The following is a 122,635-nucleotide window of genomic DNA, read 5'->3' as shown; positions in this document are numbered from 1 at the left end:
AAAAGGGAAATCGTGCTTTATGAATCTATTGGAATTCTTTGAGATGTAACTAGTAGAGTTGACGGAGGAGAACCAGTGGATGTGGTTTATTTAGACTTTCAGAAGGCTTTCGACAAGGTCTCACTTAATGGTCTACTGTGTAAAGTTAAAGCACATGGGATTGCAGATAACGTCTTGAGATGGATAGAAAGCAGGCTAGTAGATAGGAAGCAAAGAGTTGGCATAAATCGGTCTTTTTCTGATTGACAGTCAGTGATAGTAGAGTTCCGTAGGGATCTGTGCTCGGACCCCAACTGTTCACATTATATATTAATGACTTGGATGAGGGAACTGAATGTGTTATCTCCAAATTTGCAGATGATACAAAATTGGGTGGGAGGGTGAGCTGTGGGGAGGATGCAGAGATACTTCAGCATGATTTGGACAGGCTGAATGTGTGGGCATATGCATGGCAGATGCAGCATAATGTGGATAAATGTGAGGTTGTGGTAGCAATAATAGGAAGACAAGTTATTACTTGAATGGGTGTAAATTGAGAGAGGTGGATACTCATCGAGACCTTGGCATTCTCATGTATCAGTTGCTGGAAGTAAGCGAGCTGGTACAGCAAGGCAGTAAAGAAGGCCATACAAATTGTACGTTGGCCTTCATTGCGAGAGGATTTGAGTATAGGGATAGGGATGTTTTGCTGCAATTGTATAAGGTGTTGGTGAGGCCACACCTGGAGTATTGTGTGCAGTTTTGGTGTCCTTATCTGAGAAAGGATGTCCTTGCTATTGAGAGAGTACAGCTAAGGTTTACCAGGCTGATGCTTGGGATGGCAGGTATGTCATATCAGGAGTGAATAAGTAGGTTAGGATTATATTCCTTGGAGTTTAGAAGAGCGAGAGGGGATCTCATAGATACTTATAAAATTCTAACAGGGTTAGACAGAGTAGATTCAGAAAGATTGTTCCTAATACTGGGGGAGTCCAGAACTAGGGGTCTTACTTTGAGGATAAGGGGTAAACCTTTTAGAACTGAAGTGAGGAGAAATTTCTTCACCAGAGGGTGGTGAATGTGTGGAATTCACTACCACAAAGTAGTTGAGGCCAAAATGTTGTCTGATTTCAAGAAGAAATTAGAAATGGCTCTTGGGGCTAAAGGGATCATGGGATATGAGGGAAGGGGGGGAATCAGTATATTGAATTTAATGATCAGCCATGATCAAAATGAATGGTGGAGCAGGCTCAAAGGGCCGAATGGCCTACTCCTGCTTCTAGTTTACTATGTTTCACGGCTAGGATCCTGACCCCAGATCATTTTCATTGCGGGTGGCCTGGAGGTTCGTATCAGCTGCATGCACCGCTTCCTGGCAGACAGGCTAATTATTGATAATTAAAGGGTCCATTAAGGCCCATTTCCCATGCCATCCGTGACTTACAGTTGGCAATGCAGACAGCCCACGTTGACCTGGACCATGTCCAAGCAAACACTTAGGCAGGGGGTGGGCTTGTGCTGTTGGTGGGGGCTGGGGGTGTTGGTCAAGAAATCACACAAGGTGTCCCTTCCACCCCCAACCTATAACAGCCACTGGCTGTTCCTGGAGAGCTTGTTACTGCAGGATCCTGGGCAGGGTATTGTAAAAGTTGTAGCATTTATAAAGAAAATTAATTTTAAACCTTTGTTCAAATTATTGAATAAATTTTATGCATTTATAATTATTGCAGTAAATTTTGGACAAGTGGAAATATCTTTTTGTTGGCACTAGTTTTACACTCCGCCTACATCTGGCCCTTCCCACCATCAGGATCTTTCAGTCCCGCCAGAGTCAACAGAAATTTGATTGGCTCTCTGAGGCCCAAGCCACCTAAAATGAATATTTCTCACTAACCTGACTGCAGTTACTATCTGCTCCTGAAGTAACTTTTCAAGCCTTTCTCGCACTCATAGAATCTACAGTGCAGAAGGAGGCCATTTGGCCCATCGAGCCTGCACCGACAATAATCCCACCCAGGTACTGTCCTATCCCGTAGCCCCGCATATTTACCCTCCTATTCCCCCCACATTAAGGGACAATTTATCATGGCCAATCAACCTAACCTGCACATCTTTGGAGTGTGGGAGGAAACTGGAGCACCCGGAGAAACCAGACACGGGGAGAATGTGCAAACTCCACACAGTGACCTGACGCCGGAATTGAACCTGACATTGTGAGGCATCAATGCTAACCATTGTGCCATCGTGCCGCCCTGTGCCAGTAAGAACATAAAGGGAGCAATCTTGAGTCCACACTCGCTGTCTGCGGGAATGGCAGTGGGGCTCAAGCAAGATCTGCGGCTTCTGAGTTTCGCCGGTGACATGATTAGGTTCAGGCCCACAATGGGTGTGAACCTGTTTAAATATATTTCAATGCATTTACATTTTATTAATACCTCCCCTCCACCCATATTGACCTCCTGCTGTAGTTCACCCACACATGGACCTATCACGGGGATTCCCCTGGGGTATAAAGTTGAGTATAGCCCTGGGGGAGAGGCATGGCTAGGCATTGCCCCAGCAGTGCCCCCTGGCACTAGCCTTTGGCACAGGTTGGCCCTGCCAAGTTGGCACTATGCCCATGACTACCTGGCAATGCTGGGGTGGACCCCAATGGGAGCCTCGTTGGGGGGTGGGGTTCATTTATATGCGGCGGTGGAGGGAAGCAGACATGGGAGCTGGGGACACCGGCGATGGCTGTTTGTGGGGGGGGAGTGGTATCAGTAATGGCTGTGTGGGTTGGGGGGTTTAAGAGGAAGGGGTCTGATGTTCGGTGGAAGTGATGGGGTGCAGGCAATGACTGCTGGAGGGGTCGCATCGGAAGATTGAAGGCCGGCTCCGATTGTGAGGGAGCCCCTGAGACCGCCGTGGTGGGGTGGTGGCGGGGCGGGGGGGACGGGGGTGTGGGGGGGGGGGGGTGTGGAGCCATTGCATATTCTGATCGAGACGCCCCTTAAACATGGCACCCTGATCTCGGTGCAGCCAGATTCTGCTGCCGTGTTGAGGCTCCGTCCCTCACTTGACGGCGTAAAATGCTCCCAGCTGCTTTTTTGTGGCAGAATGTGGAAAGCTCTGGAGATGAAAACTGGCCTGTTTCTCTGGAACAAACACTCAGCCACTTTTTGGTAAGGTATTGCCCAAAAACCTTTTCATTTAGACCATAGGATTTTGGATCCTTAAGAGAAAATTGAGGGCATTTCTGAGATTATCAGAGGTCGGTTTGTTGTGTCATCGAATTCTGATTGTTTCTTCATTTCCCTGACTTATTTGTCATTTTCTACAAGGATAAATTGGTTCAGATTGGATATTCAGAGGGTGGGAATACATTGGAGTGTGTCAGTGGCCTGGAGGCTGTCAATGCACATCACTATTACAGAGGAAACAGGGGAGAAACTTCAGGAGCCTGTGAATGCACAGATTACATTGGAAATCGATCTTGTTCCCCACCAGCCTGTGCTCTAACAGTATCTCCTGCATTGACTCTGCATTGGAATCAATGTAAAAGCATGAAGTGTGTGGTAAACCACTGTTAAGCTTATTGCCTGTGTGTGTGTGTGACATGCCTGGACATGCCCCTGCCAGCCCTGCCTGAGACTCCTCCCCCCCCTGGTCCAAGTATAAAAGTGACTGCCCCCCACCCCCCTGCCTCAGTCTCTGAACCAGTTCATCGGCATGGGTGTGCTCCAAGTCTTTTGCGAATAAAAGCCTATTTGTTCTTGCATACAAACTAGTCTTTGCTTGATTGATAGTGCATCAATTTTATTCGCAAAAAGTTTTGGGATGGAGCAGATACTAAAACCCAATAGATTAGAATTGGATCCTCAAGCCGTAGGAGCCTCTAACAGCTTCGATCACTGGCTGCGCTGTTTTGAAACTTTCCTCACCGCCTCCACCTCCGTCGTCCGGACCGAAACCGACAAGCTCCACGTGCTCCACACCCGGGTAAGCGATCAAGTATTCTCGATGATTAGAGACGCTGAAACTTACCAGGATGCGAACGAACTTTTAAAAGGCCAGCACAACAAACAGTCTAATGTAATCTACGCCAGACATCTTCTGGCTACTCACAGACAACAGCCAGGAGAATCAGGCGATCAATTCCTGCGTGCGTTGCGAGCACTTGGCAGGGCCTGCAACTGCCCAAAACACTGAGGACTTAATCAGAGATGCCTATGTCATGGGTATCAGGTCAAACTATATCCGACAGCGACTGCTGGAACAGGGTGAGCTGGACCTACAAAAGACTGTGGCGCTTGCCGACTCGTTAGAGGTGGCCTTCCGTAATCTCGAGGCCTACACCCCCGACCACAGGAGCGCATCGTGGACGCCGCAGTCGCCACCACGTCTGTACTCGGGAGGGCCGCAGGCCTACGCCACACCACGCCCCACCAATGACCCGACTGCTGCGACAGTCTCTGGAACCCTGAAGTGCTACTTCTGTGGCCTGGGGAAGCACCCCCGACAATGCTGCCCGGCAAAGGATGCGGTCTGCTCCGGGTGTGGAAAAAAGGGCCATTACGTGAAGGTATGCAGGGCGAAATCGACCTCCAAGCCCAGTAGCGCCGCGTGCGACCCGTGGGGGCCGCCATCTTGGGTGCCGGTAACCACGTGTGAGCCGTGCGGGCCGCCATCTTGGACGCCTTCAGCCGCGTGTGAGCCGTGCGGGCCGCCATCTTGGACGCCGTCAGCCGCGTCGCAAAATCCAACGGTGGCTTCGGTTACGCTGGACCAATCCAGGCCTCACCAACTCACCAGGTCCATGATGGATTTCGAGGTAAACGGTTGCACTACAAACTGTTTATTTGACTGTGGGAGTACGGAGAGCTTTATTCACCCTAACACAGTGAGTTGCTACGCCCATTCAGTACTGCAAACGATCTCCATGGCTTGAAAGTCCCACTCGGTGGATGTCCTCGGGTACTGCGTGGCGACCCTGACTGTACGGGGCACAGTGTACAAAAACTTCAGGCTCCTCGTGCTGCCACAACTCTGCGCTGCCGTACTCCTGGGGCTAGATTTCCTGTGTCACCTTAAGAGTGTCACCATGGAGTAGAATGGGCCTTTTCCCCCCGCTCTCTGTTTGCAATCACCAGTTCTTAGATCGCTCACCGCGCACCATCTGCAGCCTCTCGACCCTTAAAGTCGCCCCTCCCTCACTGTTTGAAAATCTCACCCCCGACTGCAAGCCCATCGCCACCAAAAGCAGATGGTACAGTGCTGGAGACAGAGCTTTTATCAGGTCCGAAGTACAATGGCTCCTAGGGGAGGGGATCATCGAGGCCAGTACCAGCCCCTGGAGAGCCCAAGTAGTAGTTGTTAAAACTGGGGAGAAACATCGCATGGTCATTGACTACAGTCAGGCCATTAACCGATACACGCAGCTGGACGCGTACCCCCTTCCCCACATATCTGACATGGTTAATCAGATTGCGCAATATCGGGTGTTCTCCACCATCGACTTAAAATCTGCATACCACCAGCTCCCTATCCGCCCAGAAGACCGCCAATATACTGCCTTCGAGGCAGATGGCCGCCTCTATCACTTCCTTAGGGTCCCCTTTGGCGTTACCAACGGGGTCTCGGTTTTCCAGCGTGAGATGGACCGAATGGTAGACCAGAATGGGCTGCGGGCCACCTTCCCGTACCTGGATAACGTCACCATCTGCGGCCATGATCAACAGGACCACGACGCCAACTTCCACAAATTCCTCCACACCACCACACTCCTAAATCTGACCTATAATAAGGAGAAGTGCGTATTCCGCACACGCTGCCTCGCCATCCTTGGTTGTGTTGTGGAAAACGGGGTCATCGGTCTCGATCCCGACTGCATGTGTCCCCTCCTGGAACTTTCCCTCCCCACCAGCCTCAAAGCACTGAGGAGATGCCTGGGCTTCTTCTCGTATTACGCCCAGTGGGTCCCCAATTATGCGAATAAAGCCTGTCCGCTCATCAAATCCACCTCTTTTCCCCTGACGGCAGAGGCCCGCCTGGCCTTCGACCGCATCAAAGCAGACATCGCGAAGGCCATGATGCACGCTGTAGACGAATCCATCCCGTTCCAGGTGGAGAGCGATGCATCTGACTTCGCCCTAGCTGCCACCCTTAACCAGGCGGGCAGACCCGTGGCCTTCTTCTCACCAACCCTCCAAGGCCCTGAAATTCGACACTCCTCTGTCGAGAAGGAAGCCCAAGCCATAGTGGAAGCTGTACGGCACTGGCGCCACTACTTAGCTGGTAAACGATTCACCCTACTCACGGACCAATGGTCAGTTGCATTCATGTTTAATAACACGCATCGGGGCAAGATCAAAAATGATAAAATATTGAGGTGGAGAATCGAGCTTTCCACCTACAATTACGACATCTTATACCGGCCCGGGAAGCTCAATGAGCCCCCAGATGCCCTGTCCCAGGGAATATGTGCCAGCGCACAAATAGACCAATTGCAGACTCTCCACAACGACCTCTGCCGGGGGTCACCAGGTTTTTTCACTTCATTAAAGCCCGTAACCTGCCCTACTCCATTGAGGAAGTCAGGTCTATAACCAAACACTGCCAGGTCTGCGCAGAGTGCAAGCTGCACTTCTATCGGCCAGACAGAGCACACCTCATAAAGGCCACCCGCCCTTTCGAACGCCTAAGCATCGACTTCAAAGGCCCCCTCCGCTCTTCTGACCTCAACATATACTTCCTCAATGTCATTGACGAATATTCACGTTTCCCCTTCGCTATTCCCTGCCCGGATATGACCTCGGCCATGGTCGTCAGGGCCCTGCACAGCCTCTTCACCCTGTTCGGTTTCCCTAGCTATATCTGTAGCGACCGGGGATCCTCCTTTATGAGTGATGAGCTGCGACAGTACCTACTTTCCAAAGGCATAACCTCGAGTAGGACCACCAGCTACAACCCCAGGGGGAACGGACAGATAGAGAGGGAGAACGCAACAGTCTGGAAGGCCGTTTTACTAGCTCTGAGGTCTAAAGGTCTTCCAGTCACCCACTGGCAAGAGGTCCTCCCTGATGCACTACACTCGATTGGATCACTCCTTTGCACAGCTACCAATGCTACCCCTCACGAAAGAATGTTTGTTTTCCCCAGGAAGTCCTCCTCGGGGACCTCACTACCGTCATGACTGATGTCCCCAAGCCCTGTCCTGCTCTGGAAGCACGTGAGGACCCATAAGTTGGACCCCCTGGTCGAAAGGGTCCAGCTCCTCCACGCCAACCCCCAATACGCCTATGTGGCGTACCCCGATGGGCGGGGGGACACGGTCTCCATTCGAGACCTGGCTCCCGCAGGTGCCCCAGGGACCACGACAACCCACAACCCCACACCCCCAACCCCCGTATACAGCACGCCTGAGCCCCAGGAGCCGCCACCACGCACCCGACAATCGGAAGGGACTACAGACGACTCGAGCAACTACGGCCTGGCGCCTGAACCAACACCGCGGCCACTGGAACTGACACCACAACCGGCACTACGGCGGTCGCAGCGGCGGATCAAGCCCCCCGAGAAACTGAACTTGTAAATTTGTAATTCTGTAAATATCGTCCCACCCACCTCACCCCCGCCGGACTCTTTTTTAAAAGCAGGGGGTGAATGTGGTAAACCACTGTTAAGCTTATTGCCTGTGTGTGTGTGTGTGTGACATGCCTGGACATGCCCCTGCCGGCCCTGCCTGAGACTCCTCCCCCCTCCCGGTGCAGGTATAAAGGTGACTGCTCCCCACCCCCCTGCCTCAGTCTCTGGACCAGTTCATCAGCATGGGTGTGCTCCAAGTCTTTTGCGGATAAAAGCCTATTTGTTCTTGCATACAAACTAGTCTTTGCTTGATTGATAGTGCATCAATGTGTCTATATTTACTCTTTAGTTACGTACCAAGCATGCGGGGGAAAGATCAGCTGTGTGTGATTTTTCTAATTGTGTAATCAGACATAAGTTGGAATTGTCCAAACCTTTTTCTGAAGGTTCAGCAAGAGAATCCCACTGGCATCGTTAGTGAGAAAAGTTGCTGTATCTTCAGTCACTTCAAAAAATATTGTTCACTCGTTGCACGCCATGCTCATGGTGGCCTGCCTCTGATTCACCTGCACTGGCATCACTTGAGCTCAGCAAACAGGGGGGGCACACCTTTTCGACGCTTCTCCAACACTCGTTCTAACTCCAATTGGGGAGTGGCTGCCACCATTTTCGGAGGAAGCCCTCACCAGGATGAAGCATGGGGTGGGACAGAGACATGACACCCTTTATCGCTGCATGGGCAGACAGGCCTGCCAGCAAGGTCACCATTCCTACATGGGAGGCAGAGGCAGCGCTATTGAATGCCAGCTCACTCCATAAGAGGACGGAAATACAGTGCAGGAAGAAGATAAATTACCTTCTTCATGCAGTCAGGCGAAGTTACCCTTCTCATGTGTCCACCCCCACCCATTAACACACCCAACACACTTCCACATTGAGCTCACTCTCAGCCACCTCACAGGTTCCCAACACTCACGTGGCTGCCCTCCCCATGACCTCCCCCCTTATCCCCACAGTGGATCCTCTCCTCCTCAGCAAGGATAAGCAACAACACATCCCCCACAATTATCCTCAACACTAAGGCTGTGTCAGCAGCCCCTTATGATACTCCTTATACACCTATGACTGTGCGACCAAATTCCCCTCCAACTCGATTTTCAAGTTTGCTGATGACACCACCGTAGTGGATCGGATCTCAAACAATGATGAGACAGAGTGCAGGAATGAGGTAGAGAACCTGGTGAACTGGTGCAACAACAATAATCTCTCCCTCAATGTCAGTCAAATGAAGGAGATTGTTATCGACTTCAGGAAGCAGAGTGGAGGACATACCCCTATTTAAATCAACAAAGATGAGTGGAAATAGTCAAGAGCTTCAGGTCCCTATGTGTCCAGATCATCAGCAATCTGTCCTGGACCCTCCATGCCAACGCTATCATTAAGAAAGCCCACCTACACCTCAACCTCCTCAGGAAGCCAAGGAAATTTGGCATGTCCACTATGACTCTCATCAACTTTTACAAATGCACCATAGAATGCATTCTTTCTGGTTGTATCACAGCTTGGTATGACTCCTGCTCCAACCAAGACCGCAAGATACTACAAAGGGTTGTGAATGTAGCCCATCCATCACTCAAACCAACCTCCCACCCATTGACACTGTCTACACTTCCCGCTGCCTTGGAAAAGCAGGCAGCACAATTAAGGACCCCATGTCTCCTGACATACTGTCTTCCACCTTCTTCCGTTGGGAAAATGATGTAAAAGCCTGAGGGCACATGCCAACCAACTCAAGAACACCTTCTTCCCTGCTGCCATCAGAATTTTGAATGAACCTACCCTATATTAAGTTGATCTTTCTCTACACCCTAGCTATGACTGTGACATTATATTCTGCGCCCTCTCCTTTCCTTCTCTATGAACGATATGCTTTGTCTGTATATCGCACAAGGAACAATACTTTTCACTGTATGCTAATACATGTGACAATAATAAATCAAATCAATGTTCTCACTCCCAGCAACTTGCAGCTGCAACCCCAGAAAGGTAATCCCTCTGAGGAACTGTCACTTGGACACCAACAAGGGGGACCTGCGATGCATGAAATGCAAGGACCCCCCACAAACCCCATCCACACCATTGGAGACCATTGGAGACCAAGAGCACCACAATAACAGAGGCCTGCAAAGGCCTGCGAGCAGCAACTCCTCTCCCCACCCCCAAACAGCCCCATCCCCAAGAATTACTGAGCTGGTTCCTCCAAGTCCTCTCCTGTGCCCCCTCTCCATTGGACTCCCTGGTGGATAGTGACGCCCTGCGCTTCCATCTCCAATATCCCCTTCAGAGGTGAGTGCACTAGGATCATGTTTTATACAACTGTTGTAAACAGCGTCAGCATGACATCGAGTTGACGTGGATTGAATATTCAAAGAGGGTGGAAGCCACAGAGTTCAGCACATGCGCAATGGTGCCCTCTGCTGCTACAGCAGGATTGCTGGTGAATTAAGCCCCGCCCCTTCCTCTACAGGTGAGGAACGGTTTGGTACATTTTTTCCTGCACTGAATGCATAAAATGCTGGATTTGAACTCACCCAAAAAACAGGTGAGAAACTCTCCCGTTTTTCCTCAGGACTGGAGCATCCCAACTACGGGTGAGGTCGGTGAATCCAGCCCCCTATTTCATCTCAGAATCATAGATTCTCTACAGTGCAGAAGGAGGCCATTTGGCCCATTGAGCCTACACCAAAAACAATCCCATTCTGGCCCTATCCCCATAACCCCATGTATTTACTCTGCTAATCCCCCTTACACGAAGGGGCAATGTAGCATGCCCAATCAACCTAACCCGCACATTTTCGGACTGTGGGAGGAAACCGGAGCCTCCGGAGGAAACCCACGCAGACATGGGGAGAACATGCAAACTCCACACAGACAGTGACCTGATGCCAGGATTCAAACTTGAGAGCAAGCGCAGTGAAAATTGGAAAGAACTTAGTGTTGGCCCAGCAGTTTAAAACTGTGCATATATCTCACCCGTTATTTACATTAACATGAGGTTTCCAAAGTTTACCACACATACTTTGGGAAGTAGATAAGTCGGCCACTGATAAATTAACTCTCTCAAAATAGCTTCAACATTCTGACATACTGGACCTGATTTAATGTAGATTAGTAGCATATATGAGTCAGAATATTGATTGATGGCCTGGAATTTTGCGAAATCAGTATGACTCAAGAATCATGTAAAAATGGCGGATGCAGTCCAATTCCGGGATTGCTGTTCCCATTGCCAGGCTGTATAATTTTAGTTAACCAATCTTCTGCCTTTAAAGGGTGTCGGCAGGTTTGGGTTGCGAGCTCGCATCCTGCACTCCTGATCTGACAGGTTCCATTGTGAGGTTAGGCATGTCCTAGGCTTCCACAATTTTCATGGAGTCAGGTCAAATGTTTAAAGTCTTGTGGGTCACGGCTCCTCAGAGGGGTTATGAACCCTAGTCTGTATCAGGGGATCTTTTAAAGGATGAGTTTGAAAAGTTCTCCTCATGACACCCCCGCCCCATGCCAAGGTATTCCCCCAACCACCATGACATCTATCACAAGCTATGCCCCTTCCCCATCACCCACCCCCCCCATGTTCCTTATGCCAAGCTATTCCCCTCCATGGCCCCTCATACCCACTATGCTAAGCTATGACCCTCCATAGGGCCATAGTTAGAATCACACTGAGTGCGACTTCAAACAGAGTATGGAAGTTTGGTGAGAAGAGGGCAATTTAAAATATTTTTCTAAAAATCTAATATTGTTTGTATTTGTGTTTAACGTTTAACTGCAAATATTCTTTAAGAACATAAGAACATAAAAACTAGGAGCAGGAGTAGGCCATCTGGCCCCTCGAGCCTGTTCCGTCATTCAATAAGATCATGGCTGATCTTTTTGTGGACTCAGCTCCACTTACCCGCCCGCCCACCATAACCCTTAATTCCTTTACTGTTCAAAAATCTATCTATCTTTACCTTAAAAACATTCAATGAGGTAGCCTCAACTGCTTTACTGGGCAGGGAATTCCACAGATTCACAACCCTTTGTGTGAAGAAGTTCCTCCTCAATTCTATCCTAAATCTGCTCCCCCTTATTTTGAGGCTATGCCCCCTGGTTCTGGTTTCACCCACCATTGGAAACACTGCTTCTTTCTTTTCTATTCCCTTCATAATTTTATGTTTCTATAAGATCGCACCCATTCTTCTAAATTCCAATGAGTATTGCCCCAGTCTACTCAGTCTCTCCTCATAAGCCAACCCTCTCAACTCCGGAATCAACCCAGTGAATCTCCTCTGCATCCTCTCCAGTGCCAGTATATCCTTTCTCAAGTAAGGAGAGCAAAACTGTACACAGTGCTCCAGGTGTGGCCTCACCAGCACCTTATACAGCTGCAACATAATCTCGCTGTTTTTAAACTCCATCCCTCTAGCAATGAAGGACAAAATTCCATTTGACTTCTTAATTACCTGCTGAACCTGCAAACTTCTTGCAATTCATCGACAAGGACACCCAGATCCCTCTGCATAGCAGCATGCTGCAATTTTTTACCATTTGAATAATAGTCCATTTTGCTGTTATTCCTATCAAAATGGACGAGCTCACATTTACCAACATTGTACTCCATCTGCCAGACCCTTGCCCACTAACTTAAACTATGTATATCTCTTTGCAGACTTTCAGCGTCCTCTGCACACTTTGCTCTACCACTCATCTTAGTGTCATCTGCAAACTTTGACACACAACACTTGCTCCCCAACTCCAGATCATCCACGTAAAGTGTAAATAATTGCCGTCCCAACACCAATCCCTGAAGCACACCACTATCACTAAACCAGAAAAACATCCATTTATCGCCACTCCTTATTTTTTCTGAGTTAACCAATCTTCTATCCATGCTAATACATTATCCATAATGCTGTGCACCTTTATCTTATGCAGCAGCCTATTGTGCAGCACATTGTCTAATGCCTTCTGGAAATCTAGATGCACCGCATCCATCAATTCCCCATTGTCCACTGCGCTCGTAATATCAACTTGTAAGTTTAAGTCTCATCAGGGGCCTAAATCGAGGCATTAGAAGCTATCCACTGGGAGCAACTGAAAGAGTTAAGTAAGAAAGCTGGATTGAACTATTTTTCTTTACCTGGGCTCAGCTAGTCCCTTTGCTCAGAGCATATAAAACCAGACACGCTCTGTGTGACTGCCACTGAGTGCAATTTCAAACAGATGTGGATGTTTGCTGAGAAGGAGTTTGGTGAGGAGGAGAGGGTGAAACTCCTTTGCTTTTCTAACTTTTTCACCACGTGGGAATTGATTTCTGTGCACTATAGGGGAAGGGGTGAGCTATTGGTGAGTTTCTGGTGAATATCCAGTAAGTGGTAAAGGTCTATTTTCCAAAGGTTTCAAATAATATGGGAATTTGTGATAAGATTAATAAATATCTAAAGAAAATAAATAATTGAATAAAATAATTAAGTAATTAATTAAAGCTCATAAGTGGCAGGGCAGGTAACGTATCAAGGTTGCAGCATGTGGAAGCTCATGGATGCCAGTATTATCCAGGGCAAACATGTCTGCAGTAAGTTCTTGAGGAGCTTCGACTCAAAGTCATTGAGCTGGAGGCTGAGCTGCAGACACTGCAACACATTTGGGAGGGTGAGAGTTACCTGGATGCTTTGTTTCAGCAAGTGGTCACACCCCATAGGATCACCTGATTTAGAAAGTGGCCAGGGACAGGGAGGTATGACTGTAGTTGAGGTTGGTAAGTGGAACCAGAGGGCAGCAGTGCAGGGTGTCACCCTCTGCAGCAGGTTTGAGATTCTTTCAGCTGGTTTGGATGAGAGTAGGGGCTGCAGGGTGGATGAGCTGACTAACCATGGCACTGGGGTACAGCATGCCATTCAAGTAAGGGGAGAAAACAAGAATATAGTTGTAGCAGGGGACAATGTTGAGAGGGGGAGTTCTCTGTAGCAAGGAGCGAGAGTCCAGATGGCTGCACTGCCTGCCCAGTGCCAGGATTCGGGATATCTGCTCAGGGCTGGAGAGGAACTTGCATGGTGGGACAGGGAGGATCCAGCGGTCATGGTTAAAGTAGATACCAACAATATAGGCAGAACGAGGAAGGAGGTCCTGTGTAGACAGTATGAGGATTTAGGCACCAAATTAAGAAGCAGAACATCAATGGTAATAATTTCCAGGTTATTACCTGAGCCAATTGGCAAAGTACATGTATGATTAGAGAAATGAATGCGTAGCTTAAAGACTGAGAGAAGTGGATTCTAGTTCATGGGGCACAGGAACAAGTTACTTTAAAACAATTTATCAAGTGCCGATTTAGTGTCCCCTTGAGGACAAAGAGAAATAAAGCTCAGTAAATCTGAAATTCAAGTGCGAGAGAATATTTAAGTCCATTTAAAAAAAAGACATGTTGTGCACAAAATGATTCCAAATAACAGAATCAATATAATAAATAAGCAAGTTTGTCAGGTGTGGACAGCTTCTCATGTTATTCCAATGGGCGACACTAAGCGGCGCTAGATACCTGCATTGGAAATCCTCCTCAGCAAGGTTGGGACCGGTGGTGGTTTGTGATATTTCCATTTGCTGGAGAATTAACAAAGCAGCACTTTCTCACAGGATCACTCATTTATGATCTATCCATGGTGTATTCTTTCCCCCATGTCGAATGCAATCTGCTTCGTGTACCCATTTACTTACAAAAAATAATTGCAATTGAGGAGTCTTTCAAATTCCCAGTCAAAGATTTATAGAACTGCACCCATTTAGGGAGTGGAAAGATTTCTCTAAAGTATCTGCAGCCTCGTCCGAGTTTACATTTTTTTTAAGTAAATGTTGCATTTAAGAGCTTTCTCATTAGCATCTTGCAGAGCCACTCCCTCGAGTCAGTGAAGGACCTGTTAGTGTTTGAAAAGGGCAGCTGGTGAGGAGGCTGAACTGGGAGCAGATTATGGTTCAGCTCGACTCCAAATACAGTAAATGCTGAAAATCTCAGCTAGTCTGACAGCATCTGTGGAGAGAACAGAGTTAACCTTTCAATGTTGCCTCGATTCTCTCTCCACAGATGCTATGAGGCCTGCTGAGATTTTCCAGCATTTTCTGTTTTTGTGTCAGGTTCCAACATCCGCATTTCTTTGCTTTTACCCGAGTTACGTGGAATTGACTTCCCAGGTTATCTGGTAATGTTTATGGGCAGTGGCGCATAGAATAGGGGCTATGGGAAAGAACAGCCCCTAAGTCAAGTCAATGAGACACTGCATCTCAATACTTTGGAGTTTAGAAAATATGTCAACATATCAGAAAGATTTTTGTATAGTTTAGCGTGGAATCAGATAAAAACGCATTAACTGCTCAAACCTCCTTGTCGAACGTGCAACCGCAGAATTGACATAAGTTTCTAACCATTTGATAGTGACTCTGCTTTATTTAGGTTCTGCCCCTGTGCTGCAGTGAGTGAATTGATACTGACACGGGTTGGATGTAGGGCAGTGTCCCAAGCTGTTCCGCTGGGCCACTATTCTATTAATGCCACAGTCGGTAGCAGGGACTGCCTGAGGCGTTATCCAAACATTTCACAGCTTCGCATACAGAAGAAAGCGAGGTCAAGAAAAGCAAACACCAGCATTTCTCGTTTCATAGTCACTTCATCATGTCTTTCATTATTAGAACTGAGATTACCTAGTTAGAAAGATTCGCCCACAGACAGAGAATAACCGTAGTGGGTGCGAAAGAAAGAGTATGCACAGACCAGGACAAAGAGTAGAGATTGAAAGAGACAGGCACTAAGAGAAGGAGACTGAGAAAATTGAACACTGAAGGAGTGATACATACTGGGAGAGATGGACACTGGGAGAGAGATGGTCACTGGGAGAGATGGACACTGAGAGAGATGGTCACTGGGAGAGATGGACACTGGGAGAGAGATGGACACTGGGAGAGATGGACACTGGGTGAGATGGACACTGGGAGAGATGGTCACTGGGAGAGATGGACACTGGGTGAGATGGACACTGGGAGAGATGGTCACTGGGAGAGATGGACACTGGGAGAGAGATGGTCACTGGGAGAGATGGACACTGGGAGAGAGATGGTCACTGGGAGAGATGGACACTGGGAGAGAGATGGACACTGGGAGAGAGATGGACACTGGGTGAGACGGTCACTGGGAGAGAGATGGACACAGAGAGATGGACATTGAGAGAGATGGACATTGAGAGAGATGGACACTGGGAGAGATGGACACTGGGAGAGATGGACACAGAGAGATGGACACTGAGATGCCACTGAAAGAGATGGACACTTGGTGAGCTGGACACCGAGAGGTAGACACCTGGGGAGATGGACCTTAAAAGAGGCGAACTCTGAGGGAGGTGGATACCGTGTGAGTTAAACTCTAGGAGAGATGGACACTTGGAGAGATGACCACCAGGTTATACTGACACTGGAAGAGTTGGACACCAAGGAAGATTGATACCATAAGAGGTGGACTTTGGGGGTGAGATGAACACTCGGGTAAGATGGACATTGCAGGGGGTAGACATAGGAAACAACAGACACTAGGAGTGATGGTCAATAATTGAGCTGAACCCAGGGAGAGGTGGCAGCTGGGAGTGATGGTTGCAGGTGGAGAAACTGGGAGAAGTAGGCACTGGGTTAGATGGACACGAAGTGAGATGGAGACTGGGAGAGATGCATGCTATGAGACATGAACACCCAGGCTGAGATTGACACTGGACACGATGGAAACAGGGAAAGGTGCACCCTTGGTGAGAACTGGTACTAAATGAGAAGGACACTGTGAGAGATGAAGGTTGAGGGAGATGGACACTGGGGTAGATGGTCACTGAGAGAGTTGAACATTTGGTGAGATAGACACTAGGAGAGAGAGATAAACACTGTGAAGGATGGACACCTGGAGAACTGGACACTGGGAGAGATGGACCTTGGAAGTGGTGAACTCTGAGAGAGATGGGTACCATATGAGTTACACAAATGGGAGAGATGGGCACGAGTAGTTTTGGACACTGGAAAATATGGACACTGGAAGGGATAGACAACTGGAATGATGGACACTGGGAGAGATAGACAACTGGAATGACGGACACTGGGAGTGATAGACAACTGGAATGACGGACACTGGGAGGGATAGACAACTGGAATGATGGACACTGGGAGGGATAGACAACTGGAATGATGGACACTGGGAGTGATGAATGCTGGCAGAGAGGTAAACTAGGAAAGATGGTCACTGAGAGCAATGGAAGTCTTTGAAGTGTATTTATTGATGTCACAAGTCAGATTGCATTAACACTGCAATGAAGTTACTGTGAAAATCCCTTAGTCGCCACACTCCAGCGCCTGTTCGGGTACACTGAGGGAGAATTTAGCATGGCCAATGAACCTAATCAGCATGTCTTTCAGACTGTGGGAGGAAACTGGAGCACCCAAAGGAAACCCACACAGACACGGGGAAAACATGCAGACTCCGCACCTACAGTGACCCAAGTTGGGAATCAAACCCGGGTCCCTGATGCTGTGAGGCAGCAGTGCCAACCACTGTGCCACCATGCCGCCCCAGATGGAAATCTGGGAAGATTGAAACAAAGATGTGGGCACTTTAAATGATGGACACAGGGACAGATGGTCTGGATGAGAAAGAGGTGGACTCTGTGAGAGATGTACACTGTGAGAGATGAACACCAGGGTGAGATGAACACTGGACATTATGGAAAATGGGAAAGGTGAACACTTGGTGTGAACTGGTACTAGGTGTGAAGGACACCTAGAGATAGAGATAGGGAGAAATGGACACCAGTGGAGATGGACATAGAGATTGGTGGACACAGGGATAGATGGGCACGAGGAGTGTTGGATATTGGTAAAGGAATACACTTGGGAGATGGTCACCTCGCATGATTGACATAGCATAGGATACTGGGTGAGATGGTCACTTGGAGAGATAGACACTGGGAGTGATGGATACAGAGGGCAATGGGCATCTGGGAAGATTGACACTGGTTGAAATGGACAATGGAAGAGTTTGACACTTGGAGAGTTGCAGAATGGGAAAAATGCACTCAGAAGTGGACACTACAGGAGATGAACACTGGAAGAGATGGACTCCGGGACAACGGACACCGGCAGCAATAGATTCTGAGTGATATGGACACTGGGAGGGATGGATACTTCAGTGTTGGACATTGGCAGTGGAGGACACTGAGAGAGATGGATACCAAGTGATGTTAACTCTTGGAGAGTTTGACAGTGCGAGGGATAGAAACAGGAACAGATGAATGGAGTGAGACGGACACTGGGAGGTTTGGTCACTGGGAGAGATAAACCTCAGCCAGTTAGATTACATACTGCTGTCCGATTTTGCAATGTCCCAAACTATAGCTGTAATTTCAGACTGAAGTGGTGTTGGAGCAGAAAGGTGGGGAGGTAAAGCTGCATGATTTGGTCATTTCTCGAAAGATACTTATGATCAATGCAGCTCTGGGTTTGCTGGTGTTACAGCCATTGCTCAGTGATAGTTGGATTTCTTTAGTGCAGTACATTGACTTACTGTCAGGCGTCTAAAGGGAAACTGTTGGTGGTTGGTTTAGAAACCTATCACTGGGGCCCGGTCTCCTGTCAGAGTTTCTGATCCTGGGCTCTGTATGCAATCACTGGTGCTGCAGTGAGTGTCCGTACTGCTCTGTGCTGTAATGGGGTTACAGTGAGTGTGCCAGTACTGCCTAGTGCTGTAATGGGGTCTCAGTGTGAGGAACACATTGGATTCTAGCCCCTGCCTCTCCCAAGCAATGAGAAATGTTGCCTATCGGAATATTGCTGGGTTTCCAACGTGGAGCAAGTTTCTTTCTTCCTGCATAGCTCCTTCAATATATCCCTCACAGAATTCAACACCTTCTCACAAAGTGGGAAAATACTAAAATAAAACTGCAACCAATACCCTCCCATTGTGTTCTTTTCACCTTTCTACCTATCCCTTTTGCTTGCTGTATTGACACATTGATTGTGATGTTTGATAGTTTTTGTCTGTTGTATATTCCCCAGCAAATCCCACCCTCTGCCGGGTGCCTGACATTTTCCCAGTGTGTGTGTCTGTGCTTGTTTGATTTGATTTAACTTATTATTGCCACATGTATAATGAAAAGTGTTGTTTCTTGCACATTATGCAGACAAAGCATACCGTTCACAGAGAAGGAAAGAGGTGCAGAATGTATTGTTACAGTCATAGCTAGGGTGTAGAGAAATATCAACTTAATTTAAGGTAGGTCCATTCAAAAGTCTGATGGCAGCAGGGAAGTTGTTCTTGAGTCGGTTGGTAGGTGACCTCAGATTTTTGTATCTTTTTCCCGACGGAAGAAGGTGTTCGACAGTTCGAACTGTTCTGCTTGAAGGCTTTTCTTTCGGTGTTGCGTGTGTGTAGGTAAAGTTTGTGTTGGGAGCTGAATGTGTAGTTGTGCTGACCTGGATTCGGAGCTGATCAATCCCGGGCAATATGCTTTGACACTTTGCACAGGGTGGTGTTGGGGCTGGCAGTGAGGTGGGTGGAAACCAACAGGTGCTCTGCCCATCTGCAGAGGGGGGCTCCCGAATAAAAGCTTTCAGTTCCCGGGACTGATAGCGAGTTGAGGGCGGGCTGAGAGTGATGTAACAGGAAACTGGAGGCTTTCCTGTTAATGATGATGCTCTTATCGTGAGCGCTCACTCCCTGACAGGGTTTCCAGCACTAAACTTAAAGCAAGCAGAGGAGAGAGGCTCCACATTCTGGGAGTGCACGCTGAGAGGCAGCCCTTGGTCTGGATTAGCCCCTCACTTTTGCACATCCCACACAGAGAAGGCGGCGAACCCACCAAGACCCCCTCACAGCCCAACTCAGTTCCTGAGGACTATTCGTGTGGGACACTCCCCTAGTCCAGCTCTGGTGGGTAAGTCGAAACACTGTCTTGTTTGTTCTGTCACCTAACACCAGATTTATCCGGAGCACAGAAATCTCCCATCTCTGTCAAAGACCATCTCTTGATATATTATCCAGATCTTGTTGGCTGATCTTCCACAGCGGAATTAGAGTCAGTAAAAATAACTGCAGTCCCCCCGGTGTAAGCATGTGAGCCGTGTTGTCGTACCCTACCAGTCTGTGTGCAAACAAAAACTGTTTCCTTATCACTGGAGTTTTCATTTGTGGAGAGGGGAAAATGTTGATCTGCTGTCTTCGGCTGTGGGGGAAATGTGCTGCTGGTTTTCTTTTGATTTAGTTTTGTTTTGGTTTGCTGTGGACTGTTAGGGTTAACTCTTGGTAGAGGGAGCTGCGACTGAGGTTGTAGCATACCTTTCTATTTTGGACCCCGGACCGCATGTTCCCCTGTCCCTGGCAGGATAAGAGTTTAGCAAACAGCATGGAACAGCCAAGTTCTCAGGATCATCAATCATTACATCAAAAAACACACTGTAGCACAGCAACAAATGGTCCATCTTTAAGATATTAATCAACTTAATCCGATGATAAATTATAATGTCTATAAATATATTACAAGCATAGGTGACAGATGGCGCGGGGAAGTGCGTTTAGCAGAACATGCAATACCATGACAGTCTCACCTTTTCGTTGTATTAAATAACCACGGATAAATAAATCACATCCAGCTCTGCATTCTGCACAAGTTTAAAACATCAACTCACTGTCAAGAACGCGCGAATAGCTTAACCTCTGTGTGTGTTGTCAGTGGTATCTCCTTCCAAATTACACTAAATCCCTTCATTCGAATGGAAGGCGACAGAAAGAGGACTACACAGGAATAACACTCAGTAAAATAAAGGCAAAATGCTGCGGGTGCTGGAATCTGAAACACCAACAGAAAAATGCTGGAAAATCTCAGCGTCTGTGGAGGGAGAATAGAGCCAACACTTCGAGTCTCGATGACCCTTCTGCAGAATTGATAATACTGATGTCGGACTTCAAGACTTGTTCACAACCGTCCAATCCTTCGATAATCAGATCTGAACTTCAGCTCACTTGAAAATGTCGCACGTACAATGACAAGAAGGGCTCGGAAAGTTTAATTTCGTTGCTGCATGACTGGAGTAACAAGGGAGGTTAAACTCAGGTAAGAGAGAATTAATGACAATTAACTGTACCGAGAGATTTCCTATGATCGAAGTCCTTCCAGGAAGAAAATTGAGGCGCTTGAAAGCATGGTGGGTCAAAGGGCTGGAGGGAGGAATACATAGAAGAAGAAATAATTGCTGGATGTCTTGTAATAGTCGTAAATGTTGGCGTCTTTCACATCAGGCCAATCTGTAACATGCTAGCTTGGGATATTCAATCTTTGTCACCAGCCAGGTAATGTAGTAGGAGCCTCTGCCTCAAGGTGGCACCCCGCGGTTTAGTTTGCAGCAAATTCCATCACAAATGCTTCTTCAAACTGTATTTCGCCCATTGCCACAGTAAAGTTGCCGCGGAGAAACACCTGCCCATTATTGCAGATCCATTTGGCAGGAGGGTTTTCGTAGGCGCTGGCAGTTTTGAAATAGTAATCCGTGCGAGTGGTGACGATATCTGCACTAAATCAGGCTTTATTCCCTGAAGCATACCGCTTCTTAAGCTGCAAAATGCTGTCATCACAGGACTATTCATGCAAGATGCGAATTCTTGTGTTTTTAAAGGGGGAAAAACTCTTGATTTAAATAAATGTATCTCTTCTGATATTATCCACTTCAGTGCCTTGGCTGTGTTCATTAACCATATTAATAATTTGTACGACTGGTAGATACATATATGTATATAGGCGCAAGGATGTTAGTTCTATCGACAACAGTTTGCATGTGCCTTTCCTATAGACGAGTGTTACGAGACACTTCATGGAGGGTTTCCGAAAAAGTGCCAAACTAAAAAAAAGTAAGGATGACTAAAATCTCAGTTGAAGAGGTGGGTTTTAACGAAGGAAGAATAGGGATTTAGGGAGGGAATGCTCGAGAGTGGGGCTTTGGTGATTTGATTTGATTTATTATTGTCACATGTCATATTGTCATTTGCTACATTGTCATATGCAGTGAAAAGTATTGTTTCTTGCGCGCTATACAGACAAAGCATACCGTTCATAGAGAAGGAAAGGAAAGAGTGCAGACTGTATTGTTACAGTCATAGCTAGGGGAGAAAGATCAACTTAATGCGATGTAGGTCCATTCAAAAGTCTGATGGCAGCAGGGAAGAAGCTGTTCTTGAGTCGGTTGGTACATGACCTCAGGCTTTTGTATCTTTTTCCCAGAGGAAGGTGGAAGAGAGCATGTCCGGGGTGCATGGGGTCCTTAATTATGCTGGCTGCTTTTCCGAGGCAGCGGGAAATGTAGACAGAATCATGGTGCGGCAAAGGAATGGAGACAGGAATGCACAAAAGATCAGTCATTCATTAGGGGTGGAAGAGGTCGTACTGTTGGGCTGGGTTACATGACATGGATCGGGGAGACTGTGAGAGGAGAAAAAGTGAGGATTTAAAATTGGAGACACAGGGGGACCAATTGCCGAGGTTTATTCAAAAAGGACAGCAGTCGTGGATGGGTGAGATGTGGGATAAGAAATGAGTAGCAGATTTTTAGAGGAATCTTTATTTCTGAGGGTGGAGAATGGGAAGCATTGGAATAGGATTCTGTGAATACACAGTGGGAGGGGACCCAGCAAAATAGTATAAATAAGTATGGTAGCACAGTGGTTAGCACTGCTGCCTCACAGCGCCAGGGACCCGGGTTCGATTCCTGGCTTGGGTCACTGTCTGTGTGGAGGTTGCACATTCTCCCCGTGTCTGCATGGGTTTCCTCTGGGTGCTCCGGTTTCCTCCCACAGCCCAAATGATGTGCTGGTTAGGTGCATTGGCCATGCTAAATTCTCCCCCAGTGTACCTGAACAGGTGCCGGAGTGTGGTGACTGGGGGATTTTCACAGTAACTTCATTGCAGTGTTAATATAAGCCTTACTTGTGACTAATAAATAAACTTTAAAGTAATGGAGCTTAAACTCTCCATCAGTGACTTAAACACATACAAACTGTTCGAATAGATAAAATAGGTCGAAAATAAATTATTCTGTTGATCTAATAAGTGAAAATATTCTGGATTATATAGTTACTTCCTTGATACAGCATTGCAGGGAGAAATTGGTGTTGAGACAGAACCCAGTGAAAGTAGACATCAGACCTGAAATGTACAGCTGAAGATATTAGTCCAACATTTGTTTCAAGTGGGACCCCAAGCCATTATCTTCCAAAAACTGGTGAGGTGTGGGTGTCAATCGAGCATCCCACAGTCAGCCCAGGGTGGGGTGGAAGTGGTGCGTCAGGGAACAGGAAAGTTGGGTGAGACACCATATTGCTGTGGAGCCGTGAGATGTACCTCATGGCTCCATATCGAGGTGAGTTGAAAAAAAGGCGTCTTATCTGTTTATCAGTGGCCTCCAGCAATCCCTTTGTGTGGTGCACATTCGAGTCATTTCTGCCAAGTTTAGTAGCAGGATCCTAAGCAGACATTAAGATCCTAATTCATACATTTAACAGTAAAACAGCTGTTTTACATGAATGCCCTAGGCGGTCAGCAACTGCCACTTCCGAGGCCAATTTCTACCCCATGATATATCCCGATGCTGGACGAACCTTCCTGCTCCTAAAGTTGAAAAATGCTGGAATCTCCAACTGATCCATAAGCAGTTGGAAGATGAAGGTGGGATTATATTTTGGGTATTGTTTAATCCTTCACCACAAATAGCTTTTCGCTTCAAGAGATTTCTGTTTCCATTTCAGATTTTGCAACACTTCTCTATATTTAGTTGCACAGCCTCAGCCTGCCTTTAGCCCCAGTGTTCTGGAGACTGTTACAAGCTAAGGATCATATCAAAGGGGTTTAGTGGTGGAGATTTATCCACTCCTGGATAATTATCCAGGCTCAGACGAATTGTGCCCCACGCTGCTGTGGGAGGCAAGGGTGGAGGTTGCAAGGCCTCTGACCCAAGTTTTCAATTCCTCTCTGGCCACATGGGAGGTGCCAGATGACTGGAAGTCAACTAATGTAGTTCCGCTATTTAAGAAGGGTTGTAGAGATAAACCAGGGCCAGACCAGTGAGTCTCACGTCAGTGGTAGGGAAACTATTAAAGAAACTTCTGAAGGAGAGCATCTATCTCCATTTGGAGAGGCAAAGCTTGATCAGAAATAGTTAGCATGGCTTTGCCAGAGAGAGGTCATGCCTAACAAATTTGATTGAATTTTCTGAGGAGGTGACCAGGTGTGTAGGTGAAGATTGTGCAGTCGTTGTAGTTTATATGGATATCAGCAAAGCCTTTGACAAGGTTTCATAGAAACCCTACAGTGCAGAAGGAGGCCATTCGGCCCATCGAGTCTGCACCGACCACAATCCCACCCAAGCCCCACATATTTACCCACTAATCCCTCTAACCTACGCATCTCAGGACTCTAAGGGGCAATTTTTAACCTGGCCAATCAACCTAACCCGCACATCTTTGGACTGTGGGAGGAAACCAGAGCACCCGGAGGAAACCCACGCAGACACGAGGAGAATGTGCAAACTCCACACAGACAGTGACCCGAGCCGGGAATCGAACCCGGGACCCTGGAGCTGTGAAGCAGCAGTGCTAACCATTGTGCTACCGTGCCGCCCACATGGAAGACCTGTAAATTCACATGGGATATAGAGTAATTTGATAAAGTGGATTCAAAATTGGCTCAGTTGTAGGGGACAGAGGGTGATGACAGAAGGCTGCTTTCATGACTACAAGCCAGTGTCCAGTGGGGTACCACAAGGATTTGTGTTGGGCCCCCTATTATTCGTCATTTATATCAATGACATTAATGACTATGTGGGAGGTAGGATTAGTAAGTTTGCAGTGGTTAACAGTGAGGCGGAGTGTATTGGGCTACAAGAAAATATAGACAGAATGGTGAAATGGGCAGATAAGTGGCAGATGGAATTTAACCCTGAAGAGTGTGAGATGATACAATTTGGAAGGAGTAATTTGAAAAGAAAGCACTCAATGAATGGTAGAACACTAGAAAGTTCTGTAGAACAAAGGGACTTTGGCGTGTTTGTCCACAGATCACTGAAAGCGAAGGGCATGTTAGTACTGTGGTGAAAAAGGTATATGGGACACTTGCCTTTATCAATTGGCACAGTAGCACAGTGGTTAGCACTGCTGCTTCACAGCTCCAGGGACCTGGGTTCGATTCCCGGCTTGGGTCACTGTCTGTGTGGAGTTTGCACATTCTCCTCGTGTCTGCGTGGGTTTCCTCTGGGTGCTCGGGTTTCCTCCCACAGTCCAAAGATGTGCGGGTTAGGTTGATTGGCCATGCTAAAAATTGCCCCTTAGTGTCCTGAGATACATAGGTTAGAGGGATTAGTTGGGTAAATATGTAGGGATATGGGGATAGGGCCTGGGTGGGATTGTGGTCGGTGCAGACTCGATGGGCCGAATGGCCTCTTTCTGTACTGTAAGGTTTCTATGATTTCTATGAATCGAGGCATAGATTATAAAAGCAGGGAAATCATGTTGGAGTTGTATAGAACTCGGGTGAGGCCACACTGGAGTACTGTGTGCAGTTCTGGTCGCCACATTATCGGAAGGATGTGATTGCACTGGAGGGGGTGCAGAGGAGATTCACCAGGATGCTGCCTGAGATGGAACATTTAAGTTAGGAAGAGAGGTTGCGTAAGCTTGGGTTATTTTCACTGGAGCAGAGAAGATTGAGGGGCGATCTGATCGAGATGTACAATATTACGAGAGACATGGACGGAGTGAATAGGGAGCAGCTGTTCCCCTTAGATGAAGGGTCAGTCACAAGGGGACAAAGGTTTAAGGTGAGGGGCAGGTGGTTTCGGGGGATATGAGGAAAAACGTTTTTACCCAGAGAGTGGTGACGGTCTGGAATGCGCTGCCTGGGAGGGTGATAGAGGCAGGTCGCCTCACATCCATTAAAAAGTATCTGGATGAACACTTGGCACGTCATAACATTCAGGTCTATGGACAAAATGCTGGCAGATGGGATTGGTGGGAGTTCAGGTGTTTCAAATGTGTTGGAGCCGGCTTGATGGGTTGAAAGGCCTCATCTGCGCTGTCTGATTCTATGATTCTAGATAACCAACACAATTTATATTTCAACTCGCTTCACTCAAACAATTTGACAAGTCCCTGTTTAATAGTACAAATTACTCGATGTGCTATACTTCCCCACCTCATTGGGTCATCTTGCTTGACTGAAAGAAAATAATTTAATAATTGCCCTCCTGCATTGTAACCTCCTTATAATCTTTGCTGGACCTGACTGCAGTCACAGCTTTCTATTTGAGAAACCTGGCTATTCCCTTGTGTTCACTGCCCAAAAGGAAAGCTGATGCCAAATAATTTCTGCTGAGCTGCTGGAAGTAAGGACCTCCCAGCACAATGGGTGGGTGATGTTTATCAAAGACCAGAAGAAATCAATCAATTTTTTATCATTTACAGCCTTTGGGTAATCAAGATCAAAATCAAGTACGTTAATTTAACTACTTTTAATTAAAATCTGTTTTCTTTTCAAGATGTGAGTTAGTATAATTTTCTCTCTGCTTTGAAATCCATCCCTTCAATGCAAACATGGAAAAAAAAATTTAAATTCCAATATGTGCGAACACTCATGCTGTTAAATTGTCGCAGTGTACTAAAATGAAGCAGCTTCTTAGAATAATTTTGATGAGATGAGAATAAAAAGGTGCTGATTTTTTTAGCTCCAGCATGGGAATGGGAAAACGATGAGTAAGAACACGTTACCCTGTCAGCTATGCCAGCGGTGGGAATTGCTTTCTTCAAATAAATATCACGCGAAAAGGTCAGATTCAACATGGTTAGCAATAACATTAAGATAGGTAAAATAAGATCTGAACACTTTAATGATCTGAAGACAAATTCGAGCTTAATTCAGTATTCACCAAAGAGAGGGACTTGATGGATGAGGAGCCTAGGGTAGGGTGTGTAGATATTTTGGGTCATGTCGATATCCAAAAGAAGGAGGTGTTGGGCATCTTAAAAAGCATTAAAGTAGATAAGTCCTGGGCCAAGCCGAAGGACCTGTGCCTGTGCTGTACTGTGGTTTGTTCTTTTTGTTCTTTAATGTGCTTGTCGTAGTTCAGGCATTCTCGCAATGCTTTGATGTTGTTTATGACCGAACAGTCAATTCCATAAACAGATCAAATCTCTTACAGACTGGAATCCATACCCTTATTCAGTGCAATATCTGAAAAGTCAATATTTTGCTTTGCCGTATAGATTCTGCCTGATCTACTGGGTGTTCCAACATTTTCTATTTCTGTTACCTGTAATCTCATGAATGATTTGGGTAGCACATAACAGGACCAATGATTACTTCTCAACTAAGGAGCCAATAGAGTGATCTTCAATGCCTATAGTTCTGCGGTTCGTTGACCACCCACCTTTCACATTATGGGAAGCTGAAACCTGGGGCCTGTCCTGTGTCCTGGGTGCGTAGCACATAACAATGAGTCCCAGAGGTGTCTGTGTTCAAAGCCCATGCAACTATTATATACTAGGCTCTTTGAGGCCCTGACAAAAGATGAGTGAAGATTAAGTTCCATAGGACCTAAACCGCACTTCAGACATTCAGCTTCTGTATAAACCAGATGCAACATGAGTTGTCTTTTTCTTAAGTTCTATCTTTGTTGTTAAATATGCTAAAATATTGTTTTCTGTGTAGCTGGCTGTCACCCACTGCTTCTGTGCTCATCCTGTTTTGGAGAAAAAAAGTCAGCTAAATTTATCGGAGCTGACCATTCATTATCTGTGACCTTTTCCTGTTTCCCCTCACGGACAAGCATTGTGTGCTTTTTTTGTGGAGAGCAATGGGATCATTCCTTTTTGGTCTCTGGAAAAGAAGTTTCAATGAAAACCTATCCTAATGCTGAAAGCCTTGTTTATAATCTCAGACCTTTGCATGTTGGGTAAAATGTATATGCAAAGATTGTCCAAGAAAGCAATCACTAATCTTTAGACACTCCCTACCACCATATTGACAAATCGCAGCAACAAAGAGGGGAAGTCGTTGCAAGTCATAATCAAGGCAACCACAGCTTTGAACTTCCATGTTTCAAACAATGAGGGAAATACCTACCAAATTCCTCAATCTTCCATGCACACATGTATGATGTAGTTCAAATATATCTTGCTATTCCCCAAAACCTTATTCATGATTGGAAAATGTGAGGCAACATGACAGGAACCAGCTGTCCGCATACAATCCCCACAATACAGGACATTATTGATGGCATGCCATGTGGTTACATGAGCCATGACCTCTTATTCGATTCCCTTCCCCTTGCTGGCTACCTTAATTTATTCATTTTCTCTGCAATCTTTTGCCTTCTCAAAAACTGGGAGGCCTTGAAAACTGGCTGCAGAGGGAACAAAGCCTTCTACTGCAACAACCAACGCATAGCCAATGGGAAATCTGAGGACAAGAGGTAAAGAACTTCATGTAGGAAGACACACAGTGCTACCAGGATCTTTGTAAATGTACCCCTTAGGTTTGTTAGTCTGTGGAACTCTCTTCCCCAGAGAGTAGTGAAGACAGGGTGCTTGGATATATTTCAGGCTGACTTAGATAGATTTTTCTTTGACAAGGTAATCAAAGGTTCTAAGTGGGTAGTCAGGAAAGCAGCGTTGAGGCCAAAATCTGTTCAATCATGATCTCATTAAATGGCTCCTAATTCATAAGTTCACCTTAACTAAAAGGCCAGGTACCTACACTGATTCAGGGAGCATCACATTGCAAACTAGAAAAGGTGTCCAGATTATTGTTCCCTGTGTTAAGCAAATTTCACTGTTTAGGGATCAGATTACAGGAGATGTGCCGTATCAACCAGTATCAGACACATACCAGATCTGGTGCCATTCTTGAGGGATGCAACTCTTGGCTTGCCTTCACAGAGTTTAACTTCACAAGGAAGCTGATTAGTAGAAGGGGCATATTGTCATGAATAAATAAACTTTTCATATCACTAGAAAATTCTACACTGCTAAACTTTGACTCAACTACCTGGTTGACAGGTAGGATGTCAAAATGGAAGGCTCCTTCAAAGAATGGACGGACCTAATCACTTCACATTATTAGTAGTCCCTGAAACAAACATAAAGGTATTACTTTAAAGATATAGCATTCTGAGTTCAATTAACTGTCCATTTATAACATTTCAAACATAGAAATCTTCCAAATCATTGCAGTGATGTCCAATGGAACGGTTCATCACAGGCTTAAGACATCAAATAATTTGTTTACTTATTCTTTGGTTGTGTTTCAAAGTTTTTCTTTTGCTGAATGCAAATTATAGGCAGTGAAGATATGAGAAGTTAATAAATGGGCACGGAAAACCTTACATTTGGGTATGGGGGTTGAATGTTTTTATTCTCTGCAGGGTGTTTATGTTCCAGAAACGGCTGCTAAGAGGTACAGTGCCGAATGCCTACACTGGGAGAACAGACAAGTCATTGAAAACAAGCTGAGATGAGTAGAAAGACACTTTTTGTGGAACATTAGTCATGCAAATTCAATGCAAATGTACTTTATTTATTTATGTTTATTTAATTCCAGTCAGTCATTGGGATCCTTGTCTTGTAACCATTCCATCCTCTAAATAGTTCTTTAATATTTTAATTCTGTAAGAGATCAAGGCCTCAATATTCTAATAGTTTAGAAATGAGTCAGTCTGGAAGACCGACTGGCAAAGGGCTGGCATTTGGAATTAAGATTAGATTTGATGGTTTTACACCCCATTTAGTTTCTCTTCTAATAGCTGCTTATCCCATGGAAAATCTGCGGGCGAGAGGTAAAGAATGATAATAATAGTGCACAGAGGCCAAGTCTATGAGATAACATCGCAAAATAAACCAGTGCTCCTGTGGATGCCTAGCCATCGGGGAATATAGACCCAGAAGAGCTTGTTTGAAGATGTCCCTCGTGTTATCTATAAGGAGGCTGTGGCTAAGCTCTGCTTCATTCTAGAGTGAATTCTGAAAGAACAGGGCAGCACTTGCTGTAGCTCAGAAAACCATTACTTCACTGAGTGCAGCTCGAGGCTCATTCCAAGTGGCAATAGGCAACTTCAGTCAGTATTTTTGCCTATTATTGCAGAAGGCAAGCAATTAATCTTTTGTTTTGCTCAGACAAGTTAGCTGATTGTATTTGACATGGGGAAAGGCAATTGAGCTGGCAGGATTGCTGGTTTTACATGAGTGTTTGCAGCTAAATGTGACCACGAAAGCCCCTAACGAAAGCTGAACCGTTATGTAAAATGAAAGTTTTCACTCCTGTAATGCTGAGCATGCAACGACTGGTTTCTGCCTATCAGTGATCAGAGAAGAGCCATGATTTATTTATCCTTAAGCAGACCAGTGCCTCCTGCACTCTTTCACAATAAAGGTGGAGTTTTCTTTCAGTTAAAAGTTATCAAACGCTGCAGTGACTGTTAACACCATGAAGGAGGACCATCAGTGAAGCAGCAAAATGTCACAAAAAAGAACAAATTCACACTCAAATTTAAATTGATGAGTCTTTGGAAGGCTGTAGGGAAATTTGGGATGGCCAGATAAAGGGCGAATCCCTTTTGGGCATGCTACTGATGTTGTTCTGTGGATTCTGGTGGCATTCTATGTACTTTACAGTTTTGCTACTTCGATATTGAGATTCTTGAAGCGCAAACAGATGCAGAAGCTGGGCCCTTGGGACAGAAAAACTTAGACAAGTGAAGGGCACAGCAGGGTCACAGACAGCTGCTGAGAGAGAACTCTCAGACAGAGAAGCTTTCAGAGACACCCGATTATCCAACATCTGCAATGATCAGCATCCTCCACTTCATTTAAACCAATGGCTACTCAACAGGAATTAATAAATGTGATATTGAAAAACTCTACTTGAGATGTTAATAAATCAACTTAAACTTAAATCATGCAAGAGCTCTGAAATTTGATAACTAAGAAGTTATTTAGAATGACGAGGCACAATTATTGTGACTTTTCCCTTCATCTTCAGTGATGATGGTATGTTTCATTGAGAAACGCGAGAGGTTGATGATGTGGAACCATGGCATCACTCCTCTTATACTTTCTTTTTATTCATTCATGGGATGTGAGCATTGCTGGCTGGGCCACCATTTATTGTCCATTCCTAACTGCCTTCCATTTTAGAGTGCATTTAAGAGCCAACCGTGTTGCAATGGCTCTGAAGTTACATATAGCCCAAACTGGGTAAGAATGACATATTTCCTTCCCTAAAGGATATTAGTGAACCAGATGGGTTTTTACAACAATCAACAATGGTTTCATGGTCATCGTTAGACTTTTAATTCCAGATTTTTTATTGAATTCAAATACACCTCAATGACTAAAACTTTCAGTGCTGCTTTTGTATACTTAGGACCCCTCCCTCTCCATTGGCGTTCCTTATGCCCTCTTTAGAATTGCAGCAATAGTATTCAGGAATAGCCTCCTATGATTTAGTGCAGCTCTGCCTTTGATGTGCAGCAGGCTGGCTTCACTGTTAGCACACGATGCTGGGACCCCCTGCTGAATGTTCAGGCAGCTACAGTGTAGGCCCCATTACAAGTAAACGAATGGGCAGCACTACATTTTGATGCTACCTACCTCCAAGGTAATGGCCCAAGAAGGTCACAACCCATAACCCCTACACCCAAATGGTGGCATTGGCTCAACTTCATAGAATCCTACAGTGCAGAAGAAGGCCATTCAGCCCATCGAGTCTGCACCGACTACAATCCCATCCAGGCCTTATCCCCATAACCCCATGCATTTACCTCATCTAGTTTCCCTAATGCTAAGGGGCAATTTATCATGGCCAATCAACCTAACCCACACATCTTTGGACTGTGAGAGGAAATCGGAGCACCTGGAGGAAACCCACGCAGATATGGAGAGAATGTGCAAACTTCACACTGACAGTGACCCAAGCCAGGAATAGAACCAGGTTCCTGGCGCTGGGAGGCAGCAGTGCTAACCATTATGCCACCGTGCCACCCTACTTCTATTATTGAAGAGGTCTTTGAAAGTGCAAACTAATTAATTATTAAATATTAAACAAAATTAATCAAATCAGGTGGCTGTGATTCATAACGTTATTGACAGAAGATCAAACAGATTTGAGATATAGGCTGAATGGAAACCACCAAAACTTAAATAAAGCAACAATTTGAATTTATCACAGTCAATTATAGTAGAAATATAGCCGAGGACATTTCACAAAAGTGAGAGGAAAGAAAGATTCAGAAAAGTGGCCAAAATATGGTTAAAGAGATTAATTTAGAAGAATGTCTTAGGGAAGTGAGAAAGATCATTTCCAATTGCGCAGGCTAGGTGGATGAAAGCATAAATGGCAATGATGAGGCAAACGGAGTTGGATGGAGATGGGGAATGTGAGAGGGTTGTGGAGGGTGCTGTAGAGATAGGGAGAAGTGAGACCTTGAAGGAATTTAAACAGATGCACGATAGTTTAAAGTTTTAAAGCACATATTGACTGGGAGCCAGAGTAAATGTGTGCAGGTGGGTGTGTTGGGTGAGTCTGGGATTGTCTTTGGGCAGCAGAGTTTGGGATGTGCCAAAGTTTAGAGATTGGAAACTGAGAGAACGGCCAGATGTGTTTTGGCACAATCACGTTTGGAGGTGATGAAAACACAATAGAGTTTTTCTGTTGCAGATGGATTGTGAAAGGGACAGGCTGTTCAGGATCATGAATGTCACTTGGAAGACATTTAATTTAGAAACACAATGCAGTCTTGTTCCCAGAGCACTGTGCTGGCCAACAAACTCATACCATTAACATACTTGGAAACTATACAATTAACAAAAGAAAGTAATCGATCTTTACCAGGGACACCAGGAGCGTCACAGTGGTTAGCACTGCTGCCTCACAGCGCCATGGACCCGGGTTCAATTCCGGCCTTGGGTCACTGTCTGTGTGGAATTTGCACATTCTCCCCCTGTCTGCATGGGTTTCCTCTGGGTGCTTCGGTTTCCCCCCACACTCCAAATATGTGCTGGTTAGGTGGATTGGCCATGAGAAATTGCCCCTTAGTGTTAGGGGGATTAGTCGGGTAAATACGTGCGGTTACAGGGATAGGGTCTGGGTAGGATTGCTGTCGGTGCAGGCCTGGTGGGCCAAATGGCCGCCTTCTGCACTGCAGGGATTCTATGATTCTATGATGCAGGCTGAATATCAGTGAATTGAGTCCAATGTACCTTTCAGATAATCACCTAATTAAATAAGTATCCACACATAAGGGCAACTTTGGCTTCATTATAAACAGTGGCCCAAAAATGGCATTGGGTCACTTACTGACCCATTTAACCTGGTGCTGCATCATCTTGAGGAGGGTGCTAAGATGGCTGGTTGGATTTCCTACCTGTCTCAATTAGGAGGACATTTCTTATATGCAAATCAGAGTGCTACAACATAACAATTTTGAAATACGAATTGATGGGATCTTACACTGCACTCACTCAACCCATTGGTAACAGGAACTGATGGGGTTAAAAATTGATCCTTAAATGAACGACTCAGAAAATGCTCAAGGAAATTTGTTTGTTTTATTGGTGAACCATGGGTACTCCTCTGTGGCTGACAAAAAAACCTAAACGAAAAGCTGGCCTTAACTAGCATTGCTCAATCACACTCCAGCCGATGATGGTCAGCCAGCTCAGCAATGGGAGCTGCTAAATATCCCACCCTCACACAGTGGACAAGCTGCAGTGGGATCCTACAGATATCCCTTTATTCCATTGTTGACTTGCCCATTGTTGAGAACATTGCAACCAGGCTTCTCCCTCTGGCTGACACAGTCATCAGAAGAATAAAATGACCAACAACTGGCCCTTGTTGTCTGCTCGCTTCAGAGTGCCTTCTTTCAGCAACTCTTCTGTTGTTTTGATGTTGTCTCTGTAAGTATCTCTCAGATCTCTACACAAAGCTATTCAATATAGCATCTTACTGTCAACAGTGCAACAATCACCCTAAGGCAGCATTCGTTGCGATCAACTTCACACTGCTCGGGCTCTGCATGTAATCTTTCAGCATTTACTTTTATGCTGTTCAATGTCTCTGTGACCTCTTTAACAGTGACATTAGAGCATCCTCTTCTTTAGCGAAGACAGATGCAAAGTATTCATTTCGTGCCTCAACGATGCCCTCTGATTGCATAATACCTCCAAACCCACGATCACTCCATCCTTGAAAAAATAATGATGCTGGTCTCTTCCAAGCTCCTTGACATTATGCACAGGTTTTTTTGTCAAACAAAGGGTGCAGAGGAGATTTACAATGTTGTTGCCTGGATTGAGTGGCATGCCTTATGAGGATAGGCTGAGGGAGCTCGGTCTTTTCTCCTTGGAGAGACGTAGGATGAGAGGAGACCTAATAGAGGTATATAAGATGTTGAGAGGCATAGATCGGGTGGACTCTCAGAGGCTTTTTCCCAGGGTGGAAATGGCTGCTACGAGAGGACACAGGTTTAAAGTGCTGGGGGGTAGGTACAGGGGAAATGTTAGGGGGAAGTTTTTCACACAGAGGGTGGTGGGCGAGTGGAATCGGCTGCCGTCAGTGGTGGTGGAGGCAAACTCAATAGGGACTTTGAAGAGACTCCTCGATGAGTACATGGGACTTTATAGGATGGAGGGTTATAGGTAGGCCTAGAAGGTAGGGATATGTTCGGCACAACTTGTGGAGCCGAAGGGCCTGTTTGTGCTGTAGTTTTTCCATGTTTCTATGTTTCTATTTGGTTATTGTCAGGCTTCTTTTATAACATGGTCCATCAAAGTCCTCATCTGAATCCTCTGCGAGTGTGAAACCTTGCCCTATCTGGCTCTCTGGCATCAACTTCATCCTTTCTCCAGCCTCTGGCTCCTCTGCACTAATGGCCAGTGTCTAATCACAAGCAGATCCTTTTTCAATCCTAGCCTTTAAAAGTTACAAATTGTTAGTCCCTGAACTGGTCACTCCAAATGCAAGATCACATCTTCATTGTCTTCTTCCTCTTCTGACTGGGAAGATTCCAGTTCGTGAGTCTCTGAAATGTAAAAGTGAGAAGAGCAGGATGTATTGAGAGGATAGGACAAGGTAAATGTGTTCTTACACCATCAGAAGATGGAGTCACAGGAGATTATGGGGTGAGGGTAGGATGAGAGAAGATGGATTAGTTATCCAGATCCCCTCATCATTAAATATTGCAGCAGTATCGGTGGCCATGGTCTGGTCGATGCTTCTTTCTATGATGCCCCCACCATAGGGGCTAAAATGGGGTTTGGTCCTCCTGCTGCATCCACTTTTGTGCCTCTTTCTCCTCTAAGTAAGAGTGATATGTGTCAATGGATTTCATGTGTTATATTTTGGTAATGTGAATAGCTGCCAGTTTGTATAAACTTTGAGGTTTGCGTGGTATTAATTGTGTGAGGATGAGGTAAAGCAATGAATTGAAGGCTTGAGCACTGACTGATCGAGATTATTGATTGGTGAGTTATGGAAGTAGAGGGGAAGATGAGGCTATGGTTGGGTCTGTTATTTGACGATTGAACTCACTCAACTTGACAACTCCTGTCAGATCATTAAACGTCTGCAGCCAGATTCTTGGAGCCACACTCCTGGCATTGACTTCTGCTGCTATTTTTTCCCACTGCCTCTTGAGCATAGGTCAGGGTGGTTTTCTGCTCCCCTGCAGATAGAGTGGATTTCAATTTCTCTTCATATCTTTAATGAAGAGCTCCAGTACTTTATGGTAAATCCTTGGTGCTCACGCTCCAGCTTGTTCAGCCATTCTTCAAAGCATCACAGTACCAGATTCACTTATCAAAGTGCTCCCAACACTTCCAGCAGCTGCAATGCACCTCCCCTTTGAGAGGTATGAGCTGCCTTTAAGTAGCACTAGCCACTCGTGAGATCAGGGCACCCACAAATGAGAAAGTGTGGGTAATGCCCCACTATCACTTTAAACAACAAGCTACATGAATTTAACGTGTTGCCTGCATCGCAGTGACTGGGTGGGATTAATCTTGGAATGCAATCCTCATGTTTGCTTTTGGGGGTCATCCAGCTTAACTCCCACAATGCTTATCAAATAATTTTGGTTTCCCTTTTATGTTGCATGCTAATTTATTCTTTCACACTTTACTTGCTGCTCTTTTTTGCTCTTTACAATTCTCCCCTGCATTATTTTGCATTCAGCTTAGTTCTTTATTGGATTTTGAATCCAATGTCTGGGAATTATCAGCAGCGAAGCAATGGCATTCTCTGGCTGAACAATCTGCACAGAAACTTCAGCAAAAGCTCCCTCTCCTTGTTGCAGCAGGGCCTTCTGTTGGGACAAACAGTGGAGCTTTGGAGTGTGGTGCATTGCTGGTGAAGCAATGTCCTCAATGCTATCAGGAGCTGAAGGCAGCCCTTTGGAGGCCAAACTTCAGCTCAATGGTAGGTGAGTTTTTGTTATGGTTTTAAATGTTTCAAAACAGTTACAGCACATTTTAAAACTGTTATCAACGTTTGAATATTTTAAAATGCTTTTCTAACTTTTTTTTAAGTTTATAAATGTTTAAATATTAGAAGAGAGCAAGAAGGGGAAAGAAATTGAGGGAGAGTGAGACAGGTATATATATAGAGAGAGAGAGACAACCACAGCAAAATTCTGTGGCAATTCCCTCTGGCTCCTGCCTTTGCACAAGCCTGCCACTCCCAGAATTCCTTGGGTATCCATGCCACCTGGCTCTGCTCCCCGCTGACAGAACCCCTGTGCTCTCTGGCTCACCTGCATCCTCTCTCCCCTGGTTTACCCCCCACCCCAGCACTCACTTTGCTCTTTTACACACTCCACCCCTCTGGCTGCTCTCTGCTGACCCCGCCCCTACCTTGCCCAACATCCAACCCCCTCTCCAACACCACACTTCCCCCCTCCCATTTCTTCAATCTTGCCAATGTCGGAAACAGCACGGGGAAAAACAATGGAACTGCATGAGGTTTCCCTGCCCATTCAGTGCTATTTCCAACACTGTGGAGCTGGAGTGGAGGAGGGAGGGAGAGGAGCTGGGGGAGCTGGGGGAGCTGGGGGTTGAGGGGGCACTACACTTTAACAATCACACTTCAGCAAAGCTTGATGCATAACACAATAATAAGTCTGTGATTAAAATAAACCCAATGAGGCCTAAGCAGTGTAAGCAGCAAATTGTGGAACCTGTCTATAAAGCTACTCGACATTTTCGACACACTTCCATCCACGTTGGCATCAGTTCCCTCATCAGCTTTACAAGGTCTGGCCACAGATCATGGAGGCCTTACATCTGCTATTTTGCATTCAGATGTCCAACATTCATTGCAAGATTCCAGTGCTAATTACATATGTACTTAATTATAAATTGCTCTCTTTTGCCCATTCAATGGAGCACAATAGCTGCAACAGAAATGTCTTCCTTTATGTATATTCTTTAGGTGCATGAAAAATACTGTACGCATTTTTGCTATATAAAATATTCAAGAGAATTCAGTATACCATAAAGAAATTAAAGTGAATACAGTGCATTGTATTCTGTATAATACAATGGCCAGTATTAGAGGGGGTTGGTTAGTTTAATTGGCTGGATTGTGATGCGAAATGATGCCAACAGTGTGGGTTCAATTCCCGTACCTGCTGAGGTTATCCATAAAGACATTGCCTCCTCAACCCTGCCCCTCGCCTGAGGTGTGGTGACCCTCAGGTTAAACCCCCACCTGTCAGCTCCCTCACCAAAGAGGAGAGCAGCCTCTGGGACTGTGGCGACATTCACTTTCATTGAAGCCTCTACCATTGGCACGGTAGTGCAGTGGCTAGCATTGCTGCCTCAAAGCGCCAAGGAGCCGAGTTCAATTCCATCCTTGGGTGACTGTGTAGAGTTTGCACATTCTCCCCGTGTCTGCGTGGGTTTCCTCCGAGTGCTCTAGTTTCTCCCATACTCCAAAGATATGCTGGTTAGGTAGATTGGCCATGCTAAATTTCCCCTTAATGTTCAAAGATGTGTAGGTTAGGCCATTAGTGGGGTGAATGTGTGGTGTTACAGGTATAGGGTGGAGTGGGGCGGGGGGGGGGGGGTTGTGGTGGGAGCGGGATTGGTCCTGGGTCGGTCCTGGGTCGGAGGGTTGGTGCAGACTCAATGGGCTAAATAGCCTCCTTCTGCACTGTAGGGATTCTATGATTCTATGATCATTATCCATAGTTCCAGGCTACAACAGTTGGTTGGATGGACAGCATGGATCGGATTTGTGCGCACAGCATGAGATTCAATCCTGATTCTGACTGGCATGGATTTGGGATCTGCCTCCTTGTCCTATTTGTGGTGGAGATTACGGTGCATTGGGTTGGATCTGCCTTTGGGCAGAGAACTGAAGAAGAAATTAAGAAAATAAGAATTAGAAGCAGGGAGCTGGCCATTCAGTCCCTCGAGTCCCCACTGCCCTTTGATAAGATCGTGCCTGATCTGATTGTAACACTTCCTTTCCTGTCAGCCCCTTATACCCCTTGACTCCCTTCTCAATCAGGAATCTGTCTAACTCTGCCATAAAAATATTCAAAAACCCTGTCTTCACTGGGGAGGAGAATTTCACAGACTATAATGGTCATCTAATGGCTCATATCAATGCACACTCAGCAATTTGAAGTTAACTATGAATCATAAATTGCATTTCCAAAGCAGAACTAGGAAGAAATATTGTGCTGGCTTTCTGGTGGTAGGCATTATATAGGTACTTGTCTCATCAGGTCAAAGCACTTCACACAATAATTTGTGACAGATAGATTCACTGATCATAACCAGTTTCTTGGGCGGAAATGAAAAATTCATTGACTTCAAGGGAAAAAATTCACTGTATATTCAGAGAAGTGAATGTTGTCATTTTATGACTGGAGCCAATTATTACATTTCATACTAAATATAAGTTTTATGCTTTGAAGTTGACTTGCAATGAAATGTTATATCCTCTATAATTCACCATTCTCAAAAATATTGATGTTGCTATTGGACAATGAGCCAGCTGTCTGTCATTAGTCATTTTGTCTACTGTGCCTTTAATGAAATGGCTGTAAAATAATTCTGTTACCTTTTCTCCATGAATGTGTATGAATTTTCTATCCATTGAGTTTATACCTGGTTAGCTACTGTGTAGTTTAAGTTGTTATTATGAGCATCTGCTGGGAAGGAATTTTATTTTTGCTTGAAAGGGCTATTGCACATTGGAGCTTGGATTAGTACCAAATTATTGCAAAAAGAATTGATAATAACGTCACAATAAAACCTTTGTACGTTATTCGCTTCATTTTACAGGATAAACTTAGGTTAGCAAAAATCTACTGGTTAGAACCAGTAACAATCCTAAAATTGCTACAGTGCAGAAGGAAACCTGCACCAACAATAATCCCACCCAGGCTCTATCCCCGTTACCCCATGTATTTACCCTGCTAATCCCCCTGATGCTAAGGGGCAGTTTAGCATGGCCAGTCAACCTAACCTGTACATCTTTGGACTGTGGGAGGAAATCAGTGCACTCTGAGGAAACCCGCACAGACACGGGGAGAATGTACAAATTCCACACAGATAGACAACCAAGGCCGGAATTGGACCTGAGTCCCTGGCACTGCGAGGCAGCAGTGCTAACCACTGTGCCATTGTGCTGCCCAGTTAATCGGTGGGATAAAGAACAAACCTGCATTTTGGAGTATTTTTCATGACCTTAGGATGTCTCAAGGCACTTCACACCCAATGATATACTTTCAAACTGTAGTCACAATTGTAATGTGGGAAACACTGCGTCCACTTTGCACTGAGCAAATCCTACAAAGAAAAACTGGATAGTTATCAATTAATCTTTTGTTGTAACGTTAATTGGGGGATAAATATTGGTCAGAATACTGGGGATGACTCACTTGCTTTCTTTCAATAGGGCCATGGGATCGTTTAGTTTCATTGAAGAGGGCGGGTAGGGCCACAGTTGAATGTCTTACCTGAGATAGCATCTCTGGCAGTCACATTCCCTCAGTACTGCACAACAATATCCACCTAGACCTAGTTTAAATGTGCAAGTCTTTGGAATGGGATTGAATGGAGAATCATTTGATTCAGAACTGAGAGTGCTACCATGGAGCCATGGTGGGCACTTTGAAAATGCTGGTGTATCCAGATGTCACCCTGGATTTTTGTGCTTAAATACATCATATTTGGTTCTGCATTGCTTTTGTTGGCACTATCGCGTCAGTGGCTGAATTTATTCCAGGCGGCATGGCAACACAGTGGTTAGCACTGCTGCCTCACAGTGCCAGGGACCCAGATTCAATTCCGGTCTTGGGTCACTGTCTGTGTGGAGTTTACATGTTCTCCCCGTGTCTGCGTGGGTTTCCTCCAGGTTCTCTGATTTCTTCCCACACTCCAAAGACGTGCGGGTTAGGTTGATTGGTAATGGTAACTTGTCTCTTAGTGTCAAGGGATTAGCAGGATAAATATGTGGGATAATGGAGATAGGGCCTGTTGTCGGTCCAGGCTCAATGGGCCGAATGGCCTCTTTCTGCACTGTAGGGATTCCCTGATTAAAGGGGTGGCATGGTGGCACAGTGGTTAGCACTACTGCCTCATAGCACCAGGGACCTGGGTTCAAATCTGACCTTGGGTCACTGTGTGGAGTTTGCACTTTCTCCCCATGTCTGCGTGGGTTTTCTCCGGGTGCTCCAGTTTCCTCCCACAGTCCAAAGATGTGCGGGTTAGGTTGATTGGCAATGCTTAATTGACCAGCATGTCAGGGGGGTTAGCAGGGTAAATGTGTAGGATTATGGGAATCGGGCCTGGGTGTGATTGTGGCCGGTACAGGCTTGATGGACCGAATGGTCTTCTTTTGTACTGTAGGGATTCTATGAAAAATTGCATTGATCTAGCTCCCAGACATTGATAAGCTGACGCCAGTAGGAAAGATCTCCAGTTCCAGCTGCACTCACCATCCATATATGTCAGCATTAATGCTGACTGCCTATCATAGAGGAGATGATTCTACTTATTGGATGGTTTTATATTCAATCACTATCCATTTGACAATGTTGTTGTATATGAGAAATTAAACATTAATTGTCTTCTGTCTTAAATCAGACTTGCAGAATCCAAAAAGCTAAAATTTCAAACATTTTAAGTCCTGCCCATATCTTTAGCACATTAAAGCTCATTAATTATAACCTCCATGCATCATAACATTGGTACATTAAAACTTCATTAAACCTCAGCTGTGATGACAAACAGATGTGTATATTTGTTAATGTCAGGGGTGAAAGCATTTCATTTTCAAACACATTTTCATGCCCATTTTCAAATGGAGTAAATGCACAGAGACAGATAATGTACATTAATAAAAATGAGTACACCTTGTACCGCAAGAATGAATCATACATACATATAAGCTAGTGCTCAGTGAAAATGATCTGCAGCCATATAAGTTGGCAATTAGTTTCCATGTGCCATTCAACTTTGTAACACTTTTTGACCTCTTGTGCACTCCAAATTGTTGATTCTGATTTTGGAAAATTCGAAGTGCGTCACAGCTGTGTTTAAGTGAAGAAATAATTAAATTTCAATTCCGCTTCCTGTCGAGTTCAGCAGACATATTTATTGATTTCTGTTTTGCACATGATGATCAAAGGAAAGGGAATGAGCCACTTTTCCATTCTGCATTTAGGGTGAAGTTGGCATTAATCAAAGGCAATCAGTCTGAGCTTTTCTGTGTTTGTGTACAATACAATGCAGCCGCTCCATTTCTCACTAATTTCAGAAGATATTCAATGTGCTGTCTAATGTTTCACACATGCTGCGTTTATACTCATGTGCCAAGGAGGGGGATGGAGTCAGTTGAAAAGGAATAAAGTTTGTGATGGGGGAGTCAGAAGAGTTGTAGGTGAGGGAGAGCTGGATGTTTTTAGTACACATATGGGAATTGATGCTGTGTTTTTGGACAAGGGGCAGCATGTAGATAAGAAATAGGAAGGTGCTGAAAATAGACCCTCAGAGGTAACCATAGGTGTATGTTAAGTAACAAACTAAAAGATTTATTGACTGAGAAGAAATATGTACAACTAAGGCTTTAACAGCATGATGATACAGGTCAACTCCTGACAATGCCCTGACTCCAACTGAAGCTTTTGCTTCCGATTGGCCCAGGTTCACACGTTCATGCTCCATTTTTCCTGGCCCAGTCATGTGGCACATGAAGGATCATTAAAGGATCAACACTACTGCAATAGATAATGGTGCTGGAGTGGGAGGAGAAACCACAGCAAATGCAACTGAACAGATAACAGAACCAGGAGATTGCAGTTACAACCAGCTGGATGATGGTGGAGAAGGGTTGGAGCAGAATCTCAAGTAATGTTGATTTGATACCAGCTAGGCCAATGCGGCACTAAACCACTTCTCTCAGACTCCCACCAGCACTGGATAAAAGAATCATCAATTACTTCCAGGCTCGTTGCTGACTAATTTCTAATGGCTGTTGCTGAGTTTGCAAAAGTGTTTGGGGAATTGTACTGTTATTAAAAGTCACTGAAGTCGAAGAGGACTGATTTGATATGTGGTAAGGGACTTGGCCCAGACTTCAAGAGTTCTGAACAATAGACTTCTTCCCAAACATGGGCATAATAGTTTGCCTAACCTTTGGTTTCTGTCATGCAACAGAGAATGAGCAGAAATGAGACACTAAGCTACTAGAAGGCTGAGAAGAGAAGAGCTTCTAGCAGGAGACCAATCTGTTCAGAGTCTTCGGGGAGCAATTCTATTGCAATTTCAACAAAGAACACTGTGTCCAAGGCTTACAGCAGGGATAAGCGTATGAGGGTAAAGTGAAGCTCTGAATGTGAGATGTAAGTTGTGATGATTACTATTGGGCGAGTGAGGATGGGTGGGGGGGTGGTGAATTGAGCAGTGTGAAGCTGGGGTGCAGTTGGAAGGAAATGGCATTTGAAGCTAAAATCACCAATTGTGACCATTTGTGGGATGTCATTAGACTCCTTTTGTCACTGCACCCTGATCCTTGGGTCTCAACTATTTGCATTGATGTTGACAACTATCTGATCCCATTGCCTTCTCAGAGTTTGTCTGGAGGACCTCCTGGGTCCCTATGGATAAAAAAACATATCTCCTCCTATCATCTCCTGCACTAGCGCTTACAGTGTTATCTTTGAGAACAATGGAGCACTCTCTCCGCCCTGTTGAGACAATAGTCAATATTCCTCCTGCTCAGAATGTGTTCCCGAGCCACTTCCGATGCATGCTACAACTGGAATGCACTCTGCCTCTCCCACTTCCTACACCCCGACACTTCTAAGAGCTGCAAGCTAACGTTAAATAGTGCAGGCTAGCTTGGCACCTTGTTAAAATACGTAGGCACCTTTAGTACTGGGTTCCATCCTACAATCCTTAAAAGAAGCTCAGTATTTTACATAAAATCTTAGAATGAGTAGAGAAGGAGGCCATTCAGCCCATCATGTCCAGGGCAGTTCTCTGCAAGAGCAACTCAGCTAGTCCCATTCCGCAACCCTTTCTCCATAGCCCTGCATTCCTTCACTTTTTAGATGTATATCCAATTTCCTTTAAAAGCCATAATTGAATGTCCTTTTGCCACACTCTCGAACAGTGCATGCTTTTGCAAATCACCTTAAATTGTTGTCTTCTGGTTCTCAATTGTTCTGCCAACGGGAACAACATTATGTACTAAGATGAGTGGCAGGTCGGAAGATGGGTCAGAATATAAAGAATGGCAGAGAATGAATAAAATACTAACCAGGAGAAATAAATTAGAGTATGAGAGGAAGTTAGCTAAAAATGTAAAAACAGATAGCAAAAGTTTCTCCGGATATTTAAAAGGAAAAGAGTAAATGACATCAATGTTTGTCCTCTAGACAGTGACGAGGGGTAGTTAATAGTTGATCATAAGGAAATGGCAGATGAAATTAACAGCTATTTTGCTTTTGTTTTCACTATAGAGGATACAAGAAAACATTCCAGTAAAAGCTGTAAATCAGGAGGTGGAAAGGAGCGAGCAAATTCCAATCACTGGGGAAGCAGCACTGAGCAAACTGATGGAGCTGTGGGCTGATAGGTCTTGAGTCCAGATGGGTCTTAAAGGGTCTTAAAAGAGGTGGCTAATGATCTGGCAGATATGTTGGTGTTAATTTTCCAAAACGTCATGGATTCTGAAAAGGTTCCATCAAATTGAAAAATACAAATATAACTCCTCTATTAAAAAAGGGAAGGATGCAGAAAACAGGAGAAAGGATAAAGGGCCAGTTAGCTTGATGTCTGTTGTATGTTAGAATCAATTCTTAAAGAAGCCTTGGCTGGGATCTTAGAAAATCTCAAGGCAACAGGGAAGAGTCAGCATGGTCGCGTGAAAGGAAAATCATGTTTAACCAATGCATTAGAGTTTGTTGTAGGAGTAATATATGCTGTGGATAAAGGATAGCCTGTAGATGTATTATACTTGGATTTCAAGGAAGACATTCAACAAGGTGCCACATCAAAGGGTTTTGGGGAAAATAAAAACTCATGGTGTAGGTGGTAACATTTTAGCATGGATAGAAGATTGGCTGACTGGCAGAAAACCGAGAGTATGCATAAATGGGTCTTTGTTTGATTGACAGGATGTGATGCGTGGAGTCCCATGAGGGTCTGTGCTGGGGCCTCAACCTTTTACAATTTACATCAATGACTAAGTCATGAAGGCATGGTAGTCAAATTTGCAGATGACACACAGATAGGTAGGAAAGTATATTATGAAAAAGATATAAGGGATGGAATTCTCCCAAAAAAACATTCTAAATGCTGAATTTGCATAAAAACTGGAGTAAATCCCATTGGGTTTTTTTTCAGTGGGATTTTCAAAATGAATCTTCCACACTCTGTGCATCACAGAATATCCTAGCATGAATCCTGTTAAAAATCAGGGGGCGGTACTATTCCTGCTGCAGAGATTGGCGGCATAGTTGAGCGGGCCACTGCACATGTACCGATCTGTCAGAGCGGAGATCGGTGCATGTGCAGTAGCCCGCACTGCTGGCTACCCGATCACTAGCCAGCCCTGCATCCCCGCTATGCTGACTTGCCGACCCCCTACTCCTGGATCGCTGGCCTCCTGGACGTGTCCGGGGCAGTTTCAATCTCTCTCTCCCCCCCCCCACCCCCGGCAGTACCGATCTACAAAGCCCCCCAACAGCTCCAACCAACCCCCCCCCCTCCCCCGCCCCCCGCCCCACCGGCAGGCAGACTCCCCCACCACCCCAATGGCCAGCCTTGGTCAGCCCTTCTTTCCTCTGTCATTGCTCCAAAGTGCAGAGTGGCAGTGGGTCCGCCCACTCCCACCAATCGCTCCTCCCCAATAGCACCTCTCTTGGCACTGCCCGATGCCTGGTGGGCAGTGCCAATGTGCCCCTGGGCATTGCCACTTTGCCCCGTAGGCAGTGCAGGGGGCCAGGCTAGCACTGTCAGGCAGGCAATGCCCTAGGGTACCCTCCTTACCCCCAACCTCCTGGAGGGGCCTCCATGACCCTCCTTCACTCCAGCGGGTCGGGCTGCCAGCTTCCCATTAGTGGGGAGTTGTTGTAAACCCTGCTGGAGTGAAACACTCCTGGCGGGGATGAGGTGCGCCGGGGGAAGAGAGGCGAGCAGGCCTGGATGCTAATGAAGATTTAAATATTTCAATCAGCAGCACGCTGATTTCTGGTGCAGAGCTGACAACGCTGATGGCTGGAGACGCGCAGAGGCTGTGGCACCCAGCCAGAAACCCTCTACACGGCCTCCGCTTACGTCTGCCGGAGCAGCGCAGCGGGCTGGGAGAATTGCCCCCAAGAAGTTTGCAGATGGATTTAAGTAGGTTGACTGAGTGGAGTCATTTAATATTTTTTAAGGCAGAGGTAGATAAATTCTTCTTGGGCATGGGAATCAAAGGTTACCGGGGGTTGATGGGAATGTGATATTCGAAACACAAATAGGCCAGCCTTGATCTGATTGAATGGTGAAGCAGGCTCGAGGGGCTAAATGGTTTACTTCTGCTCCTATTCCATCTGGTCGTACATATGTTCATTTGTATTCTGTCCATACTCCTCATGGCTTTGTAGGCTTCTTTCGAACTTCCTCCCAACCTTCTCTTTTCTAAGGAAAGTGGCTCCAGTTTCTCCAATCTATCTGTGAAACTGAAGCCCCTCATCCCTGGGACCATTCTTATAAATCTTTGCTGATCCCGCTCTCAAGCATTCGCACCCGTCTTAAAGTGCAGAGCCCAGAAATGGACAAAACATTCCAGTTGTGGCAGAACCAGTGTTTTATAAAAGTTCATGGGATGTTCTTTCTCTTGGTACACTATGGCCGGGCGAGACTCATAAAATCCCGCCCTAGGCCAACGGAGAATTCCGTTCTGCGAGCCTTGCCCGCCCCGATTCCGGGGAGGGTGAGGCGGTAAAATTCCAGCCTATGCCTCTATTTACAAAGCTCAAGTTCCCTTATGCTTTACTAACCGTGCTTTCAACCTGAACTTGCCACCTTCAATGATCTGTGCAGATGGACCCACAGGTCTCGCTGTTGCTGCGCCACCTTTAGAATGATATCCTTCAATTTTATATTGTCTTTCCTGATTCTTCCTCCCAAAATGAATTAAATCACACTCCTGTGCGTTAAATTACATCTGCCATGTGCCCCGCCAGTAATCAGCCAGTAATTTTCCTCCGACGTCTTTCATTGTCCTCACAGTTTGCTTCCAAGTTCTGCAGCGCCTGCAAGTTTTGAAATTATGCCCTGCACAGCCAATTCCAGATCATTAGTAAAGACCAACTAAATGAATGGTCCCAGCATCAACCCTTGGGGAACACCAATGTAAATCTTCCTCCAGTCCAAGAGAAAAAAAACGTCCACCACTTCTCTGTCTCTGACAACTGTTCAGCGCTGTTCTTTGCATTGGGTGAACAAGCATAGGTTCATTAAATCAAACACTAATGTTTCTCCCCTGGATTATCATGTTATAAAACAGCAGTAAAAATCTTATTGTGGATTTTTATATTTTCAATTTAATTGAAACCTGTATGTTGAAAAATTCAGTTCTTCTGACAATTAACTCAGATTTAAAAGTATTATTCTTGACTGCTGAAACTGAAATATAAAACAGCATAACTTCAAAAGAGAAGTGAACATGCATGGAAGTAAAAAAAATACTTTATTTGAATAAGATATTTCACTGAATGAATAGAATTGCTTCATTGAATTAGTAAGTAATACAAATATTAATAAGTTGGAATTTCATGCCAACCAAGCAGGTCTACAGGTTTAAAAATCAGTGGCTTTTGAGAATTATCAAAAAATTAACCTACTGCATTTAATAGCCGTTTCTGTAAATCTGCCAGGAGGCTATCAGCCCGCAATGGATGAACACAAGAACACGCTTTTGAACTTCCTCTGCTGCACCAAAGAGGTTCAGGAAATAGAATCATAGAATACCTGCAGTGCAAAAGGAGGCCATTCAGCCTATTGAGTCTGCACCAACAACAATCCCACCCAGGCCCTATCCCCATAACCCCACATATTTACCCTACTAATTCCCCAGACATCCCCCTAACACTCAGGAGCAATTTAGCATGGCCAATCAACCTAACGCGCACATTTTTGGACTGTGGGAGGAAACCGGAGCACCCAGAGGAAACTCACGCAGACATGGCCGGGGGGGGGGGGGGGGGGGGGGGGTGGAGCGTGCAAACTCCATACAGACAGTGACCTGAGGTGGAATTGAACCCAGGTCCCTGGCGCTGTGAGGCAGCAGTGCTAACTATGGTGCCACTATTTTTTTTCGGTGTGCTCATCACTGTCCCATGTAAGGTCTTTTCCTAGGCTTAATCCACCCCCTTCCTCTCAAAGCTCCAGCTACTGCCCACTTTCTGAGCTGCAGTTGAGTGGTTCACTAATTCTTCCCCAGTAATTGAAATTAGCACCACAATAGAGGTTGCGCTGCCACCATATTATTAACACAAAAGTGTACCGTGCCAGCAAAATGCTTACATATCATCGAAATTTGCTGAGTGTATGTTGGAGAATCGAGTATTTAGAATAAATAATGGGAGCAGGAAAGCCATCTCACTGTAGTGGAGACTCTGAATGTTCACCCTAAATGTTAGGGGTGATTCTCCCAGCCCACTGTGCTGCTAGCACATGCCTGGGAGGCCAGTGGGGGTGTCGTGGGGCTGGCCAGCAATCGAACTGGCCAGCAGTCAGGAGGGTGGCAGTGCGGGGCTGCTGCGCATGTGCCAATCTCTGTGCATGACAGATCAGCGCATGTGCAGTGGCCCGCTCAGAGCCATGCTGCCAGCCTCTCCAGTGGGAATAGGCACCGCCCACAAATTTTTAACGGGATTCACGCTAGGGCTCTCTGTGATGCTCAGAGTGTGGGAAATTCATTTTGAAAATCCCACTGAAAAAACAGCGGGATTTACTCCGGTTTTTACGTCACTTTGGCACTTAGAATTTTTTTGGGAGAATTCCACCCGTTATCCTTACATGTGATTCTTTTCTTCTCCTAGGGCGGCACAGTGGCACAGTGGTTAGCACTGCTGCCTCACAGCGGCAGGAACCCAGGTTAGCGTCCCGGCTTGGGTCACTGTCTGTGTGGAGTCTACATGTTCTCTCTGTGTCTGTGTGGGTTTCCTTCTGGTGCTCCGGTTTGCCCCCACAGACCGAAAGACGTGCTGGTTAGGTGCATTGGCCATGCTAAATTCTCCCTCAGTGTACCCGAACAGGTGCCGGAGTGTGGCGACTAGGGAATTTTCACAGTAACTTCATTGCAATGTTAATCTAAGCCTACTTGTGACACTAATAAATAAACTTAAACTGAGTGTTTTTGTTTAAATGATCCAAAATCTTATGTATGTTATATTTTTATCAGATAAAATGCATAGATACTTGCAAATCAGTGAAAAATAAATTAAACTGACAATGCAAAAAGTTAAATTACTGGACTATAGCTCTGAAATTAGGAATGTTATAGATTAGAGATGAGAGGACTGCACAGCAGACAACAACCTTTCTCTTCTCAGAACCATTAATCACGTATGTGTGCTATCCAAATGCTGGATAATTCTCTGTCATGACAAAAGTAATTAAAATCTAAAAAGCACAGTATCTTAAAGGGTTGCAGAGGAAATCGGGTGGAGATGTCACACTTGTTGCTGGAAGCCTTAGCTGAAGTTTTTGAATTGGGTGTGAATCAATTCAGTGTCACATAACGATTGCATCAATTTGATATCACAGGATACCAGGAAAGTGGATGAAGGGAAGGCGGTGGATGTTGTCTACCTGGATTTCAGCAAGGCCTTTGACAAGGTCCCTCATGGGAGGTTAGTTAGGAAGGTTCAGTCGCTAGGTATACATGGGGAGGTAGTAAATTGGATTAGACACTGGCTCAATGGAAGGAGCCAGAGAGTGGTTGTGGAGGATTGCTTCTCTGAGTGGAGGCCTGTGACTAGTGGTGTGCCGCAGGGATCGGTGTTGGGTCCATTGTTGTTTGTCATCTATATCAATGATCTGGATGATAATGTGGTAAATTGGATCAGCAAGTTTGCTGATGATACAAAGATTGGAAGTGTAGTGGACAGTGAGGAAGGTTTTCAAAGCTTGCAGAGGGATTTGGACCAACTAGAAAAATGGGCTGAAAAATGGCAAATGGAATTTAACGCAGACAAGTGTGAGACATTGCACATTGGAAGGACAAACCAAAGAAGAACGTACAGGGTAAATGGTAGGACTCTGAAGAGTGCAGTTGAACAGAGGGATCTGGGAATACAGGTACAGAATTCCCTAAAAGTGACGTCACAGGTGGATAGGGTCGTAAAGAGTGCCTTTGGTACATTGGCCTTTATAAATCGGAGTATCGAGTATAAAAGTTGGAGTGTTATGGTAAGGTTATACAAAGCATTGGTGAGGCCGAATTTGGAGTATTGTGTACAGTTTTGGTCACCTAGTTACAGGAAGGATGTAAATAAGGTTGAAAGAGTGCAGAGAAGGTTCACAAGGATGTTGCCGGGACTTGAGAAGCTGAGTTACAGAGAGAGATTGAATAGGTTGGGACTCTATTCCCTGGAGCGTAGAAGATTGAGGGGAGATTTGATAGAGATGCATAAGATTTTGATGGGTATAGATAGAGTGAATGCAGGCAGGCTTTTTCCGCTGAGGCTAGGGGAGAAAAAAACCAGAGGGCATGGGTTAAGGGTGAAAGGAGAAAAGTTTAAAGGGAATATTAGGGGGGGCTTCTTCACACAGAGAGTGGTGGGAGTGTGGAATGAGCTGCCGGATAAAGTGGTAAATGCGGGGTCACTTTTAACATTTAAGAAAAACTTGGACGGGTTCATGGATGAGAGGGGTGTGGAGGGATATGGTCCAAGTGCAGGTCAGTGGGACTAGGCAAAAAATGGTTCGGCACAGACAAGAAGGGCCAAAAGGCCTGTTTCTGAGCTGTAATTTTCTATGGTTCTATGGATCTCGACTTGAAACAGAAGCAAACCTGACAAAAACGCCCTGGAAAAATCTTCCAATGTTCTTGAATTCAATATTCAAATAGAACTCGTAAAGCATTTCAAATCTGCTAAAAGGCAGGGCTCTTCACAAGATAACAAAATTGTGTGGAAAATTACGTTAATAATGAATTTTGCACAACAACAATTACAATGTAATGAGAAAGACCGAGGATGAGAATGCACACAATCAGGAATGAAACAGGCAAATGGTGCACAGTTTTATGATAAAAACAGAAAATTGTGGAAATTAATATCTTGTAAGATCTGAGCATATTGTTACTGAGACCTCCCTCCTGTTCCCTCTTTTGGAGGGGTGTAAATAAAGCAAGTTCAAAAATGGCTGCCTGCAATTAACATATGTTAGTCTTACTCAGTGGGGGTGCTGGGCCTCAGAGGCCTGACGGCTATAGCAGCAGAGGCAATGACAGATGTCTGCTGCTCTCAGCACAGAGACTTGCACATGTGCCATGGCACCCTCTGCTGCTATCAACTGGCTTTCGGGCCTCCCCTACAGGCAGTAATCAGGTCTAGGGATATTTATATTGCACAGAGTGCATAAGATTCGATTGGTGGACTAGCCGAGAAAAAACAGATCTGAAACTCTACCGTTTTCCCGCCCATTCCGGACTCAGGATTCTTTTGGTAAGATCGCCCCAGGGTGTCAACGTGGTATGTAATTTTAAAAATGGTGCTAAACACATATCTGGGTTCAATGGGAGAATTAAACTGAGGTAGAGTGAAGAAAGGTTACACTTGTGGCTGAAAGTGAATAAAATAGGAGATGAGGAGAAAGTAAATGTATTCCTCACCGCTTTGCGCCCAGATGCTTTTGAAGTGTTGTCTAAACAGTTGACCGCAAGTTCACAGTATGATGGACTATCCTGAAATTAATGAGAATGTGGTCTCATTATGACACAACTAATTATTCATTTGCACTGAGCATTGAATTCTGTGAAAGGAAGCATTGACACGTGAAACTGTTACAGATTACATTCTCGAATTGAAGAAACTCTCTCTTTTCTGAGTGTGGCACAAACCTAGGAAAAAGCTTAGAAACATATCCCTGGAGGCCTAAAGAACGATAAAATCCATGCCACACTTCGGATAAAGGCAGCTAATGGGGGAGGATGCCTGCAATGAGCCAACAGCCATGAAAATGGCAGAAAGAGTTTCTTGCAAATTGCAAGGGGGTTTCTTTTCTTGGAGTGACAGGTGGGAAGGCCACCTGTTTTCAGTGAGAACGAGGCCATAGCAGCCAAATTCAGTCATAGAGTCAGAAATTTAGATGCCACTGTTACCAAACATTTAAATTCTCCCATTTCCAGTCAAAGTGCTGTGTCTATTGGAAAGCCAGTCATATCCAGATGGCTTGCAGGAGCAGAAGTAGTAGTAGTCCAGGTCATAGTGAGTCACCTAGATGCCAGGCTCATTATGGAGTCTGGAAAATTTTGAATGCATAAAACCGGCATGAAACAAGTTAGCGTTAGGTTGGAATATGATGATGCAGCCTATTACTTGCCATTGGTAGCAGTCATGATGTGGAGATGCCAGCGTTGGACTGGGGTAAACACAGTAAGAGTTTTAACAACACCAGGTTAAAGTCCAAGAGGTTTATTTGGTAGCAAATGCCATTAGCTTTCGGAGCGCTGCTCCTTCGTCACATGAAGTGGATATCCACTCCATCTGACGAAGGAGCAGCACTCCGAAAGCTAATGGCATTTGCTACCAAATAAACCTCTTGGACTTTAACCTGGTGTTGTTAAAATTCTTATTGGTAGCAGTAGCAGAGAACAAAGTCTTTCTGATGGGAAGAAATTGGCTGAAGAAAATACAGTTAAACTAGGTCAAGTTATTCACAGTACTGATCATTAATTCGTCAGATATTGAGGAAGTGGCTAAGAGGGCACACAGTAATCTTTGAACAAGGAGGGCCAAATGTTAAATTTAGACATCACAAGGCTGGAGTCAATATAAAGGACAGCTTATAAAGCTGATATTTTGTAAGGCAAGGTCAATGCCTTAAGCACAGTTAGAAGCAGTAATCAAAGAGTTGAATTGTTTGTAAAGAACAGGGGCAGTTAAGAAGATGAAGAGCAGCAAATGGGTCTGTGGAGATTATAAGCAAACAGTAAAATATATGACCAAGGAAAGGTCTTAACCACAGCCTCCTTAATTTAGCCAATGGAAAGATGTTCAGTTAGGTAAGCTTGTCAAATGCATATCTGCAACTTTAATTAACCGACAAGAGGAACAAACTGCTTACCATTCATACACACAAAGGGCTGTATGAAAAGTTACCATTTGGGGTGACACTTGCTTCTGCAGTTCTCCAAAGCATCATGGATCAGGTACTAACTGGGATGGATGGAGTGTGCTCCTTCTTAGATGACATTCTAATTAGCAGTAAGGCAGAGAAAGAGCACATTGTAAAATTGAGCAAAACCCTAGATCAACCTCAAGAGAATGGCATCAAAGCTCAAAAGCACAAGTGTTGCTTCTTAGGGTAAAGTGATGTATAGCTGGGTAACCAAGTAGATGGTGAAGGTATCCACCTAATGCAGCAGAAAATTGAGAGATTTTGAAAGCAAAGAGATCAGAGAACAAAGAAGAACTTGAACCATTCATAGGGTTTGTTGTGTATTTTTCTATACGAAATGCTGACTTAGTTAATACATTCACTCCATTGTATCAACTGTTCAAAGATAGAGTAGATTGGGAGTGGTTTGTGGAGTGTCAGAAAACATTTGAAGGAGTGAAGAAAGTAGTGATGAGTGATGCTATTTAGACTCACTGTGATCCTAAGAAACAATTTTAACATGTGATGATTCATTATGGGGGTAAGTGTGGGTGCTACCTCATAATGGCAGATGGTGTGGAGAAGCTTGTAGCATATGCTTCATGCAGTTTAATGAAGTCAGAGCATTAGTGATCATATATGAAGTTACTGTGTTCCATAAAAAGCAAGTTCACTTTGTTGACTGACCATCAAGCCTGTATAAACATATTTTGGTTTAAAGAAGGAAGTACTATCCCGAGCCACAGCATGGTTTCAGAGATGAATGTTCATAGAATCCTTACTGTGCAGAAGGAGGCCATTTGACCCATCAAGTCTGCACTGACCACAATCCCACCCAGGCCGTATTCCTGTAACCCCACATATTTACCCTGTCAATTCCCTGACACCAGAGTCAATTTAGCATGGCCAATCAACCTAACCCGTACATCTTTGGACTGTGGGAGGAAACCAGAGCATCCAGAGGAAACCCACAGACATGGGGAGAATGTGCAAACTCCACACAGACAGTAACCTGAGGCTGGAATTGAACCCGGGTCCTTGGCACCGTGAGGCAGCAGTGCTAACCATTTTGTCACCATGCCACCCATGTTGATTTTAATGGCCGAGCAACATTATATTAAATATTGTAAGTCAGCAGATCAAGTAAATGAGGGTAGTCTTTCAAGATTTCCCATGAAGACTGATTCATTCTAACTCATTGAGCCAGTGTTTGCCAGGGAAAATTGTGAAGAAACTCGCAAAGATGTGATTCTCAGCAAAGTGTTCAGTTATGTCATGACTGGCTGGTCTAAAGAGTGTGATGATGAGAAATTGGAGGTGTATTTCACACATAAAAATGAACTGAGTGTGGGACAAAACTGTTTCCAATGGGGCGTAAGAGTCATGATTTTGCTGAGCTTCAGAGAGAGATTGGTAGAGGAAGCAACAGCAGACAGGGATAGTCCATATGAGAGCAGTGGCAAGAAGCTGTTTTTGGTATCCAAAGGCAGGTAGAGATTTTGAAGATATGGTGAAAAGCTGTGAAGTGTGTCTCAGAATGAAGAATGATCCAACCAAGCTTCCATTCATTTCATGGTCAAACGTAAAAAATCTGTAGGGACGATGTTGATTTATTTGAAGTGAAAGGAAAGAGCACCTTGTTTTGGTCAACAACTGGCGCATTACACAACAGAAGCAGTCAGTATTGCAGCAGCTGTGGAGAAAGAAACAAAGTTAACAAGTTGGATTTTATGTCGGCCTATGGTGGATAACAGGCAGGGGGCGGGGCTTGTAAAATACCATGGGTGCTGTTCCCACAGCTTACCCACCTACCCACTGCTGCCCTATCACAAGCTTATCAGTGGTGGGTGGAGGCATTGGGCAGCCTCCCCGACTTTGGCTCATTTGAGGCCTTCAATGGCCAATCAAGGGCTAAAACCCACTGCTTCTGGGATTCACCAGTGGCAAGAGAAGCCCACACCAAGTGTGCAGCCAGCAGCTTTCAGTGTGCAGGCTGATGACAGGCAAGGGGCATGGATGTATCCTTATCAACCTTCCTCTGGGTCCCTTTACCATGGCTTGTATGCCCTGGCCGTGCTCCCCCCTCCGCACCACCCCCCCCCCCCCCCCCTCCCCGCACCCCTCTCCCAAACACTGCCTTCACATCCTTGCCTGGACCTCTCTGCACTTACCTTTCACTCTGGCTTCTTGTGGTTGGGGACTTGTTGCAGTTCCAGCAGTTGACACAGCTTGAATGACACTGTTAGGACATCAGATTGACCAGCAGCTCCCAGACACAGGACTTCCTAATCAGATGGAGCTGGAAGTCAAAGCAATTAAAGCTCTTTTGAGCAATAAATGCCTGCACAGGGAGATGCCAGAGTCCAGCCCTGAATCTTTCACCAGGGCAGAGGTGGCTGGCATTCCAGTGCCCAGTAAAATGTAGCCTAAGACTTTCAGTTTTGAGTTTACATAAGGAAGCTGTTGGCCTGAAATGTTGGGCTGGATTTTACCAACCCTTGGTGACAAGTTTGAAGACGGAAAGGCTGACAAAATGGCATAAGATAACATTAGCTGGCATGCCTGACTGCTTCCTGTCGCCATCACACTTGGTCAGTGGTGGGAAAGGTGGCAGATGCCTTACCCGCTCCACTCAGAGTCAAACTGAGCTATTTATGGCCTCCTCACACCTGATATTTTGCCAACTGATGAGGAGCCCACCACCACTTGGGGAGGCTGCCAGGCCAACCCTCACAGCCTCCCAGTGGGCTAGAGTGTGGGGAAGCCTCCTTAGCTGGCACTCTTTGACCGACAGAAGGACCCACCAGCAACGACGGCTGTCCCTGTGGCAACATCACTGCCTACCTCAGCAGCCTTTCGCTTGGGCCTATGTGCCTGACCCCATCATCCCAGATCACATGTACCTGTCTTTGAGGGCACATGACCATCAACGCATCCTCACCCTCCAAGTGCAACTGCAGCAGTGGACATTGCTAGCAATGGAGCTGTTGAGGCTGAAGGGCAGGTTCGCTCTCCAGTTGAGTTGGTGGCCTTGGCTAGCCCTCCCTTAGCCACTTAATTGCTTGAAAAAATGCTGCCCTGATTCCCGCCTGCCAGAAGTGGAATTTCTACTGCCTACTTCTGTAGAAGTCAACCTGTTTACTCAGTTTCTCTCTGCACCGGCAATGCTAAAATTGCTGAATATATTTAGTATTTTCTGTCTTTTATTTCAGATTTCCAATCCATGAGCATTCTGCTTTTTGTTTTCTATGTTAATTTTTGGTGCTTTTTCTTTCTTATTTATCCTGCTGCTTTGTTATCCTTACTTATAGTGTTTTTTGCAAATTTAAAACAAAATTAAATGCGACGTCAGATTCCAGTGAAATTCAGCTCAGTCCCTGCTTCAATACAGGTGCAGCTGGCAGAATGATACATTTCAGATTCTCACCTGATTTAATCGAGAATTAAACTACAGCTTTGGGAAACACGCAGACAAGCGATTTCCAAGTAAAGAAAAAGAGATCAACCAAGCGTGCGGCAGAAAAACTCTAAACAATCCGTGTGGACAACTGCCTGTTTGGCAGCTGGTCGCCTGAACAGCTGTGCAACTGATGTCTTTCTGACTGCAACATTTGAATTGGGATAAACAAGTCCTTGCATTGACCATGAAGCAAGTGAAACCAGCGCATGTGTTCCAATGTTATTGTTGGCATTATTTAATCGCAATCATGAATTATCTTTATAGGTGCTGTATTGTGGCGAAACATAATAGTGAGTATGAAAAAATACATGAACTTGAATTTTTAGGATGGCGGGAACTCGGTCCCCAGTCAACCCAATGTCAGATTGTGCTTGAAAGAGAGTTGATTGACATTAGGTGGGACTCCTGCCCTCACTCAAGAGGAAGCCCTACTTTGCGGAACTGCTGGCCAATCAGGTTACAATAGAATCCCTACAGTGCAGAAGGAGGCCATTCGGCCCATCAAGTCTGTACCAACCACAATCCCACCCAGGCACTATTTCCCGTAACGCCACACATTTACCCTCCTAATCCCCCTGACGCGAGGGTCAATTTAGTATGGCCAATCAACCTAACTCGTACATCTTTTGGACTGTGGGAGGAAACCGGAGTACCCGGAGGAAACCCACACAGACATGGGGAGAAAGCGCAAACTCCACACAGACAGTGACCGAGACCGGAATTGAACCTGGGTCCCTGGTGCTGTGAGGCAGCAGTGCTAACCACTGTGCCACCACGCCACCCAAGTTGGCTGGCAGATCTTCAGACACAATGCTGCAGTTGCTGGAAGAAGCATTGCAGGGAGCTGCCTGGAACTAAGTGCAAGAACCTGGAGGACAGCTAAGTGGCAGGGGTTCCCAGGATGGGGAGGGGAGGGACCATCTGGGGAGGTCATCATGCGGGCGATCAGGGTCTCAGGGGATAGGGCAGGGGGATGGCAGGGAGAGGATATCCGGATGTCACCAGGTTTTAAGGGGAGGATGCCCCCAGTCAGAAGGGGCCTTCTGATGGATGCACCCTCTCCTGCAAACCCTCCTGCCTGAAATCAAACTTTGTCTTTTCCTGGCCTTTCATTTCGAACAGTCATCCACCCACCAGCCTAAAGTTTGAGGCTGGGATGGGAAAGGCCCTTAAATGACCATTAGGTAGCCTCTTAAGGGCTTTAATTGGGGCAAGAGTGGTCTCAGAATGTGGGATAGTAGAGCAAGGGGGCATATAATTCTGGCCATGTTTTGTAATTGAAGCATTTTTATCTTTAACGCTTTTCATTAAAAGATGCAGTCCAGAATACAAGCCAATATATGCAAAGCCAGGAAAGAAAAGGTTGAAAGCTTAAATGAAAGTTAAATTATTGAGAAGTTTTTTAAAGGCATGGCGAGGTGAGGCATGAGGCTTTTTTGGAGAGGTTATTGAATGTATTTCTGCGTATGCAGAATCATAGAATCTCTGCAGTACAGAAGGAGGCCATTTGGCCTCTTGAGTCTGCATTGACTCTCTGACAGAGCATCTTACCCAGGCCCACATTCTGCTCTATCTCCATAACTCTTTATCCCACTAATCCTCCCTAACCTACACATTTTTGGATACTAAAGGGGAATTTAGCATGCCAATTCACTTAACCTGCATATCTTTGGACTGTGGGAGGAAACCGGAGCACCCGTAGGGAACCCATGCAGATGAGGGGGGAACATGCAAACTCCACACAGACAGTGACCCAAGGCTGGAATTGAACCCGGGTCCCTGGCGCTGTGAAGCAGCAGTGCTAACCACTGTGCCACCGTGCCACCCTTACAAATTAGAGAGTGAATGTACTCAATGTTAAGATACATGTTATTTTTTAATGGCATTTTTATAAAGTTGTCACTTATTCAGTCATGCAAGGATTACACATAGCACAGACAAAAAATAGCATTGAACTGAAATGTATTTCAAATTTTTAGAGACCTAAATGGAAGGAGTGGGTTTTTATGGATATTTGTTTGATAATTGCTTACTTTAAATAATTGGTTTTGACTCAGGTTGTTAGAGCATCAGGCCATGGGAAATTCATGACATTCTGCAGTCCTTGTGTATAATTTCTGCAAGTTCTTTTTATATTCACATCAACCAGCAGGGTCAAATTCACAAGACATTAGTACGCAGTTGCACAGAATGTTTTTTTTGTGGGTAAGCCTGACATTCTCAAGAGTAAAGCCGACAAAAGGCTGTCAAGAAGTAACTTTACAAGTGTCTGTAATCCGTAATAAGGAAAATAATCAGATGGTACTGGGTGGAGCACATCATCATGTTTGTCAAGAGTGGAATTTAATGCTTGGATTTTCATTCCTAGGTCAGCTGTACAGAGCCAGGACATTTCCTCACTCCACAAACTTAGGAAAGCCAGGCCTGGAAGATGATCACCCATGCTAACATTGCAAAACACTCCCCATGCCCCATCCATGCCAACCCATGGCATATCATGCTTCCCACCATTCCCTATGACCCCATTACCTCTTATGCTATGCTGTGACTCTCAATTTACCCCCTATGGCTTATCATACTCCCATATGCCGCCCCATGATGACCTCCCAAGTCCTTATGGTTCCTCATGCCCTGCATGTCAATTCTTGCCTCTCCACCCATCCCCAAAGCCTCTATGCCAACTTAGTGGCAATCTATGCCCCCTTCCACCACCCTATGCCCTTATCCCCTTCATTCTAATTTACCTAGTATCCACCATCAAACTGCTCACTGAACAAACGACCCAGTGTGATGATGTTAGGTTGCAAAATTAGTCATGCAGCACAGTTTGATTGACAACTTCAGGAGATTACTGAATACAAATGTTTGTTTTCATGAAAGATTAGTTGAAGGTATTTTCATTGAATTAAATGTTTCTTTAAAGTAGTGGTGTCACCAACAAACACAAAAATCTACTTTATGTCGGCATGGCTCTTGAGTTTTGCCATTGTAAATACTGGGTGAGTTGGCATAGAAAGATAAGGGTGAAGGGTGGTGGGTGTGAGGGTCATAGGTTGACATGAATTGGCATCTGGTTGTCATAGGGGCTATAAAGGGCATGGGTTAGTATGGAGTCTATTATGGGGCCTTGGGTTGAGCGGGGGACATAGGGTGGCTTCGGGAAATGGAAGTGAGTGTGTGTGTATATGTGTGTGTGTATGTGTTTTTGGGGGGGGGGGGGGGGGGAGAGGTGGGGGGTGGCTGAGGGACGTTTTTGTTTTCTTCACCTTTTGAATAAAGTCAACAAAGTTTTGTTCAAAGCGTGCAGGAAGGTTTTTTGACTCAGTATGTAGACAGGCCAACTAGAGGTGAGGCTATATTGGATCTGGTGCTGGGAAATGAGCCAGACCAGGTGCTAGACTTGGAAGTTGGTGTGCATTTTGGTGATAGTGACCACAATTCGGTTACGTTCACCTTAGTGATGGAAAGGGATAGGCATGAACCTCGGGCCAGTGGTTTTAGCTGGGGGAAGGGTAATTATGAGGCTATTAGGAGAGAATTAGGAAACATAGGTTGGACTAGGAGATTACAGGGACTGGGAACGTCCGACATGTGGAGTTTTTTCAAGGAGCAGCTACTGCGAGTCTGTGATAGGTATGTCCCTGTCAGGCAAGGAGGAATTGGTAGGGCTAGGGAACCGTGGTGCACCAAAAAAGTTTCTTTGTTGGTTAAAAAGAAAAAGGAGGCTTATGTTCGGATGAGACGTGAGCACTCGGGTAGTGCACTAGAAAGCTTTAGATTGGCTAAGAGGGAGTTGAAGAGCGAGCTTAGAAGGGCTAAAAGGGGACATGAGAAGACTTTGGCGGAAAGGGTTAAAGAGAATCCTAAGGCGTTCTATAGGTATGTCAAGAACAGAAGGTTGGTTAGGGCAAGTTTAGGGCCAGTTATAGATGGCAGAGGGAAGTTATGTGTGGAACCGGAGGAGATTGGTGAAGCATTGAACCAATATTTCTCTTCGGTGTTCACGCAAGGGGACATGAATATAGCTGAGGAGGACACTGGGTTGCAAGGGAGTAGAATAGACAGTATTACAGTTGATAAGGAGGATGTGCAGGATATTCTGGAGGGTCTGAAAATAGATAAATCCCCTGGTCCGGATGGGATTTATCCAAGGATTCTCTGGGAGGCAAGAGAAGTGATTGCAGAGCCTCTGGCTCTGATCTTCAGGTCGTCGTTGGCCTCTGGTATAGTACCAGAAGATTGGAGGTTAGCGAATGTTGTCCCATTGTTTAAGAAGGGGAACAGAGACTTCCCCGGGAATTATAGACCGGTGAGTCTCACTTCTGTTGTCGGCAAGATGTTGGAAAAAATTATAAGGGATAGGATTTATAGTTATTTGGAGAGTAATGAATTGATAGGTGATAGTCAGCATGGTTTTGTGGCAGGTAGGTCGTGCCTTACTAACCTTATTGAGTTTTTTGAGAAAGTGACCAAGGAGGTGGATGGGGGCAAGGCAGTGGACGTGGTATATATGGATTTTAGTAAGGCGTTTGATAAGGTTCACCATGGTAGGCTTCTGCAGAAAATGCAGATGTATGGGATTGGGGGTGATCTAGGAAATTGGATCAGGAATTGGCTAGCGGATAGGAAACAGAGGGTGGTGGTTGATAGTAAATATTCATCATGGAGTGCGGTTACAAGTGGTGTACCTCAGGGATCTGTTTTGGGGCCACTGCTGTTTGTAATATTTATTAATGATCTGGATGAGGGTATAGTTGGGTGGATTAGCAAATTTGCTGATGACACCAAAGTCGGTGGTGTGGTAGACAGTGAGGAAGGGTGTCGTAGTTTGCAGGAAGACTTAGACAGGTTGCAAAGTTGGGCCGAGAGGTGGCGGATGGAGTTTAATGCGGAGAAGTGTGAGGTAATTCACTTTGGTAGGAATAACAGATGTGTTGAGTATAGGGCTAACGGGAGGACTTTGAATAGTGTGGAGGAGCAGAGGGATCTAGGTGTATGTGTGCATAGATCCCTGAAAGTTGGGAATCAAGTAGATAAGGTTGTTAAGAAGGCATATGGTGTCTTGGCGTTTATTGGTAGGGGGATTGAATTTAGGAGTCGTAGCGTTATGTTGCAACTGTACACAACTCTGGTGCGGCCGCACTTGGAGTACTGTGTGCAGTTCTGGTCCCCACATTACAGGAAGGATGTGGAGGCTTTGGAGAGGGTGCAGAGGAGGTTTACCAGGATGTTGCCTGGTATGGAGGGGAGATCCTATGAGGAGAGGCTGAGGGATTTGGGATTGTTTTCGCTGGAAAGGCGGCGGCTAAGAGGGGATCTTATTGAAACATATAAGATGATTAGAGGTTTAGATAGGGTGGATAGTGATAGCCTTTTTCCTCTGATGGAGAAATCCAGCACGAGGGGGCATGGCTTTAAATTGAGGGGGGGTAGTTATAGAACCGATGTCAGGGGTAGGTTCTTTACCCAGAGGGTGGTGAGGGATTGGAATGCCCTGCCAGCATCAGTAGTAAATGCGCCTAGTTTGGGGGCATTTAAGAGATCCGTAGATAGGTTCATGGACGAAAAGAAATTGGTTTAGGTTGGAGGGTCACAGTTTTTTTTTTAACTGGTCGGTGCAACATCGTGGGCCGAAGGGCCTGTTCTGCGCTGTAATGTTCTATGTTCTATGTTCTAAGTGCCAGTGCACAGAAGCAGCCAATCCCCCCTCCCCCCTGTAACCTTGTTCGCCACGTGGGAGCCTCCATACTCATTCCGGGGTCGAACTGGCCCAACATCTAATCCAACCCTCACTCCCTGGAACAAAAATCCTGCACTCTGGGCCTCCTTTTCCAGGGTCAGGCTCGCGGAGGCAGGAAATGTCCCGCTTCTGTGCTTCTGGAGCAGGAACTAAAATCCAGGCCTGTATGGCCAGGCTTCCTCAGTTAATTCACCGACGTGACTTTTAACACAGAAAAATACTGGTGCTTCTGGAACAAGGAGATCGGTATACAACTGAGGGGACTGGTATGTTAATGATCACCTATTAAGTCTGTAATGCTTACTGATGTTCAATGGAGTAGCTCATTAAACTATCCCTACCAGTCAGGATCATTGTCTTGGGATAGAAATGTTCATTCTGAAAACAGGAGTTTGTTTTCAAATATCACACATCAGCAGAGAAGTTGGGAAACTGTTTAATTGGCAGCTCCACTGCTGGACAGGGGAAGAGTTCGAGGTTGAGATCCCCACCATTTCCTGCATACACCAGAAACAAAAGAGAGGAAAACATTTGTTTAAGGTCAGTTCCAGCAGAGGTTGCTGAGTGTGGCAAGGAGGAAGCATGTCTCTTTTAAGAGAGAGACTGGCTCAAGCTTAAATATGTAGTCATATTTCAGTCTGTGCATGAAAGGTGAACCTGTTATTCGCCCACTCGAGGTGTCGGTGTCGGCCAACAGATCTGGCTGTGTCAGTGGAAACACAGCCGGGTTCTGCTTTGTCATTAAAATTGCTCTTATTCCAGGATCATCCTGGAATGCAAAAATAATCTCTGCTGCAAACAGTCGGCTTCAACCCTTCATCCCAGCTCCCCTGCCCCTTCCATCCACAGCTCCACATGAAGTGCAAGATTCTCCTGGATGCCTTTGTCACTCACATCAAGGAGTGAGGGCACCAACAAGAGGGAAAAACCTACTTGATCTCATCCTCACCAATCTGCCAGTTTCATTCAGCCAATGACAGAATCAGTAGGAGTGTGTCAGGTCAAGCCCAAGATGGAGTGCAATGCCTTTTCTTGTCAGCTTGGATCTTGTTTGCAGGGACCATGAATTGGATTCAATTTGAATTTGAATTGTTTTTTGGAACAAGCAAAGCAATGGATTAAGGGCTTGCCTTGTCCACTCTGCACATTGGTTTTGTAATTTTAAAAATTGAGTAAAATCTTTTTTAAAAGTATCAGCAGGAGTGACCACTGCACAGTCCTTGTGGACATAAAGGTCCGTCTTCACATTAAGGATACCTCCCACCATGTTGTGTGGCACCAACACCATATTAAATGGCATAGATTTTGAACAGATATAGCAACTCAAATCTGGCGTCCATGAGGCATTGTGGGCCATCAACAACAGCAGAATTCTATGCAGCCATAATCTGTAACTTCATATCCCCCAATCTACCATTACCATCTAGCCTAGGGATCAAACCCTGCTTCAATGAAGGGTGCAGGATTTACTCCACATGATGTAAAGAAACAATTCCTGGTGCTGGATACTGCAAAGGCAACCTATGGGCCCTGACAACATTCCAGCAATAGTTCCGAAGACTTGTGCTCCACAACTAGCTGCACTCTTAGCCAAGCTGTTCCAGTGCAGTGACAACACTGGCATCTACTCGGCAATGTAGAAAACTGCTTAGGTATGTCCTGTCCACAAAAAGCAGGACATATCCAATCCAGCCAATTAAGGCCCCATCAGTCTACTCTCGATCATCAGTAAAGTGATGCAAGGGGTCATCAACAGTGCTATCGAGTAATACTTACTCAGCAATAACCTGCTCACTGATGCTCAGTTTGGGTTCGGCCAGGGTCACTCAGCTCCTGACCTCAATACAGCCTTAGTCCAAACATGGACAAAAAAGCTGAACTCAAAATATGAGATAAGAGTGACTGCCATTGACATCAAGAGCATTTGATTGAACGTTGCATCAAGGAGTCCAAGCAAAATTGGAGTCAACTGGAACCAGGGAGTCGTATTTAGCATAAAGGAAGATGGTTGTGGTGGTTGGAGATCAATCATCTCAGTTCCAGGACATCACTACAGTTGTTCCTCGGGGTAGTGTCTAAGGGCCAACTATCTTCAGTTGCTTCATCAATTACCTTCCTTTTATCATTAGATCAGCAGTGGGGATCTTCACTGATGATTGCACAATATTCAGCACCATTCACTACTCCTTAGAAATTGAAACAGCTTGTGCCCATATGTAATAAGACCTGACCATTCGTGGTTGGGCTGATAGGTGACAAGTAAAGTTTGTGCTACTCAAATTCCAGGCAATGACCATCTTCAACAAGAGAGAGAGACTCCTTTTTTTTCCTCTTGACATTCAATGGCATTGCCATCCCTGAGTCCCAACTATCAACATCTTGGGGGTGACCATTTACTGGAAGCTAAACTGGACTTCCCATATAAATACTATGACTGCAAAAATAAGTCTGAGGTTGGGAATTCTGCTGAGAGTAACTCACCTCCTGACCCCCCAAAGCCTACCCACCATCTACAAGGCACAAGTCAGACGTGTGATGGAATACTCTCCACTTGTCTGGATGAGTGCATCTCCAATGACACTCAAGAAGTCCAACACCATCCAGGACAAAGCAGCTTGGCTGATTGACAACTTATCCACCACATTTAACATTCACTCCTTCCACTACTCATGCACATAGCAGCAGCATATACCATAGACAAGAAGCAATGCAGCAACTCACCAAGGCTCCTTTGACAGTTTCTTCCAAACCCATGAACTCTACAACCTAGAAAGACAAGGGTTGGAAGTTACTGGCCATTCACATCTGCGGGATCTTCTGGTCCCACCAACAGTGCATCCCCGCTGCGGATTTCATGATGGTGAGGGGTGTATTCAACAGGAAACCCCATTATAATGATAGGACCAGAAGACCCTACCACCGGCCATTGATGAGCTACTTGGGCCACCACAAAACACATGGAGCGTCGCGTGGAAAATCCCTCCCAAGTAGAGCAGATGCATTGGAACACCACCACCCGCAAGTTCCTGTCTAAGTCACATATCATCTCAATTGGAACTATATTGCCATTCTTTCACTGTCACTCGATCAAAACGCTGGAACTCCCTGCCTAACAGCACAGTGGGTGTACCTACACCACATGGACTGTGGTGGTTCAAAACCACCTTCTCGAGGGAAACTAGGGATGGGCAATAAAAGTGCTGGCCTAGCCAGTGATGCCCACACCCAGTGTAAGAATTTAAAAAGACTTCCGAACAGCTGCCTCTGTAAGTATATAAAAAGGAAAAGAGCTGTTAAGTAAGTGTCAATTCCTTATAGAATGAGACTGGAGAATTCATAATGAGAATCGGATGAATGGCAGAGAACTTGAACAAGTATTTTGCACCTGTCTTCACAGTGGAAGGCTCAAAAAGCATCCCAGAAATAGTAGAAAATCTAAAGATAATGAAGGGAAGTAATTTAGAACAGTCAAGTTCATGAGAGGAAAAGTACCGTGTAAACTAATGGTATTAAAGCCTGATTCTAGAATCAGGTCCAGGGGACATGTCAGCCTTTAATACCATTAGAAGTGGCTGTAGAGATAATAGATACAGTGGTGGTAATCTTCCAAAATTCCTAGATTCTGGAGAAGGTCAAAGTGGATTGGAAAACCACAAATGTAACACCTGTATTCAAGAAAGGATGGAGACAAAAAGTAAGAAACTATAGACCAGTTAGTATAACATCTGTCATTGGGAAAATGTTATTATAATCCATATTAAGAAAGGAATCGGAGGATATTTAGAAAAAACATAATACAATCTGGTGGAGTCCACATAGTTTTGTAAAAGGCAAATTGTGTTTGACAAATGTATTAACCTTGTTTCAGGATGTAACCCAGGCAGAGCGAATAATGGGGAACCAGTAGATGTGGTGCATTTGGATTTCTAAAAGGCAGAACTCTAAGGTGCCACATAAAAGGTTACTACACAAGATAAGAGCTCATAGTATTGGGAGCAATATATTTGTATGGGTAGAAGATTGGCTACTAACAGCAAACAGAGATTTGTAATAATTGGCTCATTTTCAATTTGGCAAACAGTGATTACTGGAGTGCTGCAGGAGTGATTGCTGGAGCCTCAACTATTTACAATTCATATAAATGACTTGGATGAGGAAACTGAATGTATTGCAGCCAACTTTGTTAATGGAAGAAAAATACCTAGGAACATAACTTGCGAGGAGGATTCAAAGAATCTATAAAATGATATAGATAGGTTAAATAAGTCAGCAAAAATTTGGAAGCTGATGTGGGAAAATGTGAGGTTGATTTTGGCAGGAAGAATAAAAAAACATAATATTATTTAAATGAAGGGAGATTGCAGAATTCTACCTTGTTCAAGAAGTTAGCATGCAGGTACAGCAAGTAGTTAGGAGGACAAATGGAGAAATGATCTTTATTCCAAGGGGATCAAGCATAAAACAAAGGAAACCTTGCTTTAACTGTACAGTGTATTAGTGAGACCACACCAGAGTATTGTGTGCAGCTATGGTCTCCTTGTTTAAGGTCACAATCATGTCAGCCATGATGTTATTGAGTGGCAGAGCAGGATCGAGAAGCTGAACAACTTTGCCTACTTCTTATGTTCTTCCCCCTGCTTCCACTAGGCATCTAGCCAAACTTTCTTTAATGCTCCCTCCTGCCTAGTCCAAACTTGCATCTTTTGATATTTTCTCTGACATCTCCCAAAATGCCATCCCTGAACATATTTTGACCATAAAATCATCTTTTCCCTTAGTCATATTCCCCCTGAACTTTTGATCACCAACTTCCCCTCCTGTTTCTCCATTAACAGATATTGTAGTGCCATAAAGTCTGTACATCCCAAATTGGCCTCACCTGCCATTTTTGGGCTTATGGAGCATGTATAGCCAATAATAATAGTGTCAGTGAAGATCTGGCCTAAAGTGCTTGGATTTCACAGAAAACTGTAAAGAACAAAGTTCTGTGCAACAGTTATTTGTAAAGATTGGATATATATAAAATCCATGAATCAATTTCTACCATTTTGTTTTTTTGTGTCGACATTGAATATCATTTAATCTTATTACATTACGCTTAATATATATGTTTTAGTTAAATATTCTAATTCAGATTAGTCCATCAGTGCTATCTAGGCAATCGCCAACATTAGTGCCATCTTCAAGTTCACTGGAAAAGATTGGTTCAGAGTTGTCCCTATAAAGTATTCCTGCTTCTGATTAGAATGTAAGTTATATCAGAATGAATGATTCCGTTATACTTAACTTCATTCCTCATATTAATGTATTTTTATGTTATCCCTCATATTAACGTATTTTAATTTTATTTTCATTTATATTCATTCAAGGGGTGTGGGTGTTGCTGGCTCGAACAGCATTTATTGCCCATCCCTAACTGCCCCTGAGAAGGTGATGGTGAGCTGCCTTTTTGAACTGTTGCATAAACAAATCTTCACAAGCACCAGCTTTGTATAGATTACAGTGTTATATTCAAGCATGTTTATAAACAACTTTCTTGATTTCAATCTTGTCTATTGTGAATGTAACCTCATTACATACTCAGGGAGGCGAGAGATGCAATTGCTGGGCCTCTAACAGAAATCTTTGTCTCTTCACTGGACACAGGTGAGGTCCCAGAGGATTGGAGGATAGCAAATGTGGTCCCGTTATTTAAGAAGGGTAGCAAGGATAACCCGGGTAATTATAGGCCGGTGAGCTTGATGTCCGTGGTAAGGAAGTTGTTGGAGAAGATTCTTAGAGATAGAATATATGCGCATTTAGAACTGAATAATCTCATTAGCGATAGACAGCATGGTTTTGTACGAGGGAGGTCATGCCTCACAAATTTGGTTGAGTTTTTTGAGGAGGTGACAAAAACGATTGACGAAGGAAGGGCTGTGGATGTCGTCTATATGGATTTTAGTAAAGCGCTTGACAAGGTCCCTCATGGCAGGCTGGTGCAAAAAGTCAAATCTCACGGGATAAAAGGTGAGCTAGCTAGATGGGTGGAGAACTAGCTTAGCCATAGAAGACAGAGGGTAGCAGTGGAGGGGTCTTTTTCCGGTTGGAGGTCTGTGACTAGTGGTGTTCTGCAGGGCTCTGTACTGGGACCTCTGCTGTTTGTGATATATATAAATGATTTGGAGGAAGATGTAGCTGGTGTGATCACGAAGATTGCTGGAGTTGCGGATAGGGATGAACATTGCCAGAGAATACAGCAGGATATAGATAGGCTGGAACATTGGGCGGAGAAATGGCAGATGGAATTTAATCCAGATAAATGCGAAGTGATGCATTTCGGTAGATCTAATGTAAGGGGGAGCTATACAATAAATGGCAGAACCATCAGGAGTATAGACACACAGAGGGACCTGGGTGTACAAGTCCACAGATCCTTAAAGGTGGTAGCACAGGTGGAGAGGGTGGTGAAGAAGGCATATGGCATGCTTGCCTTTATTGGACAGGGCATAGAATATAAAAGTTGGCATATGATGTTGCAGCTGTATAGAACGATGGTTGGGCCACATTTGGAATACTGCTGGTCGCCACACTACCAGAAGGACATGGAAGCTTTGGAGAGAGTACAGAGAAGGTTTACGAGGATGTTGCCTGGTATGGAGGGTCTTAGCTATGAGGAGAGATTGGGTAAACTGAGGTTGTTCTCCCTGGAAAGACGGAGGATGAGGGGCGACCTAATAGAGGTGTATAAGATTATGAAGGGCATAGATAGAGTGAACAGTGGGAAGCTTTTTCCCGGGTCGGAGGTGACGAACACAAGGGGTCATGGGTTCAAGGTGAGGGGGGCAAGGTTCAACACAGATCTCAGGGGGACGTATTTTACACAGAGGGTGGTGGGGGCCTGGAATGCACTGCCAAGCAAGGTGACTGAGGCGGACACGCTGGTATCGTTTAAGATTTATCTGGATAACCACATGAACAGACTGGGAATAGAGGGATACAAAAGAATGGTCTAGTGGGCACATGAACAGCGCAGGCTTGGAGGGCCAAAGGGCCTGTTCCTGCGCTGTATTGTTATTTGTTCTTTGTTCCTTGTATCCCCAAGCTGTTCTCGTGGGCAGGCAATTTGCATCTAGGCTTCTGCTAATGCCGCTCCTGAATCAATTGCCAGGGATTGTATGAATCTCATTCAGTACGATCCATCTTTGTAATTATCCCTCCCTTCCTGTGGGAAGCAACAAGCCTCTCCTTAATGTGTCACAGCAGAAATGAAGAGCTCATTCTCATGACCTATGAAGGAGTAACCTGTTACACCAAATGAACCTACGCTGTAATTTTCACTCGAATCCCACATTAACAAAAAAAAGGTCAATAATACAGAACACTCTCTTTTGATAATTACAACAAAAGCTTCGGGACAAGTGGGCCTCACTGCAAAATACTCTTGTGCTTATCACATCATTCACTTAATTCTGCTTAACTTATCATGCTATTTTTCAATCGGTTATCATAAAGGAACAATCCCTATTTACCAATTGTGGGATTTTTCCAGCCCTTCCCGCCAGTGGGATGTTTCAGTCCCACTGAAGTCAACCCCCCCACTGAGGGTTCCCTGGCGGTGGAATGGGTGAGCCATGCAAACCGCCTTAGAATTTGATGGGACAGGAAGATCCTGCCAGCAGTCAATGGCGAGCTACCCGCGCCATGGGAAAACCTGCCGAGTTGGGGGTGGTGGGGGGGAGGGGGAGGGTGCCTAGAAAATTTCAGCCCAAGTTCCGCTTCCTTGATTATTTTCTTAATAAAATCAATTGACACCTAATAATTTCTATTATTTCATATAACATCCTTCTAATTGAATGTGATTGGTGCTGTACTTACGGCAATGGTAAAAATCCAAAGTTAATCTAAAGAGAACAGACAAACAAGCTTAACCCTCAGCCAAGAAAACTGACATTTTGTCCCTGACAAAAGTCAGGGACCTGGAGATTGAACCACACCCAAAATGAGCAGGATAATGCTGCAAAGACTGGTGATAGGCCAGAAGATTGTAAAGTTTTAGAAACCAGCAAAGGATGACAAAAAAAAGTGGGAGAAATTGGAGTATGAGAGAAAATTAGCATAAAATAAGACAAACAGTGAAGCTAAAACAAGTATATAAAAAGAAAACAACAGCTAAATTAAGTGTCGATCCCTTGAGATTGTTGTGAGGCAGCAGTGCTAACCATTGTGCCACCATGCCGCCCTCTGAAAGGTTGGAAAGTAAGTTGTTGGAAGGATCCAAAGAGTCTGTAAAGTGTTAGAGATGTTTATGTGAGAGGGCAAACATTTGAAGCTAGATTATAATGTGAAAAATCTGAGGTTGTCCACGTTGGGAGGAAGAATAGAAAAGTAGATTATTTAAATGGAGAGAGACTGCAGAATGTTACAGTGCAGAGGGACCTGGGTATCCTTGTACATGAATCATAAAAGGTTGGCATTCAGGTACAGTATGTAATTAGGAAGGCAAATAGAATTGCTTTCATTGTAAGAGAGAGGAAGTATAGAAGTGGGGAAGTCTTGCTGCAACTGCATCTAGAGTACTGTGTACAATTTTGGTCGCCTTACCTAAGGAAGGATATATTTGCACTCGAAATAATGCAGGCAACGTGCACTGGGTTGATTCCCAGAATGAAGGAGTTGTTATGAGGAAATTCACTGTAGTTTAAAAGAATGAGAGATGATCTGATTGAATAACATATGATTCTGAGGGAATTTCACAGGATAGATGCTAAGAGGATGCTACCCCTTGTGGAAGTATTTGAAACTAGGGGGCACAGTTTAAAAATAAGGGGTCTCCAATTTAAGACAGAGATGAGGAGGATCTTCTTCTCTAAGAGAGTTGTTAATCTTTGGACTTTGCTACTCCAGAGCGCAGTGGAGGCTGGACCATTGAATGTGCTCAAGGTTGAGTTGGACAGATTTTGTTGCCACAAGGGAGTCAAGGGTTATGGAAGAGGCAGGCAGAAAAGAGAATTTAAAGCCACAATCAGGTCAGCCATGATTTTATTGAATGATGGAGCAGGCTTGAGGGGCCAAATAGCCTACTCCTGCTCTTATTTCTTGTGCTTTTATTATGATGTTATAACTCTTCAAATTGAAAAGTAAGTTAAGCTAGTTTCTTGTAAACTATTCTTTCCTCGTAAATATTGGAACAAACTTAGTGCACAACTTACTCTGAGTATGAAGTTTTCCTTAATTGCACTAACAGCTTTTAGAGGATACACTAACCTTCATTGAGAAAGTGTACCATTTTCCTCTCAATCTTCCCTTCTTGTGCATTACCCTTGCTCTTGTGAACAGTTGGCTGCATGGGCATTCTGCTGGCATACCACTAAAGGTGCCAGCTACACTTGTGCCACCATGAGTGTCAAAAATGACAAGGTGGAGATATTAAATAAGATTTTTCCACACCCTGCACTGCACTTGGCAGTGTTCCAACCTCCTGCTCTGTTAAGTACTATTTCAGCTTTGCTTTTCATGACCGTGCTTGTTCCTAGGGACAGCAAGTCGCAATGATATTAGCCGAGATTTGCTAACTCAGCACAAATGAGAGATTGAACCTGAGACTACCTGATCTGAAGGTTTCAACTATTCACCGAGCCATTGCTCAGATACAACTGACTCCCATCGATGAATGACAGTCTGGGAGATCCAAAACATTCTTATGAATTCAAAGTTGGACTTCGCTTGTAGGCGCAGAAATATTTAATCCGTCTTTGAACACATGAAGAAAACATTAATGTGATATGGAGACTGCAAAAGCCTCCGTGTTGTTTGCATGAAGCAGTAAGTGGTTTAGAGCCTGAAAAACAAGTTTCCAGATAAGACCGGGAAATAATTGTTATTCCAAAGCCATTTGTGTACGTTGCCAAATGTGAGATTGTAAAAGACTGGATAATTGTACGTGCATTTGAAAGCAAAACTATAAACAATCAAATAAATTCCAAATTATTTAACCAGTCAAATGCACCTTGGGTGTGAGGAATGGGCTCTGAAGGTAACAGAATTTACAAGATAATAATTGATCCAAAGACATACACTTTGGAGCAAAAGTTCTTATTGAGCTCGGACTCAAAAATCATGGGGGCAATTAGCGCAGCGTGCTGGGAGACTCAAGCAGAGGCTGTTTAGTGGGCTTCCCGCTGGGCGTCACGTCTCTGCAAGAATCTGGTCGCTGGATATCCGCCGCCATCAGCTCCACGCCAGAAATTGGTACGGAGCCGTATAAATTATTCAAATTCAAATTTATATATCATTCGCCGGCCTGGGACTGAAGTCTCTGGGCCCGCTACAGTCTTCCTCCCAACCCTGCCAGGAGTATTTCACTCCAGCGGGATTTACAATAGCTCCCCACTTGTGGAGAGCTGGTGGCCCAATCCCGCTGGAGTGAAGGGGGACATGGAGGCCCCCCAGGATATTGGGGTAAATGGGGTGCACCCTGAGCATTGCCAGCCTGGCAGTGCCAGCCTGGCCCACTGGCACTGCCTAAGGGACAAAGTGGCAATGCTCAGGGAACACTTTGGCACAGCCCACCGGGCATCAGGCAGTGCCAAGGGGTGGGGCCAGAGGGGGTGGCACCAGAGGGGGTGGGGTCAAATACGGTTGGGGCTGCGGGTGAGATCGATGGGGGTGGGATATCCTGCTGCCACTCTGCACTCAGCAGTGACAGAGGGAGAGAGGCCAATAATCGGGCTGGCCATCGGGGAGGTTGGGGGTTGGGGTCAGACAGCCTGGGGGGTTCGGGGCTGCCGTGGGGGAAATCGGGACTCTCAGAGTGGAGGGGAATCGAGGCGGGCTAGGGGGGCAGTCGGGGCTGGCCCAGAGACATCTGGGAGGCCAGCAATTGGGCCGTGGGGGGAGTCAGAGGGCGAGCGATGCAGGGTTGCTGTGCTGACCAGTGATTAAGCTGGCCAGTGATCAGGAGGCTGGCGATGCAGGGCTACTGTGCATGTGCCAATCTCAGTGCTGACTGATTGGCACTTGCGCAGTGGCCCGCCCAGCACTATGCTGCCAGCTTCTCCAGTGGGAATAGGCCCCGCTCCCGAATTTTTAACGGGATTCACGTGAGGGCACTCTGCAGTGCAGAGTGTGGGAGAATTATTTTGAAACTCCTGCTGAAAAAGCCAGTGGGATTTACTCCAGTTTTTACGTGAATTCGACATTTGGAATTTCTTTGAGAAAATTCCACCCCAAAGTTTTGATCTTCTATTTTAATGTCTTCTCTTTGGTTTGGTCTCAGATTTTGTATGTTAGCACTCCTGTAAATGGCTTTGGAATGTTTTACAATGTTAAAAGTGTTTTATCAATACTTGTTGTTTTTAGTATCAATTGGCATAGTACAATGTGTGATATCTGACTGAGTTTTAAAGATCATTAAACTGTCTTATTCTAAAATGGGATCAGAGCAGAGGATTCTCCAGGGCCAATAACCCCTGGTGGGAATCATGATGGCCCATTGAATCGAGCAGATTCTGGCCATTGTGAGTCTCCCTGCCCGCTGCGCCGGCCTCAATCTGGTTGCCGACCAGAGTGGGAAGGAACCTGATGAATAATCATAATTGGTCTTTTAAATGTCATTACTGAGCTGGAAGCCCGATTCAAAGCTCTCCCGCGATACACCCACTCCACTCAGCAGGAAGTCCACCAGGCAGGATTTTGTGCAGGTCCTGATGAGCATGGACCTGGCACCTTGGACTCCAAAGGGAGGCAACGAGGTAGTTTTTTGCCCCTTTGCCCCTCTGCTGCTGCCAAGCTGCTGAGGGAGGGTCCCCCAAGGGACATGGGGGTTGAGTGGCTCGAGCTGAGGAAAGGGCTGGACCTCAGGATTCTCCCCTGGGATGTGTTCTCATGGGTGGATTGCCCCTTCTTGACCTGGGAAAAGTGGAGATCACTCTTGGCATGGTGATCTCAGGCCACTTTCTGTTCCAAATCTTCATTCTTGTCTGTGTACTGTGAAACTTTTGAAGTGGCCTGGTCACTTTAATGTCCATACCCCCTGGACAATTGCGCCCGGGGTATTTGATTAGAGTGAATTTTATACTTATGGTTCCTGGAGAGACTGGGGGTGATCATCCAAGAATAAGGGCTGCAGGATCATTCCCCTATCTCTGACCCAGCATTCCTTGGAGCATGGCATTTCTAGTGGGCATGATGTGGAGATGCCACATTTCTAGTGGGGGCATGGCATCATGGGAATTTACCCTCGTCGGAATAATATTGCAAACCAGATCCAACGCTCACACCTAATAAGGAACTGGAATTCAGACTTTAGATTCAAGAACAAACAATTTCTCAAGCTTCTGAATGCAAAATCTTTTATTGGAAACTTCTTCTTCATGCTGCTTGTAGCTTATAGACAGTTGAGGTGGCAGCACCATCTGGCAGAACAGTGTGCTCAAATTCATGGCAATGTCATGCTTAAAAAAAATCTAAATTGGAATATATCAATGATAGTAAAGAAACAACTTCTTCAAAATAGTAAACATCCCAAAATATCCTATGGTCGACAATGCAGTGCTTCCTCAGCACTGCACGGGTATGTGCTCAGCTCCTGGAATGGCGGAAGAGAATGAACTTGAACCCACGAACTTCTAATTCAGAAACAGGAATGCTACAAATGCAACAAGGCAGAGAAACACTAGCCAGTTCTAGGAAGTCTTATGAAGAGCATCATTTTGTTTACAGCAGACTTGCTTGGGAAAAAGATTGTCTCTTGATGCATCGCTCACACATTACAAAGTACATTTTTAAAGGACATTTCTATAATGACAGTTCTATCTAAAAACATGCTATTAATTCCCTGTGCTTCACAAGGTATTTTTAAAAATAGAGGCTAATTTAGGAACCTGTGTGAAGTAAGCACAAGCAGTTATGAATGTTTCAAATTTTCTTCTTTAGATTTGCAAAATGTTTTTGGGTAAGCAGCCAGCATGTGTGTATGTATTTAGCATGTAACTTAAATTAAAGTGTTTGTTTTTTTGCTGCTAAGAAACAAAGGAACTCTGGCAAACTTGTGGTCTTATGTGAACATTAAGTTTAATGTTTGAGTATTTGGGATTTAACTTCGCAAAAAACAAAAACAGATGTATGTGCTATAGGGGATAACCAGTATTAGATTACCAGATTAACTGCCATGGGTTGAATCTGTACTATTTCGCTGTACTGCCCAAGCTATCGAGAAAAGTTATTTCCAAACTAACTATATTTGACAGTAATCTACCATGAGAATGTATGGCATGCCCTGCTGCTGTACTAGGATTCTCTGTGAGTGTATTTATATCAACACAAGAACAATAATTGTGTATGGGTTCCTGCCAGACATTAAGTGTTGATATAGCTTTCACCTGCTGGATCCTTATATGCCTGACTGTACAAGCTTAAAATTTTGTAGTGATGTGAATGCCTTGTTTCTTAAAAATTTGAAAATTATGAATGAATTTTAAAAATACCTCGCGATCCAAGGGAGCAACTTTAAAATCCAGATCGACTCTGCCATAGGGCACTTATACACTCCATCAAATGACAAAACCAGGTGGTGTGAGACTAGTTCCTGTCTGGGGCCAGATCGGGATCCAACATTGAGTTATACTGTCACTTTTTATTGCTGTGAAGCAGTTTACATTCGTATAAATGGATACTTAAATAAACAAATTGTAGCAAGTTTAACGTTACCTAAATTCAAAAGTGATCTGGGTTATTTAGGCACTTTCAAAAGTTCAAACTGCACTTCGGACCTCATGGTGCTTGCATGCACATCATGGCAGGAACAATGTAGTATTCCTGTGATATATGATATTCAACAGGCAAGATGCAGAATCCCTATGATATATGATATTAAACAGGAAAATGTAGAATCCCTATGATATCTGATATCAAGCGGGAAAAGTGTACAATCCCTATTCTGAGATGTGTTATTTTAATGTGTCCCAGTTGCTGTTTGTCACTCAGGCTATTTTTTTAAATCACTTTGACAGGCTGTCGTATTCAATAGTGAACTATCCTGGACAATGTCGTCGATGCAAGGGAATCGGATGTTTCACTTTTTGTTCTTCCTTGCCATTTCACAGGTAGGGCCTTTGTTCCTGCAGATAACCCCATTTTCAAATATATTAAAACCTATTTTGCCTTTCTCGTTTGATCTTCATTAATTCTACTGTGCTGTGCAACATTTGAATATGGACAGTAATTTTTATGTCAGAGATAAGGCAGATTTGCATGAGTTATAATGATGGGACACATTGTTTATATTGATGGCATACACTGTTTATGTGCCAGTTTTATTCTGATAACATGCAAAGAATCCCAGAACCCCAGCTTAAGCTGCCTGCAAATATCAGCACTTTTGTTATAATAAACGCTGCATAATATAATAGCTACATATGTACCTCATCAGGAAAGGCCAGCCAGTAATTCAGTTTTAATGGCCATGTTTACGTCAGTGCATATCTGAAGTTGTAGGCTGGCACAATGGCACAGTGGTTATCACTGCTGCCTCACAGCGTCAGGAACCCGAGTTCGATTCCTGGCTTGGGTCACTGTCTGTGTGGAGTTTGCACATTCTCCCCGTGTCTGCGTGGGTTTCCTCCAGGTGCTCCGGTTTCCACCCACAGTCCGAAGGATGTGCTGGTTAGGGCGCATTAGCCATGCTAAATTCTCCCTCAGTGCACCCGAACAGGTGCCGGAGTGTGGTGACTGGGGGATTTTCACAGTAACTTCATTGCAGTGTTAATGTAAGCCTACTTGTGACACTAATAAATAAACTTAAACTTAAAGGTATGACACGTAGAATTTCCTCAGTTTTGCACAGTGATCTCTAAATGCCAGCAATACTGATGGCGGGGAGGAATTTGGCACGGTTGGGGAGGTGAAGGAGGTGGTGATGAGGGGTGACAGTCTGGGATCTGAAAGGACAAACCAATAAGCTCATTTCTTGGCACTTACAGAAAAATGCTTCTCCAAACAATGTGAATGATCGAGCATAATTTAAATGTTGCTGACAAAGAGATGCATGACAGCTTGATGGCCGTACAGTTTACCTCCACATTTATGTCTAGAACAATATATTTGTCTTGCAGCAGTTTGCATTGGCCATGACCGAGAACAGTACGGGAAATTCACCGGTGGAACTGTCCCATGTCCTTGGCTTCACCAGGCAAAAAATAATGACTGCGCAGTATGAGTGTTACCAGAAGATTATGAAGGCTCCTGTGCTCAAAGAAAATGGTAAAGTAACAGTGACTGTTTTGCACACAATGTTAATGTGTGAGCAATGGCTTTTCTATTCTGTCTCAGCACCAGCAGCACATTCTATCGAATTCATTGCTCAAATTGACACTGCTCGATTTTACACTGGTGCTAAAGCAATCCATTTTTTGGTGATAACATAAAGGGAGGCGACTGCAATTTAAGCTGATCAGTTGGCGTTGCGTTCAACATTTACAGGATGAGGCATGGTTGAGGAGGAAATATTAATATAGCAGGTCATTCCTGCTGTACAATTAGCATCAATATGGAGTGCTTTCTGTTACGTTATGTAACTCCTCAGTGGTGCTGCCCAAGTCAGATCTAGGGAACAGGTGGGAGGCCAGTTTAGGGAGGTAGTCTCACATAGTTTAGGCTTTGCAGCAGCGGCTTGTACAGTTATCATTGGCGGAAAGAAAACCTTTTAACCTTCATTTTTATTTTTAGTAAGGAGTCATTAAAACTTCCAACTGGCATGAGGATGCCATTGAATGGAGTGCTGCCCAAGCTTCCACAGACCTCTGATTGCCCTGATCAGAGACTGACAGAGAAGCCGACAGCACAGCACAGCCATTGGTTTCAAACTGGAAACTCTTATTAGAGCAATGCTTACCCATGCGTCTCTCAGTTCTGGTTACTGTCGTGTTCAAAGGCCGCAGAAAGTGTGCTTGTGTGGAAGGGTGCTGCGCAGTGGTGGATCCAAGTGTGCAGGGTGATTCCCACCTCTATGAGATTGTTAGCCTAAATGTGAAATCTGTTTTGACTGAAGTCATGCTGGAGTTGTCAGGATGACTGGCACTCTGACACGGTTATTGCAATTCCAAAGACTAGCTGGGAACTTCCTGGGAGATGTTTCCCTTTCACTGAGGTTGATTCAACCAAAGTGTGTCAGAGATTACGTTTACCCACAGAAAGGAGATTGCCACTGTGCCTCTGGTGAAGTTAGAGTGATCAGTAACTTCTATCTGCTACTCATTTCTTCACCAGCTGCTCTCAAGCACCTAACCACTACCATCTAAAATGATAAAGATTGTATGGGCACAGGGGCATACCATCACCTGCAAAAGCACCTTGCCCCCCAGCCCTACACTCACACACCATCCTGCCTTGGACAGAGATTGCTGTTCCTTCATTGACATGGAACCACCCTGCCTCACAGCAGTGTGGGCATGTCTTTCATAGAATCCCTACAGTACAGAAGGAGGCCACTCAGCCCATCAAATCCACATCGAACACAGTCCCACCCAGGCCCTATTCCCGTAACCCCACACATTTACCTTTACCCCGCTAATCCCCCTGACACTAGGGTCAATTTATTCTGGCCGATCAACCTAACCTGCACATCTTTAGACTGTGGGAGGAAACCGGAGTACCTGGAGGAAACCCACGCAGACATGGGGAGAATGTGCAAACTCTGCACAGACAGTTTCCCAAGCCAGGGATCGAACCTGGGTCCCTGGCGCTGTGAGGTAGCAGTGCTAATCACTATGCCACTGTGCCGCCCCAACCACTGTGCCACCGTGCCACAGTGGCTGCAGGAGTTCACGAAGACATTCACCACGAATGTTTTAATGATGAGTGATAAGCATGAATACTGAGTTCCAAATCCCAGCAATGATTCCTTTTTTTTAAACAAAGCTCATTTTTAAACATTAAAATTACTCCAAAATATTAATTTAACTTTTCAGCTGTAACAAAATAAGAACTACAATCTCTAAAGTTACATCTTCTGCTGAGTCAGATTACATCATCATATTTGAGAATCACAAAATAAACAAGAAGATGGGTGGTGGAATTCTCCCACCCTGGATCCTGGGAATATTGGAGCGTCTTGTTAGATACAGTTATCAAGGGAATCGGAGCTAAGTGGAACCACTCAATAAGATCTGATTGAATAATGGAGTGGGCTAAGCTGCTTCTCTCTCTTCCTATGTTCCCACGATAGGGAAAAAAACCTGCAAATGTCAGAAATCAGAAACAAAACAGAATTTGCTGGAAATACAGAATAGATCAGTTCACATATGTAAAGATATGCTATTACGTTTTGGGTACGAACCCTTCATCAGAACTCAGAAAAATGTTTTGTTTTAAAGGACAAATGCCATTTATTCTTTATAATATTAAATAATATTTAAATATTTCTTATTTTTTTGTTTAGGCAATTTACATTTTAATCCATTGTCTTTTCTTAGTGTTTTATTGGCATTAATGATCTTGGTTATAATTAAGGAATCCACAGGGAATACATATACTATGAATGGCATTTTCTTTGTGTTTTCTGCTGTTGTGCTTGGCTGTATGTTGGTCTGAAATTTTGCTGGGTCTCTCGTCAACATATTTAGCCAAAGGACGTTTGGTCAACAGCAGAAAACCGGACCCTGTCCATAACCCCTTCGAAACCTGAAACAGATTTGGAAAATCAGTTTATGTACAAAAATAAAATCATCTCAGCATTGCTGCAATTGGCAGGACAATGTTGATAAAGTATGCTATTTAGAGTTGCTGGTGGCAGATGATTCCCTTGATAACCGTATCTAACAAGACGCTCCAATATTCCCAGGATCCAGGGTGGGAGAATTCCACCACCCATTTTCTTGTTTATTTTGTGATTCTCAAATATGATGATGCAATCTGACTCAGCAGAAGATGTAACTTTAGAGATTGTAGTTCTTATTTTGTTACAGCTGAAAAGTTATATTAATATTTTGGAGTAATTTTAATGTTTAAAAATGAGCTTTGTTTAAAAAAAATGAATCATTGCTGGGATTTGGAACTCAGTATTCATGTCTATGCATTGTCTTTGGATTAACATAATGTGGTGTGATGAAGTAATGGAAAGTTAGATAATTCTCAAATTTGTGAAAGAAATGTTCAAATTATGGGATTATACAGTAGGGTATAATTCGGCCCATCGTACTTATGCCGGGTATTTCACAGAGCTATCCAAATCATCCCACTTCCCTTCCTTTTCCATTATGCCTACATTATTTTTCCTTTTCAAATTTTTCTTACTGTTGAATCTTCTTCCATTACCCTTTAAAGTGGCGCGGTAAAAAAAAATATTTTGCTTGTTTCCCATCTAGCAATTTTGACAATCGTCTTAAACCTGTACTTTCTGGTTGCTGATCTTCCTGTTGGGTTTCTCTTTATTTACTCTCATGAGGGGCTTTGATCAGGCTTTTGATTGGGGAAGTATAACACTGAGGAAAACCAAGTCATTTTGTCACTATGATGTTTCAAAGTGATGTACACCGACACTGTCTAAGTTAAATTCCAGGAGTTCCCACACTGCTACCAGGGCTCACAACAATTTGCCCTTGTCTTTCTTAAGAGAAATTTAAGTAATAATATGAAAGGAATAGAATGGTGGCCGGAATTCACTGGCCATTCATGCCCCACTGCCGCTGCTAGCAAGAACAGAGAATTTTGCACTCTCCATTCACTGCAGTGGGACTGGAGAATCCTAGTTGCAGATGAGGTTGGAGAATCTGGTCCAATATGTTGATATGGGACTCGATTTTACCATCTCACTGCACCCGACAAACAGCACAGCGTGCCGCGAAACTAGCGTGCAATGCTAAAAATCCAATTCACGCCCGGCGCCAAATGGTTTCCGATCTTCCCAGCCGCTTCCGAGTGATGCGAAGCATTTTGCACCCAGAAAGGGCTCGAGACTCATGAGCATGAAATTGACTGGATTTCAATATCATTAGCAAGCTCAGCGTGCACGCTTCCCCCATGCAGGAAACTTCCCACCTCTCCGGCGATACGTCATGTTGGCGCGAATCATCACTGGCGAGCTGGTCACACTGGGGGGCTCGGAGGCCATTGAAGTGGCTGGTCAACAGCACAGCACTAGCAGGGTGCACTGAAATGTACCCCCTGCTAGTGCCCACCAGACACCCCAAAAGTCGACATCAGGCACCCTGGCAGTGGACATCAGGCACTGCTGGTGTTCTAAGACAATGCCAGGAGGGTGAGGCCTGGGTGGGGCAATGACGGGGGTGGGGGTATGCAGCGGGGCTATACAGGGGGTCATGCAGAAGTGGATCGCGAAGGGAGTCATGACGGGGGCTGGCATGTCGGGGTCAGCCAGGGGACCCATCGGGAGGGCCATGATGCCCAGATGCAGACGACCCGTGTCAGGGCTGGGGGGAGAAAAGGTTGCTGATGAAGTGGGTACTGATGTGTGGGATGGGAGGAGGTCTCCCAGTGCACCATGAGATTGGGGCACCGTTGCGAAATGGCCAAGCATCCTGAAGCCGGTTTCACCAGCGTGTTTAGGCCCCACAGCCCCACGACCAGCGCTCAGTTCCCAACTCTCCAAAGAAATAACTGAGTGTTGAAAGACGGTGATGCAGAGTGTGCCTGAGAGAGCAGCGCAGTTCACCCCATTTTTATCACGGTTAGGACACTTAGAAAGTTTGGGGGAAAATTCCAACCATGAAGTAAGGTGGGAGGAAGCTCATGCTGAACATGCCTCAACACAGACTGGTCGAATGACATGTTTCTGTGATGTAAATATTGATTCCCTGTAAACTAACCAAGGTTAACCAAACTTATAGTCATAAAGATAGTGCACTATTTTTTTAAAAAACGGGAATGAAATTATACTTGTCACAGTACTAAACTTGGGAAAAATGGCAGCAAATAATCGCAATGGATTACCATATTTCTTACAGCATTTTAAACATTCCTTTCTTTTCTCAGAGACAAGCAACAGCTGTGATAGTACTTGGGATGGGTGGCTATGCTGGGAAGATACTCCTCCAGGGACAGTGGCCATCCAGCATTGCCCAGACTATTTCCAAGACTTTGATCCATCAGGTATGGGCAATATATTGCTTTGTCTTTCCTAGCTGCAGTAATCCTGGCTCAAAACTTCAAGCAATCATCCGGTTCAAAGACTCCTCACCTATGCTTGTCTTCGCTGATGTTCGCAACAGTTGCACCGTATATTTCCCTTACAAACGTATCCCTAGAAATTCGGTGCTGCGACATATTTGACCTGATTGAAGTATTTTTAAATCACTGAGCGAATCACGGAAAAGACCAAATCATGTTGAGGAATCCAGTTGGCTCAATTTGGAAGTGCAGAAGGAGACCATTTGGCCCATCGAGTCTGCACCGACTACCATCCCACCCAGACCCTATCCCCATAACCCCATGCATTTACCCTAGCTAGCCCCTAGACACTGAGGGGCAATTTAGCATGGCCAATCAACCTAACTTGCACATTTTTGGACTGTGGGAGGAAACTGGAACACCCGGAGGAAAACCCATGCAGACATGGGGAGAATGTGCAAACTCCACACAGACAGTGACCCAAGCCAGGGATCGAACCAGGGTCCCTGGTGCTGTAAAGGAGCAGTGCTAATCACTGTGCCACCCAGACTTGCATTTATGTCACACTTTTCACCACTGCCAGACATGTCAAAGTGCTTTACAGCGAATTCAATACTTTCTGAAGTGTGGTCACTATAATAATGTAGGAAACATGACAGCTAATTTATGCACAGGAATCTCTCAGTAGCGGCATTATGATAATGACCAGATTATCTGATTTTGGGATGTTGATTGAGAATAGGAATTGGAACCCGACATAACTCCCTGCATTTTTTCAAGATAGTGCCACAGGATTTTTTTACATCCACCTAAGCAGCTTGATGGGCCCTTCTTTAATGTTTGTTTTATTCATGGGACACGGGTGTCGTTGGCTGGCCAGTATTTTATTGCCCATCCCTAGTTGCCCTTGAACTGAGTGGCTTGCTAGGCTATTTCAGAGGGCTGTTGAGAGTTAACCACATTGCTGTGGCTTTGGAGTCACATGTAGGCCAGACCAGGTAAGGACAGCAGATTTTCTTCTCTAAAGGACCATTAGTGAACCAGATGAATGACACATTTGAAAGATGGTGGCTAAAATTTGCTGTCGTATGTTCAACCCTGGCTGCCAGCAAGAATGGAGAATTAGGCGCTCAGCCAAAATGCCATTCACTGCAGCGGGACTGGAGAATCCCAGCTGCAGGCAAGGTCGGAGGATTCCGGCAATTTCGCTGACAATGCAGCACTCCCTCAGTACTGCAGAATCAGTGCAGATTATTGTGCTCAAGCGCTAGAATGGAACTTGAATCTGGAACCTTGTAACTCAGAAACAAGTGTGCAACCAATTGAGCCACAAGTGCAGAAATATCATAAGACACTATAGCAGAGTTTTGTGACCCACATGTTGGCCTCTGGTGTGATTGCAGGACTCACCATTTATTATTGAGATGCCCTTCTAAAACAAGATGAGGCCTGGCATTTCACAGTCCACAGCAGCTTCCAGGGGCACTTCAGTGAAGTAGTCTTTTCAGACTCTCATCACTCCCTGTATGGTTAGTCAAATTTGAACAGGCCACACTTCATTGCTGGCCTGAATTTTCCAGCAACCTTAATTTTCTGATGTAGGAAAAATTGAATGTGCATTTGGGGTTAGGGCTGCACTGATTTTTGCAATGTTAGCCAAGCCTGTCATTCTCTTATCTTCCCGTGTACAGCAGGATGACTGACCTAGTTCACAAATCCAACAAACGACACTCAATCTACAAGGTTTATAGTTTCCCAATTCCCACCACCAGCATTGTGGTCTCTGCCACTTGGGGAAAACTTTGTCATTATCATAGCACACCTAGCCATAGCACACCTAGCCTGAGTCAATGTGTCTCTCTCTCTCCCTCTGAGGCAAGTGAACACTCAAATGCTGTACAGTTAGCATGCTAAGAGCAAATTAAACTCTTCAGTGAGCAAATATCTTTTAGAGCTGTGCAGGTACTGAACGTTGGCACTCTGTGTCCTTGCCCATTCTCTAGCCCTGTATTCTCCTCTAGCCTACAATCCTCTAGTGCTCTTCCAGTTCCAGCCCCTTGCACAAATCCAATTTTCAGTGTTCCATTACACTGCTTCAGTAATTTAGACCCTAAACTCTGGAATTCCCTCTCTAAATCTCTCTGCCTTGCCACCCCACTATCCTCGTTCCATTTGTCATTCTTTAATGATCATGAAGGCATCAATCACTCAAAAGGAACTGTGTAAATGTGTTTTGGGTCAATTTATTAAGACAAGACACATGAGAACACATACATATGGATAAAAAACTTGAAGACATCAGAAGCAGGGCTGCTGTGTTCTGCTCATAGGCTCGATCACACTTCATTCTTTTTCTCTCATGATGGTGTACTGCTATCCCTTAAAGGCAATATATTACAACAACATTTTGACCCCTTTGGCCAAGCTTCTGGTAATGTTATTCTAATACTTTTATGTGACTTGGTGCCAAACTTTGTTTGGTGCCGTTCCTGTGAAGTGCCTTGAGATACCTTTACTATGTCAAGCGTGCTAATAGAAATACAAGTTGTTGTTCTTTACCCTTCTTTCACCTAAAATATCTGTAATTAAATACACTTTTCCGGTAATTAAATACCTCTAAAGTGGGCCAGAATGATTTACAAGTTTTGATTTGCATCCGAGGTCATACCGCCGTGGTCAGCTACAATGTAATTCTTGCACATCACATTGAAACTAGAGGAGCAAAGAAGCGTGCACCAGAGGAAGTGATCCAATTTCCTGAACATTTCAGTCATAAATAGTTATTTGCTGACAAATGTTGTTCTGGATACTTAGAATCATAGCTGACTGAAGTCGAGCCTATAATTGTAAAACTGGTGCATTGCCACCTTATTGTTACTTGCCAAGTATACTCTAATAACGTTACGAGAGGTAACATTTAAGAATTCTCAACACAAGTCCAATTCATGCTCATAAGGAGATAAATAGGAACAGGATTAGCCATCCAAACTTGTTATTTAATTCAATAAGATGATGTTTGACCTCCATTTGTCTAACTAACACCATTATTCCTTGATTTCCATAGTAGCCAAAGTTCTGTTAACATATTTATGTATAAAATTATGTGATTGGGAATTCAGAGCTCTCTGTGTTCGAAAAATTCCATAGATTCACAGCCCTTTTGAATGAAGAAATTAGTTTTTGTCTCAGTCCTAAATAGCCAAACTCTTATTCTGAAATTGTTTCTCTTAGTTGATTAACAAGAGAGTGAAAGGTTATCGGTAAGTGGAAATGTGGGATTGAAGATACAAGCAGATCAACCATGATCTTATTGAATGGCGAAGCAGGTTTGAGGGGTTGAGTGGCCAACTCCTGCATCTAATTCCTATGTTCCTAGTGCTATGTTCCTCAAACAGGGGAAATATTTTCTCAGCATCTACACTGTCAAGCCACGTAAGAATTTTTTTGTGTTTCATTGAGCTAGATCTCATTTTTATTAAACTCTACGGAGCATAGGCCTGGTTCACTCACCTCCAAAAAGGGAAATAAAATATATTGTACATTTGAAAGCTACTCAAAAAAACTATACAAAGTGTGCCAGGACATAATTTCCGAGGCTGGAATTTTCTGACTGTTCACACTGACGGGATTGATTGGTCTCGCTGATAGCTGGCGCTCGCTACGGGTTTTCCAGCAGCATGGGGGTGCAGTCAATGAGAAATCCTACCGACAGTGGCAGGATCAGAATATCCCATCACCAGCAAACGGTGTGCCACCTCCTGCCACGAGAAACACACTGCGGGGTGGCCAGAAAATCCCTCCTATCCTCCATATCTTAGTTAACTGTTGAGAAGTTGGAACTCAGTAAATATTAATTAGAACCACAAATGCTGCTTGCTGTAGGAAGGTCAAAGGGACAAAACTTCTTCATTGATTAAATACCATTAGGAAACAAAACAAATATGGGAAGATGGAAACAAAGACCATTCAACACTGGTGACTCTTTCCTTGAGTGTATTTAGAAATTCAGATTGAATCTATGATTAACATCGAATTCAAGCTAAATAAATAATTATGATGTGTGTTTTATGCAAGTTTCGCATACATTCAGTGTTAGATTTTCAAAGACTTATCCAGAGGAAGAACACCATCCAAGCAATCATAGTTTGTTTATTTAAACCCATGTTGCTAGTTATGAGTGTACTCACCTTGATGATTATACTGTTCTTTTAATACTACAACAAAAGTTGCACTGTGGCAGAAAATATAACATGATGACAATTGAAAGTCAAGTTTGAATTACTTTAACACATCTGTAATCTAAGACTATTGATTTTATTTCTAACTAGGAACATTTGGTAAGTCCTAAAAGAGGTAATAATACAACTCAGAATTATCAGTTAACGAGATATGAACTTAAAGTAGTCTAGGGCAGACAGGTTACTGAATGACCATACTATCCCTGATTATATAAGAGCATCATCTGAGCCTGAAAACAAATTTATACAGGAATAATGTTAGTTTCCTCATATTTGTGTTTTTGTTATAATTGAGCTGTGTTATTGGTGCCCCCCTGTTCACAGTCAACTTCAACTGGCCAACAAGAAATCATGCTTACTAGAAATTCAACTTTTGGGCTCCTGTTTTTAAAATACGAGTAAAAAGCTTTTTTTAAAGAGTGGAACAGTTGAGTAGAACTGCTACTTGGAATAAATTGTAAAATCAATACGCACAAAAAAAATCGGTTCTTTAAAAATGTCTATAACAACAGATTTCCAACTTAGCAAAAGTCACTACATTTAAATGTAGATCATTTAGTGAAGTGCTTTGATGTGCTTCAACATGAGATGGTGCTATATAAATGCAGCCACTGCAACATTATTAAGGATTGGTTGGAAATTGGGACAATTATAGCCATTTAGATTATGATCTGTTCATTTTCACTTTTTGTGAATAGGCTGTGACTCATGCCAAGGCATGTGTTCTGTGACTTTGGGCCATTGTTGGACGATTAATATAGGTCCCTCTGTGCCGGCGGGAGTATCCTGCATCTGGGGAGAATAAATGTGGATGTAATCTATTTTTATAAGTTGACTTTAACAAACTGCACATCCTCATTTTAGCTGTAAACAGTCCCTCATGCTGTAGGCTTGCATGTTGATTAAGATTAGATCCCAGCCCTCCATCCTGGTAAAATTATTTGTATGCTCAATGTGGTCCTGCAAAAGGTTTTGTTATGTATGACCTTTCTTACTTTGTTGAAAAGTATTTATTCTGTTTTTTTAAAAATAGAAAAAGCTGTAAAGATATGCGATGAAAGTGGAAATTGGTTTCGCCACCCACTGAGTAACAGGACATGGACAAACTACACTTATTGTAATGCATATACAAAGGAAAAGTTAAAGGTATAATTTATGATTACAATTTGTTAACAGTGCAACTACAAAATACATATCAGCCAATCTTATTCCTAGTTGACAATCAATAATTTCAAATTCCTGTTTTCTCCCTAAAACAGACAGCGTTGAACTTATTATACTTGGCAGTGATTGGGCATGGATTGTCAGTGGCTTCATTGCTGATTTCTCTTGGCATATTCTTTTATTTCAAGTAAGTATTGAACAATCATTACCTGCTCCACTGAAGGTCAGTGGAGGCAAGGTTTTCACCCATTTGTTAGTTTGTTTGTAAACAATATATTTCAAAAAGCGAATGGGCAATTTTAACAAATCTTGGTACATAGATTTATGGCCCAAAGAAAAATTAATTGGCAAAGTTACAAATCTGGATCCTGGATTTTTTTAAAAGGATCCGTTAATATTGGTAGATTGAGAAAATTGACTTTTTTTGTTAGAATGTTGTGTGTTGTTTTATTTGGAATGATTAGGATGTTGTTTTTTGTTTTAGAATGTTATGGATTATTTCAATTGCTGTAGTGGTATTTGTCATTGCTGTCAAAATGTGAGCAGAGCTTTCAGAGCAGGTTGTTGGATGTGGATTGGCCTGAAGTCTCCTCAGTGAGATGGAAGGTCTTAAAAAGATCGCTGTATTTCAGCTTTATAGTTACAGAAAACCAATCAGGCAGAGAAAAACTCGAAGGAAAAACTAATTGTATATTTCAGTTAACATAGAGGCATGCGCTCTACTGAATGCTTATTGTTTCATGTTACTGACAAAATGTGCCTTATATGGATGCTAATTGAGGTTGAAGTCAGAACACACAATAATATAATGTATACAAATGACAGAATTTGTTTATATATCCAAGCATTCCATATAAATCGATAAAGCAGAGGATCATCTAGTGTAATATTGGTACTATTCAAAAATAGTTAACTTTTCTATGTAGCATGAAGTGTAACAATGTATGCCATTGTTCTATTTTGCAATTATTTAAGTAGCAATATGTGTAATACAGATACAGAAGTTTAAAAAAATCATTTGTACAATAAAGTGAACTATAATTAACGTTACTGCACAAAAAAATGCCAGTTTGTCCTTTCATGGTCCCTACAAAATGGCCTGCTGTTAAGATTTGTAAGGATTCAGAAATGTTGCTTCAGATCTATAAGGAATCCACATTCCTATATGAGGTCTGTAAAGAGTCAGAAGTGTGTTAGAACAACTTAAATTAGCAGCTATCATTAAATAAGACATAAACTATTTAATAAAACTTGACAACAGTGAGCAGGTCATTTATTTGGAGGGCCATTAATTGGCTCAGGGCAAGACTTCTGCCTCCATCTGCTGAGAAAGTCCTGCCTTGGAGAGCTGCTGACCCTTCAAATGACTAGCAATTCTCTGGTCCACCACCTTGAGCAGTAGAGTAGCCACAATGAGTGGTGCTCATCTCCCTAATGGAGATGTCATTGGAGCTGGATGGAGAGCTAAGCTGGGGTGCTTTCAACAGAACCAAGCTGGGAGACCCTGAAGTGGGAGGCAATGGGGGGGTGTTGGGGTCGGGGGGTACAGGCCAGGTGGGGAAGGGAAACCAAAGGTTACAGGACAAACATTGCAGGGGGCTGCCAATGAGCCATGGGGGATTGTTGGGGTGGGGGTGGCGGGGGGGCGGGGGGGGGGGGGAGGGGGCGGGGGCTGTGGGCATAAAGCAGGAACTTTCCTGTCAATAGCCTTAGTGGTGAAACTTGGCAGGCCTCAAACTTGGGTCAGGACTCCACCTGCCTTGGGAAAAATTATGGCGGGATCAGAAGTGGCCTCAAATGGGCATTAATCGGCCATTTAGGGGCCTAAATTGGCCCACGAGTGGGTCAGCCACAAGGCAACATGTGTAAAATTACGGTAGGTCAGGGCAGGGAGATAGGCATTACACCCAATTTTATGCTCTCTACTTGCCTCTCAATCCACCTCTAATGGAGCTAATAAATCTGCCCAGTATTCCAGTTAGTCCTGCAGAGGAAATGGTGCTATACACAAAAATATAAACCATCTTGTTGAGTTTACATGCATGTCATTAAGAACAGGCAGTGACGAGTGCTGGAACTTTGCACTTGTCACTAAATTAAAAAGAAATATATAGATGGGAAAAGATGACAGGCCAAGACCCACATTTATTTTTTTAATAATCACATCTCAATTAAGGGTCAGAAGTCACCACTCACTCCCATTGAAAACAATGATGTTGTTTATCTTAGATTTATCTGGAGACACCATTTCCTTCAACTCGATTTTCAGAGGAAGCGGAGCAGAAAATAATTTGTAAAATTCTGACAGACTTATGAAATTGATTTGTTTTCTGTTGTCTGCTGAGTTGAAACAAAATATATTTTCAGATGATGACTTAGATCCCATTGTGGCCCCTAGCATTGAAGGAAAGAAACACTATCTCAGCAATATAAATGTTCTGCTCTTTATTGCAGACTCCGTTATTGCAAATTGTGATCTTAGCACATTTTACTCTAGTCCTAGCTGACCCTCTTATAACCATTAAGCAAGCTTAACCCTCAACAAGAGGAACCCTGTGAGTTTGGCTGATAGGGCTTGACTTAATTATTTTACCATTAATTTTGGTTTGGTCCTTAAACTGTCTTTTATGCATATTTAGCAGAGTGCCACAAGGATAAAAACCACAGGTTTTTGAGTAAGGTAAAGCAGTTTTAGCAAATAGGCAGCTTTTGATAGTGTTTGAGGTAGGTAGAGACAAGGTCAGCGACACATGAGGACACAGATTTTGAATTCAGTCCATGGGCAAGGAACTAATGAAGATCGAGGGAGGAGTAACAGGGGATCTTCATTTTGTGTGGAACAGGACATAGGTGTGGGGTTACAAATGAGTTCTCATTTATAGATGGTGAAGGGGCCAGGAGAATCATTAGAAAGGGGCTGGGAGAATCACAAACCGTTTGGCGCCGGGTGCATGCTATTCTCTGGAATCGGCGTGATCTGCTCCAGGCGTGGCGAGGTCAGAGAATCGCCCCACAGTACATCCCTTAGTGTCAGATCGAACACATTACTGAGGCTGCTCACCAATGGATTGAACATGAGGAAATACTGCGCAGGAGATACATTCAGAGGCTAGGATGTGGTGTTCTTAACAGAACTGAGAAGTATAGATAAGTCCTTTTGATGGAAAATAAACTTAGATAGAATCATCAGGGCTGTCAGGTATATGTCGGCTGTTGTTAGCTTGAGTGCAAAATGAACAATTTTATTTTATTACCAGCACTCATAGCACAACAGCATTATTTGAAATGATTTCTTTATCATCTAGGGAAGTAATTTATTTCCTTTTTGTTCTTTTATAGGAGTTTAAGTTGCCAGAGGATAACGCTTCATAAAAATCTATTCTTCTCATTTGTTTGCAACTCCATCATCACCATCATCTGGCTAACAGCTGTGGCAAAAAATCAGAAACTTGTCGCAAGTGATCCAGTGAGTATTCATTTGACTATTGCTGTGAATTACAGTTATTCCTGGTGTACAAATAAATTTAATACCTGGGTGAAGGGGACAGCCTGCAAAGTGCTTGTAAGACAACCACATAGAGCATTCAACTGCTTTAGCTTTTCATTAAGGCATTGGTGCCTCAGAGGAAGATTAAAGAGTGGATTTCCATGAGACTGATGCCATTGGGCAGATGGTAGGCAGTACTGTTTTCATGGCTAGGCCACACTTTCAGACTCTGGTGAGCTGCTCAGATAGCTATACCTGCTCACTGATTGTGAGGAACAGAGGTCCGGTGGCTCCATTGTGGAGACCAGCCACCGCAGGTAGTTAAACAGCAGAGAAGGGATTCTGGAGCAGGATTGTGAGGAGCATGTATCACGGGGGAGGTTTATCGTGGGATCAGAAGGAGCATTAAAGCCGGCTCCCCCACCAATAAAAAAATGATTCAGCAGTTTTACCTTACCAATTTTGATCAGCCTGCAGCCATCCTTGGGGGACAGCTGGTTGGACCATTCAACACTTTGATGACTGTGGCTATTTCTGGGAGTCCCATTGGGATTAAGTCCCAATTAGGCAGTCTACAGGCTGCATTTGGGGTTGCTGGCTTCATTGGGTTAATTTCCCATTGGACCTCTTAGTGCAGAGCAGATGTTCCACCTTCATTAGCAGCTAGCCTGTGAGAAGTTGGCAGCTCTCCGGTGCTGGCAGTTACACTGGGAACAGTTCTGCAGTGGGGCCTAGTAGAAGGATTGTCACTGGAGCCCTGTATCAAGGTGAGTGGGGGGGGGCTTGCCTTGGTGAGGGATGTCCTGGCAATGGGGATAGAAAGAGTCACTGTCAAGGACAGGGTGATGGCTTCCTGAGGGTCCCTCTCTTGCTGCTGGGTCCTTCCATTGGGTTCAGGATGGCCAAGAAGGAAGAACACTCACCCCATCCTCCTCAATCGGTTAGCAGGCATACCCACCACGTTTTACATGACATAGCCCTTTACATTGGTGGGATGTAAAGCCTCAGTTGGCCTTTGGACGGGAAGGCCATCCTGAATCCATCCACTGTGGACTTAAACTGGGGAGCGTTGGGATGGTGACATGGCTTCCATCCCTTCTCTTCCCACCCCATTACATTCCCTCCACCTCCCAACCCATTTTTGAGGGTGGGGTAGGAGGTGGTGGAGCATTAACTTACAGCACAGAATGAGGCCACTCAGCACGTCACACCTATGTGGGTCTTTGAAAGGACAGACAAGCTTAGTCCCACATCCCACCAAAATCCCGTAAATTCCTCATTTTCAAGTACCTTTTAAAATTATTTATGGAAGCAGCTTCCACCATCTTTTCAGACAGAGCCTCCCAGATTCCACAGCTCTGAATTAAAGCACTCCTCCTCAGCCTTCCTCTAGAACCTTTTCCAGTGGTTTTGAATCTATGACCTCGAGTTATTGACCCAGTCACCAGAGGCGAGCTAAATATTTTTTTCCCTATTGACTCCATCAAAACGCTTCATCATCTTGAAAAATCTCGATTAGCTCAACTCTTTAAGGAGAACAGTGGTTAACACTGCTGCCTCACAGCACCAGGGGCCCGGGTTCAATTCCGTCCTTCGGCCACTGTCTGTGCAGAGTTTGCACGTTCTCCCTTTGTCTGTGTAGGTTTCCTCCAGTGATCCGGTTTTTTCCCATGCTCCAAAGTTGTGAGGGTTATGTTGATTGGCCATGCTAAACTTTCTCTTAGTGTCAGAGGGATTAGCAGAGTAAATACATGGGGTTACAGGGATAGAACCTGGATGGGATTGTTGTCGGTGCAGACTCGATGGGCTGAATGGCCTCCTTCTTCACTATAGGGATTCTATGGATTCTATGGAATTTCCAGCTTTTTCTCAGAATTGAAATTCCTCCACGCTGGTAACATTCCTGCGAATGTCGTGCGTACTGTTCCTAAGGCCTTGCCATATTATCTGAAGTGTACTGCCCAGATTTCTCCACAATACTTCGGCTAAGACCTAACCTATGATTTGAAAAGTTCCGCAGTGACTAGCCTGTTGCTATACTGTGTGATTGGGTCCTTCAATGCGATTCAGTCTGCAAACATGTTTGTCTATTCTGAAGTTGCTAATTTCATTTTGGAGCAAGACAGATATCACAAAAAGCACATCCAACTAATTTACTTATGGAGAGAATATTTACTTTTAAAGGGAATCGTATCTGCAGCAAGGTTAAGATCAGCTTTCATTATCATGCTGATGAAACGTTCTTTGAATATGGTGCTGATAAACAGAGCAAGAATAAGGATATCACAGTTTTTAAAAAATTAGTTGACTGAAAACTGCAGAGCAAGTTTGGACGGCATGGTGGCACAGTGGTTAACACTGCTGCCTCACAGCACCAGGGACCCAGGTTTAATTCCGGCCTTGGGTCACTGTGCAGAGTTTGCATGTTCTCCCTGTGTCTGCGTGGGTTTCCTCCCACAGTCCAAAGATATGTGGGTTAGGTTGATTGGCCATGCTAAATCACCTCTTAGTGTCAGGGGATTAGTTAGGGTAAATATGTGGGGTTACAGGAATAGGGCGTGGGTGGGTTTGTGGTTGGTGCAGGCTCAATGGGCCGAATGGCCTCCTTCTGCACTGTAGGGATTCTATGATTCAATGTGATAGATGATTTGATCATCGGTAGCTGTACCCATCCTTATTATTTTTCATCCGTTTTACTCCATGCAAAGTAGTGAATTAATATACTATTAACTACCTTTGGTACAATTCTAGATTTACTCCACTGGGTCAAACAACTGTTTTGATATCTAGCCTCTTTTGTAGATTGTCTACTGAAAATGCATTCAAACAAATTTTCAGCCAACTAAAGCTATTTCAGCTCTAGTACAAAAATTATTTCAGATTTTCCTCAGTTTATCAGCAATTATTCACGGAATTCCTTTCATCAGCCACTGCACTTTGCATTGGAAATGAATAGTCATCTTCATTGTGCTGACAGATAGAATTCCTTTCTCAGAAAATAAGATTCTCTTTTAAGTAAATGTTTTCCGAGGCTTTTATACTTGTAGTAATGTTCATCTTGTGGTCCCAATCTGAAATTAGCACATCCAAATTACATAAGAACAGTCTGCAAGCTGCGTCACATCAAATGACATTAATAGGACATTATAAATGACCATTCAACCCACTAGACCTGTGTTGGCTCTTTAAAAAAGCTACTTAATTAGTCCCACTCCCTTGCTCCTTCCAGAAAACCATGCTTTCCTCTTCTCGAACGTGTCCATATCTCTTAAAAAGGTTACTACAGCAGAGTCGTTTGTTTCATGTTTTTTCAAAAATCCTCACGCAGCCTTTAAATTGCTGGTTAGAGGTCAAGACTAATAACAGCATTTTAACTTCAGTAATTCCGGGCACAGTTGAGATTCTATGAAATGTCACCCTAAAGCTGACAGCGGGTCCAAGAACAATGCTTGCCAGTTAAGTGAAGGAAAGCAGGTCTGAGCAGGCTGTGACTCTTTTCTTGAGAACATCAGAGGCTGAGAGTTGATCTGATATGAGACTTTCAAATTTGATGGGCCCCAGGGTAGGGAAGATGAAGATGGGCTCGAATTTAATTCTGTTCAAGTGCATGGGTTGGGAGACCAAAAGTAGGAACCATAAAAGCATCATTGATAAATCCAACAAAGAGTTCCTCAGAAACATTTTTACCCGAGAGTGATGAGAATATGAAATTTGCCACCACATGGGATAGGTGGTGCAAATTACATAAATGAATTTAAGGGGAATCTCAAAAAATACAGGGGAGAAATAATGGAATGTTATGTTGATGAATAGAAATAAGGGCCGCGATTCTCCCATCATGACCCGCAACCTTTCTGTTGGGTTGGGGTGGGAGATGCGCGTCTCCGGCCTTGTCCAGGGATTTGCGCATGCGCTGGGAATGCATGCGCATCTCCCAGAGCTGACGAACAGTCGCCGGTCAGACCATGCTGGAAACCGGTAGGAAGGCAGGTAATTCATTTAAATCTTTTTTTAATATGTTTTAAATATGTATATGAGTTAATTATCAGGACCTTTCAGGTCCCGATTGAATCTCCCATCCCGCCAGGAGTACTTCATTCCAGCGGGATTTAGACTAGCTCGCCACGTTTGGGGAACAAGCAGGGGACCCCGCCGGAATGAAGGGGGTGCAATCCGGGCCCCCCAGGGGGTCGGGTGGTGGGGGTCGTGCCCCCTGGGCATGGGCACCTTGTCAGTGCTAGCCTGTGCCCCCTGACATTGCCCAAGGCGCAAAGTGCCCATGCCCAGGGGGCACCTTGGCACTTCGGGCATTGGGCAGTGCCAAGGGGGTGGGGCTTATTGTGGGCAGGGCCTAGGGGTGATCAGTGGGGGTGAGGGGTCCCGCTGCCACTCTGCAATCAGGATCGGTCTGGGCTGGAGGGAGGCCTGCGATTGGGACAGACTGGGGGAGGGGGGGGGGCGGTGGTCTGCTGGGAGGGCCTGCCTCCTGGGTGGGGTCTGACCCGGGAGGGGGGGGGGTCAGCAGAGTGGGGTCTGCCAGGGTGAGGGGGTGGGGGGATCGCCACTGCTGGGGGTGGTGGGCTGGACATCGGGGTGCTCCAGGGCAGGGGGGTCAGGGCTGTCCCGGGAATTGCTGTTGGTGCCGCAATCGGGCTGTGGGGGCAGCTGGAGGGGCAGCACTGCGGGGGTCCCGGGCTGGCCAGCGATCGGGCTGGCCAACAAATGGGGAGACTGACAGATCGGGACCACTGCGCATGTGCAGAGTTCCAGAACTGTCAAACTCCGGCGCGAATAGGCCCCACCCCCTAGGTTTTTAATGACATTCATGACTGGGACCTCCGCATTGCACAGAGTGCAGAGATTCAGGTGAGAAGCTGAACTGACAAAACAGTCGGGATTTAGAACAGTTCACCCACCAATTCAACACTTTTGGGAGAATCACGGCAAGATGGGAGAAGGCTCGTGTGGAGCATAGACAACAGCACTGACCTGTTGGGCTAAATGCCCTAATTGAAAATTTCTATGTAACGTTGAACTTATTTCCAACACCCTTACAGGCAACAGATCAGAACAACTTACATAGTAAAATTAGTTTTCCTCATCTTCCCTGTGGTTGTTTCACCAGTTATCTCATTACCAATTGCTTGAGAAATTTCAGTTTACTGTTTTTTATTCAGGGTTGTAAACTGTGTCTGAATGAGTCAATGGGGCTGGATCTTATCTTCCTAAATGGATGCATAGAGTAGGGCAATCTCCTGGCTCCTCACACCTGCCTTGGTGAAGGTGCCACCAGTAGTGGGACCGTCATTCCCGGTGGTGATATTGGGACTGGTGAGGAGGTGGGGGGAGAGTGGGGGAGGGCGGGGGGGCGGGGGGGGGGGGGGGGTGGTGGGGGTGGTTGGAGAGGAGAGGGGGAGGAGGGGCAGGGTATGGGGCGGAGGTGTCTGATGGAGTGTGCCTCCACACACATATCAGAGGAGGGCACAAGGACTGCCATTTGGGGGTAGACTGGTTAAAAGGCCCACATCAGTTATTTGAAACTTTGTCCAAGTTATTTTGTTAAATATTAGGCCCTCTATCCTTCACTACCCCCTCAGACGTTCGCCAACCCAGTCCATATGCCCATATATGCCAATTCATGCCAAACCATAACCCCTCAGTGTCAAGGTCCCTTATAATCTCTGTACCAATTTAATACCAACTCATAATTCCTACACACCACCCTATGCCATTATATTCTCTATCCCAACTCACCCAGTATGGGTAGACCTCAGGAGCCATGCTGTGATGAAATGAAACCAAGTTCTTAATATCTTCACTATAGTAAAGAAAAAGTCATTCATCACTGCCCATTTGATACATCTGACTCCCCTGAAGTGCCTAATCCCCAATAACATTTATATTCATAACCCCACATAAAAGACAGATAGTCCTTTAACAATCTTGTGAAGCTGTCAGTCACACTGTGAACTTAGAGCCCCCCTCATTTCCACCCCTACTATGATAATGATAGTTTGTGGAACAAGTCAAGTTTTAATGATAGCTTTTAGGGTTATGTCAACAAACAGCTGTTAAAATTGCAAGCACAGATTTTTAACAACTCATAGACAGAAGGCATATTTTTCAGTTTCAAAGGGCAAACTATTTAAATAGCTTTACAGCTTTACAGTCTACAGACCTTGGCTGCACTTCCTGAGAATTTGCTGTTCTAAAAATTAATAATCCATCGAGTGCAGCATAAGGCGCTTGCTGTCGAAAAAATGGGGTCTGTTTGAATTCAGTTAAAATGGCCCCGCTGAGTTCAGGATTCCCATACATGGGAGTCAGGTCAGATCCCTTCCTCCCACCAATGAAAATAGGAGTTGTTGGAAATGGTGGTTGCACTTCAGGATCTGAGTCATTTCAAATGTTTCTCAAAGTCTCCATGACTCCATGAAAATCTAGGCCCGATTTACCCAAGGGAGTATCTGCTGAACATATTTATATATATTCTTTCATTAAAACCAGCACAAACAGTTTTGTAACATGTTATTAAAGGGTTAATATTGAATCAGCAATTTTGGCACAATGCAGGACAAAGATAGGAAGGCAATAAATTCAAATCCAGTCAAGAAATGACTGATTTTGATGGAAACATTGGATTTAAAATGCTTTCTCAGTGTTATTCTCCAAACAATATTTCCTCTTCCAGAAAGAAAAATCGATGTGCTTGTGCAGTGTTCTGTTGCGCATAGGGAGAGATCATTTCTTGAGAACATGAACTTTTACATCTTTGGCATAGGCCTGTTTTCTGTCGTTATTGGCACTCTACTTATTAATGTGGTCATGGACTGATAACGGTGCTTGATCTATTTATAGTATATATTATTTGTAGTTCTTTAAATACCACATATTTTTATTTCCTTTTATAATATAAATAAATATTATATTCTGTGTATTTTTGGTGGAGCATTATTTTTAAGTGCGCACAAGCCACATTTATAAATGCCATTACTGGAAACGATACTTCCATTTTTTCCATGATCCATGGTTAACTTCATTCAACCTAATCAAGAATTGCTTTGACGTGTTTCGAGGCTGCAGGGAAATGTGGAGAAGCAGTGGGATACATTTACCTGCTGTTTGCTCAGGTTGTCCTCTTCATCTAATTGAGCTGCACAGTTAATTACATAACATTTTCTGATTTTGGCGCCATGTAATGAACTATGACCCACTGCATTACATTACCTAATTATAAATCAAGAATTATTGCCTGAATAGCACTGGATGGTTCCTATCCTCGCAGCTTTCTCTGAATAAAATGACACACTGCAAACTTCTATATTTAGTGCCAGAGTGAAACCTGACTTTGGTCCTCAAAGTTCTCATCGTTTCAGAACCAGCTCTGGCTGCCCAGCATTTATTGCCCATTCCTAGTTGCCCTTGAGAAGGTTGAGCTGCCTTCTTGAAACACTGCAGTCCACATGCTGTGGGTTGACCCACAATGCCATTAGGGAAGGAATTCCAGGATTTTGACCCAGCGACTGCAAAGGAACAGTGATATTCTTCCAGGTCAGGATGGTGAGTGGCTTAGAGGGGAACTTGCAGGTGGTAGTGTTCCCATGTGCCCTTGTCCTTCTCGATGGAAGGGGTTGTGGGTTTGGACAGCGCTGTCTAAGGATCTTTGGTGAATTTCTGCAGTGCATCTTGTAGATAGTACACACTGCTACCACTGAGCATCAGTGGTGGAAGGAGTGGATGTTTGTGGATGTGGTGCCAATCAAGCGGGCTGCTTTGTCCTGGATGGTGTCAAGCTTCTTGACTGTTGTTGGAGCTGCACCCATCCAGGCAAGTGGAGAGTATTCCATCACACTCCTGACTTGTGCCTTGTAAATGGTGAGCAGCCTTTGGGAACTCAGGAGATGGGTTACTTGCCACAGTATTCCTCTGACCTGCTCTTGGAACCACTGTGGTGAGTCCAGTTGACTTTCTGGTCAATGGTAACCCCAAGGATGTTGACAGTGGGGGATTCAGTGATGGTAATGTCATTAAACGTCAAGGGGCGGTGGTTAGAGTGTTTCTTATTGGTGATGGTCATCGCCTGGCATTTGTGTGGCGCGAATGTTACTTTGCACTTGTCAGCCCAAGTCTGGATATTGTGCACTCTGAGGCACCCCTGCAGTCTCACTGCAAATTTTATCCCTTGTTTTTTTCAGATCAGCTGTAAAGTATCCCAGTTTCTTCAATTGTACTTGATGGGCTGCAATTACTTCTGGATGTTGTGCGAAGGCATTTATCTTCATACGCTGATTGTTGTTGCTGTGTTTGCTGAGAAACAACACTTGCTGTGGTATTATCTTCTTGGATGGGGTATGTATTTTATAAAGCACAGCACTGTGTTGAAGTGACTCATTCAGTGTTGGCCCCTTATAATATTTCAAATGCAGCAATTCATTTTTGCATTGTAGGAATGTTTGTGGAATGTGTTTGCAAATTTTGGTTGAGTACCAGTAGTATTAAGACAAATCCTGCCATTTTGAGAATGATCATGTTGAATTGAAATTAGATACCAACTCACTTAATGCTAGTAATAACCAAATTACGAAGCATAAATTAAGATCGTAAGCAAGGGGAAGTGATAGTTCAAAATTTATGTTTTGGTTGAAGGCCTTCTCATTTCTATGCATGCGAAGGAGTGGAGATTATTCCAGAGAAAAAACAATGAAGATAAGTGGCAGAAAATTTCAAGCTTTCAACAGTAGGGAGTGATTACCTGATTGTCTCAACTCATGAATTCATTATTTTATCTGGCTGCCAAATTGTTCAGACTTAGTTCAAAGGGTGAGTTAAAAATGTTTGGTTAAAGTTACCAGGCAGTCACAGCAAGGAAAATTTTCACCCTGGATGGATTTTGATTGACAGAGTGCCCTGGCCCGATGCCCCATGTTCCCGACAGGAAGCCCATCCATGGGCCAGGCCTTGTTAGTCAGCAATGGCTGGAAAACAGGTATCCCAGAGGAACACTTCAGCTTTCAGCAGCCATAATATTGGGTGGATGAGTCAGCACCCATGCTGGAAGAAGTTGGTTCATGAGAGGAATTGCTCTTAGGGTGGGAGTTTTTGGAGGTGGAGGAAAGGACAGAGTGTTGGTGGAACCCAGAGTGGCAGCGCTCAGATTGATTGGACTAGTGGATACCAGTGAATCTCACCTGGTGTGAGGGGCAGAGAGCAGCCCCACTTTAGTTGGATTGCCACCTATTGTTGGGCACATGTTCTGCCCAATATTATACTGAAGTGACAAACAGGGCCCAATGTATGTCCTAGGATCTGGATTAGCATTTTAAAGGACCTAATGCCTGAGACAGGCTGGTGTTTGTTAGGGCTGGGGGACACAGAAATCAGTAAGAGTTTTAACAACACCAGGTTAAAGTCCAACAGGTTTATTTGGTCGCAAATACCATTTGCTTTCGGAGCGCTGCTCCTTCGTCAGATGGAGTGGAAATGTTTGCTACCGAATAAACCTGTTGGACTTTAACCTGGTGTTGTTAAAACTCTTACTGTGTTCACCCCAGTCCAATGCCGGCATCTCCACATCATGGACACAGAAATGTCAGGAATTGGGCTGTATGTCTTTATCCATAATTTCCTGACCAATACTGCTGCTTCTCTGAAAGGCATAAATCCACTTGGTACTTGCTATGGCATCACCTTTGATCAGTTGCCACCACACCTGCGTTTGTCAGTTGTACCTGGAATCAAAGCTGACTGAGACTCTGAGGAACAAGACAGCAAAGCCTATTCAAGCAAATGTTCACTTTCCTCATTGATGTCCATTCTACATTCGAGGAAATGGGTCATGAGCCGTTTCTATGGGAACTCTGTCATTGTATCCAGTGGCATTTCTGAAGGTTAATGAGTTGGACAGTGCTCTATTAACTTTACATTACGCATAGGAAACAGCTGTCTGCCAAATACAACTTGCACAGAACAGTATTAGCAAAAACAATCTGGGTTCAGCCAAATATCAACAATGTGGGAAGCAATGACCACTTATCCTAATTAATGTTTTATTTTACAGGATTCCCACTTATTCCTGCCACAATACATGCAATAGCCAGAAGCTTATATTACAATGATAAGTAAGTGGTTTGTTTGTGTGAACCTCTCTTTCTCTCCCCCTCTCTCTTTTTATATATTATATAAATAAAGTATATATATTTCAGCAAAATTACTATACATTATTATTCTTTAAAGTAACAGTGAACTTACCTCCTAAATATTGTCTTTTCTACACAGTTGCTGGATTAGTTCTGAAACACATCTGCTGTACATAATTCATGGCCCTATTTGCGCTGCCTTACTGGTAAGTTTAAATTACATTTAAGTACACTCTATTTAAATGGATTGAGCAAAATAAAGGAGCTTGACTATCACATATATTGAGTAACTGTCAGCCTGATAACTTGTTTACAAAAGCTGAACTGACACCTGTTTTTTATTTCCATAGGTAAACTTGTTTTTCTTACTGAATATTGTCCGTGTCCTTATAACAAAGTTAAAAGTCACACACAGAACGGAGTCAAACCTTTACATGAAGGCGGTCAGGGCTACCCTGATATTAGTTCCATTGCTTGGGATCCAGTTTGTGCTGGTCCCATGGAAGCCAGAAGGCCGAGTAGCTGAAGAGGTCTATGACTATGTGATGCATATTTTAATGCATTATCAGGTAAAGTTTATTTTTAACTTGTGTGGCACACAAGCAGGTTGTGAAATGGATAAATTTCCAATTAAATAATGCAACCATTTGAGGAGCATTTGAGCACAGTGCAAGCATTACTATTTTATCCTTTAATATTGCTGATTTAGAGGTAGACTTTTAAGGTAAGCTCTAGCTATCTTCATTTATGAGCTGTTCATCAATGTCTACCACATTTTCAAATGAAAAAGATTGATCAAACTCTTTAATTAATCCATGAAAGCAAAAGAGAAAATGCTGGAAAATCTCAGCAGGTCTGGCAGCATCTGTAAGGAGAGAAAAGAGCTGACGTTACGAGTCCAGAAGATCCTTTGTCAAAGCTAAAAGGCATAGAAAGTGGGAGATATTTATACTGCAGGGTGAGGGAATGAAAGATGAGTCATAGCCACAGAAACCAGGGAAACCAGTTAATAGCTGTCCACAGATAGAGTAAAGGGTGTGAATGACCAAACGGCAGAGAAGCTAAAATGAAGATGTTGGGGGGCTGGGGGGGGTGGGGGGGGGGGGGGGGGTGCGGGGGGGTGTGGGGGGGAGGAAAATGGATGGGACAGAGGTAAGATTTAGAAAAGGAGAAGCAAAGGGGGAGAAAAGGGAAAGGAAGGGATATAAAGTAGGGGAAAATAGTGGGAAGAAAAATGAAGAAAGACAATAAAGAAATAAAAGGTAGAGAACAATAAAAATTAAATAAAATAATCTCGAAACGTCAGCTCTTTTCTCTCCTTACAGATGCTACCAGACCTGCTGAGATTTTCCAGCATTTTCTCTTTTGGTCTTTAATTAATCAACTATGTGGAGAATTTGGTGCTCAAACAAGTCTCCGCTCACTGCAGCGGGACTGGTGAATCCCGCTGGCGTGAACAGCTGGATAATTCTGGCCAATGTTGCAATATATCCTAAACATAAAGATGAGGGGTGGGGGGGAAGGAAAACATGGGTAATGTTGGCATTGCACTTATTATGTTGCCATTGTCTCTAACAGTTGGATAATTTCATTGGAAATTTTCTCACCATATTTTATCATCATATGGTACAATTGATTTCTATCAAGCATTGATCTGTACTCGTGTAGCATAGTGAGGTAAGGCTCGAACTCTGGTCAGTGAATTAACAAAGGTTTATTAACAGAATAACTATACACGTGACAGAGCAAGGAAAAAGGTCTTAAACTCCACAGGCCCAAAACTTCTACTCCTGGAACAAAGTCTGAATAAGTCCCCAACTAGGCTCCTGATTGGACCAATAGGTCACATGACTCTTTTTGGGCACCTCCCCTTAAAGGGCTACTAAATCACAGTGTGTAAACAGGAAAATTTCCGACTGGTTCAGCCAGAATTTCAATTTGGTTATGGGCAGTCCTAATTTGGAACTTCTATCTTTCATCAGCAAATAATCCCCCACTTTGATGCAGGTGAGCACAATTTTAGAAAAGTTTTAAAGACCTCAGATTTTGTTTTTTCTGATTGAGTTTACTAGTAAGATTATGTTACCTTGTAAATATTTTATTTGTTTTGTTGAATTTATCACTAACAGTGATATTCTGTACAGTTCTTGTCGATTAAAAACTGACAAGTGTAGTTCATTAAGAGTGCCAATCACTCATTTTGTTCTAAGTTGCTGATGTACAGTTACTTGATTACGAGCTACCATTTAGTTACATATTTAACTATGCATTCTTTTTGTGTGAATCTAGATGATCACCACCCTCCTTTATAACCTCACTTTGTGAATATTTTACAGCCTCGCGCATCCCGAAACCATAAAATCCCACCCAAGGTCAAAGGACCTTTCCATTGTCCGCCCCTCGCCCGCTCCGATTCCCGTGACGGGCAGGATGGTAAAATTCCAGCTGTTGTCTCTGCTGAGTAGCAAATACTAAGTCTGACACAGACCAGTTGTGACCAACTGATGCAATTGCTGGGAAGTCCATTTGAAGAACGTATTTCCCTAATTTACATCAATTTTCCGTACGCCTTTCAGAATACTGGAGTACCTGACCAAGGTATTGAAGGAGGAACAGAAATAGAAAATGCTGGAAAATCTTAGCAGGTCTGACAGCATCTGTGGGGAGAGAATAGAGCCAATTTTTTGAGTCTAGATAACTTTTCGTGAGTTGAAAGCAAAGAGAATCAGCGGAGATTTATACTATGGAATGGGGGGGCGGGGGGGGGGGCGGAATGGGACAAAGGGAATGTAAATGAGGAAACAGAAGGCTGAGAAGGTGCTAGAAGGTGATCAGAATACGTGAATGGCAGAACAGAGGTGCTGATTGGATTGCGATATGTCCGTCCTTGGCCTTTTGCAATGTTCTAGTGAACCCCAATGTAAACTGGAGGAACTTCATCTTCCAATTAGGCACTTTACAGCCTTCTGGACTGAACATTGAGTTCAATAACTTCAGATCGTGATCTCTCTCCTCCATCTTCACTCCATTTCCTTTTATTTTATTTTGTTTCATCCTATTCATCCATTTTATCATCCTTCTCACCTCCATTTTTCCACTTTCTATTCCAGCTCTCCTTCTTGCCCCCCCTCCTCCCCCCCCGCCCCTCCCCAGACAACTGCCACATTCCTCAGGCAGTCCTTTGACAATGTGCACCACTGTTCTGCCATTCACGTATTCTGATCACTGAATGGACACTTTTTAGCACCTTCTCAGCCTTCTATATCTTCATTTACTCCTCCTGCCTGGTGGGATTTGCCAGTCCCACTAAAGTCAAGGTAGGTTGGGATGACCTGCCACATCCACTATCGTGAAACCTGCTGCTCCAGGGTCAGAAAATCCCACCCTTTGACTTGGCACTGGCATCTATTGATAAAACACCAGGCTATGTTTTACTGATAATTCTGTCTTTCTTTTGTAGGGCCTATTGGTGGCAACAATATTCTGCTTCTTCAATGGAGAGGTAATAGTGTTTCTCACGTTGTGATGCTGTTACATGTGATACTCAATCAAAAGCCATTTTAGGGAGCATAATTGGGGAAAGATATTGGGCTGATCTGGTCCTTTCATTCCACAGATCTTGTATATCTATTCCGTTGTAATTCCGTTTAAACCACTTATTCCTGTGATGAAATTTCTGCAAAGATTAAGCTGTTCTGACAAAAAACATTTATTAGAATGCCATTCTCCTGAAGGAAAGTATTACCCATGGCATTATCAAACTGGTGGATAATTTGGATTGGTTAGAAGTAATTGAACAGGTTCTATCTAAACAGCGTCAATTTGAGCTTCGCTTTTGATGGACTTGATCCAGTGAAGGGAGCATAAATTTGCATATACTGTAGCTGGCCTGTGAGTGTTTCAAATTTGTCATTGGAATGTGCTTGTAAATCTATCACTTGGAGGAGCAGAAATATTGGGGAAAATGACATCATTCCCCTCACAAACTTCAGAGAGAACCCCCTCAATGTTATTAGATGAAGTAATCCTAAAGCGATTGTAAATAGATCAAGCCCATTTTCTTTATGAAAGAACTATAATTTTGTCAACTAGAATCATAATATAAATTTTAATTTCCACTTCTATTGTTTAAGCATTTGGCTTACATATTACCCTCAGTTACTATATCTGGCAGTGTAATCAAATGTGGGAGTAGTTTTGTTAACAGCTGTTAATGGAGATTCAAGGTGTCCTCATGGTGCAATGACTTCTTAATATTAGAGGACACTTCTTGAAATAAAATTGTTAGCAGGAACATTTTTTTATTCTTTCATGGAACATGAGTGTCGCTGGCTGGCCAGCATTTATTGCCCATCCATAGTTGCTTTTGGAGGACAGTTGAGAGTCAACCACATTGCTGTGGCTCTGGAGTCACATGTAGGCCAGGCGAGGTAAGGACAGCAGATTTCCTTCTCTAAAGATTAGTGAACCAGATGGGTTTTTCCGACAATCCACAATGGTTTCATGGTCATCAGTAGATTCTTAATTCCAGATATTTTTCTTTGAATTCAAATTCCCCCTACTGCTGTGGTGGGATTCGAACCGAGGTCCCCAGAACATTAGCTGATCTTCTTGATTAATAGTCTAGCAATAATACCACTAAGCCATAATTTCCCGAACTGTGGATTGAATTCAGCATCTGAACTGGTCTGTTCCAATCAGAAATAAATAGACGCACCAATTTCTATGGAATTTATCTTGTAAAAATGATGGCATGACCAATAAAAAGCTAATGTGACAGACTATAATGTGAAACTCTCTCTCACTTTCTCTCTCTCTTCTTCTAACAGGTTCAAGCTATTTTAAGACGTCACTGGATGCAATACAACATTCAGTTTGGAAACAGTCTGACTCACTCAGAGGGTCTGCGTTCTACCTCTTGCACCGGAACGTCTATTACAGAAGTGCACGGAGGTCTGTATAACCATGAGCCCAATAATGAATATGTAAACGGGAAAAGTTTTCATGACATTGAAATTATCAGTCTGAAAACAGGAGACTTCTGCACCTAGGGAACTGCCAGGAGAGCCTGCTATTGTTGAAGATTTCAATGACAGTGAACTTCCTCCTTTCATTTCGATGGAAGAGTTCAGCTGAGTCTGCACTGAAAGTTATTTTCATCGTCAAACGCCACTCTGTTACTTCCCAATCACTTATTTCACATGAGATGAAGTGAAGGACATGACAAATATATCCGTGGCCTGTGACACAGTTGGAAGAAAGTAACCTCCACTGAAACAGGAGACTTGGAAATATTCTTGTATTTCTGGTCTTCAGATCACTGTCTCACATGCTGTCAGGCAGTGAAGGTAGGTGCAATAGACTCTAATTCCACAGGAAGATCGTTTTTGTCATTTTGATAAACTAATATCCTGGTTACTGTACAATCACTCACTTGTGCCAATGGAAGTCGAGTATCCTTTATCCAAAATCCTCGGGGCCGATCGTGTTTTCAGATTTCAGATCATTTTGGTTTTTGGACACCGCATGTAGGATGAAGCCTGCATACATTACAACAGCCTAAGCCTAGGCTAGCTATAGTTTAAAGTAAATATCACTGAACAATAAATACGGGGTACCTGTAGTGTCATCAGCAATTCTGCAAAATTGGTGCTAAGTGCAAACACCCAACTAGACTCGGCAGGATGGCACAGTGGCTAGCACTGCTGCCTCACAGCTCCAGGGACCTGGGTTTGATTCCCAGCTTTGGTCATTATCTGTGCAGAGTTTGCATGTTCTCCCGGTGTTTCTGTGTGGGTTTCCTCCAGGTGCTCCGGTTTCCTCCTACACTCCAAAGATGTGCGGGTTACGTTGATTGGCCATGCTAAATTGCCCCTTAGTGTCCCGGGATGCGTAGGTTAGACAGATTAGCAGGGTAACTATGTGGCGTGACATGGATAGGGCCTGGGTTGTGTTGCTGTCGGTGCAGACTCGATGGGCTGAATGGCCTCTTTCTGCACTGTAGGGATTCTATGATTCTAGACTTCCTATGCTAAAAGTCAGCGAGATTCATAAAAAGGCAGGTTTTAGATATAAGACAGAGAAAGCTGCAAAAATGCAACATCTGCAAGGGGAGAGGAAACAGAGTTAACATTTCGAGACTGCCTGACCCTTCAGAGCGTTTCAGATTTTTGGGGCAATTCCCCCAAAAGTGCTGAATTGATGGGAAAACTGTTCTAGATCACAACTGCTTTTTCAGTGCAGATTCAGACCTGAATCTCCCACACCCTGTGCAGTGCAGAGGTCACAACCGTGAATATTATTAAAAACCCAGGGGAGGAGGGGCCTATTCACGCTGGAGTCTGACAGTTCTGGAACTCTGTGCATGTGCAGTGGCCCCGATCTGTCAGTCTTCCCGTTTGCTGACCAGCTTGATGGTTAGCCAGCCCGGGACGCCTGCAGTGCTGCCCCTCCAGCCCCACTCCCCCCCTACCCCCCATGGCCCGATCGCGGCACGCACAACGATTCCCGGGCCAGCCCTGACCCCACCCCGTCCCAAAGCGCCTCGATGTCCAGCCCACCCCCCCCCCCCGGCCCCAGCAGTGGCGATCCCCCCACTCCCATCACTCTGGCAGACCCTCCCCCGCTGATTCCCCCCCCCCTCCGAGGTCAGACTCCCTCCCTCCCCAGGAGGCAGGCCCCCCGCCCCCCCGCCCCCCCCCCCCCCCCCATTCCCCGCAGCAGACCACCACCTCCCGTCCCCCAGCCAACCCTGATCACTGGCCTCCCTCCAGCCCAGACCGATCCCAATGCAGAGTGGCAGTGGGACCCCTCAACCCCACCAATCGCCCCCTAGGCCCTGCCCACAATAGGCCGCTGCCTGATGCCTAATAGACAGTGGCAAGGTGCCCCCTGGGCATGGCACTTTGCCCTTGGGCAGTGCCAGGGGCACAGGCTGGCACTGCCAGGGTGCCTATGCCCAGGGAGCACCACCCCCCCACCCCTCTGGGGGCCCCAATTGCCCCCCCTTTACTCTGGCGGGGTCTCCTGCTCATTCCCTGAACATGGGGAGCTATTCTAAACCCCGCCGGAATGAAGTACTCCCGGTGGGGTGGAGATGCTATTGGGCCTGGCAAGTTCTGTGCTGGGCCTGATAATCACATTTAAAATACATTTAAAATATATGTAAAACATAATCAATGACTTACCTCACTTCCCGGCGGCGCCATTTTCTTCCGGTTGGAAGATGCGTGCGGGTCATAAACACTCACGAGGAACCCGCAAAATGGCTGACACGCACATCTCCCTACCCGACCCGCCAGAAAAGTTGCGGGTCGCAATAGGAGAATTGGACCCTTTGTTTCAGATTCCAGCATCCACAGCATTTTGCTTTGATTTCAGGTTTTGGATGTGTTTGGTTTTCGGATTTACAGATAAAGGATACTCAACCTATATTGTTATACAACTAACCAGTTCTAATCTCTGCGTGTGGTGTAACTTTCACTGGTGAAGAGAAAAAAAAAATCTTCTAAACATTCCCTCAGGGTTTAAGTTCACTGCCCTAATGATATATCAGTTTTACATTTTCTATATTTTATATAAAGCAAGCTCTTATAATTAACGTATAAGAAAACATTTACATAACTATCTTGCAGTATTGAATTTTTGAATGTCATAATGCTGGAAAATAAAATAGTAATCAAGTAGTGTAACTTTGTTTTTTGCTGTAAATATGATTTGTGAAGTTTTGGTGTATTTATTGCTTGGGTAGTAAAAATAGTAACAGAACAAGAAAATTACTTTATTTACTTCATTGGCTGTAAAGCACTTTGAGATGCCCAGTGATCATGAAAAGTGCTCTATAAATGTATGTCTTTCTTTTGCATTCTGCTTTTTTCTGGTAACAAACCAGTATCATGTCCTTGATTTGTGTAGTGTGTGGTTGATATTAACTATTACAAATAGAGTTAAGTTCTGCTGTCCATGTGCCATGCTTTTCAACAATTTAAACAGGACTTGGAAACTAGATGGAGGATCTGACTTCCTGACATTCATGGGGTGAAGAAGAGAAGAAACTCTGAATTCCTTTAAGGAAAAGCTGGCATGGAACATTTTGAAGGCTGGGCAGTTGTTTAACATATATCAAAATACATTGTTGGTCACCCCACTTTAAAACTGATCCTTTAAAACGGGATCCTTTATACTTTCTTTGAATCAATTTTAGAATTTGTAAATGTAAAAATGGTATCTGAATCTATTCCTCAAATCATATAATGTTACAGCACTGAAATGGTTGCCTTAGCCCATTAAGTCTGCAGTGTTTTTCTGCACATCTTATCTAATCCCAATCAATTGTTCATCACCTACTAATTTCCTTTCCTATCAAACAATTACCTGAAATAATTCATCGACTTCCATCGCCGGAATCTTGCTACCATTCATGCCAGTGGGAACTTACGGTCCTGCAGACTCGCACCCCCACCACGGGTTCCCAGGCAGTGAGGGGTGCATTCAAGAGGAAACCCCATTGACCACAGCGGGACCATAAGGTCCCACCGCCAGGGAGCGCCATCCGCCTCCCACTGCCGCAAAACACACTGCGGAGTGGGAGAAAAATCCCACCCAATGTTTGTGACAGGATGTTCTTACCCTCTGAATGCCATAACCTTAAGCATGCATCATTATCAGAATGTACTTCAAGAAACACATATATATTTAAAAAAAGGATTTTAGGTTGAAACAAGAAATCAGGCAACATTTATGTTTAAAAGCTAAACACCAACTTAGGAAAAAGGATATTTCTTAATGAAGGAGGATATTTTAACTTTTTTAAAGTTATCATCAAAGGGCAGCTGGATGTTGTTAAATACATTTCAGATTTAATAATGGAAACAAACAGTTCTAATTTCTTTTTCAAAATGGCACAGGCAACTATCATAATCTAATCTGTTTGATAGTTGCCACATTTCCGACACACTTTGTAATATTAATCAGTCCTAAAATGTACACAATCTTATGGGGTGGATTGCATGTGTTGTAGGGATTAACTATTTTACAGGACAGACCAGAGATCCTCAACAAAGTTTGTTTCATTTCTGAGAATGTTAAAATGCAGCTTTCAACCAAACTAAAGAGGGTTCAATCTCCTCAAGCCTATTACCTACTGTATGAATCTCATAGCTTACTGAATAGCTGTTGTTATGATTTTCACGTTTATCATTGTCCTCACTGAGATGGTCATGGCCACAGCTGCTGAGTATTTTATTTTTTCACTTGAGAGAGTCATTGCTGATGTTTGCGTGATTATGATTACAAGGTGATAGTCAAGGGCTTAATGAAAGTGTATTGTTACACAATATTAGCATAAGAAACTAAAGAACATTGTTTTGTCTCAATAAGTGACAATGGGTTTATGTTTTGGCAGAATGGTGTAACAGTTTAAAATAATTACACAAAATTTTTAAATATTTGGAAAAATGACAATAAAAAATATTCATGTTATATCATATGTATATCTGTTTTATTTTTACACATCACATTCATGTATATCAAACTGAAACATAGGCCTGAACACCCCTTCTTCATCCACAGAATTAGCAGAGAATGTAACCCCACCAGCTCCAAATGCCCCGCTGCTATTTTATACTCTATGATCAATTGGCATTAGGTGGGACTTCCACCCTTCACTCGGGAGGATGTCCTGCCTTTAAGGTCTGCCAGCCACTCTGACTGGTCGATGCCCTCCGGTCCTTCCATTAGCAGCATGGGTGGTTGGAAAAGGAACAGCAAGGAGTTGTGTGAGACTAAGTGCTGGGAACAAGAGACCCAGGTAAGTGTAAGGGGTCCCAGTGAGAGTAGGTTAGGCCTGGGTGGGCTGCAAATGGTGGGTGGCGGGGGGGCAGGGGTTATTGGTGTCTCAGGGGGTAGACCAGGGTGGGGTGTAGGCCTTAAGAGGAGGGCACCCCCAGTCAGCAGGGGTTTTCTGATGGAGGTGCCCTCCCCCAACCCTTCCTACCTGTGGTGGGAAGAGAGCATAAAATTCTGGCCATAAAAACCAAACGTTATATCAAACTTTAAGGACATTTTTAGATTATGCTCTTCACTCTGGTATGGAGAAATATGTTACGATTTTTAATATATTTGGGTCCACTGTGGTATTCTATGAAGCAGGCTTTTGGTTTTGTATACATGCGTGTCTATGAATGAACATTGCTTAATTAAGCTGGGCACTGAGTGCCTACAAGGTTGAGACCATCAAAAGGGTATAGATGTGAGACATGGGGTGGAATTTTCCCACCCATCACGGGAATCGTAGCGGGCTTGGGCAGACCGTGCAAAGGTCCGTTGACCTCGGACCTGGTTTTCTGGTCTGTGACCATAAGACCATAAGACATAGGAGCAGAATTAGACTGTTTGGCCCATTGAGTCTGTTCTGCCATTCAAACATGGCTGATACGATTATCATCCCCATTCTCCTGCCTTATTTTCCAGCTTTATATACTTCTTAAGAGGATGCACCATCTAACCAGCGAAAGGTACCAAATAAAAAATAACTTACAGACAGAGAAATCAACCGAGAAACTCCAGAAGTTTCTGAAAGACACACAGCCTGACGATATTTTTTTTTGAGAATGGCTAAATTCTATTATTACTTGTTTGGTTAACGAATGGATATTGTACTTATTTGAACAGTATTCCAGTCGAATCTTATTTTATCCGGTATGTTACTTGTTTAAAGTTCCCTGTTAGTTAAATAAATAAATTGTTAAGTGTTCATCTAAAGTGAGTGTCAGGTATTTCTGTTAGTTAACCACTAAACGTTACTGAAGGACAGTTCACCTTTCCACACACTTTTAACAGAGGCGAGGTATTCTGCTTTGGATGGATTCGGTGTCACGTCGCAAAAGGGGGACAACCTCTGCATTGTAACACTTCCTAACTGCCAACTGAACCTGCATGTTAACCTTAAGAGAGTCCTGAACCAGGACTTCCAGATCCCTTTGTGCTTCAGATTTCCGAAGCCTTTCCCCATTTAGAAAATAGTCTATGCCTCTATTCTTCCTACTAAAATGCATAGCCTCATACTTTCCTACGTTGTATTCCATTTGCCACTTCTTTGCCCATTCTTCTAATCTGTCCAGGTCATTCTGCAGCCTCCCCACTTCCTCGACACTACCTGGCCCTCTATATATATATATTCGTATCATCTGCAAATTTAGCAACCATGCCCTCAGTTCCATCTTCCAGATCATTAATATATATAGTGAAAAGTTGTGGTCCCAACGCTGACCCATGTGGAACACCAGTTGTCACCAGTTGCCATCCTGAAAAGGACCCTCTTATCCCCACTCTCTGCCTTCTGTCTGTCAGCCAATCTTCTCTCCATGCCAGTACCTTGCCTCGAACACCATTGGCTTTTAGCTTATTTAGCAGCCTCCTGCAAGGCACCTTGTCAAAAGCTTTCTGGACATCCAAATAAATCATGTCCACTGGCTCTCCTTTGTCTAATTTCTTTGTTAACTCCTCAAAGAATTATAACAGATTTGTCAGACATGACTTCCTTTTGATAAAGCCATGCTGACTCAGCCCTATTTTACCATGCATTTCCAAGTGCCCCACAATTTCATCCTTAATAATGGTCTCCAAGATCTTACCCACGACCTAGGTCAGGCTAACTGGCCTATAATTTCCCATCTTCTGCCTCCCTCTCTTCTTAAACAGGGGTGTTACATTAGCCTTTTCCCAGTCCTCTGGGACCTTCCCTCACTCCAATGATTCCTGAAAGATCACCACCAATGCCTCCACAATTTCCTCAGCTATCTCCTTCAAAACCCTGGGGAGTAGTTCATCTGGTCCAGGCGATTTATCCACATTGAGACATTTCAGCTTCCCTAGCACCTTCTCCTTAGTGATGGCCACGACATTTACCTCTGCCCCTGACTTTCTTGAAGTTCTGGCATGTTACTTGTGTCTTCCACCGTAAAGACTGATACAAAGTACCCATTCAGTTCCTCTGCCATTTCATTGCCCCCATTACTACTTCTCTAGCCTCATTTTCCAATGGTCCAATGTCCATTCTTGCCTCTCTCTTACCTTTTATATATCGAAAAAACTCTTGAAATCTTCTTTTAAAAAACTGGCTAGCTTACCCTCATATTTCATCTTCTCCATCCTTATTGTTTTTTTAGTTGTCCTCTGCTTGCTTTTAAAGGCTTCCCAATCCTCTGGCTTCCCACTATTCCTCGCCTTACGGTAGGTTCTTTCCTTTGCTTTTATGCTATCCTTGACTTCCCTTGTCAGCCATGGTTGCCTTATCCTCCCCTTACCATGCTTCCTCTTCCTTGGAATGAATTTATGTTGTGCTTTCTGAATTATTCCCAAAAACTGCCACTGTTGTTCCAGTCTCTCCTGCTAGACTCCCTTTCCAATCAAACCTGGCCAGCTTCTCCCTCATGGCCTTGTAGTTTCCTTTATTCAATTGTAGCACCATTATATCCAATTTCAATGCCTCCCTCTCAAACTGCAGGGTAAATTCTATCATATTGTGGCTACTGCCCCCTAGGGGTTCCTTCACCTTAAGTTCCCTGATCAAGTCTGCCTCATTACATACCGTAAGAAGTCTCACAACACCAGGTTAAAGTCCAACAGGTTTATTTGGTAGCACAAGCTTTTAGAGCGCTGCTCCTTCATCAGGTGAGTGAAGAGTTGTGTTCACAAATAGGGCATACATAGACACAATTTACAAGATAATGGTTGGAATGCGAGTCTTTACAGGTAATCAAGTCTTTACAGGTACAGACAATGTGCGTGGAGAGAGGGTTAAACACAGGTTAAAGAGGTGTGAATTGTCTCAAGCCAGGGCAGTTAGTGAGATTTTGCAAGCCCAGGCAAATCATGAGGGTTACAGATAGTGTGACATGAACCTAAAATCCCAGCTGAGGCCGTCCTCATGTGTGCAGAACTTGGCTATCAGTTTTTGCTTGGTGATTCTGTGTTGTTGTGTGTCGTAAAGGCCGCCTTGGAGAACGCTTACCCGAAGATCAGAGGCTGAATGCCCTTGACTGCTGAAGTGTTCCCCGACAGGAAGGGAACACTCCTGCCTGGTGATTGTCGAGCGGTGTTCATTCATCTGTTGTCGTAGTGTCTGCATGGTTTCCCCAATGTACCATGCCTCTGGACATCCTTTCCTGCAACGTATCAGGTAGACAACGTTGGCCGAGTCGCAAGAGTATGTACCATGTATCTGGTGGATGGTGTTCTCACGTGAGATGATGACATCCATGTTAATGATCTGGCACGTTTTGCAGAGTTGCTGTGGCAGGGTTGTGTGGTGTCGTGGTCACTGTTCTCCTGAAGGCTGGGTAGTTTGCTGCAGACAATAGTCTGTTTGAAGTTGCGCGGCTGTTTGAAGGCAAGAAGTGGGGGTGTGGGGATGGCCTTGGCGAGATGTTCGTCTTCATCGATGACATGTTGAAGGCTCTGGAGAAGATGTTGTAGCTTCTCCGCTCCGGGGAAGTACTGGACGGCGAAGGGTAATCTGTCCACCGTGTCCCGCGTTTGTCTTCTGAGGAGGTTGGTGCAGTTTTTCGCTGTGACGCGTCGGAACTGTCGATCGATGAGTCAAGCGCCATTTCCTGTTATTAAGAGGGCGTCTTTCAGCATCTTTAGGTGTCTGTTGGCTTGTCTGTAGGGGATGGCTTCTTCAACGTGTTTAGGGTGGAAGCTGGAGAAGTGGGGCATCGTGAGGTTATCTGTGGGCTTTCGGTACAGTGAAGTGCTGAGGTGACCGTCCTTGATGGAGATGCGTATGTCCAAGAATGCAACCGATTCCGTAGAGTAGTCCATGGTGAGTCTGATGGTGGAATGGAACTTGTTGATGTCATCATATAGTTGCTCCACATCATTACATATCACCAGATCCAGATCCAGAAGTGCCTGTTCCCTAGTGAGCTCTGGCACAAGGTGCTCCAAAAAACCATCCTGTAGACATTACACAAATTCTTTATCTTGAGATCCGCTACAAACTTGATTTTCCCAGTCCACTTGCATATTGAAATCCACCATGATTACTGTAATACTGCCTTTCTTACTTGCCTTTTCTAGCTCCTGATTTATTTTCTTGGGCAAGCGTGGCTGGAAAATCCTGCCCATACACTTGAATTAAGTATGGTCAGGTTGAATGTTCTATTATAAAATAAGCCATAGATAGAAATTGGAAGATAAAGAAGGTTGCTGTGTTATCTGTTAAATGTCAAAAGATTATAAAAAGAGTTTACAATTTGGAAAAACTCAAAAATAAATAAGCCAATGTTGTTATTTTTATTTGACCAAAAGTGGCAGCAATAGGGAAAGAATAAATGATTTTGTATCCTGTGGAAGTTAAGTTTCAAAGAGGGCTAAGGATAATGGAATCAAGAAGAACAAAAAACAACACGTAAGGAGAGGTTGGGAGCTGTGTTTGGGAGTGACCTTTTGAGGCCTGGGGTGATGCTCTGTGCTGGAAAAGAGTTTTGAAGAGGCAAGGTAAGGCAGATTTCTAGCTAACACAGAAAAGTGTCTATTTTATAGAAAGTAGGGATTTGTTTTCAAGTTTCTTGAATTTCCGCAGCAGAGTGAGAAACACTGAGAAGGCATGTGATACTGCGTCCAGTTCTGGTCGCCGCACTACCAGAAGGACGTGGAGGCATTAGAGAGAGTGCAGAGAAGGTTTACCAGGATGTTGCCTGGTATGGAGGGTCTTAGCTATGAGGAGAGATTGGGTAGACTGGGGTTGTTCTCCTTGGAAAGACGGAGAATGAGGGGAGATCTAATAGAGGTGAACAAGATTATGAAGGGTATAGATAGGGTGAACAGTGGGAAGCTTTTTCCCAGGTCGGAGGTGACGATCACGAGGGGTCACGGGCTGAAGCTGAGAGGGGCGAAGTATAACTCAGATATCAGAGGGACGTTTTTTACACAGAGGGTGGTGGGGGAATGCGCTGCCAAGTAGGGTGGTGGAGGCAGGCACGTTGACATCGTTTAAGACTTACCTGGATAGTCACATGAGCAGCCTGGGAATGGAGGGATACAAACGATTGGTCTAGTTGGACCAAGGAGCGGCACAGGCTTGGAGGGCCGAAGGGCCTGTTTCCTGTGCTGTACTGTTCTTTGTTCTTTGTTCTTTGTTCTATATATCTCCCTACAGCAGCAGTGGGTTTGTCTTGTAATATTACTCTATTTTATAGACTAACGTCCATATCAGATTGTTGCCTAAAAGGGTGTTTATTTGTGAGTCAAACCAAGTAGGAAGTCTTTTGGAGGAATGTTTTGAAGACTAATTTTCACTATGTATATATAATTTTGTGTGATTAAGTTTTCTTTTGTTAATAAATGTTTAAATTTAATGTTTAAAAGTGTGACTGGAATTTGTGGCTTCTGGATTCAGCAAACTAAATCTTCTTGTCATCAAAATGTAAACAAAAGTGTTGTGCTATGCAGATTCCCTTTGGGATTTGGTTTGTGTGGCAATTAGCATTGACTGGATCAGAGTAATGATGAACCATAAAGGCAGTGTGTTCTCAATACACACTACGGAAAGGTAATTCTGTTCTTTTCCTGTGACATAGCCAGTTGATTATGGAATCTTCAACTTGGTATTATCAATAGCACAATTAAGCTGTTCTTGACCAATAGCAAAAATCCAATCTTACCATCCCAGTTTGAACAATTCTGTTTTCTGCAGTCATACCACAAGTTATGTCATGTTCAAACTGAGCATCCAGATCTGTGCTGGGGAGGGCCAAGTTTGACCCTCTAATTAGATGCGGTTAATATGGTCTAGATGGCAGAGGTGGAATTAAGAAATGCATCCATGTAAATATATCTGGTGGTGATATATGGAACAATGGGGTGCAATCTTAATATTGGAACTAAGCTATTCAGAAGTTTTGTTTTCATTTTGTTTATTGATTCACTGAATGTGGATGCCACTGTCTGATTCCTAATATCCAGTGAGAAGCTAATGGTGAGCCACTTTCTTGAATCACTACAAATTGTATTGTGAAGGCATTCACAAAGTGTTGTTAGGCAGAGAAATTCAGGATCTTGATGCAGTAATGATTAAGGAATAGCAATGTATTTCCAAGTCAGAGTGGTGAGTGATTTGAGTGGTGATTCCATGATTTGATCCCATTGTGCTTCGAGATGATGGAAGTAACCTTGCAAGTTACTATGGTGCATAGAACATAGAACATAGAACATAGAACAGTACAGCACAGAACAGGCCCTTCAGCCCACGATGTTGTGCCGAGCTTTATCTGAAACCAAGATCAAGCTATCCCACTCCCTATCATCCTGGTGTGCTCCATGTGCCTATCCAATAACCGCTTAAATGTTCCTAAAGTGTCTGACTCCACTATCACTGCAGGCAGTCCATTCCACACCCCAACCACTCTCTGCGTAAATAACCTACCTCTGATATCCTTCCTATATCTCCCACCACGAACCCTATAGTTATGCCCCCTTGTAATAGCTCCATCCACCCGAGGAAATAGTCTTTGAACGTTCACTCTATCTATCCCCTTCATCATTTTATAAACCTCTATTAAGTCTCCCCTCAGCCTCCTCCGCTCCAGAGAGAACAGCCCTAGCTCCCTCAACCTTTCCTCATAAGACCTACCCTCCAAACCAGGCAGCATCCTGGTAAATCTCCTCTGCACTCTTTCCAGCGCTTCCACATCCTTCTTATAGTGAGGCGACCAGAACTGCACACAATATTCCAAATGTGGTCTCACCAAGGTCCTGTACCGTTGCAGCATAACCCCACGGCTCTTAAACTCCAACCCCCTGTTAATAAAAGCTAACACACTATAGGCCTTCTTCACAGCTCTATCCACTTGAGTGGCAACCTTTAGAGATCTGTGGATATGGACACCAAGATCTCTCTGTTCCTCCACAGTCTTCAGAACCCTACCTTTGACCCTGTAATCCACATTTAAATTAGTCCTACCAAAATGAATCACCTCACATTTATCAGGGTTAAACTCCATTTGCCATTTTTCAGCCCAGCTTTGCATCCTATCTATGTCTCTTTGCAGCCTACAACAGCCCTCCACCTCATCCACTACTCCACCAATCTTGGTGTCATCAGCAAATTTTCTGATCCACCCTTCAGCCCCCTCCTCCAAGTCATTAATAAAAATCACAAAGAGCAGAGGACCAAGCACTGATCCCTGTGGCACTCCGCTAGCTACCTGCCTCCAATCTGAAAATTTTCCATCCACCACCACCCTCTGTCTTCGATCAGACAGCCAGTTACCTATCCAATCGGCCAACTTTCCCTCTATCCCACACCTCCGCACTTTCATCATAAGCCGACCATGGGGGACCTTATCAAACGCCTTACTAAAATCCATGTATATGACATCAACTGCCCTACCTTCATCAACATACTTAGTTACCTCCTCAAAAAATTCAATCAAATTTGTGAGGCACGACTTGCCCTTCACGAATCCGTGCTGACTATCCCGGATTAATCCGCATCTTTCTAAATGGTCGTAAATCCCATTCCTAAGGACCTTTTCCATCAATTTACCAACCACCGAAGTAAGACTAACCGGTCTATAATTACCAGGGTCATTTCTATTCCCTTTCTTAAACAGAGGAACAACATTCGCCATTCTCCAGTCCTCTGGCACCATCCCCGTGGACAGCATCTTGTAGATTATACATATTCAAAAACCTGCACCAGTAATGGATGGAGTGAATGTTTAGGGCAGTGGATGGGGTACTGGTCAAGCAGACTGCTTTATTCTGAATGGAGTAAAGCTCCTTGAGTGCTGTTGCAGCTCCCCGCACCCAGGCAAATGAGAAATACTCTTTCACATTCAGGACTTGTGCCTCAAAGCTGCTGGAGATGTTTTGGGGAGACAGGAGATGAGTCACTCACTGCAGAACACCCTGATTTGAACTACTCTTGTAGCCACAATATTTATGTGACTGGTTCCAGTTAAGCTTCTAGTCAATTGTGATCCTCCAGTTTGTTGAAAGCTGAGAAGTCACCAATGGAAATGTCATAGAATGTCAAGAGAATGTAGTCAGGATCTCTCTTGGTGAGGAAAGTACCCAGGGATGGCATGAATATTACTGGCTACAAGCTTGGATTATCCAGATTGATGTTACACATGAACACAGACTTCTTCATTATGTGATGAATTGCAAATGGATCTGAAGACTTTACAGCCTTTGGTAAACTTCCACATTTCTGACATGAAGGTGTGAAATCAGGGAGTACTTTTGCACAAAGGATAGGATAGATGTGACACACTCCCAGAAAGCCATGGATGCTGGGTCGATTGTCATATTCAGCACTGAGAGCGATATATTTTTACCAGGTGTGGGCATGGTTCAGAGATCGATAAATGGAGATGAGGTACTGATGAAATACTGATTGAACGATGGAAAAAGGTTCCAGTGGTTGACTGGCTGACACCTGTGTTAAAATAACAAAGTGCCACACTGAAGTAAATGGAAAATCCCAAACTCCAGTATTGAAAAAGTCTCAGCGATTTTCATCTTCCTGCCATCATGGTGAAATCTAGGCCTGAAGCATGCGCTGAGAGTGAAGCCAAAATCATAACCACTGTCTATCCTGAGTAATTCTATCTTAACAAAGAGAGAAATAATTTTCCCTTGGTGACAGCAATTCATCAACCTCTACTGCAATGAGGCATGAAATGTGGAGTACTTGATCCTTAAGAGGAGTAATACTTCCAACAAATCTCTGAGTTACTATTATCTGAATTTTTTTTTGTTTGGAGCCTTATGTCAGATAATAAAGGCACTAGATACACAGGATCCATAATGTTTCCAATAATGGAAATGGTTTCTGAATGTACTCCATGGTAATTAGGCCATCAGTACTAGATGTGTTCATAATATCTCTGCTTTCTCCACTATAATACAAAATGCACCATTTAAATTTGCACTTTTACAACACCATGCTTATATATTTCACTTTGAATTCTTCTCACCTCATTCAATCTTTGAGGACTGCACTTACTCTGTGGCAGTGACCTTGGTGCTTTCAAATACCAAATGTTCAGCATTATGAAGGTGAACATATAAAGAAAAAGAAAAATGGAATTTAAGATTCAAGATGTTTAAGCCCAATAAATGGTTAAATGGTCCTGTCCAGAAGCTTCTGTACACTTGACTGCAAAGATGCTCTCAGAAACAGTTTTAAATATAACTGCAGTGATAGTGGAGTCAGACACTTTAGGAACATTTAAGCGGTTATTGGATAGGCACATGGAGCACACCAGAATGATAGGGAGTGGGATAGCTTGATCTTGGTTTCAGATAAACCTTGGCACAACATCGTGGGCCGAAGGGCCTGTTCTGTGCTGTACTGTTCTATGTCTATGTATTATTATTCAAATGAGCCTAGGATGGAGGGTGAGTAGTAAGTTGCCAATCCTTTTTCAATTCTGGTAAAATGTTTCAGTGCTCTGCGTCTTTCAGTTTCCTAATTTCAACTTCAAAAGCTAAGAGTGAGCTAAAACTATCATAGAATCATAGAATCCCTGCATGCAGAAGGAGGCCATTTGACCCATTGAGTGCACCAACCACAATCCCACCCAGGCCCTATCCCTATAACCCCACATATTTACCCTGCTAACTCCCTGACACGAAATGGCAATTTAGCATGACCAATCGACCTAACCTGCACATCTTTGGAGTGTGGGAGGAAACCCATGCAGACATGGGGTGAATGTGCAAACCCCACACAGACAGTGACCGAAGGCCAGAATTGAATCTGGGTCCCTGGTGCTGTGAGGCAGCAGTGCTAACCACTGTGCCACCGTGCTGCCTGTTTATCTTCAACGTTTTAAGTTGCACCATTCATTTTCTTTTCAGCAATTATATTAAAAAATCACTATAAAAAATTCTTCTTAAAGTTCTCACGGTGCAATATCTAAATGCATGATGAGATGGTTAATATTTGGAGACCTGGTTCCATAACAGTGGCACTGGCAGTGATAGGATGGCAGCAGCTCAATGAAATTGGTTTCGAACGAGTGTAAGCAGAAGCATTTTAACATTGATAGATCAGATAGGGTATGAAGGAAATGAATGTTAAATTGTGGTAGACCAATCCTGCAACTGTCACACTCCCAGCAGAATGAACATGTTAGAGGTTCAGCTGTTTGATGCCCAATATTCAAACAACAAACCGTGAGAGTGGAGTAAAGATAACCAAGAGGCAATTTGAATGGGATTGGGTGCAACGCTACTTTTACACTGTGCCCAATTGGATTCTCCACTGCAGCCAGTGGCAATTAATGTTAGTAGCTAGGGCAGGAAAAACAGTATTCCCCCTTGATTCCATGGGCGAATTCTCTTAAAAAAACTTCTGTGGGCCCGATTTTACCATCAAGTTGTGCCAGTTTTCGGGCGTGAAAACTTGGTAAAGTCGGGCATGAGGCAAGTAGTGCGATCCGCACCCGTCTCCGTGACCATTCCCTCTTTACCAATCGCCACAAATGGCCGCCGTCTGGACTGCGCCCGAAACGGGCACGACAGGACTTAATGGGCTGCACGCCCAAACTTACCAGCACTTCCCCCTTTACCACCGAGTTTGCTCATCCAGATTCGGCGCGAAACAGACATGGTCCGCAAAGGTCCGATTCAGCTCCAGCTTCTGAGTTGGTAAATTCAGAGCTCCCGGCGGCTCTGACTCAGATCGGTGGTGGGGGTTGGGGGGAAGGGGGGAAGGGAGGCAGGTCAGATGGCTCTCTAGTGGGGGGGGGGGGGAGGGGGCAGGGGGGTTCCGCTGCCTCTCTGCATGTGATCAGCGGATGGGAAGGGGGAGTCCGCTGCCACTCTATGTGCAATCGGTGGTGGGTAAGGGGGGGTTCGCTGCCACTCTGCGTGCGATCGGTGGCGGGAAGGAACGGGAGCAAGGGGGTTCCAATTGGTCTGGGTAGCTATTCTAAACCTTGCTGGAGTGAAACACTCTGGCAGGGTGGAAGAGGGTAGCAGGCCCGGAGAATTCAGTCCCGGACCTGCTAATAGCATTTAAATGATACTTAAATTGTCATTTAAATGCTAGCTCCCCCTCCCCGCCGCTTTCCAGACCATGCTGGGAATCCAACACTGGGGAACTCCAGCGGGGCGCGAACTCTCGCGCGAATTCCGCGCACCACCTCCCCGCGTGATTCTCCCAGTCCACTGCGCTAAAAGATTAGTGCAGTGGGATGGGAGAATCGACCCCCCCCATAAGTTTTCCACTCATGAGTTCGGTTTAAATTACCCATCTGTCTCATCTTTCATTTATAATATTATTTCACGAGATGTGGGTGATGATGGCTGGGTCAAAGTTTTTTATTGCTCATCCCTAATTGCCTTTGGGAAGATGGTGGTGAGCTGTGGGCCTTATATATTGAGTAATAATAAAGCCTCTACTTTTAATCAGTTAATTTTCTTCAACCAAGAGAGCATTTTGTGAATTTCTCTTTTGGAACTTAAGCATGGACCCATTGAAGTAAATTAGGGGTATGAATACACAGAGCAGAATATCCCATTTCTGATCTCTGTTGCAACACTGGTGCTCCATCTGTTATGCATCAGTCTTAGAGCAGGATTCAGAACCTATTTACTGATAATTCCAAATATTGCTTCAAGGCTAAGGTTCAGCCTTTGTTAAGTGTACCTGCTGGGATAGGAAAGTACATTTCACAAGGCACACTGGCTTGATTGAGTGCACAGGTACATGTCAATGACTGTAGTGAGTACTCTTGTTGCAAACACCATCACAGTCAAAT

The 122,635-nt window shown here is 44.3% G+C and overlaps 1 protein-coding gene across 4 annotated transcripts; it reads left to right on the top strand.

The window, feature by feature from the left end:
- Positions 1-19,441: 19,441 nt before the first annotated feature.
- calcrlb (calcitonin receptor-like b) lies at positions 19,442-107,449 on the top strand. 4 transcript variants are annotated; one of them, XM_078228540.1, is made up of 13 exons: positions 19,442-19,535; positions 75,717-75,809; positions 76,821-76,965; positions 81,694-81,810; positions 87,100-87,212; positions 87,326-87,417; positions 90,570-90,696; positions 98,913-99,066; positions 100,775-100,835; positions 100,993-101,059; positions 101,204-101,422; positions 104,314-104,355; positions 105,683-107,449. In XM_078228540.1, exons 2-13 carry the CDS (start codon positions 75,750-75,752, stop codon positions 105,902-105,904), a joined length of 1,419 nt encoding a protein of 472 aa, XP_078084666.1. In that variant the 5' UTR covers positions 19,442-19,535; positions 75,717-75,749; the 3' UTR covers positions 105,905-107,449. The 4 variants fall into 4 exon arrangements, with proteins under 4 accessions (XP_078084666.1, XP_078084664.1, XP_078084665.1 ...); XM_078228538.1 differs by having other exon boundaries at positions 76,818-76,965; XM_078228539.1 differs by having other exon boundaries at positions 19,456-19,531; positions 76,818-76,965.
- The last annotated feature ends 15,186 nt before the right edge of the window (positions 107,450-122,635 follow it).

This window comes from Mustelus asterias, chromosome 14 (assembly GCF_964213995.1).
Source record: "Mustelus asterias chromosome 14, sMusAst1.hap1.1, whole genome shotgun sequence".
NCBI lineage: Eukaryota > Metazoa > Chordata > Chondrichthyes > Carcharhiniformes > Triakidae > Mustelus > Mustelus asterias.
The sequence above is the reverse complement of the archived record's forward strand: the minus strand, read 5'-3'. Positions and strand labels throughout refer to the sequence as shown.

Excerpts from the sequence above, each read along its gene's own strand:
- calcrlb (XM_078228537.1), top strand. Across the intron at positions 76,966-81,693 it reads TCCTGTGCTCAAAGAAAATG|AGACAAGCAACAGCTGTGAT; the intron begins GTAAAGTAACAG and ends TTCTTTTCTCAG. Across the intron at positions 101,423-104,313 it reads ATATTTTAATGCATTATCAG|GGCCTATTGGTGGCAACAAT; the intron begins GTAAAGTTTATT and ends TTTCTTTTGTAG.